A 144179-nucleotide genomic window follows, 5' to 3' on the forward strand; every position below is an offset into this window, starting at 1 on the left:
TCCAATTGTTGTGGTGTCAACCTTATAGGTTGTGGAAGACTAGGGGCAACTGCACTTCCGTCTTTATAGTTGTGAGTGGTATGCTTCCTGGTTGCCATAATTTTGCTTTCCATTTTTCTTGCTAACCTAAATGCCTTCTCTAATGAATCAGGTTCCCAAAGTCGAACATCATGTTGGATATTATCTTTCAAAGACCCTATGAACACATCAATCCTATGCTGCTCTGGAATACCTTTTACCCTTATGTTCAATTTTTGGAACTCCTCAATGTGCTCCATTATTGAACCCTTTTGTTTGAGACTTATCAATTGGCTAAAAAAAGTGTTGCTTTTTGTATCCTCATAATGTGCTATCAATTCTTCCGTAAAAATTGCCCAAGTGATAAATTGTTTACGAGAGCAAAGCCATTGATACCATACAAACTGATTTGGTTCCAAATATAAAGTTGCCATACGTACCTTTTGTGTGTTTTGCACATTATTGAGATCGAAGAACTGCTCCATCTGTAATATCCATGTGGTGGGATCCTTGCCATCAAACTTCCTCATATCGATTTTTGGAATATGGTGGGTCTTCGATCCAACAGTAGAGTATATGGAATCATGATTAACATTTCTTTTGTTCACATCATGAGTTTCCTTTACAACCTTTTCACCATTAGTAAGTATTTCTTGTAGAAAATTTGTCAAATCTGTCTTCAAATCTGCCATGTCTGTCTTCAAATCTGTCCTCAAATCTGTCTTCAGATCATCCATCTTATCTTCCATGCCCTTTATCTTAGATTCCACGCCATTTATCTTAGCATCTGTTAGCTTTTGTGAGTGTGACATTTGTTGCACTTGTTCTTGTAATTTTGATATATCATGTAGCATTTCTTCCTCTTCTTCATGAGTCATGGTAGAGCTTTCAGGTTCCTTACTAGGTGTTTGCATTTTCTTTCCTCGGGGCATCAGTTACCGATAATAATGATTTACTATGCCCTTTGAATTCCTTCAAACCAAGCTTATGAAAAAATTAAAAAAAAAACTACACACCTTTTTTTTACTTTGTAGAACCCTGATATTGAATCTGATGTATCTCTGTAATTTCGAATCATCCAGTTCTGAAATTGTGATCTGTAGTAGCCTTCTATGTCCTCTTTCCAATTCCACTAGTCTGATCCAAATTGGATTCTCCAAGAAAGAGTTATGCACAATCTCCCGCAGTGACCTGATTATATACTAGTTCAGTAGAGCGAACTTGTATGAAGTTCCACGTGTCACTGTTTCAACCTTTGACTCTGAAAAATAAATAAAAGGAAACTACAGTCCGTCCTCTTTCTGTACCTTCTTACGAAATTTCAATCCGATGCTCAGAAAGAAAGTTATGATAATTTTCCACAGGTCACCTGTTTTGAGTGTAATTCAGGAGTCTGCAAAAAGACCAACTTACTCAGATCATATCTCCGAAAATATCGCGCGAAAAGCTCTGAAATTTAGACCCGAGGTTCAGCGTGATTTCTTCTCAAATGGGTTTTTTTGCAACTTGTGAAACGTCACAGAAAAAAAGTTATAGCGAAAATGCCACGATGACCTGTTTGGAGCAGCGAAACCCTAGAATCCAAAGCTCTGATACCAAATGTTATGAAACCAGCTCAAGAAAAGATAGAAAAGATAGATCAACGCCTTAGAATTCAGCCTCTTCAATGGGGCAACCTCCTTTACGTTACATAAATGAACAATTCTTGGATGATACAAATGACAAAACCTCCTTTCTATATATAGGAGTCTAAGGAGTCACAATATAATCCAGCCGACCTAACAATAATAATATAAAGCCACAAAAATAACAATAGAGGGATTCTATGGGCACATTAATAACAATATGGGGGCAATGGGGGCACAACAATATAAATAAGGGGTATAACTACAATAGTAATGGGGTAATCACTAGTATTATAGGGACCCAACACACTCAGGGGGAGCATAACCCTTTGCCCTTGATGTCAAAGGGGGAGAGTGACTTGGTGTGGTTGTTTCCATCAAGTCCAAAGGGGGAGATTCTTGGAATTATGACACAAGTGTTGTCCTTGATGGCAACTCTCTCAGATGACAGATCACAATACAACAGGTTAACAGCTCAGAGTTACAGATCAAACTTCACAGAATGAAGAAAGAGAGGTATACGTAGGTTCACCATTGGCCAAGCCACGTATACACGCGGGTTCACTGTATACAAGTCACGTATACGTACACACGCACTTTCACAAAAGGAAAAGCGCGTATACCTTGAAACTAAGTTTTTGTTTCGAAGCATTTGGTCCATGGAATTTTGATACATGGTATTGGTCCAAGGTATCAGGTCCAAGGTATTGACCCTAGGTATTTGATCCAAGGTATTGGTCCTAAGTGGTTTTGGTCCATGGTATTGAGAAAGGCCTAAAACTATAAAAGGAGGAGAAGATCATTAGGCCAAGGCACTCAAGCATTGAATATCTGATGAAGAGTGAGATCTAGTATGCAGGTTATTGGGTTATGGTGCATTGTTGGATCTGAACCAAGGAGGAACCTTAGCGGTTGATGGAGGATAAGATCTAATGATGGATCGGGATCTTAAGGTGTAAAGTGAACTATCATTATGTGTTTTTTCTCATTAATATTCTAGATCTAAATATTGACGCATATATTATTTTGTAAATGATATGAACTGGGTATAACTGAAGTCTAGTATAGCTGCAGAATTATGAATTAATATGTGTAGATGTATACACTAGTTGGTTTTGAGGAAAGCGCGTATACACATAGGTTCGGCACAATAAAGTGGCATATACCTTATAATTTATGTTTTAGTTACTTCTGTTTGTTGTTGTAGTGTTCTAGGTTCTGGCTTGGGTTCTGGTTACTGTATTCTGGTGACAGCATTCAGAAAGAGCAGATTGATGGGTTGTCAAAGTTATTGATTGATTTGGTTATGGTTTTTTCAATAGGATATTGGTTGATGCAGCTATATTTGATGATTGAATGATGTTTTTGATGGATCCAGTCTGAAAATTTATGAAACGTGGTCCCTGGAAGAAAGGAGAAGGTTGTAGCCTTCTATAGGCCGACACCTACGTACTAGTAAACATATCAGCTAGTACAAGAGCTAGGGGGTTGTAGCTCCCTTCCATTAGAAGTTGGAGAATGAGAGAAGGTTGTAGCCTTTTGCAGGTAGAAGCCTGCATACTAGTATAAGGCTGCACTAGTACAAAAATTGTAAACATAATTTTCTTATTATTAAAAGAAGACAGAGACGATTGCAGTAGGTGGTTTTCACCCACATTGGGTTTCCACCTTATATCTTGGTGTTTATGTGTGTTTCTTATGTGTGATGCTTTATTTTGCTTTTACTGCACTATCTAATGAATTACCAATATACTGATTAAAGTTCACTACATGATAATTTGGGTAAATCAAAAGATCTCTGCATATATGCTGGTTTCATTAAGTATAGTTGTGTATACATGCTATTCACTAAGCTGAAGTAGCATATACAAATCATCCTTGAAAATTAAATTATTGATCTTATAATACTGATTCACGCTCCCTCTCAGTATTATTTCCAACAAAAATACATTGATGTATATTCAGAAGGGGACATATACTTACTTGATATATTTTTAAATGTAGTTGACTTATTTTCTCCTTGAAGTCTTGATGGCTTGATTTCCTTGAATCTTGACGTTCTTGAGGATGTCTTCTCCAAGTGGGATTGCTTGATGATGAGACTTGCTTGATGATTTGTAGATGATGTAGGTCCCACTTTGATCTTCTCTTATTTTAGTGCCTTTATGTAAGGCCCTTCTTCTCCTTGAAGTGATTGAGACTTCTTGGCTTGATGCTTCAACTTTCTGGATTTCCTTCCTTAATGAGTCACCTTATGAGTGTTCTTGAGATGCCATTTCCTTGATGTGCCACCTTAGCTCTGATACCATGTTGAAGAATCTAGGGAAATTAGGTGTAGTGTGATTCTTGTTGACTTGATAACAATTTGTGAAGATTTTTTAAAATTTATATTAGCTTTATATTCTTCTTATTATTAGTGTGTGTGTGTGTGTGTCATCAAACTGCTACCAGAAACATAAAGACAAGAACATGGATGTTGGCTCTCTACCAAGGCCAAAACCTCTTTCTCTTAGAGAGGAAAACCCTTTGGTAAGTTTCTCTTAGTGAAGCTTCTTATTGAATAATACCAAACCCACACCCTTGACTAGGATGTCCTCCAAGCAAAAGTCAAGTCCTTCCTCTATTCAGTACTTTGTTCCTGGAACATAGAATTCCTCCTTCCGGTACTTTTCTCCCAACACTTCGTCCTCCTTCTTCGATATTTGTCTAGAAATAGTCCTTGCTAATGAAATATGCTTCTTCTTTACTTATATAATATCTTCACTTATGAAGGAACCCTTCCCTTGATCCAACGAGGTTCTTCTTGAGATAGGTCTGCAAACTGATGTAACTGAACAACATCCCTAGTTTTGCCACGTTTGGTAGGAACCCTAGAGAATTAGGGCTCTTTTCCTTTGCTAGAGAGAGATACTCCTTTGCTAGAATTTGGAAGCATTGTAGACTTGATTTATCACCCAAACAATGATAATTCATGAGCTATTTCCTATTTGTTGTTGTTCTGAAAACTTCCCTTCCTTTTCTTCGCACATGTGACTGTTTCTAGCCCTAGAAACAGTCCTCTACACTTCCGTCTTCTTCCTCCTTTCTTCTCTTGTCTTGGATACCCTTCTACTTGCCTTCTACCTTCACTTTCCTCTACTTCTACCTTCACTGGTTTTAGAGCTTGATTGATGATGTTGAGAGGGAGGGGACAACCTCTATATATAGAGGACTTTCCCTCCTTTAGGACGACTTGAGGCCGACTTGTTGTCCTTAGGCTGAATTGACTATTTCTTCATTATTTTCTTTATTTTGCTTCTTTTGGAGGACTTTGTTGCATGGAGAGTACCTGCACTTGTCTTGGAGGTATTCCTTTGACCTTATACATAGTGTGACATGCCCTCTAAGGGTCTTATATAAATACCTTGACCTTTTGTCTTCCTGGAAGTAATTAACCATGTGCTTGACCTACTTAAATGAGAAAGAAACTCATTGACAACTAATATAAAAATAATATTTATTTTCTTGAATAAATACAAATATCAAAATTACATTTATGAAGACCAAACCTAGTTATATTTTCTTCAACAGTAGGTACACCAGACACTATTGTAGGAGGGAGGAATCTTGATGAGGATTACCTTATTGACCATATATGATAGAATCAACCTCCCACTGCTATGCCAGTTGATGAACTGATGAAAGAATCTGAGAGCAACCCATGGACTGATTTGTGCACTGTTGACCCTAATCTAGATGATGCCAAGGTTGTATAAATTAGCCCATCCATAACTCTAAAGATAAACCCCTCTCTCTCAGTCGAGCAAGAAGAACAATTATCCAATGTTTTGAGGCAACACCTTGATTCTTTTTCTTTGTACTATAAGGAAATGAAAAGTGTGCATCCCTCAGATTGTACTCATCATATCTACATCAAAGAGGGATACAATCATATGCACTAACCCAAGATAAAGATGAATCTAGCTCTTAAGGACATTGTGAAACAAGAATTACAAAGCTACTATATGTAGGGTTCATATACCCCATTTCAGATAGTGAGTGGGTCTCCCCCCTAGTCATAGTCCCCAAGAAAAATGGGAAGTGGAGGACTTGTATTGATTACTGAGATATTAACAAGGCTACAAAGAAGGACTAGTTCCTTTTACCTTTCATTGAACAACTCCTAGATGGCCTTACAAAGAAGAGATTATTTTCCTTCCTATATGGATTTAGTGGTATTACACAAAAATATCGTCACCATGACTATTTGCAGTCAGTATGGGTTTATCATCACTTATACTGTCCTCCTAAGAAAGTCTCAGACCTCAGCTCTTCAAGTCAAGCTTTGAAAATGAGAGAAAGACATTAAAAATCAACAAAGCTCTGATTCTGCACTTTCTCTCACTGTTGCCTGTGGTCCCGCACCCCCTGTTCACATTACCTACGGACCTGCCTGCTCTGTCTCTAAACGAGTGGGTGTAGACCCCTGTGAAAGTAAAAAAGGCACAAGTTTATTCTAAAAAACTCACTTTGGGTTAATTCTAGATTATTCTAGAAGGAATTTTGACGTGGATTGTTCGCTCTTAGGTGGTTCATGCATCCCAAAAGAGAAGGATCTAATCCCTTGATGAGAGGAGCTATCCCTTTGAAGGAGGGCTTTATCCCTTTGAAGGAGGACCTAGTAACTTCCCTCCATTGCACTATAAATTAAGGCATTGGGCAAGTTGCTAGAGAGGTTATAAGCTGAACATTTTTTAGGGTAAATGTTGGTGGAATTGAGACTTCCTAGTTAAGCTTGAGAGGAGAGATCACATACCTTTTGGCTTCATTGGGAAGAGAGTGAAACTTTTCAAAGTAGAGGAGACTTCTTATTGGACCCTGGGAGGAGCTTGTACAACATCAAGGCATAGGTTGTAAAGTTCTTCTTTGATTTGAATTAATACAATCAGATTCATTTTTCTCAACAAATTGTCTTATGTCATTTGTTTCATGAATTCCTTGATCATCATGATAAGTATGCTTTATGATATTGGCTTTTCAGGTGCTATTTAATTTGTTTGCTTGTTTTTGTTTGCAGATTTGCTACAAGGGAGCTTATTTGGATCAAAGGAGTGAGGCTTCCACAAACTTGCATTGGACCCAAGGTAGGCCTAAAACACTTGTTTGCATTTGTTTATAAATTGCATATTTAGAGAAAGATAGTTTTTGATTGGCTTGCTTGTCACTAGATATCGTTAGATTCTGGGAAGGTCAATCTTGTCCGCAAGATCGACTCATTCCGTGTGACAAAATGGCGACCATACTGGGGACTTGATTTCTTTATTTGCTTTACTTTGACCTGAGAAACTGTGTTTTTGTTTCTGTTTTTGGCTTGTTGTGTGTGGAATTGGGTAGATTTAGTAGATCTAGGATTATTTTTTGTTTTTCATAACTTTGGGAGAGGACCGCACCCTCGGCTTGCAACACAGTGCGGACCTGTCCGCACTATTGCTTTTCGTACAGAGCGGTACCGCACCTGTGTGAACTATGGGCCTGCGGACCCTGTCAAAATTTTGGAAAACCTAAGATTTTCTCTGTTAATCAGCTTAGTTTTTGTTTAGATATTATTATCCCCTATCCAGACCTGCATGTGACTTGTCAAGAGCTTTTCTTAGGTTAATTCCATTGGTGTTAGGGTTTTAGGTGAAATTCCTAGAAGTTTTGGTTGCGGGCTTGGTTTTCATTTTGGTCTTGTAGTAGCTCAGAGCTTAGAAGCTATAGAAGCCTCAGATCACCTTGGTTTTTACTGGCCTTCTTATGAGTCTGACCATTTGCAAAATCTACCTTTGTTGAGGAATCCACCTTGTGTTTTCTCTGTGCGAAACTTCGAAAAGACTTGTGTTAAAAGTTTGGGTTTCATTTTTAGAAAAGAAAACAAAAATTGGTTGTTTTTTGACTGATTTGTGATTCTAGACAAATTAGTCCTTAGTTTTCTTATAGCTAAGTAAAACATCCTTGAAAAGACATCTTGTAAGCTTTTACTTCAAATACTTTTTTATAGTTTATAGATCTCAAGATTAGTTATTTCCATAGTTTTGAGTATTTTATAAAAAATAAAAAATCTCTTTTGGAAAAAGTTTGTTTTTGTAGTATTTGAGTGTTTGAAAGAAAAGGGAAATTTTTGTGAAAATAACTAGTTGTCTTGTTTTGAGTGCATTGGAAAAGACAAAAAGCTCTTCTTTTGATTTGTTTGTTAAGAAATATTTGTGTTTACAAGCATTTGCATTCTCAAACTCTTTCCTAGCTAGAAATTCATTGAAGGGAAAAGATTGCTTATCATCTTAAGTGCATTTTTTTTAGTGATTTCAAGTCGAGTCTTCACACCACAAGTTTCATCTCCACACCTCTTGAATTAAACAAAAAGCAATAAAAATAACGCTTAAAGTAAAATCTATTTAGTAATCTTTTTGTTTCTAGGGCTCTATTACACCAACATAGCTTAGGCTAGTGTCTTGGAGTAGGGAGTAATTAACTCTCCAATACAGTAAAACAAACAAGTAGATGTAACTTGCGGTAGGAGAAAAATCCAATTGTTGCATCTATGCTCTGGGAAAGCTCCTCTTAAAGGAGAAGCACGAGATCGTGTCCGAACCAGTGTGGGAATCAATCCTTCCTCATTGGGAACGATGCCAAATATTCACGTATTAAAAACGGTAAACCTCGGATTAACCATTGTTGAGGAGCCTGGGGTCACTTGTTGGTAAACCTTGGATTATGTCAAGGAGCCTTCAAGGGGATTGAGCTTGTTACTCTGCCCTTGCGTGCGTATCGGATTGTAGACTGTTCCCCCAGGTATATTTGTTTCCGTTGGTAACCATAGTGACCATATTCTATAGGATTCTTCCTAAGGTGACGGTGGAGGGAAGATCCCACTGTACCTGGAGCAGACGTCGGCTAGACTCACTTGGATTTTCTGGGGGGTTCTCTTCACTCGAGACGGTTTAGTGAAAGAACTTGTGCCAATCTATTCATTAAGAAGGTTGCCGTGGTAACTGTTCCAACTGCCATTTCTGTATTGAACTCTGCGACGTTGGATTTCATCAACAACTAGTGTTTTCAGTACAGAAAGTTAATGTTTGTGTGTGGTTTGATCTCCTAGATTCTTTAGGCATGTGATTCAAATTTGTTTGGTTCTTTAGAGGCTTTAGGTGGTTTTCATTGAGATTTTACTTTGTTTTCATGTGAAGTAGTTAAAATATTTAATCGTGGCTGAATTACCGAGGAAGTCCCGTAGACTTCAGAGCCAACCTCCTGAGTTTTCACCGAGCCAGCCTGAAGGGTTAAGAGCCCTCGTAACTCCTAGAGACAGTAGAGTTGGGTCACCTGAAGAAGGAGAGTCTTATTTGGTGGTAAATCCCAATTTTCAAGCTTTAGTAGCAAATTATAATCCAAAATCGGTGTCTATTTCCGAAGTTACTAGTAGTTTTTCATCTACTAGTGACTTAGGTGAGGAACCTGAAATATCTGAACCTAAACTGAATTTGCTGCTACTCCAACATCGGGATTTACCTCTCCAACTTCAAGTAGTCCTGGTTCACCAAGGGTAGAAAGAATAATTACCCAAAATCTTCCTTCTAGACTTATAGCTATTGAAGAACTTGCTACTCTGGAAGAGGAAGGTATACCTATCCCTGAAAATCAACCTGTTATAGAGCTTAGGGAGCGTGAAACAATCTTTTACAGTCCACCTAGGAGCAGTGCTTGGTATCTTTCATTGACTAACATTTTGGAAAACCCGCGACTAAGATTTTCACCACATCATATTTCTTATCACCCAACACCTAGGGGTTACTATCCTCCATTAAATATGTCAAGGCAGTCGTCCATGTTTTATCAATCTCCAGAATCCTTTTTGTACAGCGGTCCTTCTGTTCCCTCGGGGTATCAGTCACTTGCTGGTACTTTTTCGGGAGCATCTCCTCAACCCATTGAACAAGGGTTATTAACTGGAAATAATGGTACTAAGCCATTGAGTGTAGAAGATATTCTCATGATGTCAGGTACTATTCCTAATCCTCAACCTCAAGGTGGCCAGTTACCGCCTGGGGGGCAGCCTCAAAGTCCTCAATTATCACCTGGGGGGCAACCTCAATGTACCCAATTTGTGCCTGGGGGGCAACCTCAAGGACAGTACATACCTACGAGACAGTACATTCCTCAAGGTAACCCCATACTCAATATGTACCTCAGGGTCAACCCCAGTATCAATATGTACCTCAAGGTCAACCCTAGTATCAGTACGTGCCTCAGGCTTATCAACCCCAAGGTCGTACTGGAACCAAGGTTTCCAACCACCTTCCATTCAATCATATGTTCAAGGAACTAGAAATGTACCTCTGAATTATCAACCCTACCCTCAACCCAGTTACGGTCCTCAATATTCTCAACCTATTATGGGTCCGTACCCTGGAATGAACTTAGTGTGGGATCCATCTCAAACTCAACAGGTCTTGCAATCTAATGTACAATTGTCATCTCAAACTGGACAACCCTTAGTTTCTGTTTCACCCCAGCAACCTGTCCAGTCTACTATTCAAACTTCTGTACCTTCTGTAGTTTCTCAGCCTGGGCCTAGTACGCCTCGTACTCCGCCTCAAACGGCTGTTGCAACTGCTGCAACATCTGTTCAATCTACCCCACCTACTTCTGGAGTATCGACAGCTTCGGTTTCTACTATTCCTGTATCAACTCCTCAGACATCTTTACCTCAGTCTGGATCCACAATTCAAACTTCGGTTCAAATGCCTGTAGGACAACCTGGTTCAAGTACGGTTGTCACAACTCAACCTCAATTTACTTATCAACTGCACCAGGGATAGTACCAATTTGGTCCTGCTGTGCAGCAGCCAGTTTATCAGTATCAACTGTACCCTGGGTATATATATCAACAACCTCAACAACCCCAGTATGATCCGGTTAATCCTAGTTTTCCAGGAGGATACAATATCCCAAATGCAATTCCAATTCCTAGCTATCCTGGATATCCTCCTCATGGGGCTGGTCTCATGACCCAGAGTTTTAGGGACCCTAATCGTCAGTTACCGTTTATCGCAACTTTGGACTTGCCTGACTTGTCGCGCCTAACGAACGATCCCATTAACTATCTTCCATTTCGGCCGCCAATGCTGAATAAGTTGCCTAGTGATATTCCTAAGTTTGAAGGAAAATCAGGAGAGGACCCGTCAAACCATGTGATGACTTATCACCTCTGGTGTGCGTCTAATTCCATTTCAAATGATTCAATCTGTTTAAGGCTTTTCTAGCGCACTCTAATTGGTCTTGCGGCCAAGTGGTACATTGAGTTACCACGAGCCACTTTTTATAATTTTAGTCAGTTAGCTACTTTGTTTTTAACTCATTTTCAGTTGCCAGTCAGATATGACAATGGCATGGAATTACTAACTTCATTAAAGCAGTCAACGTCCACTTACATTTCATTTCACATTCATGAATGGAGACGTCGACGACGTTTAATAAAAGTTTTTATTCCGGATCAGATCTTAGCTGAATGGTTTGTAAAATATTTATTGCCAAAGATCACTGAAGATGTAGCTAAGGCCAGAGTCGTTACTGAGGAGCAAGTAATTGCTCAAGCACAGTACCTTGACTTAGTTTATACGCAGTCAGGTACGTTACACGAGAAAATCCGTGATCTTCCTAAGCAAAATCAAATTGCTGCAGCTCCTTCAGTGTCTCATCCCACTGATGGTATGATTGGTACAGTTAATACCAAAAGTAAGAAGAATTCTTCCAAGAATTCTTCTCCTATCATAACCTTGCCAGATTCCCCAAACATGAGATTCTTCCGTGGAAATTTCCACCGATATTCATGTTGTAGAATCATCTACAGCCAAATCAAAATCTAGCAGTAAGAAGAAAGGGAAGAAGAAAAATAAAACAAATAAAAATTCGAAAGAGAAACCAGAAAAAGCGAAATCAAATGATGAGAAACGCAAACCTCGTTATCCTTGTCTCATTTGTGACGAAGATCATTTTACAAGAGACTGCCCTCATCGTGCAGAGGTTGCGAAAATTGTCAAAGGTTCCCAAACGCCTGCTGCTTTGAAGGATCCTTTTCCAAGTCAAGACAGTAAGATGGTAGGTTCTTCCTCAAATGCCAATGAAGAACCCATACTGATGATGTCCCATGTTAGGATTGCAACTCGATTGCATGATTATGGAAGTAAAAGTCCTATTGATGGTAAAGAAGCAGAATCTTCTCATTCTAACCCATCAACCTCAGCTCCTGATTCCGATCCACTACAGATCAAGAAACCTAACCCAGACTTAGTAATCAAACCACCCGCCAAGGATATACTTCGAAAGTCGGCTTTCAATCCACATGCGAGAGTGGCTCAGAACTATAACATTGTTGAAGATTTAGTTGTTTCACCTTCAGCAATGTTGGCTTTAAAAGTGCTGCAATCATGTCCAGCACAACGTAAATTACTATTGTCGGCTATAGGAGCTGTTGACGTTCAGGACTCGAATCTTATAATTTTCGATCTAGAAAATAGTACATCGCACCTACCTCATCAAATGGCTTTCCAGATCCCAGTGTTAGTAAAAAATAGACCTATTTATAGGACTGTGATTGATGAGGGAGCCTCAATGTGTATTATGTCGATACAGTGTTGGAGATTGCTTGGTTCTCCTTCGCTAAATCAATCCCCGACGATTCTAAAGGCCTTTGATGGCCATGGGTTTCATCCTTTTGGCATTCTATAGGATTTACCTATAGGGGTAGAAGGAAAAACTGTTAATCTAGATGTGGAGGTGGTTGATGCCCCTCTAGATTACAACCTTCTCTTGGGTCGTAGTTGGTCTTACGCTATGACAGTTGTCGTTTCATTGGTCTTTCGGCTTATAAAGTTCCCTCATAATGGAAAGATCGTAACTATAGACCAGCTGACTTACTTTTCATCCGACCCAGCCTCTTCTGAAAGTATTCAGCATGTCGGCAAAATGACTATCCCGTATAAGGATGTTGGAGTAGGACTAGTTAAAGATGTTGGTTTACTGGGAACTTTTCCTTTTCCTCCTATCAACGCATCATCTTCTACTGCAGCCATTCATATGATTTCGTCAGACACCATTGTTTATGATGATCCTTGGATCGTACCTTCTGAATCTGAGATAGACTCATTTGGTGATGTTATGCCTTTGAGTCCATATGAAATTGTGTATCAGGCCGTGCAGTCATTCAACCAAAATTGACTTAATGAATGTGGTCCATGAGGAACCACTTTTCACATCAAACTTGGATTCAACAATGTTTTTTGAACTTGTTCACACTGATGAGCAAATTCGAGAAATCTTATGTGTCGATGATTTACCATGGGAAGATCTTCATCATAGATCTTCATTTTTACCCGAGAGTGATCATTTTGAAAATGATTTTTCATCAATTTTTACGACTGAATATGTCAAGGAACCTCAGAATCCAATGAACAACCCTGATTCAGAGTTAAATTTGGGAAACATTTCTCGAACTATTCCTATTGACATTTCGGTTAAGCCTGGAATTGTTGAAAACATTCATATAGGTGCCTCGTGTACGTAAGATTAAATTCAAATATATAAGGCCCTATTTCAAGAATTCCGCGACGTGTTTACCTGGTCATATGAGGAAATGCCAGGAATTGACCCTGCAATTGTTGTTCATGAAATCAAAACTTACGTGGATGCTAAACCCGTCCGGCAACGTTTGCGTCAGATTCACCCAAGAAAAGCTACTGCTATTAAATCAGAAGTTGAAAAATTACTCAAAGCAGGTTTCATTTATCCGATTCCATTAACGGATTGGGTATCGAATATTGTTTCGGTTAACAAAAAGCAAGGGACAATAAGAATATGTATCGATTATAGGGAGATTTGTTAGGGTCCCACCCTAACCCCCTTATTTATGTCATGGGATCACGTCATAGTCAAGAGTCAATAAAGCCCATATTAATATTTGTAAGTGGTTAACCCGCAATTAATGACGGGACCACAGTTAGTTGCAAATGGGTCGTAGTATTAGATAGATGGTATTAATAAAACCGACGGTATTGGCCCGTGGTATTGCATGTATGAGTCATATATAAAGGATAGAAACTCCCTGCAAGGAGCATTGTGTCTTATTTTATATTCGAGCTCTGCTCTATTGGAGGTTGCCCCCTCGAAGAGGCAAGTGAACATTACTCTCTGAATAATAAAATCATTGCTATTCTGTGTTCTGGGTATCTTTTCTTCACATATTCTGTATTTGGGTATCATTTTGCAGGTTAAGAGCATAACAAGTGGTATCAGAGCACTTTCCAGGGCCGGTGGGATCTCCAATTCTTAGCAAAAAAAATTTCGGCTAGAGACGTGTTCCGGTGTCTTTAAACCACGGGATCTGTCGTTGAGCGCATAAAACTGCGGATTTGGGGAGGCATGCACGCAGGAAATACAAGAGGTGGCCACGTCTGTTGGACTCCCTTGTAACCCCTGTGGGTACCCCTTCGAGTAGTAGCGCATTAGATAGAACCGCGCACGGACTGTCTTCCATGTACCCTCTGGGTATATCGGAAGCCCACTAGGCTCCCTTGAAACCTCGCCATAGATAAACCGTCGGCCGTCTTGTGGCTACAGTACACCGAGAACAGCACTCGAAGAGATTACTCGCCCGTACGATAGGGAAGTTGGGTTGTACGGCTAAGGGTACGGTCGATCCTCCTTAGTTAGAGCCCTGAAACATTGGGCCGAGTACTACTGCCAGACCCTTATGTATATTGCGATCTGTAGCACTTGACACTCCTCACGACCATAGTTTCCTTTTCTATTGGGGGATCACACATTATCTATTCCCGATCCGCGTGTGTAAAGAGGTGCAGCAACAGTAGACATCAGTCCCGCAGATCCATCAGATCCGCCGCAGCAGTTGTTCCGCCATTCAGATCTCTCAGACCCACTAGATCGGAGTTGTTGTGAAGGGTTCCTATATCGGGGTATACTTTTCACAGGACTTTTGGCAGCATTGACATTTTGAGGATTTGGCGACTGCAGTATTGATCAAGAAGGAGTAAAACTCCGTTAGGAGTTTTCCAAAAAAAAAAAAAGTCTGAGATCTTCCAGGGCGCTTATTGGTGATCTAGCCCATTAGAATCAGGACGACGAGCTGAGCAAGGTGGTACCATTCAATTTATTAGTAAAAAAAATTTAGGCGGTCCCAATTTTTCATCAGGTTGGTGTATGGTAGAAACTAGAGCTCAAGCGATGGCCAATGAAAGGATGGACAAACTTGAAGACACTGTGAACTCCATCCAAACTGAGATGAACTCCCTCCAAACTGAGATTCACGGACTAAGTCTCCAGATACAGCAATTCCTCCCGAAGGGCAAGGAGCAAGCCCACGAGGAGGCGTATAATGGCCATGAATACAATGAGGGTGAGTCTAACCACTCTCCTCACGTCTGGCACACCCATCCACCACCCAGTCAGCGACCTCCCAAGTTGGATGTGCACAAATTTGACGGTTCTCACCCATCCGCATGGCTAGCACAAATGGAGCAGTATTTCAAATTGAATCATATCCCAGATGATGCGAATAAGCTTATGTTGGGGAGCATGTACTTAGACAATGAACAGCGGCAATGGTGGGAATGGCATCAGCGTTGCAATGGACCTTTTAAGACTTGGACCCAATTTACCAAAGCTCTTCGAGATCGCTTTGAACAGGAAGACTCTTTTTTGGGTCGTCTCACTAAGCTCTGACAGACTGGTACAGCGGATGAATATATTACCGCTTTTGAAGCCTTAGCCTTCCGCACTAGGGGTCTCACATATGAGTTCTACACGGAATGTTTTATCAGCGGTCTTAAAGAAGCCATCAAAGCTCAAGTTCTACTTCACCACCCTCACACGTGGACGGAGGCTTGCCAGGTAGCTCGTAAGGTGGAATGTGCATAAGCAGCCCAATACAGTCGCCCAAATTTCCCCGCTAAAGGTCGTCCCCCAAAAGCTCACAACACGACTCAAACACTTAAGGTCCAAAAGGTGTCACCTGCGGAAATGGCCGAAAGAAGGAAGCAAGGACTATGTTACTACTGTGATGAAAAATACTCCCCAGGTCATAAATGCAAGGAGCCCAAATTTTTTTCAAATAGATGCCACTGACTACAGCTCAACAGAGGAAGATCCATCACTTGAGGAACATGAGGCGCTAGAAGAAGACAACCCAAAGGAGAATGTCTCTGACGAACCAGTTATTTCGCTGCATGCGTTGGTAGGGATTTCTTCCCCTCAAACTCTCAAAATCCGGGGTTTTCTTAAACATCGCCCAGTAGTAGTCTTGATTGATAGTGGAAGTACCCATAATTTCATCCATCAAAAAATCGCAAAAGCAGCGCATTGTTTTCTACGAGCAGTTTCTAACTTCCAAGTCCAAATTGCAGATGGGGGCACAATGAAATGTGAAGGCTGCTGTGAAAATGTCAAACTTCAAATGGGGGATTATCAGTTGAAAACCCACATGTTTGCCATACACATGGGGGGTTGCGACATTGTCCTCGGCGCTGAATGGCTCCGCACTCTTGGGCCAATCACAATGGATTTCCAGGAGTTATATATGAGTTTTAAGCAGAACAACTCCACACATACCCTCCGTGGACTCCAGGCGGGAGCCCCCTCTATCATTAGCTCGCATAGGATGGAAAAATTGTTAAAAAAGGGCCATCATGGAGTAGTAGCTCAATTTAATGCCATCCAGGTAGTCGAAACCATGTCTCTGCCAATTCATCATGAGATGCAACAGATTTTAAATAACCATCGGACAGTCTTTGACAAGCCTAATGAGCTTCCACCCTCGCGAGGGGAACATGATCATAGCATCACCTTGGTTCCAGGGGCCCAACCCCCAAATGTGTGGCCATACAGATATCCGTTCACCCAAAATAATGAAATAGAAAAAAATCATCAAGGAACTGTTGGAAGCAGGTGTCATTCGTCCCAGCATTAGTCCTTATTCATCCCAGTGGTCATGGTGCTCAAGAAAGATGGGGAGTGGCGGATGTGTCCCGACTTCAGGGCCCTCAATAAGTTGATAGTCAAAGATAAATTTCCCATCCCGGTGGTTGACGATTTGCTAGACGAACTCAATGGGGCTCAATTCTTCACTAAGTTGGATCTTCGCTCAGGCTACCACCAAATTCGCATGAAGGAAGTCGACATTCCCAAGACGGCTTTCAGAACTCATGAAGGTCATTATGAGTTCCTGGTCATGCCATTTGGTCTTTGTAATGCCCCCTCTACTTTTCAGAGCCTTATGAATCGCATTCTCAAACCATATCTCAGAAAATTTGTCCTTGTCTTCTTCGATGACATCCTCATCTATAGTGGCACTTGGGCTGCACATCTTCAGCATGTAGATCTACTCTTGCAACTGCTCCGCAAGCATAAATTATTTGTCAAGATGTCCAAGTGTTCGTTTGGCATGGAAGAAGTTGAGTATTTGGGCCACATTGTGGGGCGTGAAGGTGTCAAGGTGGACCCCAAAAATATCCAGGCAATGCAAGAATGGCCTCAACCTAAGACCTTGAAGAGCTTGAGAGGATTTTTGGGTCTCACAGGCTATTATCGTAAATTTGTCCGCAACTATGGCCGCATAGCGAAACCCCTCACTCAACTCCTAAAGAAAAATTCCTTCTTCTAGAACGAGGAAGCACAACAGGCATTTACCGCTCTCAAAAATGCCATGTGTTCCACTCCAGTCTTAGCACTACCTGACTTCACCAAATCCTTTGTCATTGAATGTGATGCTTCGGGTACAGGTATTGGGGCGGTCTTAATGCAAGAAGGGCGACCGTTGGCCTTCACAAGCCAACAACTCAGTGGGAGGAATCTGGGCCAATCTACCTACGAGAAGGAAATGATGTCCATCTTACATGCAGTCGAGACCTGGCGACCTTACTTATTGGGGCGACGTTTCCAAATCCGCACAGATCATCACAGTCTTAAATAGTTTTTGGAGCAACGCCTATACTCCCCACAACAAAATAAATGGTTAGCCAAAATGCTGGGATATGATTATGAGATCATTTACAAGAAAGGGAAAGACAATAGTGTAGCAGATGCATTATCTCTCCAATTTGAGGAGGAAAGTACTCTGCTCGCAATTTCCCTCCCCATTCCAGACTGGATTGAAGAGGCTCGCAGGGAATGGTTTTCACACCCCGGGCTCTCCCAACTCATTTCTCAATTGCAGGTAGATCCTAATTCCACCAAGGGCTACTCATGGCAGAATGATATTCTTCACTACAAGGACAGAGTCGTAATCTTACTAACATCCACCCTCAAAAGTCGCATTTTGGCAGAATTGCATTCATCTCCCATTGCAGGACATTCGGGCTTTCAGAAGACGTATGCTCGCACCAGAAGATCATTTTTTTGGACAGGCATGAAAAAGGACATCCTCACCTTCGTAGCAGAATGTGATGTCTGTCAATGCCACAAAGGGGAAACCGTCAACACACCTGGCACATTACAACCATTGCCCATTCAGGCATCAATTTGGACGGAGGTTTCTATGGATTTCATTACAGGTCTTCCAAAGTCAGGGAACAAGTCAGTCATCATGGTGGTGGTGGACCGACTATCGAAGTATGCTCATTTCTGCGCCCTACCCCACCTGTTTACACCAACTTTGGTTGCTCAATCTTTCATGGATCAGATCTTCAAATTGCATGGCATGCCCACTTCTATTGTGTCCGACCGCGACCCGATCTTCACCAGTAATTTTTGGCAGGAACTCTTCAGAATACAAGGCACTCAACTCAAACTCAGTACTTCATATCATCTGCAAACAGATGGTCAAACCGAAGCAGTCAGCAAATGTCTAGAAACCTACCTTAGGTGTTTCACTTCAGAAAAGCAACACCTTTGGGTACAGTGGTTACCTCTGGCTGAATGGTGGTATAACACCAACTATCATGCCACCACCAAAATGACTCCCTATGAAGCAGTATATGGTCAACTTCTGCCTTCCCCTACTTCTTATCTCAAGGGGTGCTCCAAAGTACAAGCGGTGGATCAACTCCTACAACACCGCGCAACCATGCTTGCCCATCTTAGAGAGAATCTTCATCAAGCTCAAAACCGTATGAAGCAACAGGTCGACCAGCATCGCTCAGAGAGCCAATTTCAAGAAGGGGATCAGGTCTTTTTGAGGCTGCAACCATATAAGCAAACATCACTCAAAGACAAGGGTTGTCAAAAGCTCTCTCCAAAATTCTACGGACCATACCAAGTACTTCAGCGCATTGGAGAAGTGGCTTACAAGTTGGCTTTGCCACCGACGGCAAAAATCCATCCAGTTTTCCATGTATCGTGCCTCAAGAAAGAGATTGGGAACAATTGCCGAGTTCAAACCAATCTACCTAAATTGGATGAAGAAGGGTCAATTTGGCTTCAACCCGAACAGGTTCTAGACACACGAGACAAGCACCTGCGCGGCCGCATGATTAAGGAAGTCCTCGTCAAATGGAAAGACACCTCTCCGGAAGATGCAACTTGGGAACTAGCCACTATTCTTCAGTAGTTTCCGCAGCTTCAGCCTTGAGGACAAGGCTAGTATTAAGGGGGAGGGCATGTTAGGGTCCCACCCTAACCCCCTTATTTATGTCATGGGATCACGTCATAGTCAAGAGTCAATAAAGCCCATATTAATATTTGTAAGTGGTTAACCCGCAATTAATGACGGGACCACAGTTAGTTTCAAATGGGCCGTAGTATTAGATAGATGGTATTAAAAAAACCCACGGTATTGGCCCATGGTATTGCATGTATGAGTCATATATAAAGGATAGAGACTCCCTGCGAGGAGCATTGTGTCTTATTTTGTATTCGAGCTCTGCTCTATTCGAGGTTGCCCCCTCGAAGAGGCAAGTGAACATTACTCTCTGAATAATAAAATCATTGCTATTATGTGTTCCGGGTATCTTTTCTTCGCATATTCTGTATTTAGGTATCATTTTGGAGGTTAAGAGCATAACAACATTAATTGAGCCTGTCCAAAAGACAATTACCCAACTCCCTATATCGATCAAATCATTGATGATTGTGCCGGCAGCGAAATATTTTCCTTCATGGATGGTTTTTCCGGATACAATCAAATCAATATCCTACCTGCTGATAAACCAAAAACGGCTTTCATTTGTCCATGGGGGACATTTTCTTATTGCAAATTACCTTTTGGGCTTAAGAACGCTGGGGAAACTTTTCAACGGGCCATTCTTACGCGTTTCATGACATCAAGCACATTGTGCAACCCTATCTCAATGATTTTCCTGCTCATTCATTACATCGAGTTGATCATCTCATCCATTTACGAGCAATCTTTATGAGGTGTAGGCATTATCGGATTAGGTTGAATCCACACAAGTGTCTTTTCTGTATAGAAACAGGTCGGTTACTGTGGTTTGTTGTTTCGAAAGCCGGTATTCACGTCGATCCCTCGAAGGTTGTGTTAGCGCTTGAAATTTCACCTTAGGCTGAGAAAGGCAAACTCCAAGGCAACATCAAACCACTTAGCCTCGTAGCTAGCCCTACGGGGCAGGAGAGGGCTCTCTCCGGTATATCTCAGCAAAGATCTTCAAAGGGCAGAGATAACCAATAAAGAACACTGATTTTAGGCTAGTAAACTGATAAAAGGTTTGATTTGATATTTTTAGGATTTTGGTGGAAAATCGGGGAAAGGCAATTTTGGGTGCGGGGATTGGACACAGTTTTTGCAAGGGGTTCTTTGGGGCAAGGTAGGAGACTGTATTGATGCCTTTGAAAGAGTCATATGGGCAAGAATGACTGGTGAGGAGCTAAGGAGAGCAAGTAAACACCTTGAGTTGTCCTTAAACAGATGAAAACATTGATATTAAGCAAACTTAAAAGCAGAGCATGGCAATCATGAATTCTACTTTAACACTTCATTTTCCTAATTTGCAGAAGGAAAAGTAAGAAGGTGAATCACATAACAAACTTACAAGTACAAAGAGAAACACACCATCAATACATGTAACCACAGGAATCCCAAAAAGGACTGCAAAACCCTGGTCTTCCTTTGCCAAAAATTGCAGAGATACAATGAGTAATACAATAGAAGCTTCTCCCTCAAGAGTCCAACCTGAAAATGACCAAGAAAGTACATAATATAGGCAATATAACATATTTCCTTGCCTCTAGGGGTCGAGCTCACTATCCTAGGAGTTGTTTCAACCAATTCTAAACTGAGCACTGAAAACTAGGCAGTCAAAACAACTTGCCTCTATAAGCTAGGAAACCAATTCATTCATTAAATTTTTGCCTATCTCATGAATGAATCTTCTAGAAGAGATAAATGAGTGTCAAAATATCATAAAATTACATCATTTACAACAAGGAGGATCAAAATCCACTCCAAAAAGTCAAATCCAGTCAAAAATGCGTTTTGCTGAGCTGTAGGTGCATTTCTGTGAAAATTGCCCAACGCGTAGCGCGCCTTTGGAGAAACTTTTGAGGCACTTCCAGGTGTCCAAATGAGGAAAAAGTGGGCTTTTTGGAAATTTCTGGATGTCTACTTTCCAACCCAAGTGGAATTTCTGAATTTGGTGTCCATTTGCCCCTCCAAAATTTCAATCGCCCAAGACTGCTTCCTGTGTATCAAAAAAGTGGCAGAAAGTCATTTTTTGCTTGTTTTTTGACCTTCTGGAGGCTCAAAACTTGGTGAAATTTCTTGGAAATTGCTGAGAAAGTGTATTTTTGCATGAAAAATCCAAAAATGCTGAGTTTTCCTGAAATGGAGTTGCCCATCTTAAGGGTCGCACGCAGCGCGCTACGCGCTGGGAAGGAAAACCTGTGTTTGGCACAAAAAATTCACAATTGACAAAATTTTCTCCAAATTTCTTGAAATTTGGGCTGGGAGTCCCCAATCAAGTACCATGCTCATTCAAAGAGGCTTTGGCCAAAATTTGGAGTGGATCGGGCCTTTTCCGTCGTTTTAGTGCCTTGGCCAACCTCCTTGGATCTGGCGATTGTATTTTTGACATTTCTCTAAAACCATGACACCTGTGCAAAAAGTGAAGGAGGTTTTTATTCTTTGGCATGTTGTGGAAAAAAACCTCTCTCAGTTTTCCAAACCTCATCTTTGATTTCTCTGAAACATCTTTTGAGTGAAACTTATCCCGATGTGTGAAACAAGGAATTTTGTCGAAATGAAGCGAAATGAAGGGGATAAGGGGCTTCTAAATTCTTGGGGAAATTTTTGGAAGTAGGGAGGGATGTTAGGAAGCAGGGGAAAGTGGATTATCAGAGATTGAGTGAGGGGAAGGGGTTCAAAAGGGCAAAACACAGGCCCAACCTAGAAAATTTCCAGGTTGTAGCAAGAAACTAGGGTTTGTGCGAAAATGAGGAATTTGGCAGATCTAAGGGATGGGAAGCATTTAATAAGGTACTTTAAGGATAGGGGAAGGTGTATGAACATCAGGATACAAGTTTTGCCGATGATTTGACCGTCCAAGAGAAATTGGCTTCAAAACCCTAGGAGAGGGAAATGACCTTACCTAGGCGCAACTGAAGCATGAACAAGGTGTAAAATGACTCATTAGACACTGAGATGATAATGAAAACCCTATGAATGATGATAGACTCAGCTGAATAGTGACATAGATTGGCATTTGGGCAACTTTGAAAAGAGTGAGAGCAAACCCTAGACCTAATGCCTAGTGACCAAATTTTGCTTGAAGACTCACTGAAATGACAAAATTTGACCTTGACACTTCAAAATCACTTTGTAAGAGCATGTTTGATCACTGGAGGAAGGCTGGAAAGACTAACACTAACATTGGCTCCAATGGGGATGGTAGCTCCTTGGAGGTGCCAAGAACCGCAGATCTCTGTAAGAGCTAGACCAGTGCTTTCAACCATTGGGCGATGGAGTCATTATTTCGGCAAACGACACAAAACTTTGACTCATTTATTGACTGAAACCTGACTCAAGCCGACACAATTATGAAACCAACATGACTGAAAACTGACTCATAAATGACTCATGAATGACTTAACGAAAACAAGAACTTACAAAGCTTATTGAAGGGCAGCAGTCCATCAAGATTTGAAATCATGATGACAACCACCTTGTTTCTTACAAGACAATATACCATCAAACTATATCAAAATTCCAATGCAACCAATCAAGAAGATGGCTTCTTGACTGATTCTTCCTATCATAACTTCTGGTCAACAGTACAAACCTATCACTGGGCATCCAAAAACATAGTTGACCATGGCTGCAACAAAACACTGTAATAAACACTTTCACTGTTGGCTGCAACAAACTTGCTAGAGGATCGTAAAAAACATGAAGGTTTGCCATTGCCACCTCCTGCTGAAAGATCAAGGTGTCCTTTGTTTCAAATTCTGATCTGCCTTCATCATGTGCTTCAGTAAAAGTATGCTCATGAGCTTCAAAAAACTCTGAACAAATGGATGAGCAGATCTCTTCTTGGAAAAACATTTCAGCACATGAAACATATGAAGAATCTGAAAGGTAATCCTGTATGCTCTGATCTTCTGTAGTCTGACAATATGGTAGGTCATTTTCAAATGATATGACAGCCGGATTATCATCTTTGTGAAGGAAAACATTATCTGTATGTTGATCTACAAGACAGTCATCTTTTTCAACAGAGAAAGAAGTTTTCCCAACACTTTCCTGACTATGTGTGCACTGCAAATGTGTTGTAGCTTGGGCTGTAACAAGACCTTTCAAGAGCTGATCTATCTCCTCTTCAGACAAAGGAGACAATGCCTTTTGTTTTCTTCTGCTTAAACAGTAATTATCTTCATATGACAGGGCACTCAGACTATCATTTATTACTGAGTTATTGAAAGGAGATTCATTACTTACTTGCACAAAGATCTCACCTTGTTGTTCATGAACATCTGAATCCAAAACTCTGTCTATGATCTCAACAGTAGAGCTCTCTTTAATGGGCTTCAGCACAAGATATTCCTGGTCATCATAATCTAAATGTTGTTCTGAAGTAGTTGTCCTAACATTATCACATTCTGCAATCCGGTCTTCTTCTGTGGGCAGATCTGAAACAAGCTCTTCTCTTTCATCATCTTCCACTATATGACCATATTCAGCCTGCTGATCTTGATTCTGCTGCAAAATGTCCTGATCATCTTGATGGGAATTCTCTAAGTTTTCTTTATGCTGCTGAAATGGATTTTCGTATAGGGCCTCCATGATTTCAACATCCATAAAATTATCATCTTCATAATATTTCTCAAGGCTTTCAATAAAACTATAAGCATGCTTGCAACAGTCATGAACCAAATTTAATGATGGATAAGATGCTTGATATCTTTCAATGAACAAGGCATGAAAATCCTTTAAACAATAAATACAAGCAGGCGGCAAACTTTCATACCAAGATTGGGCTTCACCTTCCAGAGTGGCCAAGAATATCTTCATCAAGCAATCTTCAGGAAAATCAACCTTCAACTTGCGAATATGCATATGAAATCTAACTAGATGTAAAGCAGCATCCTTCTTACCATCATCTTTAAATGTAGGCAGATTCCTTGACCAATCTACCTTCAGAATTTTATTCGGAAAACCTGGAATGTGATCTCGGCTCATGGGAGCATATCTTCTTGTGATTCGGTCCATCTTGAAAATCTCACAGCTACTGATCTCTCTGCAGTGAAGTCACAATGAAGCATTGATCTCTGGAGTTTTCAGTGAAGGAGTCGCCAGTGAATGATTTCAACCTGTGAAAACTCTCAACTAATCATCCAAAAGTTCAAAGTTTACAAATGAACTGGGGTAAAATGCAATCGAAGTGGCCGTATTCACAAGCTCACGGAGATTGACTGAAGCAACATTTATCTACTTCCGCTTATGCAAAGAAAAAGCGTTTCGAAGGCTACCTGGCATAACTTCAGGCTCCGTCTAAGACTTATGAAACACACACATCAATCCACAAATAAGTTTGTTCTCCCCAGTATGGTCGCGAATATGTTAGCGCTTGAAATTTCACCTCAGGCTGAGAAAGGAAAACTCCAAGGCAACATCAAACCACTTAGCCTCGTAGCTAGCCCTACGGGGCAGGAGAGGGCTCTCTCCGGTATATCTCGGCAAAGATCTTAAAAGGGCGGAGATAACCAATAAAGAACACTGATTTTAGGCTAGTAAACTGATAAAAGGTTTGATTTGAGATTTTTAGGATTTTGGTGGAAAATCGGGGAAAGGCAATTTTGGGTGCGGGGATTGGACACAGTTTTTGTAGGGGGTTCTTTGGGGCAAGGTAGGAGAATGTATTGATGCCTTTGAAAGAGTCAGATGGGCAAGAATGACTGGTGAGGAGCTAAGGAGAGCAAGTAAACACCTTGAGTTCTCCTTAAACAGATGAAAACATTGATATTAAGCAAACTTAAAAGCAGAGCATGGCAATCATGAATTCTACTTTAACACTTCATTTGCCTAATTTGCAGAAGGAAAAGTAAGAAGGTGAATCACATAAAAAACTTACAAGTACAAAGAGAAACACACCATCAATACATGTAACCACAGGAATCCCAAAAAGGACTACAAAACCCTGGTCTTCCTTTGCCAAAAGTTGCAGAGATACAATGAGTAATACAATAGAAGCTTCTCCCTCAAGAGTCCAACCATGAAAATGACAAAGAAAGTACATAATATAGGCAATCTAACATCTTTCCTTGCCTCTAGGGGTCGAGCTCACTATCCTAGGAGCTGTTTCAACCAATTCTAAACTGAGCACTAAAAACTAGGCAGTCAAAACAACTTGCCTCTATAAGCTAGGAAACCAATTCATTCATTAAATTTTTGCCTATCTCATGAATGAATCTTCTAGAAGAGATAAATGAGTGTCAAAATATCATAAAATTACATCATTTACAACGAGGATCAAAATCCATTCCAAAAAGTCAAATCCAGTCAAAACTGCGTTTTGCTGAGCTGTAGGTGCATTTCTGTGAAAATTGCCCAACGCGTAGCGCCCTGATTCTAAACGCGTAGCGCGCCTTTGGAGCAACTTTTGAGGCACTTCCAGGTGTCCACATGAGGCAAAAGTGGGATTGTTGGAAAGGTCTGTATGTCTACTTTCCAACCCAAGTGGAATTTATGAATTTGGTGTCCATTTTCCCCTCCAAAATTGCAATCTCCCAAGACTGCTTCTTGTGTGTCAAAAAAGTGGCAGAAAGTCATTTTTTGCTTGTTTTTTGACCTTCTGGAGGCTCAAAACTTGGTGAAATTTCTTGGCAATTGCTGAGAAAGTGTATTTTTGCATGAAAAATCCAAAAATGCTGATTTTTCCTGAAATGGAGTTGCCCATCTGAAGGGTCGCGCGCGGCGCGCTACGCGTTGGGGAGGAAAACCTGTGTTTGGCACAAAAAATTCACAATTGACAAAATTTTCTCCAAATTTCTTGAAATTTGGGCTGGGAGTCCCCAATCAAGTACCATGCTCATTCAAAGATGCTTTGGCCAAAATTTGGAGTGGATAGGGCCCTTTCCGTCGTTTTAGTGCCTTGGCCAACCTCCTTGGATCTGGCGATTGTATTTTTGACATTTCTCTAAAACCATGACACCTGTACAAAAAGTGAAGGAGGTTTTTCTTCTTTGGCATGTTGTGGACAAAAACCTCTCTCATTTTTACAAAACTCATCTTTGATTTCTCTGAAACATCTTTTGAGTGAAACTTATCCCGATGTGTGAAACAAGGGATTTTGTCGAAATAAAGCGAAATGAAGGGGATAAGGGGCTTCTAAATTCTTGGGGAAATTTTTGGAAGTAGGGAGGGATGTTAGGAAGCAGGGGAAAGTGGAATCTCAGAGATTGAGTGAGGGGAAGGGGTCCAAAAGGGAAAAACACAGGCCCAACCTAGAAAATTGCCAAGTTGTAGCAAGAAACTAGGGTTTGTGCGAAAATGAGGAATTTGGCAGATCTAAGGGATGGGAAGCATTTAATAAGGTACTTTAAGGATAGGGGAAGGTGTATGAACATCAGGATACAAGTTTTGCCGATGATTTGACCGTCCAAGAGAAATTGGCTTCAAAACCCTAGGAGAGGGAAATGACCTTACCTAGGCGCAACTGAAGCATGAACAAGGTGTAAAATGACTCATTAGACACTGAGATGATAATGAAAACCCTATGAATGATGATAGACTCAGCTGAATAGTGACATAGATTTTCATTTGGGCAACTTTGAAAAGAGTGAGAGCAAACCCTAGACCTAATGCCTAGTGACCAAATTTTGCTTGAAGACTCACTGAAATGACAAAATTTGACCTTGACACTTCAAAATCACTTTGTAAGAGCATGTTTGATCACTAGAGGAAGGCTGGAAAGACTGACACTAACAGGTTGAAGCTATTGTCAAATTGCCTCCTCCTTCGAGTCTTCGCCAACTCCAAATTTTGCAAGGGAAAGCAAACTTACGTCGATTCATTCCTAACTACGCCAAGATTACAAAGGGTTTTACCCGGTTGTTGAAACAAAATACTCCATTCTTTTGGGATGAGATAGATGAGAAATCTTTTGATACACTAAAACACGCATTGACCCATGCACCATTATTGCATCCTCATAACTACAACCAAGACTACTTCTTATATCTCGCCGCCTCTGATTCCACCATTGGAATGGTGTTAGATCAGGAAGATGAATTCGGTACTAAACATGTGATATATTACCTTAGTCGAACTTTAAATCCAGTTGAGCTAAAATACTCACATGTGGAGAAATTGGCATCGGTAGCTGTTCAAGCTGTCCAACGTTTTTGTCATTACATTTTACTACGTAAAACTACAGTAATTTCTGATTGCAACCCTATGAACTATATTTTGACCAAGAAATTACTAGGGGGCAAGTACTCCAAATGGATTGTGATCCTGCAGAGTTCGACTTGGAATTTGAAAAGTCTAAGTCTAAGAAATCTTTAGTTTTTGTGGGGTTAATGTGTGACTTCCCGTGTGCTGACACAGAAACTGTGGCGGAGGAGCCCATTGCGGACGAATCCTTGTTTCTAATCAGCCCTTTAGACCCATGGTATGGGGATATCATCTTTTATCTCCAGACTTCGGCCAGAAATATCAAGGTCAGAACGTCGAAAAATACGATTCCAGTCCGAACAATTCAGAATTATTGGAGATACTCTTTATCGTCGTGGGGCGGACTCTGTTTTTCGACGTTGCTTAACTCATGAGGAAGCTGAAAGGGTTCTAAATGACTGTCACTCTGGAGTGTGTGGCAGTCATATGTCTGGGTATGCCATAGCCCAAAAGATATTGCGCGCTGGCTACTTCTAGCCATCTTTGTTTAAAGATTGTATTAACGCGGTCCGAAAATGCCACAACTGCCAAATTTTTGATCGAAAGATGCGCGCTCCACCTGCTCCTCTCCACCCTATAATTGCCATCGGTACGTTTGCAAAATGGGGTATCAATTTTATTACATGTGACCCTCACTCGGATGAGGGGCATGCGTATATCATCCTTGCGGTAGATTATTTTACCAAGTGGGCCGAGGCGATGCCTACATTTGAGGCAGACAGCAAAACAACTACGATTTCCATGTTCAATCATATAATTGCTAGGTTTGGTGTTCCACAAGCGATTATCACTGATCATGGGCGTCATTTTTGAAATGTTATGATGACTGAACTTACAGGCCAGCTTGGCTTGCGTCACGATAGTTCAACTCCATATTATCCACAAGCTAATGGTCTGGTTGAAGCCATCAACAAAGTTCTAGTCATCATGATCCGACGAATCATTGGGATTCACAGGTCGAATTGGCATAACATGTTATTTTCAGCGCTTTGGGCATATCGAACCTCAGTAAAAACGTCAACAGGGTTCACTCCTTTCCAACTAGTTTATGGTCTGGAAGCTGTGTTACCCATTGAATGTGAAATCCCGTCATTGCAAATGGCCATCGAGTTACTTCCAGCCACTTCCGAAGAGGAAAAACGTTTGTTATACTTGGCTCAACTAGATGAGAATCGACGTGATGCTGCATTGGTGATCGAAACTCATGCAAAACGTATTAAAGCTCAGTATGATCGAAATGTGACCCCTCGAAATTTTTTGGAAGGAGACCTAGTCTTATTTATGATCAAGCAAATGATAAATTAGGCGCTGGAAAATTCGTACCTATATGGCATGGTCCCTATGTTGTCAAGCGAAAGCTAGCAAAAGGGGCCTATGAATTGGTAGACTTTGACGAGGACTCTTTAGGTAAACCCAGAAATGGTCTTTACCTGAAGAGGTATTATGCTTAAAATGGGTGTGGAGAATTTTTAGTTAGGTTAGTTTTCTTTTTAGCTAGTGTTTTTTAGTTTAAAAGTGTGCTTAGCTTAGAGAGTGTTTTTCATCATTATTCCTGCTTATCTTGGTTTTACTCTTGATATTGTAGATGTCGACGCCCCTCCAAACATACATTGGTTTTGCTGATGGTGTTTGTCGTAATACATGGAACATTTCTTCCGCAGCTTGGGTTATCTATTCGCCCTCTGACGAGTTGTTATCTATGCATGGGGTAAGCCTCGTTCAAACAACAAACAACATTGTCGAGTATAGCGCAGTGATTGAGTTATTATCTGAATCTATTTCATTTGGGATTCGGAGTTTGATAGTGAGGTTAGATTCTGAACTCATTGTATTACAACTTAATAGAGTATATGCCATTAGAAATCCAGTGTTATTGAGATTATTTTTGAGAGTGCGTCTCTTGGAACGTGAATTTGATTATATTGAATATCAGCATATTCCAAGATCTTTAAATACATTAGCAGATGCGATTGCTTCTCGAATGTTAAGTAGACATTTGAAATAATCATACAAACAAATTTAAAAACATTCCATAACATGTTTTACAAGATAAGCCAGTAATAGTGATATAGTATAATATAGGAGTGTGTCAAAATATACATCGTCCCTGATCATAGGTTGAAAAACACCTTATGATCGGCAAAAATAATAGTACAAAAAGCAAAAATGTCATATGTGTCTACAATAGATGATCATCCTATCACTGATGATGATCTCGATAAGAAACCACTGTACGGGCCACCTTACAAAGGAACCTCCTGAAAGGTCCTGGGACCCCAATCACATAGCGTTGTAGTCGAAGAGGAATGTCATCTATGCCGATCTCCGGAATGTCTGATGTCAAATGCTCTAGATGGCTCTCCAATTCGGCCAAGGTCTCTGTTGATTCGTCCTATGGGGCTGGTGCCGTTGCAACTGGTTGTTTCCTCTCGTAAGGCCGGAGAGCGGCTGGTCGCTATGGACCCACATCTACATTTGAAACTTTTACTATCAATTTCTGGACGAGATAAAAACAAAAAAAAAAAATTAGGAGAATGTTGAAAATGATTTTACCTGAGTCATCCCATTGCTCTCCTGGTGGAAGAGCCATGTCTGAGTCACCGCGAAAATATACCCCAGCGTAAGGAAAGTCTTGAATAGCAAAAACCTAGTTTTCCAACCAATGGAAATACTCAGGTTTGAATCGAACGACCTCTGTCCCCTCATCAGGATGACGGCCCATAACTGCAACCCATCGCATCAGTTTGGGCTCTCGAGGAAGTCCAGCTCCAATAGTGAGGTGCTGTGGGACCAACATTGGGACCCTCTCCAGACCAAAGCTCACAACTAAAGCACCATGTCCAAAGGTCTTCAGTTGTCCGTTCTTGGCTATGGTCAGTTGGCCTTTTATATTAGCCAACACAGCATCGCACCAGTTGAAGATGGTGCCTTGAAAGTAGTCAACTGCCATCCGCATTTAGGATCTAGTGGCTATATGTAGTGCGGCACTCCCACAGAGCCTGGTAACAGTAAACGCGATTACCATTAGTTCAGGAAGGGATATGGTTTTGATGTTTATCCCTTTGTCTCTAGTCTAGTTGTTACAGAACTCTAGCCAGAGGCTATCAACAGACTGGCCACCTAGCCTAGTCCCAAATAGAGTTAAGTGTTCACCTCTCTTAGGAAAACCAGTCAAAACGTATATGTCTGCTGACTCCATTTCGAGCTGGTGGCCACCAATGAAGAAGCACTGGTCCTGTATGCTCCACCTGTCTACCAGCCACTGCAAGAAGTCCACCTGGGCCCTCATGCCAGGTATGGCCCAGAATTTGTACAAGTTACATGCCTTCAATGCATCGATCGAAGGTTGGTGATTTATCACGGTAAGATCTACGTCCTTGTGCTCCCATTCTCACCAATCAAGCATGATGTATACTCTACATCCAACAAAAAGGCGAATTAGAATATGAAAAATTGAAATTTTTGGGTGAATTTTGAGAAGGGTTAAAAACCCTTGCTGCGGGGACCGCACCCTCTCTGTTAGAGACAGTGCATGGGTCTGCACCTTGCCTTCACGGCAGGTGTGGACCCCTGAATTTTTCCCCATTGAGAAAAAGTCAAGGTCCGCAGGCTGCCTGTGTTATGCCTGCGGGCCCCCGCGTGCGGGTTTCTAGCCTAAAAATCCTCTAAAAAATGAATTTAAAACCCTAAAAAATAATTTGAAACGGATGAAATTGAAGAGTAGAATGATGTGGATTACCTGGACGAGACGGAGCTCGATCCTGATGGACGGATTTTCCGCAATCTTCAAGGGAAGTTTCTGACCAAAAGCTCTATTTTCTCACCCAAATCTCAAACGGTAAAAATGAATTGACGAAAGCCCTTTTTATAAGTTTTTTGGATAAATGAATTGTTAATTTGTTTATGTTTCACTTTAGAAAGGTAAATTTTGCAACATTTTTATCCATTTTAAACAAGTATGAGTAATGTTTGAGTTTTTGTTTAGGATAACGGATTTTTCAGGCGAAATCGGTCATTTTCGTCGAAAAAACATTAGAGTCACCTTTAAGCTCTTTTCTGACTCCTAAAACATGAAAAGATCGCCAAGTTTTTCTTTTTAAACTCGATAAAACGGAACTAAAAAGACGGTCCACTTACAGCTCTTTTTCTGACCATAAAAACATGAAAAGATTGCCAGATTTTTGTCGTTTCAAATTCGATATTGGTTATAAAATGACGTATCATTGATCGCTTTTTTACTTTTTCGGATCAGAGGCACTAATTACGAAAAGTAATCCTTGGTCGTAATGATCAAGCGGTTCTCTCAGGTATTATTTTATACTTTTTCGGGCTTGGGAGACACAAATTTACGAAAAAGGTCAACCATGGAGTCTTCTTAAGTTTTTTCAGACTCTCTAAAATTGAAAAACCTCGAGTTTCTCCTATACTGGACTCATTAAAATTTAACAGTAAAGGACCTGTTCAATTACAAACAGGAACGGACCACTCCCTCTTAGGGTTCAAATTTAAAGTAAGTTGGACTCATCCGAAGGATGAGCTTATAATCAAGCAAACATTATCCTCCTCAAGCTTATCAAAAATAAAGAGGTACTTGCCAGAAATGGTGGGGGAAAAGAGAGAAAAATGAGCCTGTTTGTCATACTTTGTAACCACTTTTGAACACGACACTTTTATTCACCTGGGTTGGGAAATACTTTGCCTAACAGTTGATCAAACCACATTGAAAGTCTTCAGCCGGTTTCTGGGTATTAACTTTGGGTCAATTGTCACCAAACCATCTGCCGTGTCGTTATGTGTTCAAGAGGTCAGTGCAAATAAGCCATTCATCTGCAAAATATCCGTCATCCATCTTGACCATCCCTGAGTTAGTCCTTGCAACAAATTTTCTTCAAACTTGATCTATGATTTCGTGTTGTGGGCTTGCCTACGACGGATCGCTTTCTATCGACTTCAGCTAATTATCTAGAAAGATGATCTAGAAATCATCAGTACCTTGGGATCTACATGCCTCAATGGCAGGTTTCTTGCCTTCGACGATAGGTTGCATCATTGACCTTCGATCAAAGGATTCCGTGACATGTTCGACATCAACACATTTATTCACATCTCATGGATTGTACTAAGTACTTTGAGAGCCATTGACATTACTGGTGGTTTCTCTCACACTTGTTAACAGTTTACATCATTGACTGGTAATCAAGTGGTTTCTACCATGTTCTACTTCAACACATTCATTCGCATGGATAGAATCGATCCTTTTCAGGAAGTAGAAAGGAAGACCCTGGATCTAGTTTCCACAATCCAGGTTGCGAGGAATTTTGTATTCATTATACTGTGGACTATTCATAAATAGATGGTTGCGTCCATACTGTGTCTACATGTGTCTATACTTGTGATGTATTACAAGACCATTCCTATATCAGAGCAGTAGTTAGTTTTCTATGTTGCATTATGGCTAAAGTGTTGTCCTTGATGGCAACCCATACAGGTGATAGATCACAGTACTTCAGGTCAGTAGCAGAGATTGATTATCATCTCTCAAATATTGAAGAAAATAAGGGGTACGCAGGTACACCGTACAAACGATGTGTACACGCAGGCATGTCTTAGATAAACTGCGTACATACACGCAAGTCACCTGTTCATGAGGTGCGTACCCCCAGTTCACTCACTTCAAGTCAGAGAAGTGCGCTCACGTGGGGTTTCTTATGTTTGGCCCGTGGTATTTAGCCCGTCGTTCTTGATTCTATGGTTTTGGCCCGTGGTATTGTTATTGAGCCCCTATTGATCCATGATTTTAGGAAGAGCTTGCCTATATAAAGCAAAGGAGATCATTCGGCTAGACACTTGTGAAATTAGAAGATCTTAAGAGAAGCTAGATCTGAAATTCTTGTAATCGGTTTGTGAGAGACAGTTGAATCAAAATCAAGAAGAAACATGAGAATTACAAGTTGGATCTACTAATGGGTTGATATCTCCTCGGTGCGTGTTCAGATCTATAGATCTGATAGTCTGGGTTATTCTTGAAGTCTTGAAATTATCTATACCCGCAGGTACGCAAGTACAGTGAAAGGAAATTGCGGAGATACGTAGGCCCAGAAGCGCTGCAGATGCGGAGGTGCGCAGGCAGTTCATTGGACACAGAGCACAGGTACGCAGGAAGTCTGTGAGGCACAGTGCGTGGGTACGCAGGAACGCAGTTGGAAACAGTGCGTACTTCTACGTAGGTGTTATATGGGTGAAGCTGCATACTTCTCATGAAATCTATTTAGCTGCCCCTGTTTATTGTTGTGTTCTGGGTTTTGAAGTGATGTCTATTTTCTGATATTAAGTTCTGATAACAGCAGTGATTGATTAAATGTTTATACATTTATGGATGAATGGATCAGGTTCTTATTGACTCATTTATGTGATCTGATGGACTAGATCTGATTGATGACTCACTTGTATATGTATTGATCTAGTGCTTGGGTAATTCAGAAGGTTGTTTGATTATGAGCTTCAATGTTGTTGGGCCCAGTATGAAAATTGGATGAAATGTGGCCTTTCAGATTATGTGTTGTGCTTCAGTGTATCCAGTCTGAAAATTGATGAAACGTGGTACCTGGAGGAGAGAAGATTGTAGGTCAGCACCTATGTACTAGTATCTAAGCTAGTACAAGAGCTAAAGGAAATCTTTGGAGCATTATAGCAGGTAGTAGCCTGCGTACTAGTAAATGGATCGGCTAGTACAAGAGAAAAGGGAGTTGTAGCTCCCATACTGGTATAAGACTGCACCAGTACAAAATATTGTAAAAGCATTTTCTTATCAAGAAGAAGATTGAGATGACTTGTAGCAGGTGGTTTTCTCCCGCATTGGGTTTCCACCTTATATCATGGTGTTCATGTGTGTGCCTTATGTGTGATGATCTACTCTATGTTACTGCATCTGTTAACTAATAATATGGTTGATAATGTTCTAATGCACTAATTGAAGATCAATTAACTTAATCATAAGAAGTTGTGGAAGTAGCATATATGAATCTGATTATGGAAATGAAAAAGTTTTATTAATGTGATAATACTGATTCACCCCCCCCTCTCAGTATTATTTCCAACAATTGGTATCGGAGCAGGTCCTTTGGTAGAAGCTTGATCGCTTGAAGGAGATTCGTGGAACAATGGGAAAGAAGCTTAAGAAGAAAGCACCTAAGAAGAAGAAGTCATCTCAGAAGAACTATGACAATGGGAGAATCGATTGGGGATTAGGTATAAGAAGCTCTTCAGATTCAGAATCAGATTCAGAATCATTATCAGGTATGAATATATTATCCTCTGATGTTCCAGCTATCTTTCCTTTTGGAAGAGATGAAAGTGATAACGAAACTACTGAATTTGCTCTTATGGGTGAACAAGAAAGATATCAAATAGAGGCAAAATTTAAAAGGCTGACAGACAAAATTAGAGATCAACAAGATCTATTGAACAAAAGGGAATGTGACATCAAAGAAGAAGCTTCCAAACTAAAGGCCCAACTAGAAGAAGGAAACAAGGTAAGAAAACTACTCAAGGACAAGGAAGACCAATGTCAAAAATTGCAGCATGAAGTGACATCATTAAGAAAAGAAGTCAACGAAAGAAGCACAACCATCAAGAAACTCAAAGATAGATCCAGCTACTATGAAAATCTTGAAGCTACAATCCTCTCATTAAAGGGAGATCTTGAAGAATCAAAGAAGCAGAATGAAGATCTACATCAAGCAATTGAAAAACAAGACAACAAAGTCATCAGCTTAAAATCTCAGCTGGAATGTGCATTCAAAATTCGTCAAATGCAGCAGGATCTGAATGAAGAACAAGAAAAGGAGATTCTCAAACTAAGGGAACAAATGGAGGAAGGAAGGAAAGTTGAAGAAGTTTTGAAAAGGCAATCTCTTGAAAAGGAAGAACAGCTTTAGGTTGAGGTAAATATCTTGAAAGGTAAATTAGAAGAAAAGGATAAGCTTTTACGATTTCAAGATAGTTCTAAAGTCTTGGATGTAGTCAAAGGTCTCCTGCTATAAAGACTGGTCTTGGTTTCCATGAATCTGTTGAAGGTGAATCTAGTTCACAAGGTGAGGCAAGGAACTCTAAAGAGAAATCTAAAGTGATCAACGAAGAAATGAAAGATCAATCTCATCATCAACCAAGGAAAGAGATTCCTCAAAGAAAATCCTTTACTCCTCCTATGAATAATGTTGAATGTTATGTATGTCATAACCTTGGACATGTTGCAGCCAGATGTAGAAGAAGAAGGGTTCAAGATCATCAAACAAACAGATCTTCTCAGTCAAGGTACTTTAATGGATATTGCTTTGCTTGCAATATGTATGGTCACAAAGCTGCTGATTGCTACAAAAGGAATATGAAATATGTAAGATGTTATGCATGTAACAAGCTTGGACATATAGCAAAGGAATGCAGGAACAAAGCACGGACATCACACCAAAAGGAGAAAACATCATCACGCTTGAAGATATGGAGGAAAAAGGAAGTACAGTCAGAAAAAGGCGGCACAACACAACGTACAGACATACCAGAATCAGAGGGAGCTGAAAGTACAAAACTTCAGTGCCCTGAATCTCATATGCAAACTCCATAAAGGGAAGTTGCCTATATACGCGAGTTGGATACTGCACAATCACGTATGTGATTGTTTGAAGAAAGGCAGTAGGGAAAGTGAAGTTGGAAGTGAATCTGTGAAGTGTGATCTCTCGAGCACAAGATCAAATCTGTGAATCTGACTGTCAGTAGCACAGAGGAGGACTATTTAATTGGGTTCTAATCAGAGGTACGTAGGTGATTAACGGTGCAAGTGCGTGGGTACGCAGAACAGAAGAAGGCACACTGCGTAGGTACGCAGCACGATAGCATCTGTGGATGCGTGGCTACATAGAAGTACGCAGCGCGATAGAAGCAAAGGATGCGTGAGGTACGCGGCGCGATTGATGGCACGGGTGCGTGGGTACGCACTGTAGTAGAAGGCTGTCTGCGGGCTTATGCAGAATCACAGAAAGTCAAGTGCATGGATACGCAGAGGAGCGGAAGGTGAAGTGCGGAGCCACGCAGGCCATATAATGAGAAACTGCAGATCTGTCTTGAGGCATTTATTAGTTGACTTTTCTTACTGATAAGATCTGACAGATGGCACCAGTTTAGGAGGAGCATATGTTCTTAATGAATTGTTGGCATTATGGTTAATAGTCCTTGATGATGATGCTTATATAGATAAATGATTCATCTTTCTATGAGTTGTTCACATGGTTCTTGGATCAGATTTGTGTTTGATTCTCTAATGGTGCTTACATGGTAACTTTCATGAGGATAAGGAGAAGCACTTAGCTTGAATTCACATCTTCTTGATGATGAGTCACTCATATGCTGCTATTGGCATATGCATAAGGATCATATATTACAGTTATGATGCATGATTCCTTTCATTCTTGGCACAAATGGATGAGGATTGTTGGCTGGATACAGGGATGATTATTCAAAGTTGCAGACATGATGATGATGAGCTCTTACCTATATGATGATAGGTTGTTTCGTACATATGTTGATTGATGCAGATATTCCCAAATGATGATCATGATGGCTATGGTGTTTCTCACATAGAATGTGAAATTCTGCTGATGCGGACATACCTTGATGATTCATGCACTAATGCAAGTTGTTGATCTAGTTGTTGTTGACAGATACTATGGAGCAGATCATACAGTGTTGCTGCTGATGTTTATCTTAGGTGATTGGTCTCTGTTATGAATTTCATATCACGACTCATGATGTAATATTATGTATCTATCTATTGTAGTCATCACTTCAGGTCATGTAACGACCTATGTTGGTTTCCCCACTATGCCTGGGATAAACATGTAATATTTCTGATGTATCCCCACTTGGTTGGGTGGATGATCCTCACTTGGTTGGGTGATGGATATATGTATTGAGTCTTTTGGTGATAGGAAGGTCATTTATGATGTATAGAGTCATTTTCTTCTTGTAGAACATCTTTTTGCACACCTTGCTTACTGTTAGGGGGAGCTTGAGCATGAACAGCACTATATAGCAAGAACAGACATTTCAGCTTGTTCTCAGAAAGAGCATGATCAGATTGGTGCACCATGGCATATACAAAGGGGGAGCTCAATCAGAGACTTCAGCAGATCTGGTTTATAGTCAAGGGGAGCATGTTCTTAGGGGGAGCATAACCCTTTGCCCTTGATGTAAAAGGGGGAGAGTGATTTGTTGTTGTTGCCATCAAGTCCAAAGGGGGAGATTGTTGGCATTATGATGCATGTGTTGTACTTGATGGCAACCCTCTCATAGAAGATCATCTCACTTATATACATTCAGATGAATCCATAGAAGAGATGGATGTAGGACAGTTCAAGGGATCAGATGACAATTCACAAGTAAGCTTTGCCATCAAGTCCAAAGGGGGAGATTGTTGGCATTATGGCTAAAGTGTTGTCCTTGATGGCAACCCATACAGGTGATAGATCACAGTACTTCAGGTCAGTAGCAGAGATTGATGATCAGCTCTCAAATATTGAAGAAAATAAGGGGTACGCAGGTACACCGTAAAAAAAGATGCGTACACGCAGGGATGTCTTAGATAAACTGCATACATACACGCAGGTCACCCGTTCATGAGGTGCGTACCCCCAGTTCACTCACTTCAAGGCAGAGAAGCGCGCTCACGTGGGGTTTCTTATGTTTGGCCCGTGGTATTTAGCCCGTCGTTCTTGATTCTATGGTTTTGGCTCGTGGTATTGTTATTGAGCCCCTATTCATCCATGATTTTAGGAAGAGCTTGCCTATATAAAGCAAAGGAGATCATTTGGCTAGACACTTGTGAAATTAGAATATCTTAAGAGAAGCTAGATCTGAAATTCTTGTAATCGGTTTGTGAGAGAGAGTTGAATCAAAATCAAGAAGAAACATGAGAATTGCAAGTCGGATCTACTAATGGGTTGATATCTCCTCAGCGCATGTTCAGATCTATAGATCTGATAGTCTGGGTTATTCTTGAAGTCTTGAAATTATCTATACCCGCAGGTATGCAAGTACAGTGAAAGGAAATTGCGGAGATACGCAGGCCCAGAAGCGCTGCAGATGCGTAGGTGTGCAGGTAGTTCATTGGACATAGAGCGCAGGTACGCAGGAAGTCTGTGAGGCACAGTGCGTGGGTACGCAGGAACGCAGTTGGAAACAGTGCATACTTCTACACAGGTGTTATATGGGTGAAGCTGCGTACTTCTCATGAAATCTATTTAGCTGCCCCTATTTATTGTTGTGTTCTGGGTTTTGAAGTGATGTCTGGTTTCTGGTATTAAGTTCTGATAACAGCAGTGATTGATTAAATGTTTATACATTGATGGATGAATGGATCAGGTTCTTATTGACTCATTTATGTGATCTGATGGACTAGATCTGATTGATGACTCACTTGTATATGTATTGATCTAGTGCTTGGGTAATTCAGAAGGTTGTTTGATTATGAGCTTCAATGTTGTTGGGCCCAGTATGAAAATTGGATGAAATGTGGCCTTTCAGATTATGTGTTGTGCTTCAGTGTATCCAGTCTGAAAATTGATGAAACGTGGTACCTGGAGGAGAGAAGATTGTAGGTCAGCACCTACGTACTAGTATCTAAGCTAGTACAAGAGCTAAAGGAAATCTTTGGAGCATTATAGCAGGTAGTAGCCTGCGTACTAGTAAATGGATCAGCTAGTACAAGAGCAAAGGGGGTTGTAGCTCCCGTACTGGTATAAGACTGCACCAGTACAAAATATTGTAAAAGCATTTTCTTATTAAGAAGAAGATTGAGATGACTTGCAGTAGGTGGTTTTCTCCCGCATTGGGTTTCCACCTTATATCATGGTGTTCATGTGTGTGCCTTATGTGTGATGATCTACTCTATGTTACTGCATCTGTTAACTGATAATATGGTTGATAATGTTCTAATGCACTCATTGAAGATCAATTAACTTAATCATAAGAAGTTGTGGAAGTAGCATATATGAATCTGATTATGGAAATGAAAAAGTTTTATTAATGTGATAATACTGATTCACCCCCCCCCCCTCTCAGTATTATTTCCAACATTCTAGCAGTTTTAATTTGAGTATGGGAATGCCTACCTCAGCGATGATATGATCTCATATATATATTTTGCATTGAATGTTTTTACAGGTTCCAACCAGGCTCTCCAAAAGATGATCCTCTAAATGATAAAGTACTTCACTCTTCCTAGATAATAAATGAAATCACCATCTACTACAGACTTCGCATTTTAGGGGGCAATCTATTACACAAAAATATTGTCACCATGACTATTTGCAGTCAGTATGGGCCTATCATCACTTATACTATCCTCCTAAGCAAGTCTCACACCTCAACTCTTCAAGTCAAGCTTTGGAAATGAGAGAAAGCCATTAAAAATCAACAAAGCTCTGGTTCCGCACTTTCTCTCACTGTTTCCTGCGGTCCCGCACCCCCTGTTCACATTACCTACGGACCTGCCCACTCTGTCTCTAAAGGAGTGGGTGCGGACCCCTGTGAAAGTCAAAAAGACGCAAGTTTATTCTATAAAACTCACTTTGGGTTAATTCTAGAAGGAATTTTGACGTGGATTGTTCACTCTTAGGTGGTTCATGCATCCCAAAAGAGAAGGAGCTAATCCCTTAATGAGAGGAGCTATCCCTTTGAAGGAGGGCTTTATCCCTTTGAAGGAGGACCTAGTAACTTCCCTCCATTGCACTATAAATTAAGGCATTGGGCTGGTTGCTAGAGAGGTTAGAAGCTGAACATTTTTTAGGGTAAATGCTGGTGGAATTGAGACTTCCTAGTTAAGCTTGAGAGGAGAGATCACATACAGTTTGGCTTCATTGGGAAGAGAGTGAAACTTGTCAAAGTAGAGGAGACTTCTTGTTGGACCTTGGGAGGAGCTTGTACAGCATCAAGGCACAGGTTGTAAAGTTCTTCTTTGATTTGAATTAATACAATCATATTCATTTTTCTCAACAAATTGTCTTATGTCATTTGTTTCATGAATTCCTTGATCATCATGCTAAGTATGCTTTATGATATTTGCTTTTCAGGTGCTATTTAATTTGTTTGCTTGTTTGTGTTTGCAGATTCGCTACAAGGGAGCTTATTTGGATCAAAGGAGCGAGGCTTCCACAAACTTGTATTGGACCCAAGGTAGGCCTAAAACACTTGTTTGCCTTTGTTTATAAATTGCATATTTAGATAAAGATAGTTTTTGATTGGCTTGCTTGTCACTAGATATCGTTAGATTCTGGGAAGGTCAATCTTGTCCGTAAGATCGACTCATTCAGTGTGACAAGTGAGTACAACAAAATATAAATCAGGCCTAAGGACCAATACAAGACCACATTCACATGTCCTTGGGGTACCTTTTCCTATAGAATTCCTCCATTTGGATTTTTAATGCCCCTTCCACCTTCCAAAGGGAAGTTCTAAGTATCTTTTTTGACCTTGTTCATGACATTGTTGAGATATACATGGATGACTTCACTCCATATGGATGTGATTTCTAGGAAGGTCTTTCTAATATGTGTAAGGTTTTAAAAAAATGCATTGAGATGGGTATTTAACTAAGTCCCAAACTATGTGATTTTTTATGAATGCAGGGATTTTCCTAGGCCATTCCATATCTAAGGAAGGGATACAGGTTGACACCAACAAAGTTGTTATCATTAAAAGATTCCCTATACCTCATAAACAAAGGGATGTTAGAAGCTTCCTTATATTGTTTGAGTATTATAGAAGACTCATAAAGGCCTTCAGTAAATTGGCTTCACCCTTGTTCGGACTACTGGCTAAAGATTCAGACTTCTATTGGACATATAAATGTCAAGAAGCCTTTGAAGTCCTAAAGGAGAAGTTGACCAATGCACCCATCCTTAGGGGTCCCAATTGGACATTTCCCTTCCACATCCACATAGATGCATCATATAAAGTTGTATGGGTAGCCTTAGGACAAGTGGAAGACAAACTTCCCTATGCAATATACTACATTGTTAAGAACCTTTCTAAAGTTGAATTGAACTATACAATCAATGAAAAGGAACTTATTATTGTGGTACATTATCTAAATAAGTTTAGGCACTATATCACTGGATATCAAATTTTTGTTCACATCAATCATGCATCCATTAAGTACTTAGTGATTAAACCTGATGTCAATGCTATGATAATTAGATAGTTATTATTATTGCAACAATTTGATTTAATTATTGTTGGCAAACTAGGGAAAGAGATGTGGTTGCATATTTTTTTATCAAGACTGGCCTTTCCTATAGCGAATGAGTAGATGGTAGATGATTAGCTTCTACATGAACACCTCTTTTCCATCTCGATGCTATCTCCTTTGTTTTTTGATATTACAAACTACTTGGTTGTTGGGAGGTTCGCTCCTAATCTATCCTCCCAGGAGAAGAGCAAGATCATTAGGAAGAGTACCTCATTCACTTGGATTGGGTGGAATATCTTCAAGTTAGGGATAGATAAGGTTTTGCAAATATGTGTGAGGGAAGGGGAAGTCTTTGACATCCTCTAAGCATGCTACAATGGACCTTGTGGAGACCACTTTGTTGCTAAGAGGACAACCTTCAAAGTTCTACAAGTTAGTTAATACTAGCCTACTCAACATCAAGATGCAAGAAGGTAGACCACCAGATGTGATGAGTGCCAAAGGATGGGCAAGACTACACCCAAGGATGAGATTCCCATACAACCTCAAGTGACCTTGGATACATTTGAGAAATGTAGCATGGATTTCATTGTGTCCATTGGTCCTCCAGCTGGGAAAAAGAGTTATATCATTGTGTGCACTGAATACTTGACCAAGTGGTTTCAAACAAAATAGTGAAGGTATAAATGAAGAAAAAAGTGGTTGAATTTCTGAGGGAGAACATCTTCTACAAGTTTGGTTTTCCAACGGAATTGGTCACAAATCAAGGGACACATTTCACATCAAATCTAATCGAATACACACATCAAGCACAAGAAATCCATTGCCTATCACCTCAGGAAAATAGGAAAGTGGAGGTCACAAATAGAGCCTTAGAGAACATCTTGAGTAAGGTTATTAGTAGCAGCAGAAAGGATTGGGAAGACAAACTTGTAGAGGCCACTTGGGCCTACAACACCACATGGAAAACCACCACTAGATTCACCCCATTCAAGTTGGCCTATGGGAAGAAGGCTCTTTTGTCCATTGAGTTTGAATACAATACCCTAAGAATGGTAGCTCGGTTTGACTTAGACCTCACTAGAGCACAACAAGAGAGGCTAGTCCATCTCAATGGTTTGGATGAGCTCATATTGTAGACTCTCATGCACACTGAGGTAGTCCATCTACGGAGGAAAGTTTGGCATGAAAAGCACATCAGAGAGAGATCCTTCCAAATAGGTGATTTTCCCCTTTTGTATGACACAAGATTCAAATATTTCAAAAGAAAACTAATGACAATATGGTTGGGTTCCTATTTAGTGGAAAAATTCCATGAGAATGGGTTTGTCCAAATCAGAACAATTGATGGGGAAGGAATTCCACTACTTTTCAATGGTTATAGGCTGAAATTTTACAAGAATTCTTTGTCAAATGAGGTGTTTACCAGTTCAATAAGAAAGTGGTAGAATATGATTTGGCAACTCATAACCCTCAGTTCATCTAGTCCCTGATAAAATAATAATAATAATAATACAAATAAGAGGCCTAGGTGAAAACCTTCATGAGGCACTTGAGGACAACTCTAGGGTTGAAAACCTCCCTAAGGTAGCCCAAGAGAGAAAAGAAAGATGAGAGAATATAAATATCCCCAGTTGAAAACCTCCTTTGAGGCACTTGGGGTAAGCATGAAGATTGGAAACCTCTTAAGGCAACTTCAACTCTCAAAAAGAGAGAGAGAGAAGGAGCACACATAGGTCAAGGAGTCCTTATATAAGTTCTTCTAACACTTTTATTTTGCAGGATTTCATCCATTCAAAGGGGTATCATTTGAAGAAACAAAGTCCACATCTTATTTCTCCATCTTCCAAACTAATACCTACACTCCCTCCATCAAGTTGCTCACATCCCTACATCATCGATAAAACAACTAGACTCAATTCTGCCTCAATCCTGTAATGCTACAGGATTGTCCTAAACTACTACATGATTGACCATAAATGCTACAGGATAAGGATTTTCTCAAGAAAAGGGGTCAAAACCCATGTTTTTCTTTTGACAGTGTTAGAAGAGGTTCATCATCCCCGTTTCACCTCCCATCCACTCCATTTAACTAAATTCCTTCTCTAGAATTCACCTCTTATTCATAAAATCAGAAACAAAAAGAATTATTGCCTTCACCCCCTTAGAGCTTCCATTCTTGTTTGTTCACCCTAATTTATCCAATCCACTAGATACATTTCATGAAGAAACATAAGGTTTTAATAAGGTTTTGGAGGGAACTTTATGACTGATATAGGAGAGAAATCAATCTTGTAGTAACCTACACAGATCCAAAAGAACAAGGAGTAGAGGATTGTTGCAGCCTCATAGTGAAGACCTTACCATACATGAGCATCAACAAGGCCATACTTTAGTTTTGGTGAAGCAACACCATCCTTGAAGAGGCAGCAAACCCACTCCAATAGAGGAAGATCGAGCACTAGAGGGACCTACATGAACAAGAAACTGCATCAGTCAAAAACTTGTCAGAAATCATCATCAAGTTTTTTCAAATAAGGACCTATGCACGAGAAAAGCATGGGAGCTATCACCTTCAAAGAATAGTTGATCGACCACTGGTTTAGCAGTAGAATGCATGCATCTACAACAACTCGACACCACAGGTAGTCTCAAGTATGACACCATTTGACTCTTTCTTATGCACAATGGGTGAAAATGATTTTAATGAGCAGGAAAAGGGTTTTATGGGTTGGAGGTGGTCAGTAGAATTATCGACCCTAGACTAGTAAGAATTGAGTTTACTCATCCAAAGATGCAACGTGGAAAAGTCAAACTAGAATAAGTGATAATTATGAGGACTGGCGAAAACGGTTAAAAAGGAAATGCATGCAAAGGCTAGGTCACCAAGCACGTCGATCCCACTACCACAAAAAGAAATAAGAGGACAATGCCCGACTTAAGTTATACAATTTCTCATCCCCAAAATAGTTAGAGAATCTTATTAAGGCATTGAAGGTCGAGCTAGCTACTACTAGGGACCACCTATAGTACTACAAGTGTACTACAGAGTCAGTTTGCAGGTGTTATAGGATCAGGCATGGTTTTTATAGGGAAAAAGTGCTACATGATTGCAAAGGAGGTGCTACAGGATCATGCCAAGAAGTGGACAAGGGTCAAAACCCTCAAGAACTATCCTCCAAACCCGCACAAACATAAAGACACCATCCCAAAAGGTGTAAGTGGAATTTTCTCTTCCCAGTTTTCTATTATAGCGGCTACAACCACCCTACAAAATATGGCCTGCACCCAATTCTAGAACCTCCCTTGAGAGTTTCACTTGATGGTTGCGCACACTCCAGTTCACTCTGTGAGATCATGTGAGTCTTCACACCCACCTTGCTTGATCATTTCACCCAACTTTTTCATGTTGATGTCAATGTCATTCTTGCAACCATGTTCTGGTTATACTCAGGGTCTTCGCTCTGTGTATACTTGTTTTTTTCGCTATGTAAACATCTGTCGCACTCACACACAGAGTCACATACACTAACACGCAAGCGTCGTCACGATCGACCAACAATCAATCACAAGTGTCACACTTGTCATTTACATCGTCGGTCAGTCATGTTGAGCATGTGTATCTGGATGGTTTGATTTGTCTCATCGTCAAGGCATGTAAGTGTGTGTTTGCAGGATTATGTACGCATCTTTCACTCGTTCACACACTTAGCCACTTTGTTGAAGTTTTGAAGACTATATTCCCCTCTAACTGCCAGACAATCACCGCACTGTCGACTCGATCGCTGTCACCCAAAACAGTGAAAAAGGCCTAAGCAAGCCATTTGAAGCTGTGTTATTTGCAAGAAAATCAATCAAACTTCATGTTGGTCAACCGGAGAGTTTAACCTTAGCAGCCACCCCAGGACTGACTCCCCTCAAAAATTGCGCAGAGGCTACAGACCTTGCCCACTCCACCGATTGAGAAAGTTGGGTAGATGGGCCGGATAGACACCAAGTGCCTGTCCCTGTCTCCCTTAGAAAATTATGCAATTTTTCTAGCCAGCCCTCTCGACAGTCGACCGGCTGCTCACCAAGAAAATTTTGTAGTTTTCATGAGCAAGTCCTATGCTTCCCACCAGCCTACTCAACTCAGAAACTGTGTAGAGGTGACCAATAGGCAAGCCCCCCAACATCAGTAAAGTTTTTCCCACTAGAAGCTCCCGACAGCCAACAGACAATTCCCCTCAGGAATTGCGTATTTTTTGCTACCAAGCTGCAACAGCTGAATGCCAGTTCCCTCCAAGGATTACGCAACTTTTGTTGCCAAGTTCTCGGTAGCGGACTGCTATTTCCCTCTAGGAATTGGATAGTTTTTGCTACCAGTGGCCCAGCCATTGACTGCCATTTCCCCTCAAGAATTGCGAAGTATTTTCTGCCAAGCTCCTGCTCCCCACTCATTCCAGAAATTGCATAGATCTTTCCTACCCAGCCTTTCCATAGCTCGAATTGTTCCTCTCAAAAACTTCACAGTTTTGTTCTCTAGTTGAGCTAAACCCCTTAGATAGTCATTGTCCATCCAGATTTCCCATATTCACCACCCAGTGACTCCTGCACATTTTTCATCAACAATGCTTGGAGCCTCCATCCCAACTCACAACCTTTTCTCCTCTCCCAGTCACCTGCATCTGAAATGATCATGTATCATGGTAGACTAGGAGGTTTTTGGATTTGATGTCATCTCGTCATGAGTGACTGTAGATACAAGTACATAAACAAACATGGTGCGATGACGAATGGGATGAATGAAGGGAGGATATGCAGAAGGACAGGTTCACCGACAGATGAACAAACAATGCATGTAAAAATATGTTCTCGCGAACGGACGATCACGCAAATATGTGTTCGTAGATGGATGGATGAGCAAACAATTCATGCAAAGAGATGTGCTCACGAATAGACGATCATGCAAAGATGTGTTCACAGACATATGGATGAGAAAACATGAGAAATGTGTGCATGGATGGACAGACAGATGAACATGCACTTTTTGTGAACGGACGAACTTGTAAAGCCTTCCAACATAGAAGCAAGGAGCAACGTGTGAATGCAACATCAATCGAACCCAATGACCATTGAAGACTCTGTGCATGTTTCCATGCAGAGGTGAAGCTGTGACACACCATGAGGACATCCATCACCAATAACACTGCAACTCGATAGGCACACCAGTAGCAGCATGAATGTACCATCATTGTCATGTCGAGTCATGTTGTCCACATCTCTATTGCAAGCCATATTGTCAATCAATGTATTTTAACATGGAAGTCCAAGAGACCCACTTGTTGTATGAAGAGTTATGTAAATTCAAAAATTCATGGAATTCAAACAGTCATGAGGGTATTCGAATAACCACAAGGGTCAGTTTCACCCTTGGCTATAAATACCCCCTCATTTGTACATGGAAAGGACTTGTTCACCTCAGCTCCTCCCGCATAGCCTTGAGAGCCTATAATATTTTTTTTGAGGATTAAGTAGTGGCTCCAACGCCCTGCACACGGGGTTAGTGATGTATGTGTAATGATGTGTCTTAGAAATTTCACTTAATTCATAAGCTTTCTCACAGGCCAACACCTCTTCACACATGTATTATAATTGTTGTAAGAATAATCTTTAACACTTGTAATGCATGTTGCTTTAACATGTGTTTAACACTTGAACTAATTCACTTGTTGTAATACATATTTGTTAATGAAAATGTGTTGTATATGTTGTTAATGTTGTCTCACCAATTGTTTAGTCAATTTACTGTCCTAAATTTCTTGCATGAATTATCAACCAAGGTTTGTAGATTGATGAAGTGTGATGCACTATATGTGCTTAGTTGACTTTTCTCTTACTTCGTTGTTTTGTATTTTTATGTTTGTTTTTGGGGTTTCTGTTCTTTGATGTCTAAGAATATACAGTATATGAGAGATTTAAATGATTCTAATGAATTTTAAAGGAAAGGAAAGGTTCCTAAGTTAGTCTAATCTCCTAAAAATGGACCAAGAACTGTTAACTAGTTAGAACCTAATAAGAAAATAGAGCATCTGTCTTATCTTATCATTAGTCATAATCCATGGATCTAGTTCTCAAAACCAGAAGTGACATTGATGCAGAAGGTAACTCAGTAATTGCATTCACTTAAGCATTTAACCATTCAATTTTGGAATATGATGGAATCAATCTCCTTGAAATGATTTTTTGGAATGTCAAGTGATGCAACTAAGGACCTAAAAGCGGAAAAGAAAAGGTAAAAACATGTAAAACTAACAATGTACTAAGTAAATTAAATCATTGCATGAATTAGATATTTAACCATTTAAGTTATAATCATCATTTTGAAATGGTTTTGAGAACATCTATTAAGACAACTAATTGACAGTTCTATGCTAAGAAAATGAGTAACAAAACAGTGAGAAAACTAAGCAACTATGTATTCTTATTACTTCAATATTCATCTAGTCATTTTTCCACAAAATATCTTAGAAGAACAAGGTTGGAAAGTTGTGATTTTATCCATACACTATTGATTACAAACTGAAATGAAACATCATTCTAAATTAGAGAAAACAGACTTGTGGGAAAACAAAGTAATAGAAATTAAACTGAAAACAACAAGTGAAAAACCTCCTTCAGTGCAGGGGCCCTCTACAACTGACATGGTTGAATGCTAGCTAGTTAAAGACGCACTTTTAAACCACCATTGACAAAACGAAGTCTGAATACAGAATATCAGCAAAAAGCCTGTAATTCCTTCTAGCTTCTAACTACTTCTCGATTTCATGCCACTGATATTTATAGGAAAATAACATAACTGTTATAAGAAAAAAATTGCTACAGGTCGCTAATTCGAATTAAATCTAACATAACTTTTTATGAGAAACTTGCTACAAGTGGCTTCATTCGAATTGTAATAGGATTGTTTAACTTCTGATCAACTACAGGTGGATTAATTAAAATTATAATAGGATTGTTCTGCTTCTGATCAGCTACAGGTGGCTTAATTCGAATTAACTCTTCAACAGAACTGTTAGACTCTTGATTAGCTATGAAAGAGCATATCAAGAGTCCTAATGCTTCTAGATAACGTATTTGACTCCATCTTTGACCATGACTTTATGCATGCTTTTCTGTTGATCTAGACCGAGTGAATAGGATAGAATCCATGTGGAGATGTTTCTGGAAATGCCCATGTGGCCCAGTTCTTCATTTGACACCTCTAACCTGCCAAACCATGAGAGTAGCTATGGAACCCATAATTAGCTGCAGAATAGGCTATGTTATCTAACTAATTTGCAAAAATCTATTAAAATAGCAAGAACATGAAAATATAATACGGTGATAATTTTAATGCTTTCCTAAGACAAAACCTAGCATTTATCATTGATTGAATTTGTAGTCTTATGATAAAAAGAGAGAAAAACATGAGAAAAATGTCAAGGAGAAGGTAATTATGAGGTTCAACATACCCCCACTACAAAATAAATTCATGTCCTCATGCAATTTTCAAAAAGTGTGAGTTATTCTTCTCTAATGCATTTGCTCAGATACTTCTGCTAGTACATCCAATTTTCTTCTTTTTCTCTTCTTTGAAGTGACTATCATTCTAAGTTTTCTCATAAGAAGCCTGTACTTGAGGTTAATGACTATTATATTCAAAATCTTATTCTTTCTTTTCAACTTCCTATTTTTCTTATACCACAGTCCTAGATGCAGAATGGTATTATCATGAATTTCCTTGTCCAATTTATTTTGTTCCTTCAAGGTTTCATTCTCCTATTTGATAAGTTTGTTCAATATCTCTAATTCATAAATTTCTTGTTTGAGGGAGTCAATTACAAGTTCTTGTGGATTGACAGAACGTTCTGGATTCATTGAGGCACTTCTCTTCTCCATTTAGTCTATGTAATCATTTATTTTTTGTTGCATTGGGTCTATGCCTAGAGATCTTCTACTTGGGCTACCTTCAAAATGATGATTAGGAGAATTTTGAGGACTGTGTGTAGAAGGGATATTAACAAGAGATATTTCTGGGGTTTCCTTATCTAAGTTTATAAACTCTATCCCTTTTGACGATGTTTTCTTTACCAAACCTCGGAGTCTAGAGCTTCTTCTAGGTTGTGGATGACTTACATTCTCCTCCTTTGTGACCTTTTTCTCCTTTCATATTTTTCCTCTTGCCCTGATTTTCTTCCTGATTTTTGTCAGTTCTTCAGAGATTAATTTTTCATCATCTTTATTTAATGAAGGCTCGGGTCTGTCTTTAATAGTTATACCAGTCTTCTTTCTTCTACTTCTTCTAACTTTATCTTCTTTGGGTGACTCTAGTGCTCCTTGGAAATGGTTTCTAATGAGGAAATTCTCCCAGGTATCTCCTATGCCTTTTAAATGAAACTCAATCAGTATCTTTATCAACCTATGGTGTATACATGGTTTTCAAAAATAAGATTCTTCAATTCCTTGCAATCATCATTTATTTGGAACAGATTTGTGGAATGAGATATGGTTGTAGAACTAAATTAGCTACGGAATGGAATTAGCTGCAGAACATGATAAAGATGAAGTATGGCTATGGAACATGAATGTGAAATGAAATGAAAATGGAATATAACAGTGAAATGGAATGAAAGTGAAGTGAGATGAAATGCAATGAAATGAATTTGTAGATTAGGAATTGCAAATGATTGTAGCTTTATGTCACTACTTATTACAGAAAGAAAATAGGAAATATAGGATGTAATAAATCTCTGATTTTCACCCTGTATTTCTTGTATAAGTATGCCAATGAATAATTAGTTTTCATATGTATACATTTTATTTATATATAATTTGTTTTTATGTATATATATATATATATATATATATATATATATATATATATATATATATATATATATATATATATATATATATATATATATATATATATATATATATATATATATATATATATATATATATATATATATATATACATGGGAAAAACTAAGTTAGTGGAGAAGAAGAATTCTTCTTTGCCAACTTCATTTCAGTGTTATCTTGGAAAATACTGACAAAATCCTCCCTTGAAATTGGCTTATGATATATCTTACCTATGACCATTCACAAGAAGATGTATCTTTCTTTCATCTATTGTCCTTATTCTCACTGTTCCATTATTAAAGACTTCTTCAATCTCATACCACCCAAGCCAATGACTCTGAAACTTCCCTTGAAAATCTTTGAATTTTGAATCGAACAAAAGTGCCCAATCCCCTACTTGAAAATTCTTCTCCTTGATATACTTATCATGCCATTTAGCCCTTTGTTGTTGGACTAAACTGGTTCATTAAACTACATCTTGCCTGATTTCATCAAGCTCAATGAGTTTCTCCAATCTATTTTTCTGTGCTTCTGATAAATCCAATCCCGATTGGATTGCCGTCTTGAAGGTTCTGATTTGAAACTATATAGGGAATAGGACTTGCTTTCCATAAACAAGCTCATAGGGAGTATGTCTTGTTCTGTTCCTCCATGTAGTTCTGTAGGCCCATAAGGCTTCAGGAAGCCTTTCTGCCCAATCTCTTCTGTGTAGATGTATAGTCTTAGTGAGAATTCCTTCAATCACCTTATTGGTAGATTCAACTTGACCGTTTGCTTGTGGATGGTAAGGAGTAGACTTTCTATGTTTTATCTTGTATTCTTCCACAAGTCTCTCCACCATTTTAGATGTAAATTGAGATCCTTGATCTGTCACTATTTCTCTTGGAACACCAAAATGAGTGAAGATGTCCTCAAAAAGAAAATTAACTACATATTTTTCATTGGCAAAAGGTAATTCTTTATCCTTTACCCATTTGGTGACATAATTGGTGCATACCAAAATACTTCTTTTGTTTATATGGAGGATTAATTGGTCCAACAAAATCCAAGGCCCATTTTTCAAAAGGTTCAATGAGTACATGAGTTTGTAGTGGCATTTCATCTGAAGGAGCAGGTTTCCCTACCCTTTGGCAATTGGCACACCTTTTGACATATTCTTTGGCAGCTCTAAATATGGAGGGCCAATAATATCCTAAATGAAGGATTTTATAGGCTGTCCTCTTGTCATCAAAGTGTCCACCACAAGGTTCATCATGACATGCCTTAAGAATTTTAGGCATTTCATCTTCTCAAACACATCTTCTGATCATGAGATCTGGACCTGTTTTATACAATTCATTAGTAATTCACGAGTAAATTGCACTTGTTTGAATGATTTTTATTTTCTCCTTAGGAAATAAATGTGAAGGTAATTTTCATGTGACTAAGTAATTAGCAATATCTGCAAACCAAGGGGTTTGAGTAGTTACCGCAAAAACATATTCATCAGGAAATTTATCTTCAACTGGAGTGTCATCTCTAATATTTTGAATTCTAGATAAGAAATCAGCAACTGTGTTTTGTTTTCCAAGTCTATCTAGAACAATGACGTTGAATTCTTGTAGGAGCAATAACCATCTTGTACCTCTGCCATTAGTATGAAAAAAGTGATATGTATGAACAAAGGTTTCATAGCATGTTATGTAATGTTTGAACTTGTTGATAGCATGAACAATAGCTAAGAATTCATTTTCAGTTACAGTGTAATTTAACTCAGTGGGAATCAAATTCTTGCTTGTGTAATAGATGGCATAAGGGGTCAAATCTTTTTGTCCTAATACAGCTCCCAGAGCCGTATCTAAAGCATCTGTTGAAATATGAAAAGGTAATTTCCAATTTGGACCTCTTAATATGGGTGCCTCGGAAATTTATGCTTTCAAAGTCTTAATGCCAACTGGAAATCGGGATTCCAATTGAATTCACAATCTTTGGTGAGCAATTTGAAGAGTGGGGATGCTAGTTTAGTGAAATTTTCTATAAACTTTCTTTAGTATCCTGTGAATCCTAGAAAATTCTAACATCCTTTTGACAACTTGGAATTGATAATTTAGAGATGACTTCGACTTTAGGTTCATCAACCTTAATTCCATCTCCTGAAATGTGATGTCCTAAAACAATCCCTTCTGTAAACATCATAAAACATTTTTCATGACTTAGTGAAAGGTTTGCTTCCTTACATCTTTTAAGAACTTTTTCCAAATTTTCTAAAGCTTCTTCAAATGTATTCCCATAAACTATAAATTCATCCATATACACCTCTACACAATCATGTATTAGGTCAGAAAAAATTCCTAGTACTACTCTTTGGAATGTTGAAGGTGCATTGCACAATCCAAAAGGGAGTACTTGGTAGGCATATGTTCCCCATGGATAGGCGAATGTGGTTTTATCTTGATCTTCAGGTGCTACCTGAATCTGATTATAACCACTAAAACCATCCAAAAATGAGAAATACTTATTACCTGTTAATGTATCTAACACTTGATCTATAAAGGGAAAAGGAAAATGATATTTCAGGGTAGCTTTATTCAATTCTCTATAATCAATACATACCCTCCATTTACCATTCTTTTTAGGCACAATCACTAGAGGAGAAACCCACTGGCTGTCTGAAATTGGGTAAATGAAGTTTACATTCAACAATTTTTGCAACTCTTCTTTCACAATTTCCCTAAGATTTGGATTCATCCTTCTTTGAGGTTGTCTAATAGGTTTACAATTTTCCTCAATGTAGATGTGATGTATACAAGTCTTAGGACTAATTCCTTTCATGTCAGTGTATTCCCATGCATATGCAGAAGAATGTTGTTGTGAATTTTTTATTAGCTTTTCCTGTTGTAATTTTTCCAAGATATTGTTTATGTTCAATGTTTTCCCTGGAAAGATTTCAATTATAGAGCTACCAAATTCTTCCATAGAATAAAGAGACATCTGCCTAGATGACAAATATTCAATATTGGATTTTTCTTGAAATTGACCATGTTCATATTCTGGAGATGATTCAAAATTTTCCATTGTATTTAAGATTTGACTATCCTAATGGTTGAAATAGTAAAGATAGGTTGTATATCATTTAATCATCAATCCATTCTTTGTCATCTATCTTTGTGATTGTTCTTGTTGGAGGATATAGAGTGAATTTCTTAGTTGAATTACCATAATAGATATACATATCACTAGATCTATAGCTAATGAAAGCATCAGTTGTAGCCAACCAAGGTCTTTCTAATATAAGTGGATGTCCTCCTAGATTTCTCTTTGGATTAGGATCATAAAATTAACAGGGTACTCCCAAGAGTCTAAGGACACTGAAATATCTTCTAACACACCATCTGGTTTGATTAGAGATCTATCTGCCAATTTTAGTAATGTAGGTGTATAAAGAAGATTGGGAAGTTTGAGTTGTTCAATGGTTTGCTTGCTCATGATGTTTATTGCTGCTCCTAAATCAATCAGTGTATTTGGAATTTCAACTCCATTGATGTGTGTTTTTACAACTGGACTTCCTGGATCAACATATTTTTGTATGGAAATTTTTCCCATGAATATGTCTGTTATTTTTCCTGCTAGCTAAAATATTTTTACTTCATTTGTTTTTGTTCTTGGTTTCTTCATGCTCAAATATTTTATTGTTTTAGCTAGAATTGGGATCTCCTTAATGGCTTGTAACAAAGGAATTTTGATACAGACATTTTTCAATTCATCTAGAAAATCATAATTAGGCAACATAATATGCTTTTCTACCCCTCTATCAACTTGTAACCTTTTTGGAAAAGGAGGTGTAGAAGTGGATACTGGTTGTTTCTCTATGATAGGAGTTGAGTTTATTGGTTCTTTTTGTTTTTCATTTTCAGTATTCTAGTTTTGAGGAGATGTTCCTTCAAAACTTTTATTTTGTTGTAGAGAATCTTCCTCAGAATTGTCTTGTTCTTGAATAACTACAGAAGGATTTTTATTTTCTAATATCCTACTAGATCTCAGTTGGACATCATTGAGATCTAATGGAGTGATCATATAAGTTGGAAATTGTTGTCCTTCCACCATATAGGTATTCTGAGGATTTTTATTGTTGGGGTTTGGTAATGGTTGGGCAGGTAACTGATTTGGTCTCTATGGAAATGGTAGTGAAAGTTGAGGGTTTTGGTTTTGAAGTTGGGGCTGTTGATTTTGTTGAGGAATTTGTTGGGGAGGATAGTTTGGATATGATGGAGGATATTGATAGTATGGAGAGAATCTTCCATAAGGATTCTGCATTCCTTGAGCCCAAGGTTGAGTTTGAGATTGAGATTGGGCCCAGGTTGCTGCCAAGAATTTCAATTTGGAGGGGGCTACATATACGTTTGGTTATTAAAACCATGGTTTTATTTCCCCTACCAAGCTCTTCTAGAGACAAAGCAAAGAGATTCTGTTGGATTTGAAATTGTTTCCTCTTGAAAAACAACCTTAAGACCAAGAATTGAAGGACAACTTTTGGTCTCATGGTTTTCTGAACAAATCACACAAGTCTCTATGATTTTTGCATCCAAAGGGCATTCTCTTAAAGCGTGCTTCTTTCTGCATTTGGGACAGAAAATAGCTAAAGCATCCATCTCGACTTTCTGCTTGTTTTGTAACATAAGGGTGTCTATTTGTTCACTAAGGCTCCCTAGAATATCTATTTTAAATTCATCAAGCATGTTTCCAATTTCTTCCCTACTCACTGATCCAGTTGCAGATTTATTCACTCTAACAAGAGAAGGATCTCTTGGACCTTTCCCAGTTTTGGACTTTCCTCTTGAGAGATGAACACATAATTCCCCAATATCACTTAATGGGAGTTGAGAGATATCTCCCTTCCCCATCATGTAAGGATATCTATCCACTCATCCTAATGGCTTTTAATAAAATATCTTTTAAAGTATCTTGATATAAGTTATCCATTTTTGCTCTTTTTAAGTTATAGTTGAATCTTTCAATTAAATCCTCCAAATTTTCATGCTTTCTTTGCATCATTTTGAACACTTCATCTTTGTGATTGATAGGCATGCAATAATCCAAATACCTGTCCAAAAACACTTTCTTCATGTCATTCCATGTTCTGATACATTGGGTGACCAATCCCATGAACCATTTTAAAGCAGCTCCTTTCAATGTTGAAGGAAACAATTTGAGTTTTTGAAAGTCTTGTAAATAATTATAAGTTCTGCACAACACTTCAAATTCAAATAAGAAGGTTTTAGGGTCTTCACTTTTTAATCCATGAAAATTTGAGAGGACAGCAGGTGAGATATTTTTCATTGTGGCATCTATTTCTTCATCAACTATAGGGAATCCAAAAGAATTATCAACTTCCCTATTTCCTCTACCTCTTCCATTATTTCCTCTACCTTCTCCATTATTTCCTCTACCTCCTCCTCCTCCAAATAGTGAAAATTCTCCATCCTCTCCTACTTGTGCCATTATAGTTCCTTCATAGTTAGTATAAGATTCAACCTGCAAGGTTAATTGCTCTTTCGTTGGTTCCTCTATCAATGGTATGTAGAAGAAAGGTTATACTTCTTCTTCTCCACTAGGTATTCTTAATTCTTCAACTAAAATATGTTCTCCTGTGGAGGTGAAAAAGGCTACTCCTTCTGTTGGAGATCTAAGATTTTCTTCCTCTAGGACTGCCTCAGTGAATGAAGTAGGAGATCCTCTTGATTGAATTTTTGACCTTAGAACTTCAGTAGGTCTATGGATACGAATATGAGTTTTAAAGGGAGGTGTATCTATTCTTAGTCTTGGTGGAGTAGGTGGTGTTGTAGGAATTGAACTCCTGCCTCTAGCTATGAATCTACCCTGAGAGTCTCTTTCTCTATGCATATCATTTTTTTTGGATGTAAGAGATGAAGTTACCTAATTACACTTCCTCAGAAATGGCACCAAAATGTTTTGGTCAATTTAGTGTCCTAAATTGCTTGCATGAATTATCAACTAAGGTTTGTAGACTGATGGAGTGTGATGCACTATATGTACTTAGTTAACTTTTCTCTTACTTCATTGTTTTGTATTTTTATGTTTGTTTTTGGGGTTTCTGTTATTTGATGTCTAAGAATATACGATCTATGAGAGATTTAAATGATTCTAATGAATTTTAAAGGAAAGGAAAGGTTCCTAAGTTAGTCTAATCTCCTAAAAATGGACCAAGAAATGTTAACTAGTTAGAACCTAATAAGAAAACAGAGCATCTATCTTATCTTATCATTAGTCTTAATCCATGGATCTAGTTCTTAAAACCAGAAGTGACATTGATGCAGAAGGTAACTCAATAACTGCATTCACTCAAAAATTGAACCATTCAATTTTGGAATATGATGGAATCAATCTCCTTGAAATGATTTTTTGGAATTTCAAGTGATGCAACTAAGTAAGGACCTGAAAGCAGAAAAGAAAAGTTAAAAACATGTAAAACTAATAATGTACTAAGTAAATTTAGTCACTGCATGAATTAGATATTTAACCATTTAAGTTAGAATCATCATCATTTTGAAATGGTTTTGAGAACATCTATTAATACAGCTAATTGACAGTTCTATGCTAAGAAAATGAGTAACAAAATAGTAAGAAGACTAAGAAATGGTGTATTCGTATTACTTCAATCTTCATTCAGTCATTTTTCCACAAATATCTCAGAAGAACAAGGCTGCACAGTTGTGATTTTATCCTTACACTATTGGTTACAAACTGAAATGAAACATCATTCTAAATTAGAGCAAACAGATTTGTGGGAAAATAGAGTAATAGAAATTAAACTGAAAACAATAAGTGAAAAACCTCCTTCAGTGTTGGGGCCCTCTACAACTGATGTGGTTGAATGCTAGCTACTTAAAGATGCACTTTTAAACAACCATTGACAAAACGAAGTTTGTATTATGAACAAAACGAAGTCTGAATACAGAATATCAACAAAAACCCTGTAATTCCTTCTAGCTTCTAACTACTTCTTGGTTTCATGCAACTGATATTTATAGGAAAATAACATAACTGTTTTAAGAAAAAAATTGCTACAGGTGGCTAATTCGAATTAAATCTAACATAATTGTTTATGATACACTTGTACAAGTGGATTAATTCTAATTGTAATAGGACTGTTTAACTTTTAATGAGCTACAGGTGGATTAATTCGAATTGTAATAGGACTTTTCTGCTTCTGATCAGCTACAGGTGGCTTAATTCAAATTAACTCTTCAACAGAACTGTTAGACTCTTGATTAGCTATGAAAGAGTAGATCAAGAGTCCTAATGCTTCTAGATAATGTATTTGACTCCATATTTGGCCATGAATTTAGGCATGCTTTTCTGTCGATCTGGACCGAGTGAATAGGATATAATCCATGTGGAGATGATTTTGGAAATGCCCATGTGGCCTAGTTCTTCATTTGACACATGTAACCTGCTAAACCATGAGAGTAGCTACGGAACCCATAGTTTGCTGCAGAATAGGCTACGTTCTGTAGCTAATTTGCAAAAATATATTAAAATAGCAAGAACATGAAAATATAATATGGTGATCATTTTAATGCTTTCCTAAGAAAAAACCTAGCATTTATCATTGATTGAATCGATAGTCTTATGAGAAAATGAGAGAAAAAGGTGAGAACAAATTTCAAGGAGAAGGTAATTCTGAGGTTCAACACCAGTGTAGACTACTCTCCCAGACATCAAATAGACCTTTCACATAAAACTTGCTATAACCACTGTTGCACTCGCATGGACTAATCCGTTGAGTATTATATGTGCTATCTTCCCTTGTGTGTTGTGACTGCCACATCCGGGTGGACTGTTCCGCCAGAAGTTATGCATGTCCTATTTTGTTGTGTGTTCCTAGCAAAGTTGGGACTTCTCCCAACCGACTTAGGACTCACTCCTACCCTCTCCCTCTACGGTGAAATAACCATTGACACAAGAGACACTTACAGTCACCAGGTACGCAAACCTCACTTCTCACAAGACAAAGCAGACCACTCTCCTGTGCTGACAAGAAATATTTGAGGCAATTCTTTAAGATAATGGAAACCATGCCATTGTACCGGATGGGACTCCCACACTAAATGGTGTGAGGTCTAGTTGGGACTTCATACCGGGGTGATCCCCTAATGTTGGTGGGTTCAACACCGTCAACATTTTGGCGCTAGAAGGAGGGCCAGATGACAAGTTGAGCCCATACATCTTGGTTGAATCTCTTACCCAATGAGTAATACACAATTCGTGCTCCTGGGGTGTTTTTCTCATTTTTCCCTCAATCAGTTATCAATCTTGGATGAGCTTCTCGATCACTTGTCCTTGTTAGAGTTTGACGGTGAGTAAGAAAATTTTGTAACCGAGCACATTTATGATTTTCTTCATTTCTGTGAATCTCATGAAATTGATAGTGATGAGCTTGTTTTCGTACTCTTCTTCCTCACCCTTGAAGGTCATGCTAATCGGTGGTGTCATACCCTACCACTTACTTCCGTCCATTCCCTTCTCACCTTCCTCAAGGAGCTCCATCAAGCCTTAGATGAGTGTGACCACCAATATGTCTATGAAAAAATCTCTTGTTTACGAATGAAGCCTGGTAAATCAGTTGAGGACTTTGCTACCCGCTTCCTTCACCTATGTCACAAAATTCCTGAACGGTTTTTGGACATTGACTTCATGAACCAAGAGTTAAAATTCTTGGTTCATGTCTCTCGAAATGGTGAACCTCCTAATTTTCCTTCTTCCTCAACTCTTGCAGATCACGAGACACCTCATGTCTTGAAGAGGGTGCCCCCTCACAACAACCGCAAATCTAAGAAATATGCGTAGCAGGCACCCCCTAGCAGTGGTTGCAAAGCTGATAAATCTGCGTAGCATGTTCCCAACCCATCTGCTCGGTTGTCTCCTGCCCCAACAAAGGAAATTACAGAATGGTGTAGAAAGCCTATGGAGAAAAAGCATCCCTCCATTCTGCAAGAGGACATCACTGTTCATAACCCAAGTCTTGAGTCTAATCTGCATCTCTACCATCCTCTATCATCTACAAGCCATGACTCCTTGCACCATGACTCGCTTGGCCGATCTGCTTCACAAGCTAACTATGCATACTCTCTTGATTCTTGAGCTACTGGATCAAGTTGCAGTCATGTTCAAGGAAATCTCATCATACAAACGAGGTAGAAGGACGGTGAAGACATAATCAATTCCTCTCAAAACATTGATCCTCCATTCTTGATCGATTCTCGATCCACGAATCTTGGTGAAACATCATGCACAATCAATTCTTTCGATCAACCTCCAATCTTGGGTTGTCATCACTCCCATGCTTCTGTATGTTGTGATGAATGCCCAAGCACATCATATGATCTACTGTCATCTCATGTACACTCTAACTCAAATCTAGAATGTGCACCAGTCAAAGCAGACATCCATATTGAAGCTTCCTCTGCACCTCACTTGCCCGTGTGTCCTATCATTCACAACGCATCAACATGCATCGGAGATATTCCACGTTCTCTTGCTTCTTCATCCCATGAGTTATCTCCTTGATCGACACAAGGAAATGAGGTTGCCCATGATGAAAATAGTCTCAACACACAGGACTCTTCCCACTCGTCATCATCTTGTGTGTTGCATGAAGGCAGCTCGTCAAGTCAGCTTGTTGAAAATTTTGATGAAGCATGTGACAAAAATGGTTGTCATCCTGAAAGTAGTTTTGAAATCAGTAACAACATCCATCCTCAAGCCATGCATGATCTGGTTCACATCTCAAAATGAAATTTTTGAATTCTGGAAAGGTTCGGGACGTGCCAGGCAGTTCGTTATGGTTATGTCAGGACCTTGAAACTCTCGTAAACCCGCCAAACCAAATCAGATCTCATTTCTCACACACAATATGTATATCTACATGGTTGCACTCGACGTGGATCCCTGTGTAAATAATATTTACTATTCTAGGTGTGATATTTCAAAATTTAATATTTTCACTAATGATCGAATCCACGAGTCCATTACTGCATGTTCATCTTCATGCACCTCTCTTACATCTAATTCAAGTTGGGAGTGTCTATCCCTCATTCAATCATGGGACAGAAAAGTTGATCATCTCAAATACTATCTTTATCTGGAATCATACTTATCAGACGTTCTCTCTCGTAATCAACTCCTTGGTCATTTTACAAATTTCGCACGTCAAATCGACCAACTCATCACACCAGGAATCTCCCTGTGTGATGACAAGTGCACAACCTATCGCGTGAATCAAGTTACTCTCATTTCACCACACCCCAACTGGTTTCACACACTCACAGTGCTGACGTCCTTTCTACATTCTATGATTACCAAGATGTCTACACACTTTTTCACTAGTTGCAAGTGGGTGTTCTATCATGTCTAACAGACACCGACCTTGGTTCCCTCATTCAGAGCGTTTTCACGATTGTTAAAAAAAATTCTTTGTTCATGTCAAACTGGGAATCTACCATCTCGATCGAATGGTCTTATTTGTCTTCTACCTTGGGTGGTTGTCATGCAGTTAATCATTTTCCCAACATTACATCTGATGACAGTCGCTTCACATACTATGATTTTCATTGTGTAACATCTTTATTCTTAGATTTTTGTCAAGCAAGTGAGGCATCTCGGCCTGTGTTGATGGCTATGTAAGGCCCTCATTGTCTTGACATGACTGATGAGAATGACCAAATCTATCTATCTGTATCAGATTCTTGTCGTGATCCCCTCTCTCAAATCAAGAATCCATCTTCTCAAAGTTCACGAATCTTTCAAAATATCCATCATGAATTTTATGATCCAATCGCTAAATGGCTCGAACAATCTTACTTGGCGAGTCGTGTTGTAGGTAACAAGATTTAGTCCTTCCTCACACTCACTAAGAAACTTGGTGCAAAACAACACACACTCATAAGAGGCCTCCGAGGTTTGCTAAAAAATGGTAGTCACAGAAGAGGTAAGCATGTGTGTTGGGTGGTTGTAACACATTCTTCTGCCCACAGGCAAGACCTTCTCTCTCGTGTGCAAGTTTTTCAATTTTTTTCATTTTGTGTTGCACACTAATTTTTATCTGTTTTAATCACTCGTATCTTTGTGACTGCGGGTCTGGTACGCCTACGGTGGCTTCACTAGAAATTTCATTTCACGTAACCCCGACTGTTTAATGTAGGAGTAGGAGTAGTGTTTGCTTTTTCACTTGCCTTTGATTTCTAGTTTGCATGTTTTTTTGCTTAATGACTTGGTTCCTTTGCTTGCTTGTTGTTGTTTTCACTTTGTTTGCTTCGCTTGCTATTTTTGGTTTCATTTTTTTGGTTTGATTAATACCTTACTATTTTTGTTTCCAAAAATAAGTGTTTCCAACTACTACGTTCTAGATTTTGAATAGAGTATGTGGCTGATATTTGAAGAGACTTGCGACACTATAGCACTTGGCCAGTCTTGTGTCCATCTTCTCTATACTCGGTTATAACCTTCGGTCGATGAAGTCTTTACGGAAAATATGAGCCATTTGTAAGGGAAGTTTTGGTCCAACTATGAACCTGTGTCCACACTGGGAAGCCCCATGCCTACACTCAGCCTTCTTCTCTGTGTGTTCAAGCTCATCCAACTAGTAGAAACGGAGAAGGGGAAAAGATAAACAAGCAAACATATGTCATAGGTATTACATGCTTCTCTGAAAGAACAACCTCTTCTACTCTCAATAAGTCGGGATCCCTCTTCCCCCCCGAAAAAATAAATAAGTGCCTATGCATAGTCCTCTTTAAAAAATACAAAGGTGAAAGAAGAGAAAGGCTTCATGTGTAGAGAGGTGAAGCATGCAACTCCACTAGGGTATTAACCAGGCTCACTAGAAGTGGAGCAATGCATGTGTTTCTATGTGACTTTACTGGGGTACTTTCTAGGCCTACTGGTAGCAGAGCAACACCAGAGATGAAAACGTATACTCTGGAAATATTCAACTTGCAAGCTAAACTACCCTTCCCAAATTCGAAACATTGTGATCAAGCTGAACTTTTGATTGTGTTTGAATGAGTTGGCAAAAGATGAACCATATATGTCCATGGGGTAAGTGGGGAAGCTGGAGTAACCCGCATAGTGATTCAATACTCCCCGAAAGACCAAGGCCCTATGCTATCAATGAACCAAAACAAAGAAGCTAGAGTTCTACCAGTGTGTTGGTTGTAGTGACTACAACCACCCTCCAAAATTTTGGCCTCCACCCAATTTCGGAGCCTCCCTTGAGAGCTTCACTTGATGGCTGCACACACTCGGGTTCGCTTCGTGAGCTCGTATGAGTTTTCGCACCCACCTTACTTGATCATTTCACCCAATGTTTTCATGTGGATGTCAATGTCATGCTTGTGACCATGTTCTGGTTATACTCAGGGTCTTCGCTCCATGTGTACTTGTTGTGTTCGTTATGTAAACATTTGTCGCACTCACACATGGAGTCACATACACTGACGCGCAAGTGTCGTCATGGTCGACCAACGATCAATCACAAGTGTCGCGCTTATCATTTACACTGTCGGTCAGTCATGTATAGCATGTGTGTCTAGATGGTTTGAATTGTCTTCTCGTCAAGGCATGTAAGTGTCTGCCTGCAAGATTACATATGCATCTTTCACTCATTCACACACTTAGTCACTTTGTTGAAGTTCTGACAACCAGATTCCCCTCTAACTATCAAACCATCACCCCATCATAGACTCAATCGAATGTCGCCCAGAAGAGTGTAGAAGCCCAAAGCAACCCATTTCAAGTTGCGTTGTCCACAAGAAAATCAATCAACCTTCATGTTGGTCAACCAGAGAGTTTGACCCGGAAGTCGCCCCGGGACTGACTCCCCTCAAAAATTGTGCAGAGGCTACAAACCTTACCTACTCCACTGACTAATAAAGTTGCGCAGACAAGCCGGACAGACATTAAGTGCCCGTACCTATCTCCCTTAGAATATTTCATAGTTTTTCCAGCTAGCCCTCCCAACGGTCGACTGCCTGCTCACCAAGAAAATTGCGTAGTTTTCATGAGCAAGTCCTAAACTACCCAGTAGTTTGCTCAGCTCAGAAATTGCGCAGAGGTGACCAGTAGGCTAGCCCCCCAGCATCAGCGCAGTTTTTTCCGCTAGCAGCTCCCGGTAGCCGACTAATAATTCCCCTTAGGAATTGTGCAGTTTTTGCTACCAAACTCCAACAACTAACTACCAGTTCCCTCTAGGAATTGCATAGTTTTTGCTACCAAGCTCCCAGTAGAAAACTGCTAGTTCCCTCCAGGAATTTTACAGTTTCTTCTTCCAGTGACCGAGTAGCTGACTTCCAGTTCCCTTCAGGAATTGTGCATTTTTGCTACCAAGCTCCCACTACTCGCTCATTCCAGAAATTGCTCAGATCTTGCCTTCCTAGCCTTTCTGCAACCCAGACTGTTCCTCTAAAAAAATGCGCAGTTTTGTCCTCCAGCTGAGCCAAACCTTGAGGACAGTCACTATCGATCTGGATTGCCCATCTTCATCACCCAGTGACTCCTGTGTAGCTTTCATTAGCAGGCCTAGAGCCTCCATCCCATCTTACAACCTTGTCTCCTCTCTCAGTCACTTGCATCTGAAATGATCATGTATCGTGGTAGACTAGGAGGGTTTTGGATTTGATGTCGTCTCATCATGAGTGACTTCAGATATGAGTACATAATAAAGCATGGCGCGACGATGGATGGGATGAACGAAGGGAGCACATGTAGAAGGACAGGTTCATCAACAGACGAATAAACAATGCATACAAATAGATGTTCTCGCAAATGGACGATCATGCAAAGATGTGTTCACAGACAGACAGACGAACAAACAATGCATGCAAAGATATGTTCTTGTGAATGGGTGATCATGAAAAGATGTGTTCACAAACAAAAAAATGTGAAAACATGAAAAATGTGTGCACAGACGGATGGATAGGCAAACATGCACTTTTTGTGAACGGACAAACCTGTCAAGACTTCCTACATACAAGCAAGGAGCAATGTGCGAATGCAACATCAAGCGAACCCAATGACCATCGAAGGCTCTGCACATGTTGCCATCTGGAGGTGAAGTTGTGACACACCATGAGGACATCCATCACCACAACATTGTAGCTCGACATGCACACCAACAACATCATGAATGTACCATCAGTGTCATGTCGAGTCATGTCATGAGTTTTGTCGTCCACATCTCTACTATGGGCCATACTGTCAATCAATGTATTGTAACGTGGAAGTACAAGAGACCCACTTGTTGTATGAAGAGTCAGGTAAAGTCGAAAATTCATGGAATTCAAATAGTCATGAGGGTAGTTGAACAACCAGAAGGGTAAGTTTCACCCTTGGCTATAAATACCCCCTCATTTATACATGGAAAGGAATTTTTCACCTCAACACCTCCCTCATAGCCTTGAGAGTCTGTAATCTTTTCTTTGAGGAGTAAGTAGTGGCTCCATCACCCCGCATGCAGGGTTAGTGATGTATGGTGTAACGATGTGTCTTAGAACTTTCACTTAATTCATAACCCTAATCATAGGCCAACACGTTTTCACACATGTATTATAATTGTTGTAAGACTAATATTTAACACTTGTAATTCATGTTTCTTTAACATGTGTTTAACACTTGAACTAATTCACTTGTTGTAATACATATATGTTAATGAAAATGTGTTGTATATGTTTTTAATGTTGTCTCGCCCATGTAGACTACTCTCCTGGACATCAAACGGGCCTTTCACATAAAACTTGCTATAACAACCATTGTACTCGTGCAGACTAATCTGTTGATTATTATACGTGTTATCTTCCCTTGTGTGTTGTGACTGCCACATCCGTGTGGACTGTTCCACCGAAAGTTGTTCACATCCTGTTGTGTTGTGTGTTCCTAGTAGATTTGGGACTTCTCCCAAATAACTTGGGACTCAATCCCACCCTTTCTCTCTACGGTGAAAGAACCATTGACACAAGAGACACTTACAGTCTCCAGGCACGCAAACCTCACTTCTCGCAAGACAAAGTAGACCACTTTCTTGTGCTGACAAGCAAGAGTTGAGGCGATTATGTAAGATAATGGCAATTGGGCCATCAGACTGGATGGGGCTCCCACACCAAACGACATGAGGTCTAGTTGGGACTTCATACCAGGGTGATCCCCGGATGTTGGTGGGTCCAACACCGTTAACATTTTCATACAATTTTTAAGTAAATTCTATCTGCTACAGGAATCTTATAGCAAACCCATGAAGGCTTGAGTTTCTTTAAAAAAAATTGTTTGCTCACACAAGAAGGGAAAAGTGGGAGCAGGGATAATTTTATTGAGGTTGTAAATATAATTATCTCCCTCTCGAACCGAAAGGAAGAATCAATATCCTTACCCTATCTTCATACCCTAAGCTTCTTAAGACAAATCTCTTCAAAAGGTTTTATCTTTGAACTAGCTCAGGATATTAGGTCCCTATAATACTAGTGATTCCCCCATTAGTATTTTCATTGTAGCCCTTATTGTTATTAGTGTGCCCCTATTGTCCCCCTATTGTTATTATTGTGCCTGATAGAAGCCCATTATTATTATTGTTGTGCCCTTATATTATTATTGTTATGTCGGCTTTGATTATATTATGACCCATTAGACCCCTATATATAGTAAGGATGTTTTTTCATTTGTATCATCCAAGAATTTTTCATTTGTGTAATGTAAAGGAGGTTACCCCCTCGAACAGGCTGAATTTTAAGTTGTTGATCTATATTTTCTTCTATTTTGTGAGCTAGTTACATAACATTTGGTATGAGAGGCTTTGGATTCTATAGTTTTGCTGCTCCAAATAGGTCATCATGGAATTTTCGCTATAACATGTTTTCTATGACGTTTCAGAAGCTGAAATTAAAATTTATTTGAGCCGAAATCTCAATGAACCATGGGTCCGAATTTCAGATCTTTTCTTGCTATATTTTCAAAGATAAGATCCAAGGAAGTTAGGTTTTTTGCAGGATCCCGAATTATATCTCAAATAGGTGACCTGGAGAAAATCATCATAACTTTCTCTCTTAGAATCATATTGAAATTTCATAAAAAGTCACAGAAAGAGGACAGCCTATAGTTTTCTTTATATCGGTTTCAGGTCCTAAGGTCGAAACAATGACATGTGGAACTTTATACAAGTTCACTCTACTGAACCAGTCTATAATCGGGTCATCGTGGGAGATATGGCATAAATTTTCCTTGGAGAATCCAATATTGATCATACCTACGAGGTTGGAAAGAGGAATCAGAGGGCTACCATAAGATGCCATTTTAGACTTTGGAGATCTGAAAATATAAAGATACAACAAATTCAATATCGAGCTCCTACAAAGTGAAAAAAGATGTGCAGGTTTTTTAAAATTTTGCATAAGTTTGCTTTGAAAAAATAGTTTGAAGGAATTCAAAGGGCATAGTGAAGCATAATTATCATTAATCAATGCCCTGAAGAAAGAAAATGGAAACACCTAGTAAGCAGCCTAAAATCTCTAGCATGACTCATGAAGAAGAGGAAGAAATGCAACATGATATATCGAAATTACGAGACCAAGTGCAACAAAATTCACTCTCAAAAAAAGTAACAAAAGCTAAGATGGATGGTTTAAAGAAAGGTGTGGAAGCTCAGATGGATGGTTTAAAGAAAGGCATGGAAGATAAGATGGATGGTTTAAATAAAGGCGTGGAAGCTAATATGAATGACGTGGAAGCTAAGATGGATGGTATAAAAGAAAAACTTAGAGGCAACATGGAAGATTGAAGACAAAGTTGACAAAATTGTTATAAGAAATGCTTACTAATGGTGAAAGGGTAGTAAAGGAAACCATGATGAGAAAAAAATAAATGTTAATCATGATTTCATAGACTCTAACATTGGATTGAAGACCCACCATGTTCCAAAGGTCAATATGAGGAAGTTTGATGGCAAGGATCCCGTAACATGGATACTACAGATGGAGCAATATTTCTATCTCCATAATGTGAAAAACACAAAAAAGGTATGCATTGCAACTTTATATTTGGAACCAAATCAATTTGTATGGTATCGATGGCTTTTCTCTCATAAACAAATTGTCACTTGGGCAAATTTTACGGAAGAAATGATAGCACATTATGAGGATACAAAAAGCAACACATTTTTTAGCTAATTGATAAATCTCAAACAAAATGGTTCAATGATGGAGCACATTGAGGAATTCCAAAAATTGAATATAAGGGTAAAAGATATTCTAGAGGATCATAGGATTGATGTTTTCATAGGGACTTTAAAGGATAACATCCAACATGAGGTTCACCTTTGGGAACCTGATTCATTGGAGAAGGAATTCAAGTTGGCAAGAAAAATGGAAAGAAAAATTATGGAAACAAGGAAGTCTACCACTCACAACAATAAATATGGAAGTGTTATTTCCCCTAGCTTTCCACAACCTACAAGGTTGACACCACAACAATTCGAAGAAAAAAGAGCAAAAGGGCTTTGTTACAGTTGTGATAGCAAATACACTAAAGGTCATAAGTGTGTTGAGAAGAAATTATTTTACATAGATTGTGAAGAGGAAGAATAAAAGGAACAAGAACATCAAAAGAAGAGGATATACACCAGGAACAAACCCTAGAGAAAGAAGAAATGAATCCAACCACATCACGTAATGCATTGGTCGAAATTACCGCTCCTCAAACTATCAAGATAGAAGTACATATCAAGAAGAAAAAGGTAATAGTGTTGATTGATTCGAGCAGTACCAATAATTTTATTCATTGTAAGATAGCCAAGGAATTGAATTACTTCTTATATCCAACAATAGAGTGTCAAGTGATGGTTGCAAGTGGAGGAACCATAAATTTTTCTGGAAAGTGTGGGCACTCATTCAAAAGCTACATGGAAACCCAAAGATTATTGTAAGGGACAGAGATCCCATTTTCAATGGAAATTTTTGGACAAAATTATTTTCTTTTCTTGGTACTTACTTAGCTCATAACTCATACTATCATCTTCAATTTGATGGGAAAATTGAGATAGTAAACAAATGTTTTGAAGGATATCTTTGTTGCTTTGTATCTAATAAATAGACATAATGGGTCAAATGGTTGCCTCTAGTTGAATGGTGGTATAACACTCCCTTCCATATTGCAAAAAAAAATGACCCCATTTATGGCACTTTATGGATATCATCCACCATCCATCACATCATATTTAAGTGAAAATTCTAAGGTTCAAGTAGTGGAATATCACATCAAGCATCAACAACAAATTCTCCAACTCTTAAAGGATAACCTCACTTTGGCACAGAATAGAATGAAACAACAGGCATATCAACATCGCAGCGAAAGAAGTTTTGATGTAGGTGACTGGGTATTCCTACGGCTACAACCATATAAAAAAATTTCCCTCAAGCAAGCTAAGAAGGATAATAAATTATCACCAAAGTATTATGGTCCATACAAGGTGTTGCAAAGGATTGGTACTATGGCATACAAATTGGAGCTTCCTGCTTAAAGAAAGTTATAGGTGACAAGATCCCAGTTCAAATAATATTGCCAAAACTTGACAAGGAAGGAAAAATCATATTGGAACCTGAAGAAGTCACAGAAACAAGAACTCGACAGCTACAAAATCGATCAATTTCGGAGTATCTCATCAAGTGGAAGAGCTTACCTACTGAATATTCCACATGGGAGGATGAGAATTTTATACGGAAGCATCCATAACTACTCAATCATTGGGGACAACAATGTTTTGAAGGAGAGGGGCATGTTAGGTCCCTATAATATTAGTGATTCACCCATTATAATTGTCATTGTAGCCCTTATTGTTATTATTGTGCCCCTATTGCCCCCTACTATTATTATTATGCCCCATAGAAGCCCACTATTTTTATTGTTGTGCCCTTATATTATTATTTTTATGACAGATTTTATTATATTATGACCCCTTAGACTCCTATATATGGAAAGGAGGTTTTATCATTTGTATCATCCAATAATTGTTCATTTGTGTAATGTAAAGGAGGTTTCCCCCTTGACGAGGTTGATTTTGAAGTCATTGATCTATCTTTTCTTCTATTTTGTGAGCTGTTTACATAACACAAGAAGACCACAATAGGAGCCATGGGGGGGAGATTTCAACCAAAGGGAACCCACAAACACCACTAGAATTCATCAGAATCCACTTGTTAGAGACATTTTCATAAACCATCAATTGATGGGGTTCTTTGAGAAATTGAAGCGATATGATGATGAGGTAACCCATGAATTTTCCATAGCCCTCCATTCTCAGGGATAAGATAGTGCCACAACTGTTGTTAGGGGAATTTCCATCCATTTTGTTAGCACCTAAATCTGCCTTAGGCTGAAAGAAGGAAAAATTCAGGGTAACCACAAACCACGCTTAGTCTGGTAGCTAGCCCTACCAGAACAAGAGAGGGCTCTCTCCGGGTCACGCTCAGTGAAAATTGAACGAGTAGGGTCTGAGAATGACTTAAAATGGATACGGATTTTAGGCTAGGTAAATAAATATGAAAGAGGTATTTTGATGGATGACTGAGTTTTCTGGGATGTATGGGACCAAGGAACAACATGAGCAAAGAATTTAACTCAAAGACACAGATTCTTCCGTGAGGCAAGACAGGCGGAAATTCTAGCAATTATATTTGAAATAATATGAAGTGGAGAGATTGTTTAAGAGGGTGAAAAGGGCATAAATACATGAATCCTTTTCAATAGAAGAAAACATAGAACGTGAAAACTTTCCCAAGGCAGAGTAGTAAACTGAATTCTACATTTTCTTACTTAGAAGCTTTCACTGGAAATGAATATGAATGAACCGTGAAACATAACGAAATACATATGAAACTGAAAGAAAATACATTTGCTAAACTCATGCCACATGAATCTCATGAACCAGAGCTGCAACCTTTCATTAATTCTCTGTCAAAATGTACAGTGAGTAACTGAGTTTCTCTCCCACCGTTTCCCAGAAATTCCCACCAACCCTTTACAAATGGTTTTTCATACAATAAATAGACTCTACCATCAGGAAATGGATCGACCCAAATTTGGGGAGTTTTTTAAATCATTACAAACTGGAAATGAAAAGCCAACCATTAGTGACAGGTGCAGCGTTACAAAAAAACAAAATTGTAGCGTAGATTTTTTGGGTGACTGCTCGCCTTCCTTTTGCCACTTGGATAGAAGCCAACCTTTAATGAAAATATTTTTTAAAATTTGCCTTTGATGCCGGGGAAAATGTATTTTTAATGAACGGGCTCACTTGGAGAAAATTGCAAATCAAATTCTCGCGGAGCAGAAGTGATTTTGGCCTTTGGGTCTCTGTGCGCCGCACCAAAATATGTATGTGTCGCACCAATTTGGAGCGGGTTTTGAGGCACTTCCTGAAGTCCAAATTGAGCCCAAGTGTTCTTGTTGGAAATCCCTACCTGTCTAATTTCAAACCCAAGTGGAATTTATGAATTTGGATTCCATTTTCCCCTCCAAAACTGCAATCTCCCAAGACTGCTTCCTGTGTGTCAAAATAGGGGCAGAGAGGTCATTTTTTGGGTGTTTTTGACCTCCTGAGGACTCAAAATTGGCCCAAAATTCTTGGACATGAACCAGCAGTTGTAATTTTCCATGGAAAATCCAAAAATATAAACTTTTTGTCATTTGGAGCTCCTTAGCGAAAGCGCACGCCAAGTGGCGCGGTGCACAGGGAGAAAAAACCTGTTTTTTGTGCACAAAATTTCAAAATGCAAAAATGTGCTCCAAATTTCTTGAAATTTGGGATGTGCCTTCTCTATCACATGTCATGCTAGACCAATGAAGCCTCCGCCAAGATTCGGAGCCGATCTTGCTATTTTTGCCTCTTTTGTCTTTTTGTCACCTTCCTCAATTTCGACTTTAGGCTCCTGATTATTGCTTTGGAGCTCATGTTTCGGGCCATGTAATGGTGATTCATGCACCTCCGCATGGATTTTTCCCTATTATCCTTCTCCAACAACTGCTCCAAGTGAACGTTCACTTTCTCTAAAACATACTCCCGATCCTCATCTCTTTGCTCCATAGGTCTCCCTCGTGCTGCCATGATGTGTTGTCGGTTTTCCTTGATCAATTGCAACTCTATCTCAGCTTGTCGATCCTCAAGTTCTTTTTTCCTCTACTCCAGATATTTCATATTCCATTTGGCTCTCTCCAAGTCAAGGGATAAGGCCTGGATCTCTGTTTACTACTCCTGGATGATCTCTTTAAGTTGTGCACTTTGCGGATCCATATCTGTATCATCATCATGAAGGAGAACGAAGTCGTTCTCTCATTCATCTGATGGCCCCTCATCATGCATTGGCTCCTTACATCTGTCCTGTACCTATAGTGCTGATGTCGAAAGCGAGGCCCCTTCCACCTCGGGTGGAGATAACACTCGCTTTGCTGCTGCAAACAAATGTCTAGCGCCCCTCTGATAGGTGACGAATACCGGCACACTGGCAGTCTCATGGTGCTCATAATGATGATAAGGTTCCCCTGTCTCAAATCTAGTCTCTGAAGGTCCCTGTGAAGCTTGGAAGAAATCACGAGAGATGAAATAATCCCAAGTGATACCCTGTAACTCAAGCTGATGCACCACCAAAATCTTGATGAGAGCAAAGTGACAAATGTTGTTTAACTACTGCTCAGGGGTCTTGTGTTGCACAAGGGTGGTCATCCTCTCTATGTTTCGGCATATGAAATATGGGATGTTCATCATGCGTACTCAGGTGAAATGCATGAGCAACCTAATGTGATAAGCATATAACCGGTAGAAACGGCCTTCACAATTGAAACACTTCATAATTAACTTCATTAGAGGGGCATATTCATCTTTAAGATATCGGAAGGGAAATACCCTCTTAAGCTGCCTCAAGAAAGCAGGTTTAACATATGGCTCATAATGCTGTTGGTCAACTTTTTGTCTCCTATTCCATGGCTCTACAATATTAGGCATGCCGGTAGCTAATGAGATAGAGTCCAGTGTAAGTGTGAAAGTAACCCCTACCAAAGTAACTTGAGCACCCTGTAAATGTAGAACAAATAGGCGAGCCAACTCATGGTGGAATTGAACTTTTGCAACCTTTTCACAAAACTCATAGCATGACTGAAACCGAAAAAAAGAGACCGCAAAAGGGTAGGCCTGCAATTATGTGAGGGTAGTCGGTTCTTCTCTAACATGTCTGCCACTTTTGTGAGGCCTCTACGGTGCACGTTCTTCCGTGGGTGAATCACTATGAGTTTCCACCTCATAGTCGGATGAATAATCAGATGACATAATTGATGCTGTGAAAACTGCTTGGAGAAATGAATGTTGGTTGCAAGACTATGTTGGACTGTTGTTATGATATGTTGAAATCTGTCACCAAGGGAGCAATGTAACAAGGGACTGTTAGGGAGGGAAAGTATGAAGGGATTAGGAGTATTAGGGTAGATTTTATTTAGGGCAGTGTAGGAGGATTTGGGAACTTGGCATAAGGTAGGGTTTGGGGTTTTATATTGGGAAATGGGGGAAGGGAATGGGGATAAGGGTTTAGTCAATTTAGGGGATGGGGAGCAATGACATTCAAAGGGATATGGTATAAGGAAAAAGGGAATGGAGGACAAAGGGAGAGATGGGATGGAAGGGGAAACTTGGTAACAGAATGGTGAATTTGCAACCCTTAATATCAATTGACATAATGATTTTTAGAGGTAGGGTTTGGAAATTTTGTTTCAATATTTGGAACCATAAACCGCCATCACACAACCCACAAAATGTATGAGCCACATAGATATCGACCCTACCTGGCACGTCCAAGCAATTCAATGGCGATTTGGAGGATTTTCGGGCATTTTTGGGGTGTTATACTGTATGCACCGCGCCACTCTTTCTATGCGCCGCGCGCTACCGGTGCGCTGCGCCCATTGAAATTAGCACTAGAGGAATGTGCCCAATGTGCCGCGCTGGCCTGGTGCACCGCGCCATCTACTGTATGCGCCGCGCCTGTCAAGACACCTTAAGCCTCACCCAAAACGCGCGCTGGCTCACCAAATTCCTTTGAAATGCTTTCTCTCCGACCTTGGCATGTAAAATGACTTTGTTTCTCATGAGAAAATCTATATAAAGGCAATGGAGTCATGGTTTTGATTTTTGTTTCTTCAAAACCCACTTTGCAATGTTTCATTTTGGCACTTTTTCCACAACTTAATACAACTCTGTATTTTACATTCTCTTTTTGGATTTTTGACTAAAATGATGAAAGGATGACCAGAACTAGCTTTTCAAGTGCTTCATGTTGGATAAATTTACATATTTATCATAAACATTAATTTGACGATTTCCTCTTCAAAACAGAGTGTTGAAGAGGAATCACCCTTGAGCATTATGGATGATGAAAATATGGAGATGAAACTTGTTGAACCTCCCTCTGTCCTACTGGCGTGTTTGGGTACTCTGAAAACACGACTTATGAAACCCTAGACCTATGACTGATATGATTTTTTTCCCATTAAAATACCAAATATTGACTGTCATTTAATGAACTTTGACGTACAGAGCTGAGCTAGCAGGTACAAAGCATGAGGGGTAATGACTGACAAGACCCTTCCATCAGATTTTGGCATGCCCCATAGCGAAATGCAGTTGAGCGAATGGAGTGAGACACTTAAAAATGAAATGCAAAAAGAGTTTTGATCTCTGACGGAGGACTGACAAGACTGACTCTAACATTGGCTCCAATGGGGGATGGTAGCTCCTCAGAGGTGCCAAGAACAGCAGATCTCTAGAGGAATTAGACAGTGCCTTTGTCCATTGGGCTATGGAGTCATTATTTCGACAAACGACATGAAACTTTCAACCCATTTATTAACATGGAACTTGACTCAAACTAACTCAAATTTGAACTTAAAATGACTCAAAGGCTGACTAGACAAACTCAAACCAAAACTGAGGAAAAAAAAAAATGGTCTTTACAATGACAATGGAAACAACAGAAAAATTTTCAGAAATGGTACTGCTTGAGCAGCCGACCATTGATCGGCCTGTTAGCCTCCTATACCAATAGGTTTCATATTTCATGATTGACAGTGGAAGTGCCAAAAATGTTTATCTTTTCCATGCTGCAAAAGTTCCATTTTTGAAGTATTTCACAGTCAAGGGAAGGCCAAACAGCTTAATCTTGGCTTCCCTAGGTTTAAATTGCTTGTTTTAGAGATAGAGAATAAAGATCTATCCAAACTGTTTAATCTTGGCAGATTAGTAGATAGGTAGAGAAACAAGGGTGATCAACAGCTTAATCTAGGCCCCAAGAAGATATAAGGGTAGATTTAGATAGGAGGATAGCCAAAATAAAAGATGAAAAGCTGGGTTTGCTAGTTCAAGTGCACCCAAACAAAAAGAAGAGAAAATGTTAGGTAAGTAGGCTGGGTAGGCAGTTTTGAGGTTGCAGAATCAAATATTTGTGATCAATTTTGTGTTTCAAAGTGTTAATCTACTTCAGATCACAAGTGCAAGGCAATTTTCCCTTGGAGCAGCTCAAATGAGGCATGACTAACTTCCCCTTCTTCCTTTTCCCCCAAATCATTCACTAATTTCCCCTAAAGATGTTAAGATCTGCTTAACATCTGTTGGGTCCCTATAATACTAGTGATTACCCCATTACTATTGTAGTTATACCCCTTATTTATATTTTTGTGCCCCCATTGCCCCCATATTGTTATTAATGTGCCCATAGAATCCCTCTATTGTTATTTTTGTGGCTTTATATTATTATTGTTAGTTCGGCTGGATTATATTGTGACTCCTTAAACTCCTATATATAGAAAGGAAGTTTTGTCATTTGAATCATCGAAGAATTGTTCATTTATGTAATGTAAAGGAGGTTTCCCCCTCGAAGATGCTGAATTCTAAGGCGTTGATCTATCTTTTCTATCTTTTCTTGAGCTGGTTTCATAACATTTGGTATCAGAGCTTTGGATTCTAGGGTTTCGCTGCTCCAAACAGGTCATCGTGGAATTTTCGCTATAATTTTTTTTCTGTGACGTTTCAGAAGTCTCAAAAAAAATCCATTTGAGAAGAAATTGTGCTGAACCTTGGGTCCGAATTTCAGAGCTTTTCACGTGATATTTTCGGAGATATGATCTGAGGAAGTTGGTCTTTTTGCAGACTCCTGAATTACATTCAAAACAGGTGACCTGGGGAAAATCGTCATAACTTTCTCTCTGAGGATCGGATTGAAATTTCATAAGAAGGTACAAAAAGAGGACGGACTTTAGTTTCTTTTATGCATTTTTCAAATCCATAGGTAGAAATAATGACTCGTGGCACGTCGTACAAGTTTGCTCTACTGAACTAGTCTATAAGCAAGTCACTGTGGGAGATTTCATATAAATCTTCCTTGGAGAAACCAATTTGGGTCAAACTTGTGGCATTGGAAAGAGGACTCAGAAGGCTACTACAAGTCAAAATTTCAGAACTGGATGATCCAAAATTACAAAGATACATCAGATTCAATATCAGGCTTCTACAAAGTGAAAAAAGGTGTGTAGTTTTTTTTAAATTTTTACATAAGCTTGGTTTGAAGGAATTCAAAGGGAATAGTAAAGCATTATTATCGGTAACTGATGCCCCGAGGAAAGAAAATGCAAACACCTAGTAAGGAACCTGAAATCTCTAGCATGACTCATGAAGAAGAGGAAGAAATGCTACATGATATATCAAAATTACAAGAACAAGTGCAACAAATGTCACGCTCACAAAAGCTAACAGAAACTAAGATAAATGGCGTGTAATCTAAGATAAATGGCGTGGAATCTAAGATAAAGGGCAGGGAAGCTAAGATGGATGATTTGAAGACAGATTTGAGGACAGATTTGAAGATAAACATGGCAGATTTGAAGACATATTTGACAAATTTTCTACAAGAAATACTTACTAATGGTGAAAAGGTTGTAAAGGAAACTCATGATGTGAACAAAAGAAATGTTAATCATGATTCCATAGACTCTAATTTTGGATCGAAGACCCACCATATTCCAAAAATCGATATGAGGAAGTTTGATGGCAAGGATCCTGCCACATGGATATTACAGATGGAGCAGTTCTTCGATCTCAATAATGTGCAAAACACACAAAAGGTATGTATGGCAACTTTATATTTGGAACCAAATCAGTTTGTATGGTATCAATGGCTTTGCTCTCGTAAACAATTTATCACTTGGGCAATTTTTACGGAAGAATTGATAGCACATTATGAGGATACAAAAAAAAACACTTTTTTTAGCCAATTGATAAGTCTCAAACAAAAGGGTTCAATAATGGAGCACATTGAGGAGTTCCAAAAATTGAACATAAGGGTAAAAGATATTCCAGAGGAGCATAGGGTTGACGTGTTCATAGGGTCTTTAAAGGATAATATCCAACATGATGTTCGCCTTTGGGAACCTGATTCATTAGAGAAGGCATTCAGGTTAGCAAGAAAAATGGAAAGCAAAAGTATGGCAACCAGGAAGCATACCACTCACAACTATAAAGACGGAAGTGCAGTTGCCCCTAGTCTTCCACAACCTATAAGGTTGACACCACAACAATTGGAAGAAAAAATAGCAAAAGGGCTTTGTTATAGTTGTGATAGCAAATACACTAAAGGTCATAAGTGTGCTGAGAAGAAATTATTCTACATAGATTGTGAAGAGGAAGAAGAAAAGGAGCAAGAAAGGTCAAAAGAAGAGGATATGCTCCAGGAACAAAGCCTAGATGAAGAAAAAATAAATCCGACCATATCTTGTAATGCATTGGCGGGAATTACCACTCCTCAAACCATCAAGATAGAAGGACAAATCAAGAAGAAAAAGGTAATAGTGTTGATTGATTCAGGAAGCACCCACAATTTTATTCACTGTAGGGTAGAAAAAGAATTGAATTGCTTCCTATATCCAGCACCAGAGTGTCAAGTGATGATTGCAAATGGAGGAACAATAAATTGCTCTGGAAAGTGCCATAATATCAAGTTATCCATGGGAGAATATGTATTGACTAGCCCAATGCTTCCATTCCAATGGGAGGTGCTAATGTTGTACTAGGAGTCCAATGGCTACAATCCTTGGGTACAATAGCTTTTAATTTTCAAGAACTTTTCATTAAATTTTCTATGGAAGGAAAGAAAGTTGAATTAAGGGGTATTGCAGGGAAACCAGGAAAGATAATCAGCTCTAATGGTATGGCAAAGCTTCTAAAAAAGGAGCAAAGGGGTGTAATTGCACAATTATGTTAGCTAGATGTTTCCACATTAGAATCATCTATTTCTCCATATCTCCAAAAAGTCTTGGACAATCATTCCAAGGTATTTGAGACTCCCAAAGCTCTCCCACCTATGCGTGATCATGAGCATGTTATTCATCTGATTCCAGGAAGTGTTCCTCCAAACATCAGGCCGTACAGATATCCCTATGTCCAAAAAAGTGAAATTGAACGTATGGTTGCAGAAATGCTAGAGGCTGGTATAATTCAACCGAGTCAAAGTTCTTTCTCTACTCCAGTAGTATTGGTGCACAAGAAGGATGGATCATGGTGCATGTGTCCGGATTATAGGGAGCTCAACAAGCTCACTATTAAAGATAAGTCCCCCATTCCTGTCATTGATGAATTACTAGATGAATTGCATGGATCAATTTACTTCACCAAGTTGGATCTTCGTTCAGGATATCATCAAATCAGAATGAAGATTGAAGACATTCTGAAAATGGCATTTAGAACTCATGAGAGTCATTATGAATTTTTGGTCATGCCTTTTGGCCTTACCAATGCACCTTCAACATTTCAAGGTTTGATGAATTCAATTTTCAAACCATTCCTTAGAAAATTTGTGTTAGTATTTTTTGATGATATACTTAACTACAACAAGTCTTGGAAGGTGTTATCACTCAGTTTGTCCTTAAAGCTCCTTAAAGGATACAGCCAAGGTAACCACAAACCAATCTTTGGACTGCAGGTGCTAGCCCACCAGCAGTCAGAGAGGGCTCTCTCTTTAGGATTTAGCTTTGTTGATGATGATTTTAGGCTAGTTATTGAGTACAAGGGGTTTTGTTTTAGTTTTGGTGGGATGGATGATGCTTTCAAGTAAAGAGGCAGGGATAGCATGAAATTTTTAGAACCATTGGGCATGGAGTCAAGGAGTAGGACTACAGGTTCGTTTTCTTGGTCACGAGAGGGAATATGGAGCAAGATAGCTGCCCATGAAACACTGATTCAAGCTAAAGGATGGAATGAAGGCTAGGAATGAGAGGCAGTTAAGAATCTCTCGTTCAGCTTAGCAGAGGGAAGGTGAATGAGCTCTATCTAGGAGCAGTGAAGAATCCCTAGATAACTGTCAGACATGAGTGAATTAGGAGAAATATGAGCCACGGGGAATTCATATTCATTACTAATTCAGATGAAAACATATAGAAACAGCAGAAATTGAGCATAGAGGGCAATTAAACCAATTCTAAACTATTCATTCTTTCTGCTATTTTGGATGGTACATCAATGGAAAACAAAGGTAAGAAACACTTATTGAGTCATGTTGTAGCACAATAATTCCACATTCAATTCTTCAAAACATTGATACACAGCACACAGTCATTCCTCCAAGCTTTTCAGCAGTCTTTGATTAAGTAAAACATCAAGTATACAGAGCGAGTCTCTCTTGGAGCTATACAACCAACCAACCCCTTAAACAGTGAATTAGGGTGGTTTTTATAAGTAAAATATCTATAAAGATCAAATCTCAGACAGATCTGCTGTAATAAGTGTCTTTAACCTAACACGTGTCTGAAATAAATGCGTGAAAATATCCTCGAGTTGCGCTGGGTGCAGCTGTACCAAAAAGGAGTTTAATGTGTTGTCTTTATGGCTCTGTGCTGATCACTTAGCCATAACTGTGCTTTGGGTTTTGATCCATGCTCTTGAGTGGTTCTGAGGTGCATTAACTGTGATGGGAGAGCCTTGATTGGCTTTCACTGCTTTCTTTGACTTTGTTGGAGGTCATTCAATGTTCACCTGCATTGGGAATAAAGGTTTTCATTTAAAACATTCGACTGATACTCTTTGCTGCATCCTTGATATGCTTTGGCACTGAATGTGCGCCTTTCTCACTTCTGATACTCTTTAAACTGTTGCATCGACCTTTCATGGCTGCTGTTCGGCCCTCTGTTTGCTTTTAAAACTATGTTTGCCCCTTTCTGAATACTGCGCGAAGAAACTCATCTCATTCTACGCCTTTCGGGCCTGCTGGAGGTCGAGCCATGAAAGGGCTTTCCATTTTGGCCTATTTCCCATAGCGATGTGCGATTAGCACTAGGTGCTAATCACGCATCAAAAACTGCCTCAGATTTTGATTCCGGGCTTCCTAGGGTGCGATTTTTTCCTTTCGCGCTTTTTGACGGTGACATCAGCATGACTTCAGCAGTGGATCCCAGTACGGCGGGTGACGTGGCAGGGTGATGTAAACAGGGGTGACATCGGCAGTACGGCGGGTGACGTGGCGGTACAGTGGAGGAGGTGACATGGCGGTGACATGGCAAGGACATGGCGGCAGGAGGCCGACGCAGGATGATGATGTCAGCATGACGCAGCGCTGACGCAGGAGGGGGGAAGGCAGTATCCGGTTTCGGGCGCACCGCTTTTGTGCGCAGGTGGTTTCGGAGGAGGGGGCTCTGCCACAGCCGAGAGGGTGATGCGTGGCGAGAGTACGACGAGAAAACCACCCATCTCCCAGACATTAACCCTCGGCACGTCGGGGCACAAAAAGGCCCACCCACCGTAGATCTTGGGCGCGCCAGATCTGACGGTCGGCGGCATGAGTAAGGCGGCGGATGGTTAAAAACGAGGCCCGCCCATATTTTATTATGTGTTGTTTAATCTGGCGGGAGGGAAAACCTTAATAAAAATGGGTTTTATGGGTATATACAAGTGGGGAAAATATATTTATATGCATGACCTTAGGATAAGGGCGGGAAATGAGTGTTGTGGGGTTAGCGCTTAGGGGAAATGGTTGTTAGGGTGACCAGATGTCAGACTAACTCCAGGTTAGGACACAGAAGGGTAGTAGTAGCCCGGATGGACTACTATTTCCCGAACTTAGGAAATATGGCTATAGTTCCAAAGGGAGGGGCTATTTAATATTTTTTGGGGATTTCATATAATTTTTAGTAGTAAATGGGGATGGGGAAATGATATAGGGAGCTAGATAATAGAGTTAGGGGTTAATATGAAAATGAGGTGAAGTGTAGGGGGGAGGCTAAGTTTGTGAGCTAAAGCTTTGGACATTGAAAGTGAATGGACGGTGGAGACATGTTTTTACACAAGAAATGTGGCTTCTTTTCACAGAAGAAAGTCAAAGCTTGACTTGGTGCTATTACAAAAATAAAGTTATAACAGGACTGGTTGGGCAGATCCCAAGGTCCTCAAGGGGATGTTAGTGAGTGATTTAGGGAATGAGAAGAAGGGGGAGTTAGACATGCCTCACTTGAGCTCCTCCAAAGGGGAATTGCCTTGCCTTGTAATCGGAATAGATATAACACACTTGAAAAGATGAAATGGATTACACAGCATGATTCTGCAAACACAAAACTACTTACCCAGCCTACTTACCTAGCATTTTTTCTTCTTTTTGCATAGGTGCACTTGGACTCGCAAACCCTGATTATCCTTTTTTATTTTTTCTGTCCTTCTATCTAAATCTACACTTATTTCTTCCAAGCGCCCAGATTAAGCAGTTAGGCTCCTTTGTTTCTCTACCTATCTACAAATCTGCCAAGATTAAACTGTTTGGACAGATATTCATTCTCTATATTCTAAATAAGAAATTGAAACCTAGGGAAGCCAAGATTAGGCTGTTTGGCCTTTCCCTTAACATAAAATTCTTTAAAATTGGATAACTCATCAAAATTAGGATACAGTAGTGGCATTTAGACTAGCACACTTTCATGGCCTCTTCTTTGGCCTCTCTTAGAAAATATGGAGCATTGCAGCATGCAAAGTATGACATATTTGGCATCTAAAAATTTCAATCATTAAAGATGAACACCTGTTGCAATAGGAGGCTAACAGAAGGATCATGTTGAACATGTTGACAGGGTGCTACAACTATTGGAGGAGAAACAGTTATATGAAAAAAGATCCAAATGTTTCTTTGGAGTCCAGGAGGTGGAATATTTGGGTCATATTGTATCTCATGAAGGAGTTAAGGTAGACCCTAGCAAAATTAAAGCCATTAAGGAATGGAAAATCCCCACATCCATAAAGCATCTGCGCGGATTTCTTGGGTTGACAGGGTATTATCGCAAGTTTGTTAAGAATTATGGGAGAATAGCAGCACCTCTAATGACATTATTGAAGGAAGATGCATTTTCATGGACTCAGGAAGCAAAAAAGGCCTTTGAACATCTTAAAGAGGCAATGTGCCAAGCACCGGTCTTAGCTACACCAGACTTCACAAAAACCTTTATTATGGAATGTGATGCTTCAGGAAATGGAATTGGTGTTGTTCTAATGCAAGATGAAAGACCCATTGCTTTTGAAAGTCGTCCAATCAAGGGAAAGTTTTTAAGCAAAGCTATTTATGAGAAGGAAATGTTGGCAATACTCCATGCACTTAAGAAATGGCAACCCTACCTAATGGGAAGACACTTCAAGGTAAAAAAGGATCATGATAGCCTTAAATACTTTTTAGAACAAAGATTATCCTCTAAAGAGAAACAAAAGTGGGTCACAAAGATGTTGGGTTATGACTTTGAAATCATATACAAAAAAGGGAAGCAAAATGTGGTGGCAAATGCACTCTCAAGAAAGGATGAGGATGTGGAAGCATTGTTGTGTGCTATTTCTATCATCCAACCAGATTGGATAAATGAAGCAAGGGAGGAATGGAAGAATGACGAAGAAGTGTGGGCACTTATTCGAAAGCTACAACAAGATTCCAGTACATCTGATACATTTAGCTGGCAAAATGATTCATTATGGTACAAAGATCACTTATACCTCTGTAAGAATTCCCAGCTAAAACAAAAGATTCTTATGGAATTGCACACTTCTCCCTTAGGCAGGCACTCATGATTTTTAAAAACTTACCACAGGGTTAAGAAGGAATTTTTTTGGGATGGCCTTAAATCAGATATTCAAAAGTTTGTGGTAGAATGTTTGGTTTTCCAACAAAATAAAGTTGAAACAATTAAGACATCGGGTCTATTACAACCTTTATCCATTCCAAGCCAACGTTGGGAGGAGGTATCAATGGATCTTATCACAGGTTTACCCAGGTCTGAGGGAAAGAGTGTCGTCATGGTGGTAGTTGACAGACTTACCAAGTATGCACACTTTTGTGCATTATCACATCCATTTAAAGCCAGTACAGTTTCTACTGCATTTATGGAAACAATTCAAAAGCTACATGGAAACCCAAAGATTATTGTAAGTGACAGAGATCCCATTTTCACTGGAAATTTTTGGACAGAATTATTTTCTTGTCTTGGTACTCAGTTAGCTCATAGCTCATCTTATCATCCTCAATCTGATGGGTAAACTGAGATAGTAAACAAATGTTTGGAAGGATATCTACGTTGCTTTGTATCTGATAAACAGACACAATGGGTCAAATGGTTGCCTCTGGCTGAATGGTGGTATAACACTTCCTTTCATACAACAACAAAAATGACCCCATTTATGGCACTTTATGAGTATCAACCACCATCCATCACATTATATTTAAGAGAAAATTCTAAGGCTTAGGCAGTGGAACATCACATCGAACATCAACAACAAGTCCTCCAACTCTTAAAGGATAACCTCGTGTTGGCACAGAATAGAATGAAACAACAGGCAGATCAACATCGCAGTGAAAGAAGTTTTGATGTAGGTGATTGGGTATTCCTACGGCTACAACCATATAAGCAAATGTCCCTAAAGCAAGCTAAGAAGGATAATAAATTATCACCAAAGTATTATGGTCCATACAAGGTGTTGCAAAAGATTGGTACTATGGCATACAAATTAGAGCTTCCTACAGCTTCTCGATTGCACCCAGTTTTCCATGTTTCATGCTTAAAGAAGGTTATAGGCGACAAGCTCCCAGTTCAAACAATATTTCCAGAACTTGACGAGGAAGGAAAAATTATATTGGAACCGGAAGCAGCGATAGAAACAAGAACTCGACAACTACGAAATCGATCAATTTCAAAGTACCTTATCAAGTGGAAGAACTTATCCGCTGAAGATTCCACATGGGAGGATGAGAATTTTATGCAGAAGTATCTAGAACTACTCAAGCGTTGAGGACAACACTTTTTTGAAGGCGAGGGGCATGTTGGGTCCCTATAATACTAGTGATTACCCCGTTACTATTGTAGTTATAACCCTTATTTATATTGTTGTGCCCCCATTGCCCCCATATTGTTATTAATGTGCCCATAGAATCCCTCTATTGTTATTTTTGTGGCTTTATATTATTATTGTTAGGTCAGCTGGATTATATTGTGACTCCTTAGACTCCTATATATAGAAAGGAGGTTTTGTCATTTGAATCATCGAAGAATTGTTCGTTTATGTAATGTAAAGGAGGTTGCCCCCTCGAAGAGGCTGAATTCTAAGGCGTTGATCTATCTTTTCTATCTTTTCTTGAGCTGGTTTCATAACAAAATCACTAAAATTCATCATATTCCATAACATTTTCCTAAGTAAAGATTTTCCTTGCTTAAGGTGCTCATATTTCTTCTATAAGTCCTATTTCCCCTTTAAAGCCTAAGATTTTTATCCTTAGCACTTTCTTCACAAAATTCATATTAATTTCTAACTCTATTATGTAAATCCCTCCTTATTTCCCCTTCCCATACTAAAAATATAGTAAATATCCCCCGTATATACATATCCCCTCCCCCTGGTTGAAACATAACCATAAATATGCCTTGGGAATTACTAAGTTTGCTTGAAACTTAGTAAGAACCCTCAGTTTTGCTCCTTAACCATCTTCCAATGCATTTGGACTTCTTCCATTGCATAAATCCCTCCTTTGATGTATAAAAACCCTCCATTAACCTCGTTTTTACCTTTTTTAAGGCATAAAACCCTCTTTCCATGCTTCGGACCCCTTCCGATGCATCAAAAACCCTTTCTAAGCCACAAAAACCTTCCTCCAATGGAGTAAAGCCCAGCTCCGATCAAAGGAATCCCCCTCCGATCATACAAGACCCCTTTTTTATGCAAAAACCCTTTTCCGATCTACAAAACACTCCTTCGATCCATATTCCTCCCCTCTGACGCGATATCGTAGTCGGAGGTGGCAATAACAGTTGGCCCCCTTATATATATGCTCCCCGATAGACCTCCACTGATGCGATTATTGCAATCAGCGTATCGCAATACATATATCCCCGAATACATGCCTCCACTCCTTTTGCTCCGATGCGATATTGCTATCGCACCCGAAGCGATATCGCATCGCAATCCATTCATTATCGCATTCTTCGCTTTATCCATAATATCCCGCTTTATTGTTAATCCCATTCTTACTGCAATTCATCGTTTTAATCATTAATCCATGTTTTATCAATAAACTGCTCTTTATCGCATATCGCATGCATTACTGCAAGCCTTTATCGCAATTGCAATTTCGCTATCGCTTGTATATAAAGGCCCGCACCCATAGACCTCCGCCAACACGATATTGCAATCGCGCGGCATCCGTCCGATCGAGCCCCCGTATCAACGGCGCAGATCTTATCGCATCGCTACCATATCGCTTTCACTACTGTTTAAACACCTTCCCTTTTCTGCCCCGATATGCGATCGTCGATACATATATCGCGATCGCTATATCCTGATCATATATACATATAAGGCCCCATCCCCCACTCCCCGCCGATAGCGATATTGCGAAATTCATTGCAGCCATTGGATCTGCCTTCACGCGATCCAACGGCCAGGATTTGTTCATAGCTACAGTATTGCTCCTGCCTATATTTTCATCAGATGTTTACGTTTTATGTGTTTTTCGCCTTATAGAGGAAACGGGGCCATTTTCTCATGTTTTCTATTTGTGCCTGTGCGTGCCCCTTTAGCAAAGGAAGCTTAATCATTCTCGGCCCATGTTTCATCGCTCCGGCCCAGATTGACTCCAAGCAGCAGTATTTTATCCTCAGTCGTCTGATCCGCTCTCCCCGATCCGACGGTGGACGGAAGCGGCGAGGTGGCAGGATGTTAGCATCTGATAGAGGGTGGTTTTACCATCGTACGCAGGGACGCATACCTTATTTTCATTACATCGGACCTCCTCTGACACTTACCGCCCCTGTACAAAAGGCGGTCCGATAAAACCACTTACCACCGTCTGCCTGCATCCCCACCCTGCCACTGTTTCCTGTGCCTCGTCATCGCCCCAGTCAGCTGCCACGTCATCTTGCCATACCCGGGACCCGCCGATGACGTCATGCTGATATCATCACAAAAAAATGCGCGCAAATGCCGTGGAAACCCAAATTTGCTCCGACAACGAGCACAGCCTCAGTACAGTCATGTTTTCACAAATCCTCCGCCATTTTTTGCAGAAATTCTTCCTTTTGGACAGTATTTTAATCATCCAGTGCCAAAACACCTCTAAGGCCTACAGAAGCACCACAGCACCTAATTTTTGCCATAAAGAGATGAAAAAAGGGTGATTTAATAGTTAAAGTGTATCAGCAGTGAAGTAGAGGTCAGATTCAGTGGCAAAGTGTATCAGTTAGAGATTTGCAGTGAAAGACTTGAAGCCGAGGCAGATAAGCAATAAAGGGCCTCCATCCAAGTCAAAGAAGTAGTAAAAGCCCATTTAAGGCTCACCAGATCACAGTTTAATGCATTAAAGCCACATGAGAGCAGTGCTTCAGGTTCCAAAGCACAGTTATGGCAAGATGGCCAGCGCAGAGCTCAAAGGACACCTCAAAGCCTCATTTTTTATGTTGCTGCCTCCAACACAGCTCAAATAGATATTTTTGCATTTATTTCAGCATAAGTTAGGTTAAACATAGTTATTTCCCCAGATCTTCCCTCAGATCTGTTTTGTAGATATTTTTCCTATATATACCACCCTGAGCTATGTAATAAGGGTTGGTTGGTTGGTTGAGAAGGTCATTCTAGACTTGCGCTGTATATTTTGGGAACTTTTATGAACAAAGATTGCTGGAATGTTTGCTTATGAACTGGCTGGTTGTGGATTTAATGGCTGAAGAGCATATTATGGAATTCTTGTGCTTCCTCATGGATCAATAAGTCTTTCTTATTTTTGTTTTCAGTTTCTATGTGTCTATATCATCTATGTATCATGATCTAAGTTGCAGAAAGAAAGAATAGCTCAGACTTTACTTCTATGTACTCTGTGCTCAATTTCTGTGATTTTTCTATGTTTTCTTCAGAATTAGTCATGAATATGAATACTTCATTGCTCATGTTTACGCTAGTTCTCTCATTTCTAAATGTTGTTTAGGAATCCTTCATTGCTCCTAGATATTATTCATTAACTTTCCCTCTGTTAGTTGAATGAAAGATTCTTAATTGTCTTTCATTCCCTGACCTCCATTTCATCTTAATTCCAGCTTTGAATATTGTTCCATGTTTAGCTATCCTGCTCTGTATTCCTCTCTTTTACCAAAGAAAACACATCTGGTAGTTCATATTCATTGACTCCATGCCCAATGGTCTGAACTTCTCACACTTTGAATGCCATCTCTGTTTGAAAACACCACCCATCCCACCAAACTCAAAACAAACTTCGCACTTCATAACTAGCCTAAAATCACCCCAAAACAAAGCTAAATCATAAAGAGAGAGCCCTCTCTGGTTGCAGGTAGGCTAAGACCTGCAACTAAAATATTTGTTTGTGGTTACCTCGGTCGTATTCCCTTAGGAGTCAAAGGGAACAACCTGAGTGATAACACGGCCCTCCTGGGCATTCTTCTCCATTCATTTCCTTCAAAAGAAAGGCATTCTGCCCCCGATATGCTGCAATCTTGAAGGGACCCTTCCAGAGATTCTCGAATTTACCATGCTTACCCTTTTCCTCATTCCTTGCATCCCACTTCAGCACCACATCATCCAACTAAAATTTATCCACCTTTGCTTTTTTGTCATAAATTTTCTTAATCTTCTCTTGCAACTTGGATGTGTTTTGGAAAACTTGTTCTCTTGTCTGCTGCAAATGGATCATTTGATTCAATCTTCTCTGCATAGGATCGTCTTCATTGCCGGCTTCCTGAAGAAGTTTGACTACCGGGGCTATGAGAGAGGTAGGAAACAATGTGTCAACTCTGTACACAAGCTCAAAGGGGGACATACCAATGGATTTCTTCTGACTGACCCAGTCTACCCAAAGTGCATTGACCAACTTCTTATGCTAGCTCTTCTTATTGATTTCCAGCAGCTTCTTAATGATGTTGACTAAAAATTTGTTAGAAGACTCCGTCAATCCATTGCCTTGCGGATGATAGGCAGTTGAGTGACCCAAAATGGTGTGGTATTTATGACAAAACTCTACCATCCTTTTTTATTTGAAAGCTGTTGCGTTATCAGTGATTAACTTATTCGGGCAACCAAAGCGAGACAAGATGTTATTTTCAAGGAATGAAATAATTACCGCATCTGTAGCTTCTCTGGTGGGAATTGCTTTGATCCATTTCGTGAAGTAATCTGTTGTCGTGAGAATCCACCGATGCTTACTAGAAGAAGTGGGATGAATTTCACCAATGAAATCCAACCCCCATTGCTGAAAAGGGGCGCTCACCTCAATGGGCTTAAGCGGCAAAGGCTATAATTTCTACCTTCCTTCAAAAATCTGGCATTTATGACAGCTCTTGACAACCTTATATACATCAGCAAACAATGTCGGCCAATAGTATCCCGCTCTCAGAACTTTATTTGTTGTTGTTTTCCAAAAAAGGTGACCCCCACAATCTCCTTCGTGGAAATCCTCCATGACCTGCTTTGCTTCTTCTTCCACCAAACAATTCAAAAGAACGCCACCGGGATCTTTCCAATAAAGTGCAGAATTTAGAATGCAAAACTTGGCAACCTTTAATTTGAGAGTTCTAGCTTTGTTTCTAGTCATGCCGAGTGGTGGTGACAAATTTTGAAGCACATATATCATATTTGAATACCACGGAGAAAGAGCAAACATTTCAGATACCTGAATTGACGAACCTTCCTCATTCTCATCGGACATAGCAACGATCATATTTATGTCTAAAGCGTGCAAGTTTGATTCGGCCATTAACTTTTCCAATCCCTATCCTTTAACAAGCTTTGTGGGCTTTATTTCCACATCATACTCCAACAAAGCTGCAATCCACTTGCCTCGTCTTCCTTCTGGATCTGTCTGCACTAAAACATCTTTGACAGCAGTGTTAGGAACATAAGCCAAAATATGAGAATGCAGAATGTATACCCGAAAATCTTTCAATGCTTTCACAAGTGCGAGGGCTTGCTTCTCAATGATGTTGTACTTTAAGGCTGCATCTCTTATAGTTCGGCTGAAGAAAGCAATTGGTCTCTCGTGATCATCTCTTTTATACATCAACACCGCTGCCATAGTATGCTCCGAAGCGAATGAAAACAATATAAAATCCTGAGTGTATTCCGGGCTGATTAAAACTGGAGCTAAAGAAAGAGCCAATTTGACTAAATTGAAAGATTTTACAGCCTCTTCCGTCCACTTCACTTGGCAGTCCTTCTTAAGTATGTTTGTAATCTCTCTTAGGTGTTCAGAAAGATTAGGTACAAAGCGGCGTAAAAAATTCATTTTACCATTGAAAGATTGAATCTCCTTCTTATTCCAGGGCAAATCGATTTGTTGAATCGCTTGTACACGTGCTGGATCAATACGAATGCCATATTTTGAGATAATGTGCCCAAGTAGTTTGCCCTCCTCCATGGCAAACAAGCTCTTTTTTGAATTCAGCGATAGACCATATTTTCTACACTTTTGAAAGACAGTTTTCAGATGATACATGTGTTCTTCGTCAGATTTGGAAAACACCGTCAGATCATCAAGGTATACAACCAATAAGATATCCTTCTCATTTGCAAAAGCCAATTCCATTGCCCGCTGAAAGGTGCCACCTGCGTTCTTCAAACCAAAAGGCATTTTATCGTAATGGAAAGTTCCCCACGGAGTGGTGAACGCTGTCTTGTCTCGGTCATCTTCATGGACAGAAATTTGGTTATATCCAGAATAACCATCAAGTAGTGACATACGAGATGCTCCAACTACTCGCTGAAGTATATGATCCATTTTTGGCAGTTGATAGTTATCTTTCAATGAAATTTTATTGAGATTCCTAAAATCAATGCACAAGCGAATCTCATCTATCTTCTTCCGTACAGGCACCAAATTAGACATCCAGTCCGAAAATCTGATGGGAACGATGATTCTTGATTTGTACAACCTGTTTATCTCCTTTTCAATTGATGGCATCAATTTTGGATTTAGCCTTCTAAACTTTTGTCTGAAAGGTTTCTGATTAGGCTTAATGGGTATAGTATGCTGAATTATATTGGTATCATATGTCTTCAAGTCAAAATAGTCCCAAGCAAACACATCAGCAAATGAAGACAACAAACTGATATATTTGGCTTTCATCTTTTGTGGCAATGCTTTAGACAATTTTACCATTTTAGGATTAGCAGCTGTTCTGATATTGACCTCTTCAACACCCTTCTCTGTTGGCTGTAATGTTGGTTTACGGGCTACGTCATCTTGATCAAAGAGTTCTTCTAAAGGTATCAAGCCTTTAGGAATAATGTTATCCTTTAGCTAGAACACGTCCATTTGATTGATCTGCACCTCATCTTTACCATCATCATTTTCTACATCAATTGAGATCTCTTTGAACTTACCTTTGTTTTGCAGAAAATCATATATCTCCTCATCATCTTGGAAAACTTGCCAATATCTCTGATTGTCGGGGACATTCGGAAGATGCTTGACATGGATTTCGAATTTATTATTGGAGTTCATTGGAATCTTCAAACTACTGGCTGCCTTAGCAAGAGCATGAGATTGTGAGAAGCTCCAGAATCGAACATGGCATTATGTAACACAAAATCATGCAATCTTAAACTGATATAAAAAGGTGGCACATCACTATCTGGAGACTCACCATTCAAAGCTGGCCCAAAAATCATTTCGGGTTGATCATTTGCGACATTCACCATATCAGACATCACAATTCAAAATTTTAGAAACTTGCCCTCTATAACTGTTATTCTTCATTATTTCAATCAAGGGAATGGATACCTTCAATTTAGAAATTTCATTCTCTAAACTAAAAGCGGAAGCCTTTTCTACCTCTTTGACTGGGACTTCTTTCTTTTCCTTTTCTCTTGATACAATTTGTTGATTTGATTTTTCGGTTGATGGTGATTTGCTGCTGTCAGGATCAAGTGCCTCTTTGCCTTTCTTTTGTGCAACTGATGAATCATTCTTTGATGATGAAACCTCCTTCCTCTTCTCAATTAAGTTAACCGGCACATCTCTGTTTCTAAGTGAATATTACCGCTGTTGAGTGGAAAGAGCATTCATATAGCCTCTTTGATACTCATCTGATTCTTCTTCCAAAACTGTGTCACTTGCTACAATGAAATCTGCGTCTTTGTGTGCAGCTGAACTTTCCACATACTCCTCTTCAGTAATGTAAATAGGCAAATCATTAGGCGTAAAGAAGTGGTTCTCTTCCCCTATTATCTTCCCTTCCTCATCAGACTCCGGTCCATGCACAAAATTTTGTTGAAGAGGTGGCTATACTGGCTGTTGTGCTGTCTGATCTTGGGCTCACTGATCTTTCTTCCTTATTCTATATTGTGACTGCTGTTGGCCACGGAAGTTAGGATTTCTAACTTGTGGCTCAAGTTTGTCGAGTTTCACCCTTTCAAGCATCTTCTCTACCTTCCTGAGTAATTGATCCATCGAGGAAGACTCTTCTTTTACCGTGACCTTCTTTTCTTCTTTTGCTCTAGCCCTCTTGGTCAACAGATTCGCTTCAACGCTGACCGCGATCTTCTGCATGTCTTCCATTGTGGCTGGCTCTCTCTCTCTTAGTTGATAAGCCATGTCAGCATCAAAACCATCCGGAAACTTCATCATGGCTAGTCTTGGCCTTAGATGATCGGGAATTTCATTATAAACAGAATTGAATCTAATGCAGTAGTCTTGGACTAACTCACCAGCGTTTCATTTGATTTGTTCATATTCAGCCAGAATTTGAAGAGGATTCTTTTTCACTTCCCAGCGGTCTAAAAATTATCTGTGCAGTTCGGCCAAGGTAGCGATACGTGCAGTCGGAAAACCTCTGAACCATTTCCTCACTTCACCGGCAAATGTCTGTACAAAGAGTCTCATTGTCACATTCTCTGCATCGATCTCATGAAGGTCACAGAAATCTGCCATTTTGTCCACATCGTGTTGAGCGGTAATGTTGTTCGGAGTGCCATCAAACAAAGGAAGTTTGCTTTGATAATCTGCGGGCGTATCATCTAAAACTTGAGGCAGCACAAGAGGTGCAAAACAGGAAGCCATCACTCTTGGTGGGTTTGGTCTTGGAGGTGTTGGAGGAGTGTGTGCAGTTTGTAGAGAATTAACAATTGGAGTTTGAAGCTATGTCGCAATATAATTATCAATTGACCGGTTAGCCCTTTCAGTTTCTAGGTCTACAAGAAACTGTGGATTGGGGACAATAGAGTCAACAACATTTTTGGATTTGGTCTCGACAATGATATTTCAAACTTCTCATCAAAATCAAGCTCTTCAAGATACTCAAAAATGTCAGGACATGAATGGGATTTGAACACGGGAGTTATAGAGCTCTCTTGACGAAGAAGTCTTGGAATCAAATTGGGGTTTTCATAGATATGAGGAGGATCTGGATCTGGATTAGCTCTCGTATATCTTCTTGAAGCCAGCGTGCTATTTTCAAAGAAATCAAAAGGACATGAACAACTTACTCAGCCTATCGAATCCTAAACTTATCATCCGGAAGTTTAGAATTATCAGAAGTATGGGGTGTTTGTAGGTTAAGCCTGTTGTTTACACAACGAAGAAAACTAACAAATAAAGAATTTCGTCCCCAGCGGAGTCACCACTATGTTAGCACCTAAATCTGCCTTAGGCTGAAAGAAGGAAAAATTCAGGGTAACCACAAACCACACTCAGTCTGGTAGCTAGCCCTACCAGAAGAGGAGAGGGCTCTCTCTAGGTCACGCTCAGTGAAAATTGAACGAGTAGGGTCTGAGAATGACTTAAAATGGATACGTATTTTAGGCTAGGTAAATAAATATGAAAGAGGTATTTTGATGAATGACTGAGTTTTCTGGGATGTATGGGACCAAGGAACAGCATGAGCAGAGAATTTAACTCAAAGACGCAGATTATTTCGTGAGGCAAGACAGGCGGAAAGTCTAGCAATTAGATCTGAAATAATATGAAGTGGAGAGACTTTTTAAGAGGGTGACAAGGGCATAAATACATGAATCCTTTTCAACAGAAGAAAACATAGAACGTGAAAACTTTCCCAAGGCAGAGCAGTAAACTGAATTCTACCTTTTCTTACTTAGAAGCTTTCACTGGAAATGAATATGAATGAACTGTGAAACACAACGAAATACATATGAAACAAAAAGAAAATCCATTTTCTAAACTCACGCCACATGAATCTCACGAACCAGAGCTGCAACCTTTCATTAATTCTCTGTCAAAATGTACAGTGAGTAACTGAGTTTCTCTCCCACCGTTTCCCAAAAATTCCCTCCAACCCTTTGCAAATGGTTTTTCATACAATAAATAGACTCTACCATCAGGAAATGGATCGACCCAAAGTTGGCGAGTTTTTTAAATCATTACAAATTGGAAATGAAAAGCCAACCATTAGTGACAGGTGCAGCGTTACAAAAAAAAACAAAACAGTAGCGTAGATTTTTTGGGTGACAGCTCGCCTTCCTTTTTCCACTTGGATAGAAGCCAACCTTTAATGAAAATAATTTTTAAACTTTGCCTTTGATGCCAAGAAAAAATTATTTTTAATGAACGGGCTCACTTGGAGAAAATTGCAAATCGAATTCTCACGGAGCGGAAGTGATTTTGGCCTTTGGGTCTCTGTGCACCGCGCCAAAAGATGTATGCATCGTGCCACTTTGGATCGGGTTTTGAGGCACTTCCTGAAGTCCAAATTCAGCCCAAGTATGCTTGTTGGAAATCCCTGCCTGTCTACTTTCCAACCCAAGTCGAATTTCTGAATTTGGATGCCATTTTCCCCTCCAAAACTGAAATCTCCCAAGTTTTCTTCCTGTGTGTCAAAATAGGGGCAGAGAGGTCATTTTTTGGGTGTTTTTGACCTCCTGAGGACTCAAAATTGGCCCAAACTTCTTGGCCATGCACCAGTAGTCATAATTTTCCATGGAAAATCCAAAAATATAAACTTTTTGTCATTTGGAGCTCCTTAGCGAAAGCGCGCGCCAGGTGGTGCGGCGCACAGGGAGAAAAAACCTGTTTTTTGTGCACAAAATTTCAAAATTTCAAAATGTGCTCCAAATTTCTGGAAATTTGGGTTGTGCCTTCTCTATCACATGTCATGCTAGAGAAACAAAGCCTCGGCCAAGATTCGGAGCCGATCTTTCTCTTTTTGCCTCTTTTGTCTTTTTGTCACCTTCCTCAATTTCGCCTTTAGGCTCCTGATTCTTGCTTTGGAGCTCATGTTTCGGGCCATGTAATGGTGAGTCATGCACCTCAGCATGGCTTTTTCCCTATTAGCCTTCTCCAACAGCTGCTCCAAGTGAACGTTCACTTTCTCTAAAACATACTCCCGGTCCTCATCTCTTTGCTCCATAGGTATCCCTTGTGCTGCCATGATGTGTTGCCGGTTTTCCTTGATCAGTTGCAACTCTATCTCAGCTTTCCGATCCTCAAGTTGTTTGTTCCTCTACTCCAGATATTTCATATTCCATTTGGCTCTCTCCAAGTCAAGGGATAAGGCCTGGATCTCTGTTTTCTACTCTTGGATGATCTCTTTAAGCTGTGCACTTTGCGGATCCGTATCTTTATCATCATCATGAAGGAGAACAAAGTCAGTCTCTCATTAATCTGATGGCCCCTCATCATGCATTTGCTCCTTACCTCTGTCCTATACCTGTAGTGCTGATTTCGGACGCGAGGCCCCTTCCACCCTGGGTGGAAATAACACTCGCTTTGCTGCTGCAAACAAATGTCTAGCACGAATATCGGCACACTGGTGGTCTCATGGTGCTCATAATGATGAGAAGGTTCCCCTATCTCAAATCTAGTCTCTGAAGGTCCCTGTGAAGCTTGGAAGAAATCACGAGAGATGAAATCATCCCAAGTGATACCCTGTAACTCAAGCTGATGCACCACCAAAATCTTGATGAGAGCAAAGTCACAAATGTTGTTGAACTACTGCTCAGGGGTCTTGTGTTGCACAAGGGCGGTCATCCTCTATATGTTTCGGCATATGAAATATGGGATGTTCATCATGCGTACCCGAGTGAAATGCATGAGCAACCTGATGTGATAAGCATATAACCGGGAGAAACGGCCTTCACAACTCAAATACTTCATAATTAGCTTCATTAGACGGGCATATTCATCTTTAAGATATCGAAAGGGAAATACCCTCTTAAGCTGCCTCAAGAAAGCAGGTTTAACATATGTCTCATAATGTTGTCGGTCAACTTTTTGTCTCTTATTCCATGGCTCTCCAATATTAGGCATGCCGGTAGCTAATGAGATAAAGTCCGGTGTAAGTGTGAAAGTAACCCCTGCCAAAGTAACTTGAGCACCCTGTAAATGTAGAAAAAATAGGCGAGCCAACTCATGGTGGAATTGAATTTTTGCAACCTTTTCACAAAACTCATAGCATGACTGAAACCGAAAACAAGAGATGGCAAAAGGGCAGGCCTACAATTCTGTGAGGGTAGTCGGTTCTTCTCTAACATGTCTACTAGTTTTGTGAGGCCTCCGGGGTGCACGTTCTTCCGTGGGTGAGTCACTATGAGTTTCCACCTCATAGTCGGATGAATAATCAGATGACATAATTGATGCTGTGAAACTGCTTGGAGAAATGAATGCTGGTCACAAGATTGTGTTGGACTACTGTTGTGATATGTTGAAATCTGTCACCAAGGGAGCAATGTAACAAGGGACTGTTAGGGAGGTAAAATATGAAGGGATTAGGAGTATTAGGGTAGATTTTATTTAGGGCAGTGTAGGAGGATTTGGGAACTTGGCATAAGGTAGGGTTTGGGGTTTTATATTGGACAATGGGGGAAAGGGAATGGGGATAAGGGTTTAGTCAATTTAGGGGATGGGGAGCAATGACATTCAAAGGGATATGGTATAAGGAAAGAGGGAATGGAGGACCAGGGAGAGATGGGATGGAAGGGGAAACTTGGTAACACAATGGTGAATTTGCAACCCTTAATATCAATTGACATAATGATTTTTAGAGGTAGGGTTTGGAAATTTTGTTTCAATATTTGGAACCATAAACCGCCATCACACAACCCACAAAATGTATGAGCCACAGAGATATCGACCCTACCTGGCATGTCCAAGCAATTCAATGGCGATTTGGAGGATTTTCGGGTGTTTTTGGGGTGTTATACTGTATGCGTCGCGCCGCTCTTTCTATGCGATGCGCGCTACCGGTGCGTCGCACTCGTTGAAATTAGCACTGAATGAACGCGCCTAATGCGCCGCACTGGCCCAGTGCGCCGTGCCACCTACTGTATGCGCCACACCTGTCAAGACACCTTCAGCCTCACCCAAAACGTGCGCTGGCTCACCAAATTCCTTTGAAATGCTTTCTCTCCAACCTTGGCATGTAAAATGACTTTGTTTCTCATGAGAAAATCTATATAAAGGTAATGGAGTCATGCTTTTGATTTTTGTTTCTTCAAAACCCACTTTGCAATGTTTCATTTTGGCACTTTTTCCACAACTTAATACAACTCTGTATTTTACATTCTCTTTTTGGATTTTTGACTAAAATGATGAAATCTTTGGCAATTTTTTTTTTTTGCAGGAGTAGCTGTCATGGCATTTGGAAAAGGATGACCAGAGCTAGCTTTTCAAGTGCTTCATGTTGGAGAACTTTACATATTTATCATAAACATTAATTTGACGATTTCCTCTTCAAAACAAAGTTTTGAAGAGGAATCACCCTTGAGCATTATGGATGATGAAAATCTGGAGATGAAACTTGTTGAAGCTCACTCTGGCCTGCTGGCGTGTTTGGGTACTCTGAAAACACGACTTATGAAACCCTAGACCTATGAGTGATATGATTTTTTGCCCATTAAAATACCAAATATTGACTGTCATTTAATGAACTTTGACGTACAGAGCTAAGCCAGTAGGTACAAAGCATGAGGGGTAATGACTGACAAGACCCTTCCGTCAAATTTTGGCATGCCCCCTAGCAGAATGCAGTTGAGCGAATGGAGCGAGACACTTAAAAATGAAATGCATAAAGAGTTTTGATCTCTAACGGAGGACTGACAAGACCGACTCTAACACATTTAAACACAAATATCATTAGCAAATTAACCATCATCCCCTTAGGATTTCTATGGGGAAAGGAAGATAGCACATTAAATATTTCAACCAAGAAAATATTCTTCCTCCCTGAAGAGGAACCTATTAAAGACAAGAATGGAGTAAGGAGGGAAAGACTCCCCTATCCTTGGGATGAATTTACCTACAACATCCTTAAATATATATCTTGTGAGGGAAGTTTTAGTATTGTGTATGTCTATCAATTTAGGCTCCTCTATCAGCTGAGGTTCCAGGCATAGTTACCTATTCCAAACAGGCTCAGTGTCCCACACTTCCTCCTCCAATCCATCATTGAAATGAGCCAGAAAGTAAGGGAAGGGAAGCACCAATTTATTTCCCACCATGGCCTCATAAGGATCATTGTCATAGGTGCCTTGAACCACCTCAAAAATTGTGTTTTATGGGCTGGTTTTGTGGACATAGACAAAGAGGCCTTCATTTAGACACAAGCATACTCTATGACACAACATGAAGAAACACCAAGGTCTAGAGTTGGAGGTAAGCAAGAAGAAGAAGGAGAGGCTAAAGAGTAGGAGGAAAATATTGAAGAAGAAAAAGAGGAGATAGAAAATACTGAAGGAAGAGAGGAGGAAGGAAGTAAAGAAGAAAAGGGAAGAATAAGGAAAAAGAGGAAACCCGTGGGGAATATTCTAAGCCTAGACAAGAGAATAAACAAGAGAAACATCTGATCCTCTCACCAAGGAACACAAAACAAGAGGTGGTTTCCACCTTAGCCACACTTAGCACACTTACCAAATCTAAGAAGAAACACCCCAAGCAAGGCCCCTTTTACTTTAAAAGGAGAAAGAGCACCAGGATCAAACAAGGGAATCCCCAACCTCTTTTAATAGTCCCAATCAAAATTGATGATTCATCCAACCAAGAAAAAGAATTGGGACTTGGTAAAGGGAAAATTGAGGAGGTCACCTCCCTTAAATCCAAGGGTAAACAACCTTTGACACACATAGGAAGGCCTACTACTAGATTAGTCACAGACAAGTATCTCAAGGCACAAACTACCTTGATCCATGAGAAAACAGAGTTGCTACACAAGAAAATAGAGCTACTACAAGAGAAAAGAAAGTTTCTACAGGAAGGAGCAAAAGTGCTATAAGATCAAGAAAAAGTTCTACATGAGGGGGTGACAACATAAAAAGAGGTAGAAATAGGTCCCTAAGAACTCTAAGAGCCTGAACCACAGCCTAACATTGAGTCCTATTATAAATTTGTGGAAGGAGGAAGGATTATTCTCGAGAAATTTATAGTACCTGTCTTATTTGAATTGGAAAAAGAAAGGGTTGGAACTCACAGATGGATGCATATTGCAAAATCAGAGAAGGTAGAGGATGTGGGTCTTATGGAGGAGAAATTGAAACAAATGGGCATAGAAATATTTTACTTGAGGTTAAGAGATTCAAGCATGAGAGAACAACTACAATTAGAAAATCAGAGACTAAAAAAGGAGTTACAAGAGAGAGAAGCACAACTTGCCACCATGGCAAGATTGTCCATGGAAGCCATTCAGTGTAGGAAACCATCCAAGTCCTATGTCATCCTTCTTAAAGAGGAATGGTTGCATTACCAAATCAAGACATTGGCATAGTATGGTTATCTACCATTCCAAGACTATAGAAGGTTCATTGACTTCTGCCAGCAAGTAAGCATTGAGGATATGGCCAAATTGGCAAAGTTTCACAAGCACAACTTGATCTTCACAGACATGAAATTTTGGGACCCCAATTCTAGATTGGGGGATGTAGAGATAATGACACTAGCCTCTTGGATAGCACATGAGAAATCAAGGGTTGAGGAATTTAAGAAAGGAATGGCCAAAGAGGCAAGTGAGCCCTTATACATTAGAGCAGAGTTAGTGAGCCCCAAGGTTGTCATCGGTAACCATAACCTCATCTCTGCATATCCAAAATTAGCCCCTCTCTACCTAGAAAATCAAGAACGATACATCCTCCCTTTTGAAGAAAGATTTAGGTTATTGGGAACTAAGAGCTTGTAGGCTTGTCATCTAAGGTGGCATGCCTTACCCCACAACCTGGAAATCAGGGAGTATCACTCCCCTGAAAGGCTAAGAAATGCCCTGAAAAGGACCCCATTCTACAAGAGGCTTATGCAGGTATTGAGAATCAATTAGATAGGGCTCAAAATCAGTCCTCCTTTACTATTGGGCCTACAAGAAAGAAGATATCATGCAAAGGAACAAAGGGTGTGGGCAGACATATAAGCAAATGCAGGGTTTTACCCACAGGAAGGCATGCCATCTAAGATACCTTGGGATGTCAAGGAGGCCACCAGGACCATGAATGAACTTCACATCAATGATTAAGTTACTCAAAGGGTGAGAAACACTTTCAATATGGGGATGATGATGGGTCCCATCCATAAGTATATTTTGAGGCCCATTGTGTTATCCTCTAGCCCTTAAATTCTCTTTCCTCACATTAATTTACATTTCTTAGTCATAGTGTGCTTAGTAGAAAGACTAAAGGGTACTTGTCATATTTCATGGCCTAATGTCATCAATATGTAGGCAAAATAAGAATTTTTTGAGACATTTACTAAGCAGGGGCATGTTGGAGGCATCTAGAGAGAATATAGGGGGCTTGTCCACTACATTAACTCTCCAACTCGACTTTAGTTCCAATATTCCTCACCAATGGCTAGAAGTCCATTGGCATCTGAAGAACTCAATTGCATGCAAGGACCTATGGGACTATATCCACTAATTTCGAGGCTTTAGAGAGAAATAGTCCTCCTTTCAAGAGAGTTTCCCTAAGTCATATTTTGTATAAGTAAATGATCCCAAGTGATCATTAGGATGGTAACTTTGGAGATGTAGGAAGAGCTATTAAGAGCCAAGTGCTCAAGACTATAATTTCCATGTTGATGTGATGTATCTGAACTCTATTTTATGTTAATGAAAGGTTTATTGTTGCTCTACATCTGAGTTATCTTAGGAGGACCGAAACCCATGGGTTTGGGCACAACCCAGAAGCTTTAGTCCCTCTCATATATTTTCTTTTTGTTCTTTTTTAAGTTTTTGCATTTATTTCCTTGTTTAGGAAAAAATTAGATTGAAAAATATTGGTTGCAAGCCTGATGATCACCTCTCTTGAGGGAAGTACAGTTGGAGAGTCTACAACAACAAGCCAAAAATATGAGTTTGTGTTTCTTTGGAATTTTCTAGGCTTTGGATTATAATTCTCTTGCATGCTCTGTTTCTGCATCTTAGAAGTTAATATCATGTTTTGGAAAAAGGATTGGATGCATGTTGTAGGTTAGAATAGTTCTTATAGAAATCAACTCATCCTTTCCATCTTGATTTGTTTTTGTTGCAACTTGACCACTAGGTTGATGTTCTTTCCAAGAATAAACGGGGTCTGATTTTTGGGCTACAGGAACTATCAGTGATTTGCAGTGAATGGCACACTTCATCCTACATCCACTTTGGAATTTCCCTTCTCCCCTTGGATCCCTCATACTGCTCCAAAACTCTGCCACCGAGATCATCTTTTCAAGGTCCTTGGAGGACACTGTGGTCACATACTTTTGTGCAATATGGCCCTCTAAGTGGTGCTAAGCTTGGAAAAAGGCTTCACATGTCCTCCATACACCTTCATCCACCTTTTCCCACCTCTAACACACCTTTTCTGCCCTTAGGATGCTCTTAGATCTAATCTTGTAGCAAAATAGGGCAATCTTGTAGCAGTCTTGAATATCCTGTAGCAGCCTTGGGTATCCTGTAGCACTGTCTAAAATCGGCCAGATTTGCCTCAAGACCTTGATACTTGCATTTTTGGATTGAAAATGACCTCGAGGCCTTGAATCTATGTTTGGGGAGGATCAAAGACCACTCTAGGCCCATTCCTCCTTCACTGCAAGTACAAATTAAATTTTAGTATAGATTTATATGTTGCAAATGGAATGCTGATTTGATTCTTAAAAGTAGAATAGCATGGTTGGTTTTTGCAATTAGCATAGATCTTTACTTCTTTCAATTGTAATTATTCATTACATCTAATGATTCATTATGCAATTAGTGTAGCCCTTTCCTTCTTGCAATGGTAGTTAGTCTTTGCATTTGATTAATGATACCTACAAATAAGGAAATGTCTTTATAGTAGATTATTGTCTCTTCATGCAAGTTTTATTTGCAATTTAGTTGAAGGAGTGGTCTATGTATGCCTTGATCTGATTTAATGACTCTAGGTGACATGAGTAGAGCTTGACCTACTATGAATATAACATTGTCACCTCTAAGTTTGTACGAATCCCAAATTGATAATTGAAGTTGGTAGCCCTAGGAGTCTCAACATTCTTCGTGAGATATTGGGGCTCATCAACTATCCAAGGATTACAACTTTTGGTTGGGGCTAGTGGATACCACAATAAGCTCTGGCCCCCTGAATGACCAAAAAACATTGCTTAGGGCCCAAAAAACCATATAAAAACTACTAAGGAGTTGATGGAAGAGATGGATGGCCACTAATATCCACCTGGATCAAAGGGAACCAAAGGAAAATAATAATTTTAAGTCATAAGGCTAACTATTTTAGTTTATGTTATCCTAATTCATATTAGCCTTGGGATTAGTTTCAAAGGGAGATACACACGTTTCCTTTGAAGTCACATGGTTCATCATAATGATACTAATATATTCCATGAGCTTTGGTTATGGAAGGGAATCTTGCCTGTTATTATTCTTGGAAGGTTGTTTGGGGCACCCTATGTTGTCATGATTGTAATAGAATAATGGGTATGATTCTTATGAAAACAATGGGGAATTGATAGCCATGTGGAAGGGAAACTAACCACCATTGAGAAAATCCATTGCATCCGAGAATTCCTGAAGTCCCAATTAAATATATTTTCTAGATGACCTATATTAGATTCTTGAAGAGGAGGAGGAAATATAAGGGATTGCATGATAGAGAAGGGGATCTCATTCCTTAGGCCATGCAATTTTAATGGTAAAGAGACTTGATGCATTGAAAATTGTTTTGATAGTTTCCAGCTTGTGATAACTAGAAATTAGACAGTGAGAGAGGACTGGAGCTATCGACAAGTGATTTTGGCCTTGAGGAATCACAGCCTCAGCTTAGGGATGGTCAGTTGCAAAGAGATTAAGTGTAACAATGAGCCTATGGTTTAATATAATGTTCTTCATCTACAACCAAATAGTGTTTTACTCCCATAAATGTAAATTTCATGATTTACTCTTGATGGTGTTATATTACTGTCGTTAATGTTATGAATAGAATGTAGCTTTGTTTACATCCATAAGACTCCATATATAACATTGATCATTAATTATATTTTCATAGTTTTACTTTTCATATTTGTCAATGTAATGACTAATTAGTTGCAAATAAATAAGGGGATATGCTCTTACAGCTATGTAATGTGGATTTAAACCTAGATAGATGGTTGAGCATATCATAGGAGTTAGTATTAGAGAAGAGAAATGTAAAAAAATATGCTTTCCATAAATACCTCATATATTTAACTAAGCACAAAGGGTATTGTGTCAGTTACATTTAGAAAACCTCATTTGATAGAAAATGAGGGGTTGAAGCTTGAACTTCTTAACTACCTAGTACCTAGGCACGTATGTCCCCTTTCCTCTCTTCCTCTCATTTCCTCACATTAGTGATGGGACATATTATATGCATTTTGATGGATTGGGACAATTGTATGATCATCTACATTAATTGAAGTCACTTCTTATTCAAGTCTAAAGGTAAGGCTCAATGTCGTTTTTGTTTCTATCTTCTCATTGTCATCATTTTATTCTAAGCATGGTCAAATATGAGAGAAGGGAGGGACCCTAGATGAAAAAAAATGGAAACGTTTGAGGCCATAACTAAAGGTCCCTTTGAATACAAGAATGGTGTTGGTCCTTCATGAAACAATGTGTTACTATGCCATTTTCTTTGACCATAGCTCTTAGACGCATAAGAAAACAAGACAAATATGATATGTTGTTTCATGTTTTTGGTAAATTTGGAAGAAGAATTGGGGACAAGGATCAAAGGATGTGAATAAGTGACATTTGAAGAAAAACATTTATGCTCAAAAATATGATTGCTTACCACTGAGGTAGCTAACAAGGATTAGCTAGAGAATGGATCCCTTGTTAGCAAAATATTTGTAAACACCTCCAGTCTCTAATCGATTCATGGCAAGGCATGAACTCAATATCTACAATAAAGAAAATCCCTCAACTCTAGGAAATGACACAAAAACCCTTCTCTACATTAAAGAAATTCCTTACGGTCTAGAAAAGAAGTAATGGTTATGAATTTAAACGTCAAGATGACCTCATGTATGGGCAATTACATCTTTCTAATGTTTCTTGTGTATAATTCAAACCCATATAAGTAATTTGTATACTTTAACATTAACTTAAATCTTTATGTCTAATTTTGAGGGCAATAAGGTTAGTATTCTAAGTAAGAATGGCAACGTTTTTAGAGGCTCCATTTTAGACAATAAGATTAATGTTAAATTATTGCACCAAGAAAAGTAAGGTGAATTTAAAACTTAATATTAAAGAGATTATATCATCCATCACATTTACATCTATCTCTCCATATGTAAAATACACACTGAGACACAAGATGTCTATCCCACAACACATAACAATAGACACCTCTTAACTTAAAATCTTTAAATATCAAAACATTTTTATTTCAAATTTTTAGTATATATATAAATAAATTAATAAACATATTTTCAAATCTATTATATTATAAATTGTTATTTTGAATATTTTTTATTAATAAAAAAATTATATATTAAATTTTCATATATAATTATAATTTTCTAGACAATTATATATATATATATATATATAATTTTCTTCTCTCAGATTTGATATAAATATTTAAAATTTTTAATAATGGTAAATTATAACCTTCTAACATTTTAATATCCTTCAACTTGACATTCTAAACTGATATGTTTGAACATTATAACTCAGCATGAAAGATAAAGATGAATGACTCTATCAACTAATCACATGACATCCAATCCATAAAATTAATGTTGAAAATACTTTGTCAAAGTTAAGAGTATAATGTCATGTTCAACGTTGAAAAATATTGGTAAACTCCATTACCACAAAGACACTCAACCGCATTACCAGAAAATTGGTGACCAATCAACTTCAACTTTAATGTTATTATGAGGGAGAGACGTTGAAAAACTTGGTCAAATGCGTTATCACAAAGCGTTGTCAATTGTGTTACCACATGTTACAACGCGCAACGTGTTCAACATAATTATCATGGGAAGTACTGCCATTTATTACCATACCAATCATTGAAAAGAAAATGTTCGAGAATTATAATGACTAAATTTATAGAGTAAAAATAAATAATTATTTTAAAATAAATAAAAATATCTAAAATAATTATGTATAAAATTTTAACATATTATACTTTCTAAAATTAATAATATTTGAAAAAAAAAGATTTATTGATTTTTTTTAATTTAGAAATCAATTTTGGCTGGTAAGATTAAAGAAAATATTATGATTTATTAAAATAATGGAACTCTAATCTCAAAAAATACTTATTTTTATTTTTATTAATAATATTTTAAATGTTCATATACATAATGAAATTTTAGATTTAAGATTTTGGGGATTGTTAGCCTCTTGCCATTGATTTTCCAGATCTATCCCTTTTATGTTGATTTGGAGATCGAGGGTTTGAACCCACAATTGTGGTTCATTATCAAGATACAAAATTATAGTGTATCTCGATGATGAACCACAATTGTGGGTTCGAAACGTCGATCTCCAAATCAACATGAATGGGATGGATCCAGAAAATCAATTGCAACAAAATAATGACGTGTTTTTTATAAAATATATAACATTTGGGTTTAAGCAACTTACAAAAGGGAAATCAAAAGACATTGAAGGTTAAAATATTGAAATTAGAGGGTCTATCCTCATCCCTTATATACATAAACTCTTTAATTTAGCAGTTAAGTAGGGTTTCCCTAAACCCTAGACTCAAAACATTATGTGTGGGAATAACCTTTAGAATAGGTTTAAAAAGCTAAAAGTTCCTAACGAGCTGAAAGTTGTTGTTATAGAGCTATATGAAGGTGTCATTGCCAAGTTTTTAAATGATGAGGGATGATAAAAAAAAATTAATTCTAATATAGGAATCAAGCAAATTTGTTCCAAATCCCCTACTCTCTTTGGCATTTACATTGATAAGCTAAAATGATAGTTGGAAGAAGTTGGTTGTACTAACCCAACTCTTGTTGATATAGTGATCATCCTTCTTCTTTATGGTAATGATGATGGTATTGTTCTTATAGTGCAGAATTCTTATGACCTCAATAATCATCTAAAAATCCTCAAGGAGTTTTGTCCTAGTATGGGTATGACTTATAACTTTGAAAAAAGGATAAATGGAGGGTGGAAAACTTATTATTGGAAATTTTGTTATAGGCTTGAAAACAATTATAAATTAACAAACCTTTGATTATGGGATAAGAAAAAAAATTCTATTTGATATTCTAATCACTCTTGTTATCTTATACAAATATAAGTATGGGGATGCAGTATCTCTAGACAATCTTGGAGAAGGATAGAGAAAGTCTAAAAGAATTCCATTATAACTTGTAATATTTATATTAAAATAAACATAGCTTATCCTATCCCCCTCATAGCAGTGAGCCTCTCTCCCATGTGTCTCCCATTGAGTTCATGACCATGGTTAGGTACTTGATGTACAAGAACAAGATATAAATAACATGGATGACAAAAGGCTTCTGAAAATTGCTTCCAAATCCAACCATAACCACTATCGTCTCAAGTGAGGATGGCATCCAGATGTTAAGGCTTGGATAAATCATTGGGGAATACAAGAAGATGTCATCCTCTAAGATATTGACAACATTAAAATAGTATTACATCTAAATTTAAGGAGAATTTGTATTGCAATAAAGAGATATAAAATAGAAGAAATTAAGATACTACAAGGAGATCATCAACCCTAATATAGAAGATCAAAAGTACCTTTAAATTCTAACTAGCACAAGAAAGAAAATCAACATTGCAAAATATGAACCAAATCCAACAAGCTACATAGTGAAATTGAGCATTAAACAATCCCAAAACATCCTACGATGCAAGAATATCCGATGTCTTTTTTTAAGATGTAGAGGAATTTTTCATCTCGTTTGACACTAAGAGGGTTGAAGATAAAAGATACTTTCTCCTAGAGTGCTCTACGTACACCCAAATTAGAACTTAATTTCAAGATGTTTATTAAAATACTAACCTTTCTAACCTCCTAAGTTATCAAAACTATGGTAATCATGGAACACTTTTAATGTTTTTTAGCATAAAAATAAGATTCTAAAGGAATCCAAGAAATATTTACCTTTTTAAAAGTTCAATAGACCAATTACTTTAACCATTATCATCTCCATTGTCATTTTGATAAAAGGTAACATGTTTATGTATTTAAAAAAAAACGTTTTAAAATAATAATCAACAAAATCAATTCATACATTTTTGAATCCTTAATCGTAAATTAATGTTATTAATTAAAAGACAAGTCTAACTAATAGATGCAATGGTCTTTTGGTCAAAATCCAACAATAAAATTTCATGCAAGATTGTGATTTCATCTTGTTTAAAATGCACTTGTGAATGCATAAATGGAATGTCCTTGTGGCACTCACACTTTGCAGATTAAACAACTTAAACATATGACTCTTAAATCCATATTGTATTTTGGAAAAAATTGATGAGAAAATTGTCTAAAGGAAGATCATTCCGTCTATTAGTTAGACTAAGCATTAATGACACAGTCTAACTTATAGAGAAAATGGTATTTGCACCAAAATTTGGCTATACAATTTAAACAAGATTGTGAATTTTTGTTGTTTAAAATACATTTTCACTAAATGTATCTTAAATATGAAACTAACAACTACTTTACTCTGTGATTGAATTCAATTGGTGATTAAATTTGGCTTAATTGTTTACAAATTATTTATTTATTACAATGTAAGGTGTTCCCCTTCGAGAAGAACTCCCCCATCTACCACTCTGCCCCACTTTGCACCATCAGATCCATTGTTAGATGATTGAATAATGGTTTGTTGCCTGATTGATTTCCCGAGAAAACTGCAAAGCCTCTGTCCCGTTTTATTGTTTCAACCGAATGAGGAAAACCACTTCGCGTTTTACAGTTTCAACTGAATGAAGAAAACCCTTTGCATTTGCGTTTTCATTTTGCAGAGGAAAACTTTGCTCCTAGGGTTTCTCGTAGTTTTATCCCACCAATAAACTCATGTAATGGAATGGAGACAAGATCAAAACCCCTTGAAAGGGAACCATCTTGGAGCTCGAAGGCGTGACCTGCAATAATGAGAGGGTTTTTAGCTTCGTGGGATTTGGCCTTGATGGAATAATGTTGCCTTTCATTTCCAATTACAAATCATGGGGTCCTCCAGGAATTAAGTAGATATTTTACTCTGTCTCACCCGCATCCTCCTTAATAAATAGCAAGGAAGTGAAGCCCTTTGGCACTCGACAACATTCATCTTGTTTTGTGTTTCATAATATTTGTATACCATTTTAGATTTTTTTTCTTGTGGAATCCATTCTTTAATTGTATAGACCAGTTGTTTCCTTTATCTTGATCGAATCCCATGGCCTCTTTGGAATGCATGAATGTTGTACATCCAATGAACAAGCTCGAGTACACAGAGGGAAGCCTGCCTAAAGAACTCGAGATTGTTCCTGCACTCCTTGGCATTGAATTGGGCAGACGTTGTGGACACAAAGCATTTGGATATCACGCCTCTCAAGGGTGCCATGACAAATGAGGTATTTCAATGAAATTGGAAGACAAGGAAGGGGAAAAATCTCAAGAAGGCTCTGGTTTGAATCTATGGAGAGGGCGTAGATTTTTTCTTCAACAACAAAGATTAGATGCGTACATTCCAGTGCATGTTGAGGCTCGGGCAAAGGGCCTTGTCTACTGGATTAGTTCACTGAGGGTCATACCAAGGAGTTTCTCAACACAAGGGTAATTTTATTTATTATGTTCCTTGTCTAGAATTACAGGTGTTCAGTTCTTATATGTCTATAATTTTGAAAGTGTGTTCCTAAATGATTGAAACCTTTTTTCAGTAATAGGAGAGGATGCTTCATAAGGTTTAAGAAAAATACATTTTCCTGTTATTATTGTTGGAATCTAGAGTAGAAAATAGTACATAGTCGTGTCAATATATATCAGTTGTTAATTGAAAGACAACTGGTATTCTCAAGACAACCATGCAAAGGTTGTGTTAATGTATGTCATTTCCTCTTTAGTTATTGGAACAAATCATGAGTTGAATTAACATATTATGAAGAGTCAATGTTGGAAATAAATTTTTGACAATTTTTCCAGTTCCTTTACATCACTTTGCAGAATTCCACTTTGGATGGCAGCACCCATTGCCATAGCCTCATCTAGATTAACATGTTTACTTGGCGTCTTTCCAAAAATCTCAACAACAATCTCTTGAACCCTTGGCACCCGGTACATTCCTCCCATAAGAATAACTTCATCCACTTCCGATGTCATAATCCCTGCATCTTTTGGATAATTCTTGCAAGGGATTCTTGTTCTCTCGATTAAGTGATTTGCTAACATTTCAAACTTTGAATGAGTTAATGTCACATTCAAATTATTTGCACCAGATGCATCTTCCGTGATAAATGGTAGATTAATCTGTTTGAGAAGATGATAACAGCTCCACCTTCAATTTCTCTGCAACCTCCTGAAGCCTTTTTAAGGCTATCTTATCCTAGGATAAGTTAATTTTTCTCTTTTTGAACTCACCAACTAAATACTAGAGCATATCATTATCAAAATCTTGACCACCCAAAAAAGAATCACCATTTGTGGCCTTGGCTTGCAATAAAAATCTAACTAGGTTACTATAATTTGCATGACAAAACAGAGCTCCAATGAGTAGTAAACTCAAGACTTTACTTTAACAGAGAAATAAAAATAAGTTGACTTGGGTAGCAACTATCTTAATGGAACAAAAAGACTCAATCATTGATAATCAAGTGATTAGGAGGGTGAGTTTGGCTATAAAATAAGTTGAAGGCTCAGGATGTTAAGGTAGGATGACAACATACATAGGAGTCAAGGATGAGGGTACTGAGAATGGGGTATAGGGACTGGAAACTCTAAGATACAAAGACCACATTGTTTTAGACGTTTGTTCAAGTGTCGTGTCTTCCCCTGTTTTTGTTGCTTCTGGACGGAAGGCGTGTTAGTGCAATCTGGATTGTTTTCTAGAATGTACAACTCCAACAATTCCTTTTCAGTATCTACCTAAGGTACTTGTTGGGAAACCATATTGTGATTAGCCTCCATTATATTTCCAATAATTTTCTATTTTTCCAAGTGTATTTATTTTCCTCCTAGTAATGTTTGGCTTGTAGCTAGATGTACATTTGCGGATTTTGATATATTTTGTTATGAACGTTGTATTTTCAACAACATAAAGTTTTCTATTTGTTATTCTGTCATTGGCTCTTCATTAATTAATAGGAATAAAAATAAATTTTTTACAACCAATCCTACAATTTTTGCAGTTCCTTGACATCACCCTGCAAAATTCCTCTTTGGATGGAAGCACCCAATTCCATAGTCTCATTTGTATTAACACATTTACTTGAAATCTTTCCAAAAATATAAACAACGATCTCTTGACCCCTTGGCACCTGGGACATTCCTCCCATAATAATAACTTCTTCCACTTCCGATGTTGTAATCCCTACATCTTTTGGAAAATTCTTGCAAGGGATTCTTGTTCTCTCAATTAAGTGATTTGCTAACATTTCAAACTTTGAACAAGTTAATGTCACATTCAAATGCTTTGTACCAAATGCATCTTCCATGATAAATGGTAGATTAATTTGTCTAAGAAGAAGATGACAACTCCACCTTTGCTTTCTCTACAGCCTCTTGAAGCCTTTGTAAGGCTAGCTTATCCTAGGATAAGTCAATTTTTGTCTTTTTGAACTCACCAACTAAATACTAGAGTAGAGCATTATCAAAATCCTCACCACCCAAAAAAGTATCACCATTTGTGGCCTTGGCCTGCAATAAAAGCTAACTAGGTTACAATAATTTGTGTGACAAAGCAAAGGGCCAATGAGTAGGAGACTCAAGACTTTCCTTACACGGAGAAATAAAAATAGACTGACGTGGGTAGCAACTATCTTAAATGGATAAAAAGAATCGATCATGGATAATCAAGAGATTAGGAGGGTGAGTTTGGCTATAAACTAAGTTCAAGGCCCGAGATGTTAAGGTAGGATGACAACATATATAGGATTCAAGGATGAGGGTATTGAAGACGGGGCATAGGGATTGGAAATTATAAGATACAAAGACCAAATTGTTTCATATGTTTGTTCAAGGGTCAAGTCTCCCACTGTATTTGCTATTTCTGGACAGAAGGTGTGTTATTGTAATATGGATCATTTTCTAGAATGTACAACTCCAACAGTTCCTCTTCAGTATCTTCCCATGGTACTTGTTGTGAAACCCTATTTTGATTAGACTCCATTCTATTTCCAATAATTTTATAGTGTTCCAAGTGTATTTATTTTTCCCCTATTAATGTCTAGCTTGTAGCTAGATGTACATTTGAGGATTTTGATATCTTCTGTTATGAACGTTGTATTTTCAACAATAGAATATTTTCTAGTTGTTCTTCTGTCATTAGATCTTCATTAAGTAATATGATTACAAATAAATTTTTGACATCCAATTCTACAATTTTTGTAGTTCATTTACATCAGCCCACAGAATTCCACATTGGATGGAAACTCCTAATTTCATAACCTCGTCTGGATAAACACATTTAATTGGCATCTTTCCAAAAATATCAACAAAAATCTCTTGAACCCTTGGCACCCAGAACATTCCTCCCATAATAATAACTTCATCCACTTCTGATGTCTTAATCCCTACATCTTTTGGACAATTCTTGTAAGGGATTCTTTTTCTATCGATTAAGTGATTTTCTAAGATTTCAAACTTTGAACAAGTTAATGTCACATTCAAATGCTTTGAACCATGTGCATCTTCAGTGATAAATGGTAGATTAATCTGTCTAAGAAGAATATGACAACTCCACCTTCGGTTTCTCTGTAGCCTCTTGAAGCCTTTGTAAGGCTAGCTTATCCTAGAATAAGTCATTTTTTGTCTTTTTGAACTCACTAATTAAATACTGGAGAAAATAATTATCAAAATCTTCACCACCCAAAAAATTATCACCATTTGTGGCCTTGACCTGCAATAAAAATCTAACAAGGTTACAATAATTTGTGTGACAAAGCATAGGGCCAATGAGTAGGAGACTCAAGAATTTCCTTGAACGGAGAAATAAAACATGTTGACTTGGGAAGTAATTATATTAATGGAACAGAAAGACTCGATCATGGATAATCAAGAGATTAGGAGGGTGAGTTTGGTTGTAAACTAAGTTGAGGGTCTAGGATGTTATGGTAGGATGACAACATATGTAGGAGTCAAGGATGAGCGTACTGAGGACGGGGCATAAGTACTGGAAAATATAAGATATGAAGACCACAATGTTTCAGAAGTTTGTTCAAGGGTCGTGCCTTCCCCTCATTCTGTTGCTTCTGGACAGAAGGCATGTTATTGTAATCTGGATCATTTTCTAGAATGTACAACTCCAACAGTTCCTCTTCAGTATCTTCCCAAGGTACCTGCTGTGAAACCCTATTGTGATGAGCCTCCATTCTATTTCCAATAATTTTCGAGTGTTCCAAGTGTATTTATTTTCCCCTTAGTAATGTTTGACTTGTAGCTAGATGTAGATTGGAGGATTTTGACATCTTTATTTATGAATGTTGTATTTTCAACAGCAGAATGTTTTCTAATTGTTGTTCTATCATTGGCTCTTCATTAATTAATAAGAATAATTCTTGGTTTCAGAGACATTCATGAAATGATAGAGGGATTCTAAAACCAAATCCATGCTCTTATTTTGTCTTGGTGATCTGTGGGAGTCATTCAACGAGTGGAGTGCATATGGTGCAGGAGTACCAATAGTATTGAATGGAAGCGGCACTATTATGTAATATTATGTGTCATCTCTTTCTGCCATTCATCTTTACACCCACCATTTTGGACCTAATATTGGCACTAGGTCATCCAGGTGGATATTGGTGGCCACTTACCTATTCCACTTGGACCCCCACCATTGTTTCTTTAAGTTTTTCAGTTTCCTCAATTGTAGCATAGTTTGCTATTTTTGGCAGTTTTTTGGGTCCTGAACTTCTGGAGCCGTTTTAAGGCCCTAAACGACGTTTTTTCTGAAAAATCACTAGTTCTAGTCCTCGGATAGATCTTTCTAACAAGGTATCGTGTGCATCAAACATAGATCGTATGCAAAAGTTACGACCCCGGGAAGTTGATGTACCAACTTACCCCAATGGGGCCCATAGTTTGGTGTTTCATCTCCTAGGGTTAGGGTTTTGGATGTTTAGGGTTTTCCATTGTTTCTCAATATTAAATAGGCCTTCAAGCCTCATTGTAACACAATTCAGAGGCATGTAGCTGCCACATATCTTCTCAGAGATAAGCTACCATCACCCGAGCTAGTTTATTTCCATTTTGTATGTAAGAATATTTCAGTTCTAAGATATTAATGAAATTAAGTTTTATTTTTGCTGCATCTTTGTGTGTATGGTTATATCTATAATTTGTTTCATTCCTGTCTAAATTTGGATCAGTGCTATCAGAGCGGTCTTCTCTTTCTCAATCCTTCTTTGCATGTCCCCAACGAGGTCGGGTATAAGTAGTTAGGGCTCGATCTAGTTGAACCTTTTCAATACCAGCCTTGCAAACCCTGACGATCGCCCATGGGGGAAGGAAAGAAAGATGATGGAGCTAGAGATATTATCAAAATATTTCTCGAGGAGACCCTTGAGAAACAAAGGAACACGATGATGGATAACTTTTCCCTGATCCTTCAATGGTTGCCCACCGGTGGCGCATCCACATCGAGTAGCCACTCTGGAAGGGCCACTCCTTTTAAGGTACAAGTAAACTTTTACATTCCCATATTTGAGGGCCAAATAGACGTAGATGTCGTAGATAAATGGTTAAATCTACTAGAAGGATATTTTTTTGTTCGTGATTTTTACAGTCGGGAATGCAGATGTCGTAGATAAATGGGTAAATCTAATAGAAGGATATTTTTTTGTTCATGATTTTTACAGCCGGGAAAAGATTACTTTTTCTCTTCTCAAAGCCGCCCCTTGTGTCAAGGACTGGTGGGAAACCTAGTGTGAGAAAAAGGATGAAAGTACGCCTCACTTCTTTTAGCCACACCCACTTGGAATTCATCCTGGGATGCCATCAAGGAGCAATACTACCCTATTGAGAGTTATGAGGATTGTAGGTTGTAACCCATTACAGAAATTACCTACATACGAATTCTAAAACCTAGAAAATAAACAATGGTGAGAGCAAAAAACATAAAATAGATATACACAGAGATTTTCCTCGGATCCCAAAAACCAGGACTACCAGATTGATTTTTCATTATGTTCCTTTCAATGTTACAATACATATATATACATGCTGAAGCATCCATAAACTCCAATCCATTAACCGTGGATTAGAACATAACCGTAGTTCCCTTGAACGGATCTACAAAATACCACGGACAAAAAACCATCATGACAAAAATCATTTGTGAAATCCATGTACAAAACCATAGGTAGGTTCGTCCACCTAATATAGGTAGTCGTGGAAAGAATATAACACAACCCAACGTTCTCCCACTTGTTGTTTTCTTTCCACAGGGGACCACAAGAGAGCTTAGTCATTGATCGAGCCCTGCAATGCTCATTTTTTCTATATACCAAGACAACTTCTCAGTGTTCACATTTTGTCAATGCATATGTAGTATTCTTCAAAGATTCCACCTTTACCAACAACAGATTTTTTTCCTCAACCATATCCCCCACATAATGATACTAAACATCAATGTACTTTTTCTTTGAATGATAAGTAGGGTTCTTTGCCAAGAAAATTGCACTTTAGCTGTCACAATCTATCATTATAGCTCATTATACTAACCCCATACTTAAACACAATCTCTACAACCAACTGCTTCCTTGCTTGCATGAGTGGATGCCATGTATTTTTCCTCTATAGTTGAAAGTTCCACTACAGACTGTCTCTTACTCATCCAACTGACTACACCTCCAAATAGGTTAAACACATACCCACTTGTAGATCCTCTCTGATCCAGATTCTGCCCAGTTTGCATCAACAAAGCCACGGATGTCCAAAACTCTATCTAATCCTGATCTTCCTTGGTAGAATAAACCATAATCACTAGTGCCACGCAAATACCTAAAAACCCGATTCACTATTGTCCAATGCTCCTTCCCCGGTTTTGACATAAACCTGCTCAATACTCCCACTGCATGTGCAATGTCTAATCTAGTACAAACCATGTCATACATCAGGATACCAACTGTACTTTCATATGGAACACGGGACATGTCCTCTTCCTCTTCTTGTGTCTTGGGACATTGTTCAGCAGATAATTTTACACCTATAGGTATTGGAACCTTCACCGATTTACTATCCTACATATTAAACCTTTACAGTATTGTCTCGACATACTTCCCCTGGTTTAACCAGAGCTTCTTCTTTGCCTGATCTTGCTTAATTTCCATGCCCAAAATATAGTTTACAACACTAATATCTTTCATGTCGAAATTGGAGGATAATTGAGTCTTCAAATCATGGATAATTTCTTTGTCATTTCTAACCAGCAACATATCATCCACATACAAGACTACATAAACAACACGGTCACCAATTAATTTAAAATACACATAATGATCTGATTTGCTTCTAGTGAAGCCAAGTCCCCATATAAATGTATCAAAATTCTGATACCACATCCTTGGTGATTGTTTTAACCCATACAGAAACTTTTTTAACTTGCATACTAGTTCTTTCTTACCCTTCACGACAAAGCCTTCAAGTTTCTTCATATAGATCTCTTCTTCCAGATCCCCGTGAAGAAATGGTGTTTTCACATCCATCTGTTCTATCTCAAAATCAAAAGCAGTAGCAACAGATAAAATTAATCTAATAGAAGTTATCTTGACAACAGGAGAAAAAATATCACCAAAATCAATTCTCAGCACCTGGGAATAGCCTTTTTCTACCAACCGAGATTTGTATTTATCCACATTTCCTTCTACATTCATCTTCTTCTTAAACACCTATTTGTTTCTAATGGGTTTCCTTCCAGCCAGCAACTCCACGAGATCACAAGCCTCATTTTTGTGCAAAGATGTCATTTCATCAACCATGGCCTCTTTCCAGAGTTTTCCATCCTCTGAATCTACTGCTTCCCTCACAGTTCTGGGATCATCATCAGTAATAGATAACGAAAAAATTGAATAGAAAGAAGATGGACTATATCTTTTTGGTTGTCTTCTTTCTCGAACTGATCTTCTCATAACTGGAGTTTGTGGCTCTTCATATTTTGATTCCTCTTTTGTTGTAGAGTCTGATTCTTTCTCCTTTAGCTCAAACTCTATCTTCTTAGGTTCCTTTGGTAGGACTTCATGGTTAATAACATCTTTCACCTCTCTAAGCACCACATCTCGATTGTACACAACCTTCCTTGTTTATGGATTCCAAAGCTTATAACCTTTTAAACCATCCTTATACCCAATAAAGATGCACTTTTCAAATTTACTATCCAACTTTATTCTTTTCGCCTTTGGAACATGTACATATGCATCACATCCAAATACCCTCAGATGTGAAAGAGAAGTTCTCTTACCAATCCATACCTCTTTTGGAGTCTTATCCTCCAATGTTGATGAAAGTGATCTGTTGACTAGGTAACATGCAGTCTCCACTGCCTTTGCCCAGAATTCCTTTCCTAACCATGCACCATTGAGCATGCTTCTTGCCTTTTTCATCAACGTCTCATTCATTCTTTCTGCAACTCCATTTTGTTGAGGTGTGTATGGAGTAGTTTTCTAGCATGCTATACTGCACTTCTTACAGAACTCTTCAAATTCATTCTTATAAAACTCTCCATCGTTATCTGCCCTCAGCACCTTTATCTTCTTCTCTATCTAGTTTTCCACTAGAGACTTAAATTCTTTGAACCTGTCAAAGACTTTAGATTTCTTCTTGTGGAAATATATACATGTATTCCTTGAGAATTCATCTATAAATGATACATAGTACACAAACTTACCCAGTGATGGAACCGACACAGGTCCAAACACATCACTGTGCACAAGCTCTAATATATGTTTCAGCCTCTTAGCACCAAAGGGGAAAATCACCCGATTATGCTTCCCATATACACAATTTTCACAGAAATCAAAATCTAGAGAGGAATTAGACATACCTTATATCATACCATTACCATGAAGTATTCGAAGGGCCTTCTCTCCAATATGTCCAAGCCTTTGATGCCATAGCATGGTCTTTTCTCTAGAGACCACTAGATTTTCTGCTCCACTTTCAGGAACCACAAAACTGTTGCACCCATCAATAACAGTGCTACCTTGAAGCTTGTATAGAGTCTGAAACCAAACTCCCCACATCAATACCAGTTCTCCCAAAACCATCTTGCAGGTATCTTTCTCAAACACTGTTTTTACACCAGTGTCATCCAGCTTGATAACGGAAATCAGATTTCTGGCTAATGCAGGAATATGCAGAACACCTGAAAGTGTTCTAATCCTTCCACCTTGCAAATTAAATTAGACTTTTCCACTACCAACAATTCTAGCCTTCCTATCATCCCCTAAGAAGACATCACCACCATCATATTTCTCATACTTTTTGAAGCACTCTCTATGGGGAGTGAAGTGAAAGGATGCACTTGAGAAAATCAACCATGCCTCATGATCTACATGTGTACTTGAAGAAGAAGCCAATTACACATCCCCACCTTCATCTAAGGTGGTTTTCACCTCTGTAGAAGGAGAATCATAAGATCCCTTTCCTTTCTCAAGAGCTTTAGATTTACAGTCCCTTTTGAAGTGCCCTTCCTTTAAGCATTTCCAGCACACCTTTACAGGTTTCCTAGATATTTAGATCTCCCACTCGAGGACCTATTTTTGTTTCTATTCTGGGACCGTCCTTGTACAAACAAGGCATCACCATTCTGGTCCTCCATATTTTTCCATCTCGTCTCCTTCGACAACAAGGATGAGACTATTTCATCAAACTGCAAGGTAATTGCATTTCTACCTATTGCAACAACGATACTATCCCATGAATCTGGTAGAGAACACAACAAATTGATGCACTTATCCTCATCTAAAATTTTAATATCAACAGATAATAATTGGCTTACCATAGTATTAAATGCGTTCAGATGCTCTGGCACTGAGTCTCCATCTTTCATCCTCGGGTTATACAACTTTTTTTCGTAGGAACAATTTATTCACCAGAGACTTAGATTGGTACAAAGTCCCTAACTTATATCAATATTGAATCTGAGACACACAATCATATTGTGCTCTTTACCTTCCGATCCAACTTCGCCTAGTCTTCAGATAACATTTCTATTGGTTTAGTACCCAGATCTACCGTGATCCACTAATCTTTATCGCCCAGTAGATCCTCCATCTTCAGTTTCCACAACTCAAAACTTTGACCATTAAATTTCTTGATCTTTATCATTCCACTGCTCGGCATTTCACCACAAGAATCAATCCCGCATATATCCCATTGAACAGGGTCTACCATAGGCCCGAGCAAAAACCCCTCAGCAACAAAGGCGTCCCCTTAAAGCCAAAACATCTTTGAAACCAAATGTAGGTTTTAACCCTATACAAAAATTACCTGCATACGAATTCTAAAAATGGAAAATAAACAATGGAGAGAGAATAAAACATAAAACAGATATACACAGAGATTTTCCCCTGGATCCCAAAACTAGGACTACCAGATTGATTTTTCATTATGTTCCTTTCAATGCTACAATACATATATATACATGTCGAATCATCTATAAACCCCAATCCATTAACCTTGGATTAGAACATAACCATAATTCCCTTGACTCGATCTACAAAACACCATGGAAAAAATACCATCATGCCCAAAACCTTGTGCGAAATCCATGTCCAAAACTATAGGTAGGTCCACCCACCTAATATAGGTAGTCATGGAAAGAATATAACACAACCCAACAAGGATAAATACATAAAGTGGACCATGCTGTGGTAGGGAAGGGACCAAGACGTGTTAGAGTTTACCAATGTTTTTCATACCCTTCACACGAGGTTGGGTATCAAGGATTCTGAGAAACATTTGGTACTCAAGTACCGCCGCTGTCTACACAAGTAAATCCTCCTCGCTTGCCATGGCGTACCGATACACTATCAATATCGAGCAGAAGCTTAAATAGAAAAACAAGACTTTGGATCTACGAACCTGAAGCAAGGGAAAGGTGCCCCAAAATCACAAAACAAAGGAAAAATCCAAGGCGGGGCAGCCCAGGACAACCCGCCAAAACCAAAAGTAAATAAAAACACCGTGAAGCCGAAAAGGGACACGGGAAAGTGGTGTGAGTTCCATAAGAGCTCCACTCACAACACTAGTGAGTGCCGATCCAAGAAGTCACTGGTGGCAAAGTTGAAGGCTTCTGAATCATATGCATGTTTCGAATCTGAGTCAGAACCCTACAAGGAGAATGACAAAGGGAAGTAGATTATCAATGCGGAGCCCAACACCACCATTTCACCACTAATATCTAATATTAGGAACCTGAAGATCTAGAGGAGGAGGAGCACCTCTTCCACTCCTAGATGTGGGTAAAGGGTTCCCCACTACAGTTCATTATCAACATCAAGAGCCAAAAGAACCTCATTTTAGTAGAGATCATGAAGCATTTGGGCTTACCAACCACTTCACACCCACAACCATACACCACTTGGTGGCTTCACCAAGGATGAGATCTATGCGTCAGCTAGTAGTGTCACCTTCCATACAACATCAAGCCCTTCATGGATGAGGTATTATGTGACGTTGCTCCTCTTGATGTTTGTGATGTATGATTACGCCAACCATACTTGTGGAAGCGACATGATGTGTGTGACTCAAGGCCTCGCGTTGTTATTGTTACCTTAGGAAACAAGTTGTACATGATACCAGAGGTAGCATCGCATATCGTCATCTCTTTGGTTACTACAAAATAATGCAATAAGCTCATTTCCAAAATTGGGAAATTTGTTTTCCTTGTGATACGCCATCAAGGAAAGAAGAAGATGGTGACCACGACTACCAAACAAGGCCCCTCCATACAACAAAAACAGATGGACAAGGTCATGGCAGAGTACAAGGACATCTTCACCTCCCCCACAGGGGTACCTCTGCACTGTCAGGCCAAGCACTCCATCGATCTGACCCCAGGTGCACTATTTCCCAATGGACCAATATATCGGTGCTCTGTTTTGGATAACGACAAAATCAAGAGGCAGATTCAAGAGTTGATACAAAAAGGTCACATCCGGCTGAGTTCATCACCATGTGGGAGCCCGATCGTGTTGGTACGAAAGAAGGATGGGACTTAGAGACTCCGTATTGACTATCGGTCACTGAACAAGATCAATGTCTAGAATAGGTACCTGATCCCATGGATTAATGACCTTCTAGACCAACTCAAGAGGGAAAAATATTTCAACAAGATCAACTTGAAGTTTGAATATCACCAAGTACCAATCGAACCCTCCAATGTGTCGAAAACTTCCTTCAAAGTCAAGGAGTGCCTTTTCGAATGGTTGGTTATGCCTTTCGGGTTGAAAAATGCTCCTGCAACCTTCATGAGGATGATGGATGACATATTGCGACCATTCACAAATTCATTTGTAGTGGTATACTTGGATGACATCCTTATCTTCAGCCAAAGTTGGGAAGAGCACCTCCACCACATCCGACAGGTTCTCTAAACACTACAACAACACAAGTTGTTTGCCAATTTGGAGAAATGCACTTTTGAAATGTCCTAGGTTCAGTGTCTAGGATAAATTATTGATGAACGAGGGGTGGATGTTGATCCAGCCAAGATCCAAGTCATTCAGGATTGGCCATCCCCAACCACTCTGACAGAGCTCCGTAGCTTTTTGGGTCTTCCCAATTTGTACCGTAGATTCGTGTTGGGGTTCTCTCATGTCACTTGGTCCTCGAATCAAGTCACCAAGGGAGGAGTGAAAGAAAAATTATTTTGGTTTGAATCTCAACATAAGGGGTTCACAAAGTTGAAACATCTCCTCTGCTCTGCACCAGTGCTCACATTACCAGATTTGTAGCAACCATTTGAGATTGAGACAAATGCCTCTAACTATGTTATTGGGGTAGTCCTTACTCAACACAGTGAGACACTTTCAAACACAGTCCGAAAGTATCCCACTTATGAAAAAGAGATGTATTCCATTGTGCAAGTCTGCCGAAAATAGAAGAATTACATTTTGGGGAAGGAAACCGTCATCCACACAGACCACTAACCCCTGTAGTTCATATAGACACAAGGGAAGTTGTAGAATGATCGCCATCAGAAGTGGTCCACATACCTACAACAATTCCATTTGAATATCAAGTATGATAAGGGAAGCACCAATAATGTTGTAGATTGCCTCAGCCAACCACCGATCATGGTGTTAAACACCATGCTTGACTCTTGTGAGCACGAGACTTCTAATTGGCCACTTCTCTACAAAAGCGACCCAGAATTTGGTGACACATACCAGACGCCCTTGGAGGGTCAACAAGTTCTAGATTATCACCTCTAGGATGCACTGTTATGCCACTTGGGACATCTTTGTGTTCCTTAAAGCAAGCGTGCCAAGATGATTTGGGAAGCGCACTACAGTCGGGTCATTGGACATTTCAGGGTTGAGAAAACGATGGCAGTACTACAAAATTATTTCTATTGGTTGAATTTTTGATAGGATGTCAGGAAGTACATCAGATCCTGCACTGCCTGCGCCATTTCAAACTCGATCATCAAAAAGCAAGGCCTCTATACTCCATTTTCTACCGCTGATCGATCTTGGGAATCCATCTCCATGGATTACATGTCAGACCTTCCTTCTACTAAGCATGGAAATGGCTATGTTTTTGTGGTTGTTGATAGATTCTCAAAGATGGCCATTATGGCGACCTGCAAGAAGAATATCATAGCAGAAGCCACTGCTAAACTCTTCTTTGAACGAGTGTGGGTACACTTTGGGATTCCACAGTCTATCTTATCATATCGGCACAACAAGTTCCTCAATACATTTTGGTCCAGTCTCTGGTCGATGTTGGACACCAAGCTCACTAACTCCACAACTTTCCATCCCCAAACTGACGGCCAGACAGAGGTCGTCAGCAGGATGATCATACACATTCTGCGCAGGTACAACTCAAAGCATCCACACACATGGGATGAGATCCTTCACTATGTCCAACACGGCTATAACCGTGCTCTACATAGCTCAACTGGCCACAACCCTTTCAGGTGGGCTTGGGATTCCAGCCACTATGTCCCATTGATGTGGCCATACATTTGTAGCTACTCACATAGATTCGACTCATGTCTGATCCAAAGTCAACAAGGAAAACAACTTCATTGAGCACATTCGTCAATAGGTCCATGACATATTGGACAGATCCAATACTAAGTACAAGTAGTGGCATGGTCAACATCGGGTGCCACACAAGTTCCAAGTGGGTGGCAAAACTTGGCTACATTTACAGAAGGAGTGCCTCGCTGGGCCCCACTACAAGCTTCTCCCGCTCTGATATGTGCCATACACCATCACCAAGGTAGTAGGGGACAATGCCTTCAAGCTCATTATTCCACCATTCCTTGGTCCGCACCCAATTTTCAATGTGGACCACCTTCGGCCCTACTTCCCACCATTGTTGGACACATCTGACATTGCAAAATAAATCACACCAACATAGTTAAACTCAGATTGCATGGAACAAGCCACAAGTGATCATATTATGGAAACACAGATCAAGAACACCTGACAGCAAAGGATCCAAATATATCTAGTTGTCAAAGAAGGTCAACTCCTTCACCAGGGCAAGTGGCTCACCAGGGACCATGTTTAGTAGAAGTTTCCTCATCACATGGAGGAACTAAATGCAATGGGGGCCATTGTTGCCTAAGGGGGTAGGAATGATCCAAGTGGATATTGGTGGCCACCTGCCTATTCCACTGGGACCCCCACCATTATTTCCTTCACTTTTTCAGTTTCCTTAATTGTAGCATAGTTTAATATTTTTGGCAGTTTTTTGGGTCCTGAACTTCCGGAGCCGTTTTGAGGCCCTAGACGACATTTTTTCTAGAAAATATCTGATGGCTAATATGAATGTTCAACTCAATATTTTCTATCAATAGTTGTATTCCTTGGATAGATATTTCTAAGGAGGTATCGTGTGCGTCAAATGGAGATCGTATGCCAAAGTTATGACCCCGAAAAGTTGATGTACCAATTTACCCCAACGGGGCCCATAGTTTGGTGTTTCATCTCCTAGGGTTAGTTTTTTGGATGTTTAGGGTTTTCCATTGTTTCTCAATAATAAATAGGCCTTCAAGCCTCATTGTAACACAATTCATAGGCATGTAGCCGCCACATCTCTTCTCGGAGATAAGCTACCATCACCTGAGATAATTTATTTCTGTTATGTATGTAAGCATATTTCAGTTCTTTTATATTAATGAAATGAAGTTTTATTTTTGCTACATCTTTTTATGTATGGTTATATCTATAATTTTTTTTGTTCTTGTTTAAATTCAGATCACCAGGTAGATTATCCAATTCACCAGTTATTCTCATAACTACTCATGTCAAAGGAAGGTTCCCTAGTATTTTGTAAATATGACCATAGCTAAATTATTTTGTATAATAATAATATGGTAAATAAGGCATAATATACATCATAGCTCCTGTTGTTTAACAAATTAGCTCTTGATGTTTAATTTTTTTTGGTGAAATATATCTTTGCAAACAATTCTTCTCTAATGTTGCTCCAGACCATGAAAATACTACATTTTTAGGTGGCTTTCTATTTTAGTAGTGTCATATCTGAGATAAGATTATTCATGTCACAATTCAATGTTAATGTACATGTCTTTCATTGAAGCAATATTATTAAAATATTTTTTAACATTTGGAGACGTGATTGGTGTTGGCTCAATTGAATCATGATCATGCTCTACATTTTTTTCAGGTGCCTTGGTGAGGAGAGTGATGCAAGTGATGGTGATTATAGAGACACAAGTAGTGAAGTTAGTAGTAGTAGTGATGAAGCAAAGCAAGACTCAAAATATGGTGGGGCAATGCACTGGAGAAATTCCAATGCCTTTTATCGTAATTTGGATTAATGTTAATGATTTAAATTGCATCATTGATAGACAATTGATATATAAATTCACTAACGTTATTCTTTAATCTTAACGCTTCATATGATGAATCTTTTGTTGGGTATTTTTTGAATATTCAAAGAGTCTCTTAAAGGATTAACTTTCCCTCTTTGTGATTACCAGTAGTTATGTATTAATTATATACAATAATATATTATAAGCCTAACACAAAATACTTATACTAAAAAAAAAATGTCAAAAAAAATAGATAACAAAAGTGCTTGCAAAAAATGTTATGAGACATTGAACATTTATTTACTAAGACTCATGTGGTGACTATTTTACAAGCATGAAATTTTGCAATGTAGGAGGAAACTATAATGGCAAAGACACTAACTAGTGAAGGGAAGAAAACAAAAATATTTTCACAGTGCACATCTAGGATTGTCGAAAATGCAGCAAGAAAATATCAGTTTGACTTTGCGTTAGTCAAACTAGAGAAAATTCAAATTTCTATTTCAGCATAAATATTGGAGGCAGTTAACTGAGGTGACATGGCACTTGTCACTTAGTTAACTCAATTAATGGAAGCTTGAGTTCAACTCAGTATGATTGATTACTAATTTGTAGCAATCTATGTCAGTTAATTTGAGTTATTGTCAGTTTAACTAGTTCTAACTATCAGAAGAACTATTGGAGGTCAAGTTGTGGAAGTGGAACTTCAACCACACTCAGTGATCAACCATTTAAATAATCAATTAGCCCAAAATAATTATTACATGCAGAGAATTCGAGTTACCCAGTTGAGATGGATATTCCAAGGCAATGTACTATCAGTTGTAGCATATTCCAATGTGTACAGGTGGTGCATGTAGTTAGAGGAAGGACCTAAGGGAATTACGCAATTCACTAGTGGGAAATTCCTAAATAATAGGGGGGAATTTCCCAAAGGAACAACACAAGGAAATAGGAGTTTGTAGGGCTTGAAAATTGGCTAAGTGTTGTCCAAAGCTAGTCAGTCAGACAGAGGGATAGACTATACACTTGCAAGGTGTGCTCAAGCTTGAAAAAGCATATGTATTTCATCTATATTCTATGATTAAAGCAATATATATAGTAAGGGGTTTTGAGCAATTTCTCTTCCCTAGATAAATCTTTGTGCATGTGTGATGTTTCCTTTTTCATGTATATGATTTGTGTTATATATGGTGAATTAACTTCTACAAATCAGTAGAGTTGCTTCAAGTCTTATGATTTAGTAAATTTCATGAGCAGTTTCGAATCTACACATTAATTTCTACATGGTATCAGATTTGGAATCACTGTAGAGAAGATATTTTGAAGTGTCATTACATTAGATTCAAAGTTGAAGATAAGCGTTGCAAGTTTACTTCAGGACTAATAAGATGGATTTCGATGGAATAAGGCTCGAGTATGGCCCTAAGGAAAGCTTGAATTATGTTGCATGGAAGGATTGCATGGAGGCAGTGCTCAAAGATATTGGGTTGAAGGAATTCATTGATAATGATATTCTGAAACCAACAACATTTGATGCTAAGGATCTAGCATAATGGAATAAGTGTGTAGCCAAGGTGAGGAGAATCATATTGAAGGGAGTATGAGACCATATTGTCTCAAATATCCATGAGAAAGAGACTATGTATGCAATGTGCCAAGAATTTCCAGATCCGTTCTAAAAAATTAATGACCACATGAAGTTGGCGCTCAACGACAAACTTTGAAATATCAAGATGCAGAGGAACAAGACCATTCCACGGTACTTGAGAAGGTTCACACAATGTCGTGATGAACTTGGTCAAGTTGGTGTTACTATAGCATAGGATGATTTGGTAAGCCTATTCCTTCTAGGCCTTCCCAAGATCTAGCACAACTACCAATATTCGTTGAACAGTAGGGAGAAAATACCAAATTGGGAACACTTATGGTTTTATTTGGTATAGGAGGAAATAAGGTGGAATACCAAAGACGGGACTTCATCCAAGGGCGAGCATGAGGAAAATTGTGCCTTGGACAGAAAGGAAAAGAAAGGGAAAGGGAAGAAATGCCAATCCAAAGTAGAATCTAGTCAAGAGGGAAAGAAGAAAGGCTTGTCCATAATCAAGTGCTTTCATTGTCATGAATTCGGGAACTATACTGCGTAGTGTCCACATGAGAAGAAAAGAAAGAAGACCTCAGGAGGATAAGCAAGTGAAGCTTTGGATTCATAGTTTGAGCTTGACTTTACCCTCATTGCATGCATGGCCAACATAGTGATGGGAAGCTTGTGGTACCTAGATAGCGGTGCCTCGATCCATATGATGGGGAATAGAGATTTTTTCAGTGATTTGGAGGAGAAGGATCTCCATATGCAACTAGATATGGGAGATGATGGATGGTTCAGTGCGACTGGGATTGGTACAATCACCTTTCATAGGGAGTCGAGCTCCCCTCTCAAGCTTAATGATGTGATGTTCTTTTCAGGTCTAAAGAAGAATTGTGTCTCCATTGGAGTTTTGGAAGACCGTGGTTATGATGTGATCTTCAGCAAAGGGAAGGAATTCCTAAGACACATATCCACGGGTTAGGTAAAGCGGGTCGAGGTTTGTGTGAAGAACCTCTACAAGCTAGATGTGGAGGATTGTGTTGCATTGAGCACAAAGGTGGAGAAGGTGCAAAGTTGCGATGCCGGTGAAATTTGGCATAGAAGACTTGGCCATTTTCATCATGGCACTTTGAAGATCATGCAACAGATTACCATAGTCCTCCCCAAAGGATCACTAGAACAGTAGGATACATGCAAAGGGTGTACCTTGGGGAAGTACACAAAAGCCACTTTCCATGATCGAGACAGTAGAGCACATGCAGTCCTTGAAAGGATCCACTCTGATGTCTGTGGACCTTTCTCGACAGCCTCCACTGCTAGGCACAAATATTTTTTCATCTTTATTGATCACTTCTTGCGGAAGTGTTGGATCTTCTTCATGAAAAAGAAGGATGATACTTTCTCCAACCTCTTAGAATTCAACGCACTTATGGAGAAAGAAAAGGGAAAGAAGGTGAAGGCTCTCAGGAGTGATAACAAAGATGAGTATGTGTCAAATGAGTTTAAAATGGTTTTTGCAAAAGAAGGTGTTTGACGAGAGTTGACAACACCCCACAACCCACAATAGAATGGAGTGGCTGAGAGGAATAATCGTAGCATTGTGGGAGCAGCAAAGGCGTTCTTGCATGACTAAATACTACCTCTGCACTTGTGGGCTGAAGCATGCAACACAATAGTCTATTTGCAGAATAGGAGTCCTCATTAGATTCTTGGAATGATCACACCAGAGGAGGCATTCTTAGGGAGGAAGCATGATGTGTTGCACTTTAGGATTTTTGGAGCTTTTATTTACTTCCATGTCTCTAAATAATCAAGGAAGAAGCTAGAGTCAACAGCTAAGTTGGGGGTATTTATGAGTTAGAGAAAAACTCCCCACAACTATCGTGTGCACTTGTTATCCCTCAAAATGACAGTTGTATGAAGGGATATCAAATTTGATGAAAACAAATCCATGCAGTACTCTCTTGAGAGGGAGCTTCAGATCCCACCATAGGAGGATATTTTAGCTCTAAAGGAGGAGCCTAAGGATGTTGTGGAGCGGCCACAAGTTGAGGAATAGAGAGTGGAGACAGCCACTTGATTATAACCATCTAGAGAAGGTAGGAAGAGAACCATAGAAGTTGAGAGACTTGTGTAGGATTTGAGGGAGAATCTGGTTGCTCCTTCAAATCAACGCAGGCAGAGAAGGTAACCAGATTGGTACACTGACTACCTAGCTCTAATGAATGAGCTTGTAGAGACTGAGTCATCCTCTTTCGAGGAAGAAGTAGAGAAACCAGTATCGGTTGATGCAATGGTGGATAAGTATGAGTCAATTATATAATAAAAAAAATAGTGTTTTGGAAGTGGTCCCAAGACCAGTAAACAAATTAGTTGTGGGTTTGAGATGGATCTTCAAGATGAAGCATGAAGAAGATGGAAGCATAGTAAAGTACAAGGCCATATTTTTGGCCAAGGGGAACTCTCAGGTTGAGGGTATTGACTATGAGGAGACCTTTTCTCCTGTAGCAAGGTACTCATTCATTCGATTAATCATTTCTCTAGATGCACGAATGGGGTGGAAGATACATCAAATGGATGTGAAAACAAAATTCCTCAATGGATTTATTAAGTAGGATGTGTATATCAAGAAACCATAAGGCTTCGAAACATTTGATCGAGAGTCTCAAGTGTGTAGAATCAAGCGAGCATTGTATGGTCTCAAGAAAGCACCTCATGCTTGGTACACTCACCGGGTTGGGATTCACCAAAAGTGAAGTAGACGTAAACCTCTATGATATTTTGGTAGAAGGTAAATTGTTGATTATTATTTTATATGTTGATGACTTGATCTTGACTGGTGATGAGAATTTTATCAGATCTTTCAAGGAGGACCTTGCAAGAGATTTTGAGATAAAGGACATTGGTATCATGCACTACTTCCTCGAATTGGAAGTATGGCAAGGTGGTGGGGAACTGTTTGTCTCTCAAGGAAAATATGACAGATACTTCAGAGGTTCTGCATGTACAGGTGCAAACGCGTGGAGACTCCTCTAGCAACCAACTGGAGGAAAGAGGATGCCACTTTAGGTGAGGAAGTGGATGTGATGTTTTACTGACATTTGGTGGGCTCACTCATGTATCTTGTGAAGACATGACCATAAATTTTATTTGCAGTCAACCAGCTGAGCCAAGTTATGGTTAGGCCAACCAAATTGTTTTGGAGGGAAGCTAAGCATGTTCTATGGTACCTCAGAGGTGCTACCCAATTTAGACTTTGGTACAGATGGATAGAGGGACTAAAGTTGTGTGGCTTCACATATGAAGATTAGGCGGGAAGTCCATTAGACCAAAATAGTACATCAAGTGGAATTTTTAGTGTTGGTTCCACAACGGTTTCTTGGTACAGCAAGAAGAAAATATCTGTGGCACTCAACTCAGCAGAAGCAGAATACATGGTTGCAAGTCAAGAAGCATGTGAGGTGATCTAGATGAGCAAGATACTTGTTGGCTTATTTGGTCAGATGATGGATCCTACTGTGATTTACTCTAATAATCATATTTGTATCAAACTCTCGGAAAATCCTATTTTTCATGATCAATCGAAGCATATTGATATCCAATATTACCATCTACGGGATTGTGTACAAAGGCGTATTATGTTGTTGCAGTATATTTCGACAAAGGAACAGGATGTTGATATTTTGACAAAGCCGTTGTCAAGAGGGAAGTTTGAGTTCCACAAGTACAGGATAGGGGTGGCTGATAATCCCTTTCTTTCTGAGAGGGAGTGTTGAAAATGTAGCAAGAAAATATCAGTTTGAATTTGCCTTGGTCAAACTAGAGAAAATTTGAATTTCTATTTTAGTAGAAATCTTAGAGGTAGTTAGCTAAGGTGACATGGCACTTGTCACTCAGTTAACTTATTTAATTCGAGTTGGGAAATCTTGAGTTCAATACAGTATGATTGATTACTAATTTGTAGCAATCAATTTCAGTTAATTTGAGTTATTGTTAGTTTAACCAATTATGATTGTCAAAAGAACTAGTGGAGGTCAAGTTGTGGAAGTGGAACTTCAACCACACTCAGCTAACAGTTGAGAAAGCTTGAGTTTAGTTCAGTATGATTGATTGGTAATTTTCAGCAATCTATTTCAATTAATTTGAGTTACTCTTTTTTTTTCCCTGGGGAAAAATCACAATTTTATATTAGCGAAAGAAAATTACATGTTGTAGATGCATGTGCGGCATATGCATATGTTGGGCGGTAGCCATCAAAAAATAGTTCATAAAAAATTGCCCATGTAGGATGTACTATAAACTGGTTAGATGAAAGTTATATACAGGTATGTATATGTCATGTACTATATAGAAAAAGCAAAAAATATACTACAAAAATTAGGGTTGTTGGCCCTCAGGTAGTTCTGATCTATGTACGGCCGGTGATAGTACTGGAAGTGTTCATCACCCTGTTGTTCCTTTATGAGCCATATTCCCCTGGCTGGATCGTGGCCGCCTTGGAAAGTTTGTCGATAGCCTGATTACTCTCCCTGTAAATATGTTGACAAGAAATATATTCAAATTGGGATTTAAATAACATGACTTCATCCAATATATTTCTAAGAGTATGCATATGACATGTATATGCATTGTTGAACCAGTTAATAATTATTTTTGAATCCCCAAAAATATGTAGATGTTTGCAATCATGAGCATGTTCAAAATGGAGAAGGTGACGAAGTGTGATAAGCTCGGAAAAATTATTAGTGCTAGTCCCCAGACCCATTTAAATGCGATAAATATGGTTTTCAATATGGTGTAATAGAATACCCCCCCCGGAATCCATGTTCCTATGTAGCACCATCAAAAAAGGACCATGACATATTGCGATTTATAACTTCTGTGGTCACTGCCCAGACAGTAGGTGTGTTGTCATCTTCTAGTATTTCATGAAAGGAATTTAGGATACAACCAAGAAATAGCTTTGTCCCTGAAAATAAATCCATTCTGATTCAGCCATATGGTCCAGCAAATGATCAAGGGTAAACAATGATGTTTTTGGTTTGAAGTCCCCGCCCTCCAGTGATTCCATGCTTCCATAGTAGAATTGCCTATCCATCGAGCAGTAATGGAGAGGGAAGTGAGAACCTGTGACCATAAATCAATCATCGTGGGATAGTGAATAAAAAGATGGTCATTTGTTTCCTCAGCCTGTTTGCATAAAACGCACCAAGAAGGGTTGTGAAATGACATATGCTTCAGGTTTCTCCCAGTGGGCGTTTTGTTCTTTAATATGTTCCACATTAGTAGCCTGGTGCGAGGAGGGGCTTTGAGCTTCCATAGACCACCACCAATCAATGAGTGCATGTGCAATGAGTGAGGCGTGGATGATGGGATATCCTTCTTTAGGTGTATATTTTCCATGACCAGCATGTGCCTAGATGAGTTCATCGGCACCCTCCTTGATGCGCACATGAGATTCTATTAGAACATTTATGTAATCAACCCATGATTGGTGCCATTGTTCAGGGATACCTAACAACCTTACCAATTTCCATGCTTGAGTGAATATGGTAGTATTCTCCATATCAACTATGGTTACGAGCCTGTGTATGTCATTTTGCTTGAGGAATTGTATGAGATCGGGTGGGAGTCGGTGCATATTACCACAACCTATCCACGGGTCTATGTGGATCCACACTGATTGACCATCTCTAATGCGCCATACAAGACCATTCCTGATGGTGGGGAGAGCATGAAGGATAGCTCACCAAATTGAAGAAATACCAAATTTGTGCCAAGTTGGGAGTCAAATCCAATCCATCATCTGTAAGGGCCAAATATATTTTTAATGCACCACCTTTGTCCATAGACTATGAGAGGTAAGGATTTGTCATCCCATCTTAATAGCTAGAGAATGAGCAAAAGATGGTAGATCTTTTAATCCCCAGCCACCCCACTTTTTTGGTAGTGCAATTTGGGCCCATCCCACCCAAGCAAAGGGTCTCCCTTCCTTGTGTCTATTCCAAAGGAATCTGCAACATAATTTTTGTATCTGAGAGAGGATACCTTTTGGAATCCAAGCCAATGACATCCAATACACTGGTGTTGCCTCCAAAACTGATTTGATGAGAACTAGTCACCCTGTTGTCGATAGAAACCTATGGTTCCAGTTGAGAAGTATCTTCTCGACCTTGGACACCAGCCATGTCCAATCCGCTATTTTGTAACAATGTGGTTTTATTCGGAAGCCAAGGTATTTGAGGCCTGCCTCCAATTGTAATATTTGAAATGGAAATTTATGAGTGGCAATCTGCATTTCCTGTGGAGAGCAAGCTGAGAAGGTGATAGTAGATTTCACCCCATTAGCTTTCATACTTGTAGCAGTTGAAAAAAGCAACATAATATCATGGAAAACAGAGGAGTCTCGGATACTACAATTCATAAAATTAAGCACATCATCCATAAATAGAAGCTGGGTGACAGTACAATTCTCAGTGATCTTCATACCAAGTATATGCCCCTCCCTTCTGGCCTGATGAATAAGTCTGTTGAGTCCTTCCATAACTAGGAGAAAAAGGAAAGGGGATAATGGATAGCATTGCCTGAGCCCACGCTCTACATGAAAGAAATAGGAGGCAGAGCCATTAATAAGGACATTGAATGAAGTTGTTGTGATAAATCTCATGATCCAGGTGATGAAGGATAATGTAAAGCCCAAAAGTGTAAGAAACATTCTAATGTATAGCCAACTGACCCGATCAAAGGCCTTGGATAGATAAATTTTGAGGATGGCCCCTTTGAGCTGCTTCATCTAGATGGAATGGAGGACCTCCTAAGTAGTGCCTATAGCTTCATGAATTTGTTGATTATGTAAGAAATAAAATTTCTCAGGCAGGATATGGTTGGATAGGATGGGCTTAAGGCGATTGGTGATAATCTTGGCAATGATTTTGTAGAGGCAGTTACAGAGGGAGATGGGCCGAAAATCATTGAAGGAACTGGGAGAGTCCACTTTGGGGATAAGAGATATAAAAGTGGAGTTGATGGCCTCATACATACAACTAGTAGGTCTGCATTCCTCCACAAAATTGAGTAGATCCTATCCAATGGTGTCGAAGAAAACAATATAAAATTCAATAGTCCACCCATCCGGGCCAGGGCTCTTATCTTTTTTGAACCATTTAATTGTGCTCTCCAATTCTTCCATGGAGACAGGTTTGATCAGGTCATCAAATTCCTCTTGGTCAACATAATGAGGGAATAGCCCAGCTCTCCAAACTATTTCTGCTATGGTTGCACAAGGTGGGGCCTTGAACAATTGTTGAAAGTGAGTATTCCCAAGGTGGGCCAATTGGTGAAAGGAGGAGGCCAAATGACCATCTTCAGTGGGCATTTTCCAAATAGTGTTGTTGGCCCTTCTCCCCTTTGCAAAATTATGAAAAAAATTGATATTTTAATCTTCGGCATTTAACCATATAGCTCGACTCCTAAGTCGCCAAGTTTCATCGCGCTCTTTAAGGATCTTAGACCTTTGTGTCTCTAGGTCAATGAGATGGGCTTTTGCATCATCCAATATGAATTATCTACCTTTGCTCATCCAAAAGATTTGGAAACTTGTCTTCTATGGTCCTGTTGCAGCCATCAACAACCCCCCTTTTTTAAGTTTTCACCATAACATTAAAAATGGGGACCATCCTCAAAAATAAAAACTCAAGCATTTAACATTTACTTTTAATAAAATATGATATTAAAACAAGACTTTCAAAAAATTAAGATTCCTACCTTTCCTTGCTTTATGTGCATAAAGTTATAAAGTATTAAGCTTCTCTATAAAGAACACAATATAGTCATAAAAGCAAGGAAAACATTCGCAAATGCAAAGTCTTGAGTATTAGGATAAGTCTTAATAAGCTCGTTCTCTTAATAATAAACATCGCATCGCAAAAAAGTAACGACGGGCATACGTTTCAAAGAGACTCTCGAAAATGCGAAAAAGCGATGAAGCGAGATCGCATACCCCACAAACTCATCGCATATCACAAATTCCATATATTACAACTCCTTAATGCAAACTTCGAGAAATTACGAAATGCGATAAAGCCTCTCGGAAATCGCATCTCGCAATTCCACAATGAAACAGAACACTTATAACGAAAATAGGTTTTGCGATATTGCGATCTGTGATATTGCAAAGCAAATCGCAAAATCGCTTCATCGCAGATCTAAGGGCTCACAGTTCGATAAAGTATTTCCCATCATTCGATGCTGAGTTATGGACATTAATGTCAGCTTAATGGTCCATTGATAGTTATTTATGAGAAATAATTTAGATCTGGTCAAAAGGACTATCTCACGCAAGGTGATATCTTTGATATGATTTTAAAATTAAAGGCTTTCTCATCACCTTATTATTGATAATTATTCGTTATCTTCCTTATTGTGTTTTCGTTCTCTACTTGTGAATTACAGGAGCGGTACGCAGAATGTATTGGGAAAGAAAGGAAAAGCTCCGGTATCTGAAAAATCAGAGATGACTCCACTATTCACGGATACCACTTGTACCAGAGAAGCAAGAATATCTACTTGGGAAGGCATGTATCAACTGCTTGGAAGAAGAAAAAATGAGAATCATGGAGGTTATAGTTACGGCAGATGGTCATGGGTCATCCGAAGCATCCTTAACAGAGCTTGCATGCTCGTTTCTGCATCATATTGCAGCAAGGCTGAAGATACTTCCCTACACGGATATGGTAAAATGGGTGATAGACCATGCTGATATATCCGACAAGCAATTCAAGACGCAAAACCAGGAAGTCATGGGGTCATTTACCCCACAAAATTTAAGGCACATGTATCACTTGCCAGAGCCTCAGGCTAGCTATAACAAACAATTCGTGGAAAAATTCGCCAAAGAGAACGAAGATTTGGCAGATTGCACTAAAAATTGGTCAGTAAAGGAGGAGACATTAAATAAAGATAAAAATGGTATGTACGCCACCGAACCTCTCTCTTCTCCCTATTGTTTTGTTGTTGCAATGTTGTGTAGACTATTCGGAAAGCCTGATATCAATAAGTTTTTGTCTGAGTGGTTACCTTTATTAGATGCGGCCACCAATGCCACCATAATGGATTGGGCCCAGATATTGTCTGATAATTTAGCTTCTGCCATTCTAAATTATCGAACTAAAAGAAGTTTTTCTCAGAGGTTTTACCCTCCCTTCTTTCTAGCTGCCTACATCATGGATGCTATTTGTTTTGTATATGATTTTCCCATTATGGGATGGAAATGGATAGTACAGAACCCGCTACCTATTCAAGTCTACCATAAAGAGTTGTGGGAATCTAATTTCATCCCACATTTCTATAAAATCTATCATGGAATAATGCTACCCATTCATAAGTTGTTATATAACACAGACGCCCGAAGATTCTCCCTAGAAGCCGAAATTGACATTCTACCTATGGGAAGGTGGTTTGGGGAAGAATTATTCAGCTACATTAGGGTATTTGGGAGCATTGCCTCACCTCATGTGCTTCCTTTGTATGTTCTTGACAAACTTATGGCCCGAGAGATAGCCTACCAAACCTATGGTGTTGGGGGGATGACCAGGGAACTCAAGGATAAGAAGGCCATTTGGCGCAATTCCCTATGGTCTGTGGGGATTTTGAATTGTTCGATTTAGGTCATGCTTTCAGGGAAGTAGATAAAATTCTGTGTCTACGGCTACCTAAGTTCCTAGGGAGACAATTTGATCCCTTTTATGTTATAAATAATTTCACGACGATAGTCAAAATTAAAGTGTTCACTAAAGAGGATGATCTCTTCCATGATGTTTTTCAGCAGAAAATCTCACTCAGAGAAATTTTACATATGGCCCAAATTTAGTTTACTCCAGCAGAACTACATGAATTTAATCTCTACAAAGAATGAAGATTGGTAAATGTCCCATTGGACAAAATGCGTATAGAACCAATAAGGGAGCCCACTCCTAGCATTAGCATAAGTGCTCGGGACAAGAAAAATATAAATCAAAGTCTGAAAGAGAATCGGCTGAAAGATAAAAACAGTCGGGGAGCAAACATAGAAAAAGCGAAGGATCAGTCAAAGATACATCCCAGTCCAAGGAAAATCCCAAGCAGCAAGTTTTGCCTTCAAAACAGGTTGAGATTCCCACTGCCCTCACAAAGCCAACAAAGCCATTAATAGTAGATATGGAGAAGGAATGGGAAAACTTCAATGAGATGATTAGCATAGAGGATCAGAACATACAAACATCAAGGAATCAAGTACTGACAACCACAAAAATTATAATTGAAGGGGTTGTTAATACTTCGGAAACAAAGCACATTCCTGTAGCTCCTTCATCTGAAATTATACTGAAAATAGAGGAGATCCCTTCTCTAGATGTGTTTTACAGTCCCCAACACAAATTTGTTGTCAAGATATAGAGAAAGAACTGGAAAATAGACAGTGTGCTCTCACCAAAAGCGAAGCCTTTGGACATCCTTTGGCAAGACCCAACTATTGATCCATCAGAGAACCTGACTAGACTCTCTCAAATCGCAGGAGCTTATGCTTCTGCTACAATTGATAAAGAATCTGAAGTTCAAATTTTACTTAAAGATAGAGAGGATAAAATCCTATTTTTGCAACAATAGCTACAGCAAGCCAGCGTCACCTGAGAAGCAGAGGAGAAATTGGCAAAGTTGCAACAAGACTTCCAACAAATGCAACTGGGTTATCAAGACAGTCTGGCCAGAAAATAACAGCAGTTACAGGCCACAATAGAGCTGCACAAGAATGACCCTAAAATTGAAGAATTTGTCACAGAAGCCCTTGCCTTGAACGACCAACTCTTGCAACAGTAATAAATGCTTTGCCAAATAATATCGCAATGGAATTCTCTCTGTGAGAAAAGAGACAATATTACAAATCAAGTCGTAGACTTACGACTTGATTATGACTTGATTTATAAGAAATTGTCTGACTTTTTGAGTTGGCAGGAATCAGAAGAAGGAAAGAAAGCAGGAATGCCCAAGAAAGATGAATCCCACAAAGAAATTATATTTTATAAATGGGATAAACATATCAAAGAAGCAGAACAAGCAGTGGAGGAAGCAGCGACAACAACAAACAATATCATTGACTGTATCAATGAAAATCTGCATAGAGCCAATCTAATATCAGAAACCACTCCAGGATCCCTTCCAAAAGCACAACAATTACAAACAAGGTGGAAACAGATAGTAGAAGAAAAAGCATAGTCAATTAAGCGGATAACCAAGTTAAATTGGGACACTTATTGGCAGCATTTGGTAAAACCACACAGTCAGTGTATGACTCTGAAGTGCCTCACAATCTCCGCCGAGAAGATAGCTCCAGTACTTGTTGATTCTGTTTTTGCGGGTCAATTGAAATCTGAGGTTAGTCAACCGAAACTCCTGAAACCAATGCTGGACATTTGCAACTTAAGGGAATAGATGCATAATTGATCATAGATACAGTTTTATTTTAAATTCAGTTTATTTTTGCTTTGAATGAGGACGGCCATTTAAACCTTCTCCTACATTTTTGTAATAACTATTTTTAGTCTTTAGTTAGTAGTATTTAAAACCCTCTCATGCATTTAGAAAGGCATCCAGAAATTTGTCAAAAACAATTCTTCAGAACATGCACTTCTGCACCCTCTGAGGAGGTTTTGATAAATGAATGGAATGAGATTTATTTTTATCTGCGTTTGTCTGCTACTGAAATGCACTTCTATACTCTTAGTGGATGTTGAATTATTTGAAGATAAATCTAGATCACTGAAGCTCGTGAGCAGGACCTATTATCAATGGTACTTTTATCTCTTAATACTTTTTTTCTTATGTGCCAAGTGATATATTATTTTCAGTGGTTTATATATGGAAACCTGAATGTTCAGTGGTAATTTTTGCACTTTTATATGGTGATAACTATTCCTTTATGTCAAGTATATGAATGACTTATTATGCGATGTGTTTATCATAATTGTTTCGGCTAATTTCTTATACAAAACAATCATCTTTAACATATTCTTTTCTCATAGTAATTGGATGATTTTTATTACCAATTGTTGTTGGAAATTATTCTAGATCGCATAAATAAAGTGTTAGTTTAAATTAGATGTTTTCCTTCATTAGAATAAAATTACACATATTAGATTAAACTTAGAATAAAGTATTCTCTCCATAAACCCTTAAAAAGAGAAAAATATCATCCCCTTAGTGTACCATCATAAACAAATTGGGAAACGGGTCCCATTATCCCCAGTCGGAGCCACTATTCCAAACGGAAAAGGAGCTGCTTCAAGGTCGGGACTGGGTGGTTATCCCCTTTGTTGTAGACCCGATTTTCGAGGCTTCAACATATTTGGTGCTAGAAGGAGGGCCCGAACTATGAATGGCTAGTAAAGTTAAATCCAAAACCCATTCTGAGAGTATATCGCCCTCAACATCTCCCCCGACTTCTCCATCGCATTCTGAGTCTTTAAACTTTAAGCGAGAAGTTGAGAAAACAACAACCACTACTGCAAACCTGAACATTTCAGATAAACCCACTATCGAACCTCCTGAATTTCAGTCTTTGATTCAAAAACTTCAGGGATTTTCAATATCACCGCAGAAATCTGAAATATCACAAGGTAGTGTGACTTCGCAATTTATTCCTTCTCATCCTCTTACCAGATTACAGAGTGAAAAACTTGGTATTGAACCAACTGAATTACCTCTGCCAAAAAGGAAGAGAGCAAGGAAGACACTTGAAGGGTCTGATAGTGAGACTCTTTCATCATCATCATCCATTTCATCTAATCCTTTGCAAAGTCAACCATCCACTCCCCCACTCCATATTGTTGTTCAACGGGGTACTGGAACTTCAGTATCGTCTTCCCAACCACTTGTAACTTAACCTGCACTTTCCTCTATTAGTATCTCAACAATGGCACAAAGACCATGGAACAATCTGGGGGTAGTCACAATGCCTACACCCTTAAGTCAATTACCCGCTCATCCCGAAAAATGGTTGCTAAAGTTTAACCCAGATACAGGCATACTGGCAGAAGAGAACATAAAGAATTTTATGTTGTCAATAAACTTAAATGGAGTTACACAAGAAGACGTTGTTGTCAGGGTTTTCCCATATACCCTACAAGGAGCGGTCGCATCCTGGTACTTTTCATTACCATCAGGATCCATTACTAGTTGGAATATTTTCCAAGAGCAGTTCTTGACAAAGTTCGGTGATGATAGGTCTACAGCGACATTGATCAATGACCTCTCAAATCTCAAAACTGAATCAAGAGAACCTATCAAATATTTCAACTCGCGATTCAATAAACTCTTAAATAAAATCCCTACCGCATCCAAGCCTAGCGAAGAAGTTAGAAGTGAATGGTATATATCTACCTTACCTTCGAATATATAAACCTTTGTAGATAGGGCTGCCAAGCCAACATTGGCTGAAAATATGAAAGAAGCGATAGCGGTAGAAAACCACATCATAGCCTTAGAAAAGAAAAATGTTGTTGATGAAGGAAATCTAAGAAAGCTGCTTTTAGAGATGACCCTAAGAAAAAGTAATCAAAGGAGCCGTTTGACTTGGAGGGATTACAGAAAGTTTTAAAAACCATGTCTAACGAAATGGTTGATATTAAAAAACAAGTGGCAGAGACTTCTTCTAAGAAACCCTATAAGCCTTACAGGAAGAATCCTTCAACTGATCCAAACCCTCCTAATGCTATAACAAATGCAGAATCTGAAGGAGAAGAAGAAGAGGTTTCCAATGAAGAACATTCTGAAGAGGAAGAGGTTGTAGAATTACATGGAATGTGGGACTTCATCCTTCAAGATGAAGAGGATCAAGATGCATTACTATTCAATACCAGAAACAGAAATTAACTCGATCCTCCACATCCCAATTCTAAACAGAGAAGCGCAAGCTCAGCTTCCAAAGATAAAGTCGCAGGTAAGAAATCATCACCTAAAGCGACTCAGAAAACCCAGTCCAATCTTATTCATCAACTCCATCTAAAACTCTTATCATCTCCGATGAAATGGAGTAGAATATTGTTGAAGACATGAAGAACACTAGGGCCAACATTAATTTTCATGAGCTGAGTAAATTGAAGCATCAACAGAAACTACTTTTGAAAGAACTACATGTCTACCTACCGCTGTAATTTCACAAGCTACACATGAAATGGGGAAACCTCCAACTGGTATATTAAATAAAGTTCACCAAAATGACATTGCTTTAATTGGAGGAAGGTCAAAATCCCATACTCCTCCATTCCTCCTTACTGTTGAAATCTTCAATAAAAATTTGCATAACTGTTTGGTAGACTCTGGTGCTTCATCTGATATTTTCCCAAGGTCAATTTGTGCAAAGTTAAACGTCCAACCTCAAAATTCTATAGTATGCATAGTGCAACTGGATGGGTCTCAAGTTGAAGTCATTGGCGAACTCAATCAAGTGACCATAAGACTTTCATCGAATCCAAAGGTATGTCAAGTCATTGATATCATTGTTGTGGATATTCCTGAATTTTATGGTTTAATTCTTAGCAGGGATTGGTCTGAAAAGCTTCATGGTTACTGTTATGAAACCAGCTCACAAAAAGATAGAAAAGAGAGATCCACGCCTTAGAATTCAGCCTCTTCGAGGGGGCAACCTCCTTTAAATTACATAAATGAACAATTCTTGGATGATACAAATGAAAATACCTCCTTTCTATATATAGGAGTCTAAGTGGTCCCAATAAAATCAAAGCCTACATAACAATAATATTGTAGGGCACAACAGTAACAATAGTGGGCTTCTATGTGGCACAATAGTAACAATATGGGCACTACATGGGTACATCAATATGATAAGTGGGTTGTACTAATAACAATAAGGGGTTACACTAGTAGTATAGGGGCCTAACATGCCCCTCTCCTTCAAAAAGCGTTGTCCTCAATGCTTGAGTAGTTCTTGATGCTTCTATATAAGATTCTTGTCCTTCCATGTGGAATGTTCAGCGGTTAAGTTCTTCCACTTGATGAGATACTCTGAAATTGATCGATTTCGTAGCTGTTGGGTTCTTGTTTCTATGACTGCTCCAAGTTCCAATATGATTTTTCCTTCTTCTTCAATTTCTGGCAATATTGTTTGAATTGGGATCTTTTGCAACTTTTGAATAAATGGCCATACTTCTTCGTCCTTCTTGCATTCATCCCTTGCTTTGTTTATCCAATCTGGATGGATAATAGAAATAGCACAAAACAATGCTTCCACATCCTCATCCTTGAAGAGTCTTCCCATTCGGTAAGGTCGCCATTTTTTAAGTGCATGTAGTATTGCCAACATTTCCTTCTCATAAATAGCTTGCTTTAGATGTAGCCGTAAAAATACCCAATCGCCTACATCAAAACATTTTCCACTATGATGTTGATCTACCTGTTGTTTCATTTGATTTTGCGTCGAAGTGGCGTTATCCTTTAAAAGTTGGAGAACTTGTTGTTGATGCCCGATGTGATCCTTCACTGCTTGAACCTTTTTCTTCTTGATATGTCCTTCTATCTCTTGAGTTTGAGGAGTGGTAATTTCTTCCAATCCTTTACAAGATATGGTCAGATTCATTTCTTGATGCTCGATGTGATCTTTCACTTCTTGAACATTTTTCTTCTTTATATGTCCTTCTATCTTGATAGTTTGAGGAGTGGTAATTTCGAACAATGAATTACAAGATATGGTTGGATTCATTTCTTCTTTCTCGATGCGATCTTTCACTTCTTGCACCTTTTTCTTCTTGATATTTCCTTCTATCTTGAGAGTTTGAGGAGTGGTAATTCTTGCCAATGCTTTACAAGATATGGTCTGATTCATTTCTTCTTTCTCTGGGGTGGGGTCCTGGCATATATCTTCTTCTTTTGTTGTTTCATGATCCTTTTCTTCCTCCTCTTCATATTCTATGTAAAATAATTTCTTCTCAGCACACTTATGACCTTTAGTGCATTTGCTATCACAATTGTAACAAAGCCCTTTTTCTCTTTTTTCTTCCAATTGTTGTGGTGTAACCCTTGTAGGTTGTGGAAGGCTAGGAGAAACAACACTTCCATATTTATAGTTGTGATGGGTACACTTCCTGGTTTCAATAATTTTTCTTTCCACTATGTCACAAAGCCCTTTTACTCTCTCCAATTGTTGTGGTGTTGCTCTAAAGAAGGTGTTGCTCTTTGTATCCTCATAATGTGCTATCATTTCCTCCGTGAAAATTGACCACGTAACGAGTTGTTTATGAGAACAAAGCCCTTTGTACCATAAAAATTGATCTGGTTCCAAATATGAAGATGCAATACATACCTTTTGTAACGGTTGTACACCATGTAGATCAAAATATTGCTCCATCTGAAGTATCCAATTTACCGGATCCTTGCCATCAAACTTCCTCATCTTGCTTTTTCTTGATTTTAGGAGCTGGACCTTCAAACGACTGTAACTTTGTACTTTTGGATATTTAAGTTCTGAAATTGTGACCTGTAGTAGCCCTCTGTGTCCTCTTTCCAATGCCACAAGTCTCATCCAAATTGGATTCTCCAAGAAAGAGTTATGCACAATGTCCCAAGATGACTTGATTATAGACTAGTTCAGCAGAGCGACCTTGTACGATGTGCCACGTATCACTGTTTCAACCTTTGACTCTGAAAAATATATAAACGAAAACTACAGTCCACCCTCTTTCTGTACCTTCTTACAAAATTTCAATCCGATGCTCAGAAAGAAAGTTATGACGATTTTCCCCAGGTCACCTGTTTTGAGTGTAATTCAGGAGTCTACAAAAAGACCAACTTCCGGAGATCATATCTCCGAAACTATCACGCGAAAAGATATGAAATTCAGACCCAAGGTTCAGCGTGATTTATTCTCAAATGGGTTTTTTTTCGACTTCTGAAACGTCACAGAAAAAAGTTATAGCGAAAATGCCACGATGACCTGTTTGGAGCAGCGAAACCCTAGAATCCAAAGCTCTGATACCAAATGTTATGAAACCAGCTCACAAAAAGATAGAAAAGAGAGATCCACGCCTTAGAATTCAGCCTCTTCGAGGGGGCAACCTCCTTTACATTACATAAATGAACAATTCTTGGATGATACAAATGAAAATACCTCCTTTCTATATATAGGAGTCTAAGTGGTCCCAATAAAATCAAAGCCTACATAACAATAATATTGTAGGGCACAACAGTAACAATAGTGGGCTTCTATGTGGCACAATAGTAACAATATGGGCACTACATGGGTACATCAATATAATAAGTGGGTTGTACTAATAACAATAAGGGGTTACACTAGTAGTATAGGGGCCTAACAGTTACTTTTCAACCGACTGGTCACACATGTGGCTCCCTTACAATGGTAAACCTAATCAAATAAAGACTGAACGAGAAAAACACCAAAAGTACATAGTAACGGATTTAGAAGGAAAAAATGAACCAATAGCGTACAACAGTAATATAATTGGGAATTATCTTGTTGACTCCTTCTTAGGGAATTTTAGTGCTCATACTTCACCTTTCTTAGAAAATTTAGTTTTGTCTCAGATATAAATTTTTTCTCAAATGGATAGTTCTAAAGGCATTAATTTTGTAGATACTCCTGTAAATAAATCTTTGTTTTGGAAATTATTTTTCGATGGATCTAAGTCTAATGATGGAGCAGGAGTAGGTTGTGTATTAATTAGCCCAGAAGGAAAGAAGACCATGCTAACCTGTAGACTCGAGTTTGATTGCACAAACAACACTACAGAATACGAAGCTCTAGTGCAAGGGTTATACAAGGCAATCGGACTTGATATCAAGTATCTACAAGTCTTTGGTGATTCTGAGATTGTTATTAAGTAGGTACGAAATTCTATACATTGTCTATCAGGTCATTTAAAGCATTATCAATCGTTAGTACAAGACCTGACTGCACACTTTATAGCATTTAATATTTCATCTATCCCCAGACTCCAAAATGCTAGTGCTGACCTCCTGGCTAATGTAGCTTCCAAGCTCATTCCCTCAGAAGACTATAGTCCAAACAGATTCTCAATTGAATTGATCTTTAGACCCTCCATCTCGGATAATGTTACCAACTGGAGAGTTTTTAACGATGACCCTGATATTGTAAGTTTTCTAACTTCAGAAGGCTCTTACAGTAATCAGATAATTGATGAAGACCAACATGACAAGCAGTTACAACAAGAAAGCACCAATAATGCTATACCTAAATCTGTAGTCAAATTGGAAGACCTATATGATTTGAAAGATAGATTCAAAAGGTACACCAATTCAAAACTTCAGAGTTCAACTCTGAGATATGAATTAGTGAATCTAGGAACTGACATAAAGCCACAAAATATCAACTTAGGCCTTGATCTATCTCCGGAAGAAAAATCAGCCTTCATTCCAATTTTGAAGCAATATAAAAACATCTTTTCTTGGAATTACGATGACCTTAAAACCTATGACACTTTAATCATACAACATACAATTCCGATGACCTCTGACAAGAAACCAGTCCAGCAAAAGCTGAGGAAAATCCATCCTAATATGGAAAGTCAGATTAAGTCTGAACTGAATAAATTATTGAAAGCTAAAATTATCTTTCCTATTAGACATTCTAGATGGGTTTCCAATCTGGTACCGATTAGAAAGAAAAATGGAGACATTTGAATTTGTATTGATTTTTGAAATCTTAATAAAGCTTGTCAAAAGGACAATTTTCCATTACCACCTATGGAATAGATATTACAATCAGTTGTTGGGTCTGATTTGA

Source organism: Pinus tabuliformis, chromosome 5_1 (assembly GCF_031772625.1).
Source record: "Pinus tabuliformis cultivar Carrire ecotype Pingquan chromosome 5_1, CPIR1, whole genome shotgun sequence".
Lineage (NCBI taxonomy): Eukaryota > Viridiplantae > Streptophyta > Pinopsida > Pinales > Pinaceae > Pinus > Pinus tabuliformis.